At 39.9% G+C, this 141,000-nt stretch overlaps 3 protein-coding genes across 4 annotated transcripts; 2 read left to right on the top strand and 1 right to left on the bottom strand.

The window, feature by feature from the left end:
• Positions 1 to 789: 789 nt before the first annotated feature.
• Positions 790 to 13,060, bottom strand: RBM45 (RNA binding motif protein 45). 2 transcript variants are annotated; one of them, XM_008505081.2, is made up of 10 exons: positions 12,681 to 13,060; positions 10,989 to 11,111; positions 10,736 to 10,862; positions 9,370 to 9,480; positions 8,812 to 8,991; positions 7,746 to 7,875; positions 6,478 to 6,574; positions 5,960 to 6,126; positions 4,377 to 4,573; positions 790 to 1,743 (listed from the first exon to the last, which is right to left on the bottom strand). In XM_008505081.2, exons 1-9 carry the CDS (start codon positions 12,957 to 12,959, stop codon positions 4,381 to 4,383), a joined length of 1,407 nt encoding a protein of 468 aa, XP_008503303.2. In that variant the 5' UTR covers positions 12,960 to 13,060; the 3' UTR covers positions 790 to 1,743; positions 4,377 to 4,380. The 2 variants fall into 2 exon arrangements, with proteins under 2 accessions (XP_008503303.2, XP_030310560.1); XM_030454700.1 differs by having other exon boundaries at positions 803 to 1,743; positions 5,960 to 6,123.
• Positions 13,061 to 22,238: 9,178 nt separating this feature from the next.
• On the top strand, positions 22,239 to 99,562 carry PDE11A (phosphodiesterase 11A). The gene is given in 19 exon segments (XM_030454663.1): positions 22,239 to 22,356; positions 22,359 to 22,445; positions 22,448 to 22,590; positions 22,592 to 22,654; positions 22,656 to 23,246; positions 32,156 to 32,245; positions 34,169 to 34,313; positions 63,277 to 63,389; positions 65,007 to 65,153; positions 65,257 to 65,364; positions 70,331 to 70,440; positions 73,317 to 73,407; positions 75,560 to 75,660; positions 79,942 to 79,991; positions 79,994 to 80,018; positions 81,380 to 81,447; positions 84,415 to 84,485; positions 87,264 to 87,347; positions 99,401 to 99,562. Coding segments are annotated over 19 exon segments (2,367 nt in total).
• Positions 99,563 to 105,635: 6,073 nt separating this feature from the next.
• Positions 105,636 to 108,341, top strand: LOC103538714 (tetratricopeptide repeat protein 30B). The gene has a single exon (XM_030454737.1). The coding sequence runs from the start codon at positions 105,819 to 105,821 to the stop codon at positions 107,814 to 107,816; it is 1,998 nt and encodes a 665-aa protein (XP_030310597.1). The 5' UTR covers positions 105,636 to 105,818; the 3' UTR covers positions 107,817 to 108,341.
• The last annotated feature ends 32,659 nt before the right edge of the window (positions 108,342 to 141,000 follow it).

The raw sequence follows: 141,000 nt of genomic DNA, 5'->3' as shown, positions 1-141,000 counted from the left end.
AAGACAAAGCCACCAATTAGAAGATGCTGTGCTTCTGCACATTGCCTATTGAGACTGGAAGACAGAGGCTTGGAGCACCAGAAGGAAGCCTGTAAAGAATGTTTCCAGTAGTGTTCTTGGAAAGAGCAAGTGGCTGGTGAAGAAGGTAAAGACTGTGGAAGCTGGGGATGATCCTGGAGCTCCCTGAGCTGCAGAAAACAAATACCAAAGGCTGCCCAGGGACACTGGTCAGTGGAATCCAAGAGTGGTGACTGTGACCAGCTGTACAGCACAAATACAACTTTCTGCCCAACCCTCCTGACAGCAGTGATCTCCTTCTATGTGAACATGCCTCATTTTCTCTCCTCTCCACCAGCAGCGTTATGTGCATGAAATTATAAGGTAGGTCAAAAGCTCAAATCTTGTTGGTTCTTAGATAAACCCCACTACCCAGATCCACTATGGACTGCTATTCATTCTCTCCTCTGTAAGCCAATCCATCTTATCAACTCTCCCATCACATTAAAATCGTGGACACTGGCTGCATCTCCTCTGAAGCCCTGGTCACTAACCCATGCCAGGTAAATAAGAGATTCTCACCTTTCCACCTGCATTCTCAACCTTATTTTCCCATGGGCTAGGGACATCTTCCTGAAGGTGCTAAGTGACATAGGAAGTTACAGGGTGCTCCACCATTTCCCCATATCAATGATGAAAGGACCAGGACTGGAGATGCTGGGAGGGCAGGATGTGCCCAAGAGCATGCTTGTCCTCCAGTGTGCATACAACTAGAATTGATCAAATTTATCTGTATAAATTATTTTAATAACCACAGTATTTTCAATTCAACAAGCAGTATCCAGGAATACATGGAAGAGTACTTGGCATTTAAAGATTATCTGTACAACTTATTCAAACTATCTTCATTTACTCTTCATCAAAACCGAAATCCTCTTCATCCTGCCAAGTTGCTGAATTGTCCAATTTTTATTTAAACATGCACTGAAAGCTTCTTAAAAAACAATAACAACAACAAAACAACAACAAAAAAAAACACAAACCAAAAAACAAAAAAACCCTCCCACACTCAAATGCCATACTTCTCCCACAGTTACAACCAAAAGACCTCAGGATAAGAAAGGATAAATACAAGGAGTTCTGGTAGTCTGACCCACAGTCAAATGTCCTTTGCGTTAAACAGCATTAAAGCGTAATTAATACTTTTTGGCCCAAATCAACAAATATCTAAGAAAGTACTTGAATCCTTTTCTTGATTACAGCTGTTTCTTGAATCTAGCTTAACAGTGTCGGGTTTGTCAGCAGTTTTTGAACCAGTTATTTAATTTGCTTTAGATTTACTATTGTACTTAATGCAGTTTGGACCACATGAAATGTCTTTTATATTAACAGTTATAATCTGAATCATTATCAATTATCAATTAACTAGTCAAGTCACAAAATGCTGACTACTTTATTTCCCCCATCATTCTAATTTCCATTTTTAGAGAACAAATTTAAACATGAGAGAGATTTCTGTAATACAAGATTATAGTCTACAACAAGAACAACCATCATTTTACAATTTTTAAGGCCTAGATAATTTTCAGAACTGTATGTCTGCATTTTCAAAATTGGAAATTACTAGATATATAAAGAGATTATCAACTAAGTAAAAATTTAAAAAGGAGTCACTGTCCACAGGAACCATGTCTAGTCACGTTTTCAGTCAGTCAGCTAGCTGAGGGTCATGTCATTATCTAGTTTCTGTAGAAAAAACACAAGTACAAAAACAGTATCAAAAAGCAATGTACCCATTTTTATTTAAAATTTATATATTACAAAGCATAACTGTTACACCATATAAATAAGGCTTTAAACATATTGAGAATAATGATATTAATTTTTTTATATCCATCTCTAGCTTTTAAAGAAAAACTTTTATGAGTGCTTGACAGCAGGCAATTTTTATGCAGTATACTGTTGATACAAAATAGTTATTTTTTTAATTCTGCAGTGTATTTTAACTAAGATACAATTACTTTTCAAAAAGAAATTAACTGTTACAAATACACATTAAATTTATTTTAACGAAGTTTTAACTGAAAAAAAGCAATGCTAACTAAATCAGTGATGCAGGATTGTTTCAGGAAATAAATCATAAGAAGCAATGACAGTCAAGTATTTAAGGGCAGAATAGTTTTTTTTTCAACTTGGTAGTGAAATAATTATTTAAAAAACCCCACAAACCTACCAAACATTTTTGGAGGCGGGGGAACTTGGAATGAATCCTTTTTTATTGTGGGTTATGGCCAATCAGCAATGATTTCTAATGCTCTGCATTTCTAATAGAGTGCTAGTTAGAAGCTCAGTTTTCTAAGGACTTGAAAGCCTCATGAAGAGCACAGCAGAGGGAAGGAATGTGCTTGGCAGGTTTTTTCTCATTGGGGGTGTTTTTTTGGGGAGGGATGGTGTTTAAATAGAATAGTACGATACAAGGAAGAGATTACTTGGATTTCCGCAGTAAATTCTTCTGAAAGTTAACAAATTCTTTCCCTTCTCTTTTATTTCTGTGTGATGTAATTGACACACCAGGCATCAGACAATTGCAGTGAGGTTCTCATGAAAATGTGTGGAGAGAACTGGTCAACATTAAGGGAGCTCCTGCTCCTGGCAGCAGCCTCCAACTGGACCCTTACTTGTCTTCTCAAGCCTACAGCTTAATAAGATAATTCAGCATTCTCAAATTAAAACACAGAGGCAGAGAGAATAATTCCATTCCCTTACACACTTAATTGTGCTTATGTTATGTATGAAAAAAAAGAATGAGCTAGTTTTAGCTTGATGTTTGAAAGAGAACCTCCCAGTCTTTTCAGTCTTATCTCTGTTAAAACCAAAGAAACAAGTACGGATGAATCATCTTTCTAATTTAGGATGCATGTTGTATCTACGCTTTTCTAGTAAGAAGTAGTCAAGGCAGACCTGGTATAAGATAATACTTTGTATCAGTTTTTCCTGTAGTGACCAAGACATTGGATTTTTGTAATCAAAAGTAAAAGTTACTGTAAAAACAAACAAAACCTTTGTACAAAGGTAAGAGCCTGGGTACAAGTTACTTAAAAGTGCATTCACCAGAGCTGCCGATGAAAAGAAGTTACACATGAGTTTTAACAACAATTCAGTGCAGAATATCAGAAACCCATCTTTTCAAAAAATCAAGTTGTATGTAAACAAAGGCCACCTTTAGTAACTGCTGCTTATCAGAAGAACATTAAAGTTCTTAGGAAAAAAGGATGAAAAGAATATTATGGGCAAAATCTTTCTTGGCCTTTGTAACTCCTGGGCCACAAGGAGATCTACACAAAGAAAGGTACAAGGAGCAAAACTCAGATGTAAAATGTTTATGTAAAGAGTTAGGATTTTTATGTGGTGGTGTTTCTGAATAAGTTAAAGCAGAACTGAACTGCATGTCCCCCAGTAGAGATAATATGGCTACTGTAATTATTTTATAGCTACAATAGTATTTGGATGTTATTTGTAGAAAACAGGACTTGCCTTTCCTCTCCTAACAGTATTTCCCTTCTGGTGATAGTCCTAATGTTAAAATAAACCAAACCAAAACAAACCCAAAACAACATTCAAATCAAAACAATGTTTTTAACGAAAAAGTGAATTTTGGTCCCTGAACTCTGTAAAACTCTAGGAGCATAACCATCTTTCTTAGGCCACAAGACTCATCTAATTAACTCTCAAACTAATTATCTAAAATACACACCTTATTCCCTCCACAACAGGCTTTACAAATATTTTCTTCACTGTATTCCACCTATATCTGCTGTCTAAGAATAGAGATGACCCAAATATCCCAAACATTCCATTTCACCTGACAACCTTCCCTGTCCTCCACAGGTTCTTTTTTATTTAATCCTTTCCCTTCTCTGCCCTTCAAGGATTGAGCTCTGCATCTTTACCCAGTGCTACTGCAAGGGCATGTGCTTTTAATGAAATAAAGACACGCACAAGCTGATCTCAGTTCCAGTGTTTATTTTTGCATTCTCTTTTTCATCATTAACCAATATTTTTTGTACATAGTGAATACTTCTGTCAGTGTCTAGATCGATATTAATCAAGCGGTTCACTTTTGTTAAAAAAATTTTAAAAATAGATTTTTACTAAAACAAAGTGTATGTGTGCATATATAAGCATACACACACCCATATGTATGTATACAGACATATATATAAAAAATGAAATTTTATTTGTTGTTTATTTGTTGTTGGCCAAAAATAGATTTCAAGTTTATTGTTACGTGTTCATATCTAACTTGAAATAGTAATAAGTAAAACATTTTTAAGTAGTTGAAACTTCAATTCAAGTAATAGCTCAGACTGGGTACTCACCTGCTCAGTAAGTTCTCTGACGTTTGTTAGATTCTTCTGTAGGGGAGTCTGCCAATCTTACTTTGAGCCTGACACCATTCACAATCTTGCCATGTAATGCAGTTATGGCATCACTGGCGCTTGCTCTGTCTGCAAATTTTGCATAGCCCACATTTTTCCCAGCCACAAGGTAAACTTTTATCAAGTGTCCAAAACGACTAGGAAAAAAAAAATTATAGGTTTTGTTGCAACACTGATACCTACTATGCAATCTGAAGAATATATGATTTGAAGTATGCATGATTTGGTAGCTGCAAAAGCTTTATTCTCATAGATATGCCATATTTTCTTATGCTGCCCTCCTACAAAACTCCTAGTTATCAAAGCACCCTTACCTAGAACTACAGATAGAATAGAAATAAAACCAAAAGCTCACAGGCTATGTTTTCTATGAAGCATTACAACAGAATCACAAGCACCAGTGGACTATCTCTTACTTACAACAATATGTAATCAATACTATAGTCCCCAAACAGTAAGTGGCATTCAAAAAATCCCACAAAAGCAAAACAACAAAAAATTGTTCAAAACCAACACAACACAAAAACAGAATTTTAGAGGATAAACTTGCATCTCACTTAAATGACCTTGTGCAGTTGTGATTCATCTTTGAAAAGGTCTCAATGAAATGACTCAGAAAGCAAGCACTAAAGCCTTAGAGGAAACCCCAGATTTCCAAGTCCCCAGATCTCCAGATTCCTGGAGAGTTCCTCAAAAACATTTTCAAAAAATAAGGTCTGTTTGCTTCAATTTATACAAGTGTCATGATTACTGTGCTTAGCCTTTTTCTTCTCCAGCATCTGGTTAAGAAAATCCACTATATCAAATAGGTACAATTTTAAATTCCACACAATGCATAGGTTTTTTTCCTCTCGTATTTTGGAAAGTCTTTGGCTCTCCAAAGATTAACTGCACATGCTAGCTATTAGAAGAGGGAAGTGTTGCCTTTTCTTCAAGAGTATACCAAAAAGAAATAATACACAATAGAGAACAGAGGAACTACAGATTTGTTTTAAAGATGTCAAAAATTGTGTCTCAGCTGCCTCTTAAGGAAGCTAGCTGCATGCAAGAACAGAGGAAAAAGTATCAGTGAGATTCAAACCATCAAAATACCTCAGGATACCTCAGGAAAAAAAACCCCACACACTTTCCTATACTTACTTCCCTAAGCTACTGTGGAAATTTATCAAAATACTTAAATTCCTGATAAAAATATATGCAAAAAAAAATTCCAGACAGGCAAGGCTATAGGAACAGGAAGCATTTTTTGGTTAAAGAGAGACTGGGCATTTTACTTCAGATTACGTTTACCAATAATAAAGCTGCTATACCAAAGCCACCACATCTTTGTTTCAATATGCATTGCTATACATTTATTTCAAAAAATAACTTATCTGCTGATCACAGTACCTATTGATCTCTCTACATTGCCTTTTCTAGAAAGAGTTTTCATTATGTCAATCTGTATTTTCAACATTTGATTTAAATATTTCACTTTTTTTTTTTTTAAGTTCAAGAAAACTTGTTTGCAAATGGAGTCTTACCAGAACACATCCTCCAATACATTTACAGGTAAAGGATGAGGATGAAAAAGTATGAAAAGCCTTTCCTTCACACAAGTATCAGGTGGAACTTTTTTTTTGTGTGGTGGGAGTACAGCATCTGTTTGGGGCTGAAGTAACGGTGAACCAGAAGTTCCTCCAAAGGCCTGCTAAAACAGGAAAAAAAAATGCAGCTATAAATAAACCAATGAGGGGAAAAAAGATATTTTCACACATTTAAAGTTTTTGTTTCTATCACAGGACATACCCAGGTTTCACTAGTTTTCATCTTAATTAATTTGTTTACCCTGGTTATTTCACTAAATTGGACAAAAAATCTAAGCAAGGGACTTATTCCCTTCACAGGGAATAAAAATGTACAAACAAAGCAGAGGTCCATCTTAAACATATAGCATCTAAAACAGTTACAGGGAAAAGAGAGTAGTGTTCCTTATTGACCCATCTAAAGTTTATTACAACAATTCAGAAGAATATTAACAGTATCTATTATATTAACTTACAGGAGGTGTCCTATACTGCTGAACAATTGCATTGTTATTCCGCAACACTGATGACACATGTGCTGTTACCAGCTGTGTTGCCATTTTTCTGATGAGACTGCAAGCAGAAGTGATAATTAACTATTTTAGAGAAAGAGCTAAATTACAAAAATCTTAAATTCCACAAGAGAAAACAAGTTTTAAGGCACACCCCTAACATCTGGAAATTTGTAAACTCATGTAGATAACAAAAATCAAGTCAGGCTTTCATGATACTAGAAATGGTCTGAACGTATGCATGCTAGCTGCAACTCACTGACAACACATATTTCTACATACAGAGTTACAAAACTCTTACTTGCTTTTTTTTAATACTCTAGGGGGAAAAAAAAAGATTAAAAAGCTAACTCTACAAAGCCCACTACATTTTGTGAAAGATGCCTGAAAGGCAGAAGGGATAGAAAAACATCACCTATTTCAATAAAGATCACACAGATTCAATTCAGAAGTCAGAATATTATTACAGAAATCTTACTTCCATATTTCATTTTCCAGTAAGTTTTCCTTATTCTGTTGGAGAGTAAAAAAGAGCAATTGCACTTTTTGCATAGATTCACAGTCTGTGTTGTAGGACCATGAAACAGCATGAATTATTAAAGAATTAAGGACATTGTTTGCAAGAAGTATAGCTTCAATTATTTATTTTTTAGTCTAGATTAGGCATTCAACTCTGAAGTTAATCTCCCCATTTCCCCTCTTTACTGTCCTTATTCATATCCCAGGATAAGTTTGACATGACCTAGAATCCTTTAGGATGAAACTAATACAAAATATGTACTGCAGGAACATAAACTGCTCCATCTTGTAATGAACATTCAAACTACAGGACACATGAGAGATGATCAAAGCAAAACCTGACGTTCTTCATGCAGTGGGGATATCAGATCATCAGCATCCAACAGTTCTCACTACGTAAGTACTGCATAAAGGTGACACTGGCAGTACTGCAAAGTCAACCAACAGATCAAGTAGATAAATCCATTTCTAACACAAAAACCTCTAATTCAGCCTTGCTACATATTACAGAGACATTCACAAAGATTCTTTCCAAATCAAACATTTTCTAATATATCTGAAGAACATATATATAAATCTTTTCTTTATTACATTTTTATTACAGGCTACTAAGTTTCAAAAGGCTTATTCTAAATTATTTCATCATATGCCACAGCAACACTGCTGTTAGTTCTTCTCTTAAAAACTTTCTATCCCAGTGTAGTGGTACTTACTCTGAGCTATCACTCCCATCTTCTAGAAAAATGACAGTTAATCGATTTCCAGGAGGATACTCAAACCCGTGTAATTTATACTTGGCGTATATAGCTGATGCAGCAGTACTGTACTGAATCACAGCATATCCTACAAATACAGCACACAGTTTCAGAATGATAGGGGTAAGTCATAAGATCAGACTACACTCACATCACGTGAAGATTAAACTGTGCATTAGTCATGCATGATACGAAGTTCTGAAGTCTTTTTACCACAATGTCAGTGAAGACAAAAAAAAGCAGTATTTGTGAAGAAAACTTCAGTGGAACTAACTAGTGACAAGTCAGCTATATTTATGATGACTTGAAAAGCCGGAAATAAAGACAAACACAAGTAAAAACACATCTTGAGATGTGTGGAGATGTAATTCTTCCCTGATCCTGAATTAAAACCAAAACCATACACAGTTACACTTTACACTGCAATTTTCCCATCAACATTGATTAAAAATACTGTAAAGTTACTCTGTAACTCTCAAAATCATTTCCATTTCAAGTTCCTCCAGGAACTTCCAGCTCTTCCACATTTTCCTAACAATAGCAAAATTACAAGAAGACTAAACAAAAACAATCCTTTCTATACAAAGCATTATCTGGTTTGGAATCATTTAATTCCCTTTACTCAGCTTCTAGAACAGACATACACATACCTCTTTTTCAAGGTGAAATCTCAGAAGATCTGTTTAGAGAATATTAAAACTAGATACCTAATAGTTTTAAAAGACTTCCTTCTTATTCTGCCCAAAACTATTAACTTAACTTGCTCAAAAAATTCACCTAGCATGGTTTTGATTCAGTCCTTCTTGGGGTTCTATTATCTGAAAATAAAACATATTGAAGGCTACCTGTAAATACAGGATAAAAAAAAAAAAAATTGGGTTTATGCATCAGTAATTGCAGCAGACACCGATATACCTAGGACACTAATTCTTTCCTGCAAGTTTACTGTATTTGGCACTACAAACTAAATCAAGTACAATTAAGATGCACTTCCTGAATTTGAAAAATTTGTACATTTACTTACCACTATTGGTATGAGGATCTCGCTGAACATCACAGTATTCCAGTCCTGGGACTAGATCAAAAAGGGCAAACAGCTGCTCTTGGATCAAGGGAAGCCGTGATACCACTGACAGACGTTTGGAGACCGACTCTTGAATTCTGCTTTCATTTTTTTCAAAGCTACAAAACTCTGGCTGCCCGCCTCAATGATAAACATAAAAATAAATAATTCAGGTCATCACACTAGCATGCCTTAATTTCATACATATTTTTCATTCAACTTCTAAAAGTAACCGAAGTCTATACTAAAATATACTAAAAGTAACGTGTCTATACATATACTAAAAGTAACGTCTATTTCACCAGTGTAGGTCAGGTAATAATTGGCCAACTACAACAAATTGAGTCATAAAAACACAGAAATTAAATGCCTGTCTCATTCCTGACTCCAACACTCAATCTACTCAATTTAAGTGTTGGCCTAAGCCTCCATTATCTTCCCTTCTTCCAAACGGCATTCTTACTTTCTGATCATACTCAACACTACAAATTTATTTTAGTATGAAAAGCTGTTACTTACAAAATGGAAGCATATTTCCTCTTGGTTCTTGCCTCGTGTTACTGTTATAATACTCATGTTCAAAGGACTCGGATGACTTATTTTTAGGTTCAGCCAAAATGGCCCTGTAGCCTGAAAGAAATGACCACGCATATAGAAACACATCAGCACACTGGAATTACCTGACCAGTTCTGCATTCTGTAAGTACTGTATTTAAAACATATTATTCATAAATCCAGTAAGGGCTGGCTGTAGGAAAGTAATTAATCTATAGCTATTGAAGTCTTCCATAATAATTGCGTGAAAGTTAACAACCTACATGTAAAACTACTCCTACTCACAAATTAAGTCAATTTCTGGGAAAGTTACTGAGTACTGGAACAGATTGTCCAGGGAGCGTGTGGAGTCTCCATCCTTAGAGATATTCAAAAGTTGTCTGGACATGGTTCTGGGCAACAATGGTGCCCAGGTAATCCTGCCTGAGCAGGGGCATTGGGCCAGAGGACTTCCAGAGATGACCTTCCAACCTCGACAATGCCGTGATACTTGGCATGATTCAGAGGTGCTGCAGAGGCTTCACAGCACCTTATGTACATTTTGCATTGATCTAGGTTTTACTTTCATTCAAGTACTATGTATTACTCTCAGGCTACCCAACTAATTTCATTTTAACAGAGCAAAACATAAATAACATTTTACTGCTAAATAATCTCGAACACATATTCCTATGTATTTATCACAAATACAATTTCAGTAGAATCACTTATGATAGATACAGCATAGAACTACTATGTACATTAATAGAAGAAAAGAAGCACACAATAACAACAAAAACCAACTACATCTATGTACCAAATTGTTTTGCATTTGTGATTAAGTGAATCATAAATGAGCAGGAGGCCACACTGGAAGGCCACTGTCAGGTTTTCCCAAACACCTTTCTTCTCCTGGATGACCAATACACCATGCACTTCAGTCCCTAATCACCTTGGTGGCCTTCTACCAGACTCACTAAAATTCATTAACACTGGTACTGGAGCATAAATGGCAGATGGTAAGGTCATAAAACAGGCTTTCCTTGATGATGTACATTGAAAACAAACTTCAATTGGAATGAATTTGTTCTGAAATAAATTCATGTAATGCATGAAACTCTGTATCCATTTCCAAACTCTTCACCGATTTTAATCATACTTTGCAAGTATGCTATAATGTGACCACTCTCAGTAATGTTAATAATACTGGGATTTTAATTGCAATAGAACTTTGCCTCAAGATGTGTTTAAAGCATAAATAATTTACCTTAAAATAAAACCAAAAATTAAAATGTACACTAGTGATACATTTATTGTAAAAAAATTTTAAAGAATCAAAACAAATTCTTACTTCGATCACATTCTTCAATTGCTTGAGCAGCTTGTGATGGTTTTAAATATCTCACATAGCCCAAACCTTTACTTTCTCCAGTAGTCTTGTTTTTGATAATGCTGCAATATTCAATGTCTCCATACATCTAAAAAAGTTTAAATTGTATTAATTCACAATATTTAAATGATTGAAATATCTATGTGTTAAGCCCCTCTGATAAATTAAGAACATGACAACTTTTAATAACATTTAACAAACAGTGAATCAACACCTTAAACTTTTCCCGCAGATCTTCTTCCGTGTAGGTTTTTGGTATCATAACAAAGATTCGTGTAAGCTCCTCATCTTCAACATCTCGGTGGCTTCCAGAAGCTCTTGACTGTGCAATGAACACCTACCAAAACAATTAGACAGGCATTAATTATTAGAGAAAGGGTCTTAACTATACATAAATAAGCGAGAAATATAGTTTAACAACTCTATTTTTCACATAAAATAGCTATGGGGGGAAAGCCCACAACAAAACAGATCTCTGGCAAGAGACACATCTGTGACAAGAGGCCTACAAATACACTTAAACCTCAAACGGCTTCTCAGACAGGGCAGGGGTAACCAGAAGTCTTCACCGAGATAATAAGGAATGGTCAGAAATATCAATGCCTGATTCCACAGCTCTGTCAATGCCACAGGCAGCAACCAGTGCAGCGGGCTTGGTAAAAGAGCAGTAACAAGAGAGCCTAGAAGCTTAAGAAAGTTTTGCTATTGCTGCTCTCTACTCAGCTGGGGCAAAGACTGCACACGTAGTGCTCTGTGTGGATCATAACTTGACACATGTAACTGTTCAAATCTTGTTTAATTACTGAAATTGATTGTATCTCAAAAGTGCACCCCAGAAGACAACCAGGTAAAAAACCCTAAAAAAATAAACCAAAAACCAAACAAATAAAAAATCCCCAACTAATTAAGAAAAAAAACAACCTTCAAAGTAAGCCTCATACAAAAGCAGCAGCTGATTTCACAGAGCTATGATATTAATTTTCTGATGGTCATGCAGGAGAATAAATAATACAATTCTGATCTTTTGGCTTCTAGTAACAAGTTTTTCAGAAAAGATTTTACTGACTCAATTGCTTTTTCAAATGAGACACATGGAATCTTCCTTCTCTGTTCAAAAGCACTCATATCTTCTCAGTACTTGGGGAATAGGAAAACAATTCAAGATACTGGAAGCTTCCAGTGAGTTCTATAGATTAAGAAAAACAAAACAAAACGAAACAAAACCAAACATAAATGGTCCTGAAAAAAATTGCATAAGATACAAAAATCAACATGAAATTCCTGTTAAGACAGCTCTCTTTATCCACCTCAATCTTGCTTACAACGCTTAAAACATATTGTCTAAGAACACTTCAGAGATTTACCCAACATTAAAAAAAAATAAAATAAAATAAAAAAAGGGCTAGTTTCCAGTTTCCATGTTCTGCATTTTCCCCAGGCCTGTTGCATCTTATGTGTCGCGTGGGAGCCCCAGACCAGGGCGGAACCCAATGCAGCCCCTGCCGAAGAGAACTGCCAAGACTGTATCCCTCGTAGATGAAGCCGCCCCGGGTTTGACCCAAAAGGGTGACAGCATCAACACCACCAGAAGGCAGGTGGGGAGAAAAGGCCACCAGCAGCCGGCCGGCCGCTCTCCGCCTGCCGCCAAGCCGGGTGGGCACCTCGCCGCGGGCTCCCCGGGCTTGCTCCGGGCCGAGCTCCGCCACCGGCCATCCCCGCAGCCAGCCCCCGCGGAGGGGCTTCCCGTTGCGCCCGCGTAGATAGGCAACCGGCAAGCTCGGGGCAGCGGCCGAGGCCTACGCGGTCGCCATGCTGGGAAAGGAGCGAAGGACACCCCGTCAGGACCCGCTCGCTCGTCCCCGGCTCCGCTCCCCGGCAGAAGTGGGGGCGCGGCCAGCAGCGGTACCTTAATGGGTTTGGTGTCTGGGACCAGGCTGCGGCCGTGCATCTCCTCCATAGCCCGGCAGGCCTGCGAGCTGCGGGCAAACTTGATGAAGGCGATGCCGCGGGACTCGTTGGTGCGCTTGTCCCGCAGCAGCCAGATGTTCTGGATATCCCCGAAGGGGGAGAAGCGTTCCCGAATCAGCGCCTCGCTGGTGTCCTTGCCCAGCACCACGAACACGCGGCTGTTGGGCGGCTCGTCCAGGCACTCGGCCGAAAGGCGGAAACCGCTGGTCTCCTCCATAGCGGGGCCGCCGGGGACAGCTGCCTTACCTCCGCTGCCGGCGAGGAGCAACCACGGCTCCCTCTCCGGCGGGGAGACAACATGACATCCGCCTCTCCCGCGCCGGCCCTGCCCCTTCCTCTTCCCTGCTTCCAGTCAGGGCCGTGGTCTTGCCTGTAGGGGCAGGACCTTTAGGCGGGCTGTGCGGCGTGCCCTGCTGCCCGGGAGAAGGGTTGTACGGAAGGAAAGCGTCCGGGACTGCGCAGGGCATCGGCGTGCATACCCTGCAGGAAACTGCCCGGGAGCGAGTGACTGAAGAGAGATGAATCGAGGGTGGGTGCCGAGGAGAGGCGCTCCCGGGCTCCCCTTTGTCCTGGCAGTGCACGGCCATGGGCGATGTCAGAGCCACCGAACGGAATCGGTCTCCGGAGGCCCCGGGGCCACCCCCTGCGCAGGCACGGCCACCCAAAGCCGTTCTCCCCAGGCTGCTTTTAAGTATCTCCAAGGAAGGAGGGAGGTTCCATAACATCTCTGAGCAACTTGTTTCAGTGTTCAGTCACTTTCACTAAAAAAGCATTTCCTGAGGTTCAGATGGAACCTCCTGTGTTTCAGTTTGTGTCCGTTGCCCCAGGTCATGTCACTGAGCACCGCTTGGAAGTGCAGATGTGTTTTCCTCATGGCATCCCTTTTGCTGTGCACGCACACTGATGAGATCTGCCTCCTTTCTCTTTTCTTGGCTTGAGCAGTGTCAGCTGTTCACAGGAGAGATGCCTAGGTCCCTTAGTCATCTTTGTGGCCCTTTACTGGACTTCCTCAAGCATGTCCATAAAATTTCTTATACTGGAGAGCTCAGAGGTGAATGTGGTTATCTTAGGTGTGGCCTCACCAGTCCTGAGTAGAGGATAAGGGTCATCTCCCTTGTCCTGCTGGGGACACTCCTCCTGAGGTAGCTAGGCTTCCCTGTCACAAGGGCACATTGCTGGCTTATGATCACCTTGGCATTGTGATATATGATGTTAATGAATTTGTACTCTTAACCAGTAAATTCAGAATTAAACTAAGAAGTTAATATGGGGCTAGACAAAGCAATTGAGACCTATAATTTTCCATAAAAACAGTGTAAGCAACACAAGGCCTTAACGAGACTTCTGTCTTGGTGATAATTGAAGCGTGGGCCTTGTTCTTAAAACAAGGAACTGCCAAGGCTAACCAGGCACCAAAAGAGTGCAAACATCTGCAGAGACAACATAAAAATGCTACAACCAGCAGATAAGGGAAAAAATTATGGCTAGGGTCTACTTTTGCTCTGTAACAAGATAGAATTTTGAAATTGAAATCAGTTCTGTGTGGGTTTCATTTGGTTTATTTATATTATTTGAATATAAATAATATTATTTATCAAGCTATTCATTACAAATATAGTCCTCAGTTTTTCTTTTTCTGATTAGAATTGTCTGACTTTTATTGGTCTGTGATTTCTAGGAAGCATTTTGTGACATTCACTTTATACTAGGACTTCCTTCATGCAAAGCATCATCAGCATATATTAACCACTTTTTCTCATTGCAAATTTGATGAACAAATCATACAGATGTTTGTAAAAGAAAGCAAAAAAAAGGGTATTGAAACCCTCTTTACACAATGGGAAGAATAAGCTCTGGAGGACACGAGAAATTTGAACATGTCATTTCAGTAATCTTAAGTACAGAAGTAGGCTTCTGTTGACAGAGACAGGTTTTAGCAGGGTTAAAGGACAAGTTATATAGAGGCAATCCAACTCTGTAAGCTAGGAGACAGGGGTCAGGAGCAGTATCACCCTGCCACAGTCCAGGAGGAGATGGTCATTGACCTGCTGCACCATGTAGATGTGCACAAATCTATGGGGCAGATGAGATGCACCCAAGAGTGCTGAAAGAGCTGGTGGGGATGCTTACCAAGCCACTTCCTTTCATTTATCAGCAGTCCTGGCTGACTGGAGAGGCACCAGCAGATTGGAAATAAGTCAATGTAACCCCCATATATAAGAAGGGATGGGAGGATGATCTAGGAAATTAAAGGATGATTAGTTTGAGACAGGTACTGGGGAAGCTGATGGAACAGCCCATCCTTGAGTACATGGTGCATGCTGGTGCATATGGTATGTGGTGCATGCAGGACAACTGTTGGGGAAACAGTTCAGAAATATACAGGTTGTGAGCAATCCTGACTTACTTCAATTTAGGCCACATTGGGTTAATGGCTATTGAGGCCTAGTTAGAGGCTTTCTGAGAATGAGCTACTTACTGGGAAAGAGATAACTTAATTGGCAACAGAAGAAGAAAATAATTATGTGAGAAGAAGGTTCCATGAGAATGGTATGTGTAATTGTAATACAAAGCCACCTGCTTGATAAGATGGTGTAAACAAGGCTTCTCTATATAAAGTGAGAGCAAGTTGTTAATAAACGATTTCATACAATCATATTGATGTGCACATGGAATCCTTAAGCCTCCGCAGACTGTTTTCCCACAGACAAATAGGTGATCAGGCCCAGTCAGCATGGGTTAATGAAGGGCAGGTCCTGTTTGACTAAAAGGACCTTCTGTGTTTGATCTCCTTCAATGACAGGGTGACCCATTTATTTGACAAGGGAAAGACCTCACTGATTTGCAACTGTCTCAAAGGAGCAATTTTAAAATGAATAGCCCTGGCTTTCATGGAGGACCTGGCTGGCCAGAGCTGAGCAAAGGATGACACCTCGGGATGTGGTAAGACCTACGGGGTGGAGACTACTCTTCTTCTCTGAGCGCCAGCCTTCAATGCTGGGACATCCCTCCAGGCACGACTGAGCCACCTTGATTGTACTTGCGAAGTACCTGGATAAGGGGGCTAGTGCAAAGCAAGGATGGCACCAGGAAGATAAGAACTGATGACTGGGTGGAGACTACTCCCCTTTCCTGAAGGCCAACCTTCAATGCTGGGATGCCCCTGGAGGCACGATTATGTACCTGGCTAAAGTGGCTGGAAGAGAGGAAGAATGGCATCTGGAAGAAGATAAGAATTGATGAGCGGGTGGAGGACTACACCCTTCTGCTCCCTCCAGGCAGCCTGTCTTCTAACGAACCTGGCTGACTGACAGCTGCTCCTTCGGAACAAAAGGCACTCAGGGGTATATATATTGCTGTCCGTGCTCTGACTGGCGTTGTCTCTTGACCCACCGCTATTTCTGCACCGGACCCTGTCCAGAATCAGCGCCATCCTGAAGAACCTCGCTGGACAGCTGGACCCCTGGTGGTGACTCTCTCTCATTCTTCCCATTTTCTTACCCTTTATTTCTCCTCTCTTCTCTCTCATTCTTTCTTAGCACCTTTTTTTACCATTTTTTCTCTCTCTCTTTCTTATAGCTTCTTTTCCTCTCTCCCTCTTTTGCCTCACTCTATATTTTTGCCAGTGTCAATTGTCAAGTAAAATGTGCTTGCACCCGACCTTTTCTACAGTTTGACTTTGTTTTACGTATCAAAAACAAAAATTAATTTTAATGTTACCTCAGACCGTAACACCTGGTCTCTTCACCAGCCTCATTGCTCTCCTCTGGACCCACTCTAGCACTTTAAGTGAGGGGCCCAAAACTGTACACAGAACCTGAGCTGAGGCCTCACCAGTGCTGAGTACAAAGGGATAATTGTATCCCTAGTCCTGCTGACCACACTATTCGTGATAAAAGCCAGGATGCCATTGGCCTTCCAGGCCACCTGGGCACACTGCTGGCTCACGTTCAACTGGTTGTCAACCAGTACTCCCTGGTCCTGTCTCCCAGGCCATTCTCCAGCCACTCTTTCCCCTGTCTGTAGCACTGCATGGGGTTGTTGTGGCCAAAATGTAGGACCCTTCACTTGGTCTTGTTGATCTTCATATGGTTGGCCTTGGCACATCAACCCAGCCTTTCCCAGTCCCTCTGCAGCATCTTCCTACCCTCTGGCAGACTGACACTCCCCTGCAGTTTGGTGTCACCTGTGAGCTTACTAAAGATAGACTCATCATCACCTGTAACATCATCACTGTAACATCAGTATTGTAAATTATTCATTAGGAACTGGCCTCACCAAAACCAATAAGGATATATTTTAAGAGACTATGTCCTAATGAACAACATTGAGACATAAGTATTATTTCATTGACCTTCGTGGAGAGCACTACAGAAATACTGTTCATTTCTATAAGGAGACCTGAAAGCCCACTTCTACAACTAGTTAATCAAACACCTACTGAAACTAATATTCAAATGTGGCTATGTAAATAAAACCAGTGCCTGTGAGTATTGGAACTGATGACTAAATGAAGATTTTCTTTTAGAAAAAAAAATTCCTCAGCATTATCATCTGTGAAGGAAATTACCCTCAGTGGTAGATAAGAAAACACAACCTTATATTAAAAGAACAGTAAATAAGAATGATGGAGGTGTGTAGCAAGACAAACCTCTCTTAGAGAACGGTGCTTCAAAGTCCAACCAGGTGTTCCAGCAGAGACTCACAAGCAATGCTCTAAGCCTATGGCTCTCAGAGTTGACTAGCCCAGATCAGTGCTGTTGCTCCAAGAGCAACTGGCCTCTCTGCTGGCTTGCTCAGGACTGAGCCCCACCTGTGAGTTAGGCCTCACCTTTTATTGGCCCCCTGGTCCTGCTCATGCGCAGTGAGGGCCCACCCTAATTAGGCACAGGTGGGCTTGACACAAGCTCATGCCCACTGCCTGGTAATTAGTGGCACCTGGTTGCCTCATTTCACTACAGAGGTGGAATACCAAGAATATCAGATATTTTCAGAGCACAAATAATCTTTCAATAGTGAACTCAACTTGAAAAAAAAGTCTTGAGGAGGTACCTGAATATCTATGACCTTTTTAATTTAAAAATATAACCCCACTCATTCTATTGTTAGTGTTCCTTTGTTTAAAAACCCACCGTCATCTACTAGTCACTTTACAGAGTTGTGGATTTTTTTTTCTCCATTTGAGGCTAATGTATTAAGGTATCCTTATCCTCTAACATTCATTCTAGAATGAATAAGGGCTAACTAGATCAAGCAAATGATAGTAGGTATTTTCACAAACAGTAGGTAGAGGGTGACTGAAGTCCTTCTAAAACCTCCTCATGAATCCCTACCACTTGAATTGTGATTTATAATTTCATTTTCTGTTTACAAAAATGCAATAGATTAAAACAGGCTTCACTCAAGCAAGATTTCCGTATATCATTGCAGAAGGGAACATTAGAACAAAACTATTTAGCTATAGTGTCTGTTCCCAAGTACTCATCATTATTGTTCCACTGCTTACACACCAGGGGCTTTAACTGGTTGCCTTAAAGTGCACCATAGAGCTGAACCACTGTTTAAAAGTAAGCGAATAAGCAAGAGTCAGATAAAATATTCTGTGACACAACTGGATGAGTACCTGTTGGTTTTTTTCTTTTGTGCTGTAGCTATAAGATACTTCCCCCTTTCTTATTAATAATTGGGACCAGCTCTGTTGAATGTTCAGACAATTGAAGCATCTGCCTGAATGACAAAAATTTTCTTGAGTGCTTTTCTTGACAACATTTTGAAGAGTACTATGCCACTGCCTTTCTGAACAGGGAAACTGAAGCGAGAAACTCTGCCTGAGAAATGCACTGACATTTCTCCTAGTGATTCTTTTAGGGAATCTCTGTGCTAGTTCTGAGGAGGCCAGGTGACACTGGCTAAAAGCCTGCCTCACTATCTGAGTAGGCACTGTGCATTCACACTGATAAAAGGTGCATCATACTTAAAATAAATCAGATATAAGCTGCCTGCACCCCACTGCACTATACCTGTAGAATTATGAAGGCAACACCATCCTGTGGAGCTGACAAAATCAATTTGCCCTTTTGGCCTGCCCACAAAAGGCTGCAACAAAACAATCTCAGGCCCACACATGAAGATGCAACCTGGTGCATGGTGCTCTTGGTTTCCTCCCCTCACAAGAGGTATCAGCTGATGCATGTCAGAACACAGGCAGACCCGAGTTTTTTCATAACACTCTCCCCTGCACACTAAACCAGGTTTCTGAGGCAGGTTTTACTATGACAAGTCAAAAGACTGCTCAAGTTACAGAACAGATAAACCACTGTGATCATCTTTATCAAATTTTACCATTTAAAAAGAGAACTATAGTTTATATTATATAGCTTATATTATATAGTTTATATTATATAGTTTATATTTATAGTTTATATTCAGACTTGGGGATGCAAAGTTCTTTATAATTAAGGTGTTACAATAATTATTCACTATGGATTTAATGTAATGAAGACAAGTGTGGTTTTACTTCCTTGAGTCTTGACTATTTGTTACTGCTATTTGAGATACTGTCAATATGCAACTTTTTGCTATAATCAAAGGTCATGCATAAAATCCCCAGCAAATAAACAAAAGATGCCACATGATTAAAGAAATGGTAAGGGACAACCTCACTTACACATGTTCTGAGGAAACACTAAATTGCTTTAAGTGTTTATATATAGAAGCATTCGTTCTACAGTAGCCATTTTGCTGTAAACGTTACCATGAGTGCTCAGCCAAAACCCTACTATGAGCTGGTAAAAATTATGTACATACAATTAATTCACTCATATGCAGATGCCAAAAGTCTTTGCTTGAGAACTCATGCCACGCCTTCAGCAGCTTCGGAGGTTTCTTTGTGTAAGGGGAGTGTGTGTACCAGTGTTGAGAAAACGCATATGCCACGGTAAAGGCCAACCAGCGATTAGTGGGCACCCTTCGAGGGCGATGGTGACGCTAGTGCCAGCAGCTGAGGCCGGTCCAGTGGCATCACAGGCAGCGGTGAACAGATGTGAAGAGACAGTAGGGATACTAAGAGAAGCAAGAGTGGCATCTCGGCAGTATCCTCCCAAAAGCAGGGTCTCCACTTACGATGTGACTGTCCCTGGCGTAGGCTGAGGGGCTGTGCCTGCTGCTGTGCGTAAAATCCCTTTACTTCACAGCCCCGGCAGAGTGTCAGCAGCGCACTGAAGGAAACGCCTAAAAGATTAGTATTTGAGTCGCCCTTACCGACATACGATTGTAGGTGCCTGCAATTTCATCTCGAAGTTACCTGTGCGGAAAGAGCTCAGCTTCTTCAGCAGCGCGGGGACCACCCCCTATAGTGTGCCCTCCGATGTCCCCGCTCGCCATCCCTCCCCTCGCCCAGCGCTCGCTTCTCCGCAACCCTACGCCGCGGAAGCTGCGGCGGGCGCTTCCGGACCATCAGCTGCAGCAGTGCACGGTGTGGGTGCCGGGAAGACCACCTTCCCCGCCTCGGCCACGATCCAGAACCAGGTCAGATCCCTCCCTGCCCCACACGGGCAGGTGCCTCACACTCCACACTCCACATCTCACGACCCTACCCCCACCCTACCCCCCCACCCCCGTACTCTGTCCCCCCACCCTCCTACCGTAGTCCCCCATACCTCAAACCCCCAAACCCCAACCCTACTCTCTACCTTCCCCCTAATCCCCCTCCGCTCCCTGGCGCTGGCGCGGTTCTCAGTGAAGAACTGTCCTGCGGCAGCCGCCCTGCGGGGCGGGGGGAAGCGAGAAAGCAGGATGGAGCCGCACCGCAGGGCGGGGGCAGGTGCGGAGCTCTGCAGTCACGGCGGCAGTGAGGCGTCTGCTGCCTAGCTTGCAACAACGCAGGCACTGGGTGGTGACATCCTTTGTCTGTGCCTTCCTTAGCAGTCTTTGGGCTGCTGGAGCCACAGCACCTGCACGGAGCCCCTCGTTACCCTGGACTGGTGCGGGAGACGCGTCAGTCCCTCGGGTATACATATGTAGCCCACTCTTCTCGCCTGGCACCACCCGGCAGTATCGACACGCGTCCCGAAATCGGTCCCTCTCCCTACAGGCTCTGTCTGGAGGGGCTGTTGCAGGGACAGGGTCCTTGAGAGGTCGGAATCTCGTTTGGTTGAAAATTAGCCCGTATGTTTTCCCAGCCACCCGAACTCCCATTCACGAATTCCTGAAGCCGCCTTCATTCAGTCTTTGGTAGGCACATGAAAGACAATTTTCACATGTTAAGACCTATGACTCCGGATTTTTTCAATCGCTTATGCGTAGGCATCGATTTTGCAATGAAACATGTTCCACGTGCGCATAAAAATAACCCTGGTCCGTCTGCCAGCCGCTGCTGCAGGAGCTGGCACCCGGGCGGGCGCCCAGCCCCGAGGGAAAGCGATGATCGTGCGGAAAACCTTGCGCGGCTTTGCGGGAGGGGGACAAGAGCCCTTTCTTTGCCCCACTTACACAGCCCCGGGGGTGAAACACCACACACATGATGAGCGCCTGCAGAGACTTCGCAGCAGAGGCTGCAGGTGTCTGAGCTCGGGTATTCAAGAAACAGAATACACTTGGTCTTTCGGAATGGGAATTATTTTTACACCTGTCTTCTGAAGTAGGGCAAATAATAGTGTAAACTAAACATCTTAATCGGGTGTGCTTGTGTTACCTGCCCCCTCCTCTCCTGCAGACGAAGGACGGGAGCCTCGGCCGCCCTTACCCCTTCCCTGCACACGCACCGCAGACAAAAGGACCCTCCTTCTCCCCACCCCTCACCGCCCTGGTGTTCTCCAGTGAAGCGCCCGCCAGTGCGAAGCCCCCCCGGCTCTGGTCCCCGCGGCGCGGGGCCCTCCCGCTGGGAGACGCTGCGAGCCCGGCCCCTCACTCCCGCTTCGCCCCTGCAGAGGCTGCTGAGGCGACTGTCGGCGGTACCCCCACCTGCAGCAGCGGGGCCTGGCAGCCCTCCCTCCTCCCGTCTGCCCCCCCGCTCGGCTCAGGCGTCCTCCCCCCCCGCCCTCCTCTCCGTCCTCAGTGGTCCGCCGGCTGGGTTATGCAGCAGCAGCAACAGCCGCAGCAGCAGCCGCAGCCGCCAGCGCTGACAGCATTTGGCAGGAGGGGTTTGCCCGACCGCTCCCGGAGCATCCCCAAAGGCTTTGAGGCAGCGCCCGCCCGGCTCACCGGGGGAGTTGGTTCAGGGCTGGAGCCAGAACCAGAGAAGGTCTAAGAGCCGGGGAGCAGAAAAACACCTAGAATAATAGCAATAATAAGAGTAATAAAGAGTGGTAGGCAGGAAAAGGAGGTGGCGGGGGGAAGAAGGGTGTGAGGAGAAGGCGCATCCCTCAGGAGGGGCAGGGGGCAGGAACGGCCCCCCGCACCCTCGGGCGGCCGTCAGAGCAGTCGCAGCTGGTGGCGACGGGGGGGCATGGTTGCCGTCGGGACTTCTGCAGCTTGTGCCGCCCCCTCCGCCGGGACCATGGGGGACGCCGCCGACTCCGGCCTCGACGTGGCGGCGGTGGAAAGTTTCCTCGAGAGGCAACCGGAGCTGGCGGAGAAGTGGCTGAAGAGGAAGAACTCGGTCCCTAAAGCGCCTGCCCCCCGCTGCCGGCCCGTCGGAGGAGCGACGGCCCCGGCGGAGGCTGAGGCAGCGCGAGCGGTCCTGGCAGGGGTCTGCAGCGGCGAGCCCCCAGAGGGAGCTGCGGAAAAGCTTCGCCCGCTCCAAGGCCATGCACGTCAATCTCACCTACGACGAGCATGTGCACGTCCGGGAGCAGGAGCCGCTGAGTAGCGTGAGGCGGCGAGCGCTGCTGCGGCAGGCCAGCTCCTTGCCCCGCCACCACCGTCCACACCCTCAGCACTCTGCCGGAGTCCCGGGTCAGCCTGCCCCAGTACCCCCCCCACCGGCCTGGACTACAAGCGCTCCCTCAAGGAGCACCACGAGCGCCAATTCTTCCTGGAGCTAGTCAAGGACATCTTCAAAAACCTCGACCTCACCAGTCTTAGCTACAAGATCCGTATCTTTGTCTGACTCATGGTGGACGCCGACCGGGGCTTCCTCTTCCTCGTGGAGGGGGCCACTGCCGGCAAGAAGAGCCCGGTCTCCAAGTTTCTCGACGTGCATGCCGGCACTCCGCTGCTGCCCTGCGGATCCACGGAGAACAGTAACGAAGTGCAGGTGCCCTGGGGTAAGGGCATCATCGGCTATGTGGCGGACCACGGAGACACCGTCCACATCCCCGACGCCTACCAGGTAGGAGGCGGACAGGCTCCCGGCAATCCTCTGACCCCGGCTCTCCCCCCGCACTGCGGCGAGAGAGAAGCCTCGCTGCCGCCCGGACCCCCTGCCCCCGGGGCGTCCCTCCTCGCCGCCTTTCCTTTTCCCAGGTTGTCCCCTACTGCCTCCGTCGTGGTGTCGGGGGTTGCGCGCAGCGGCCGCAGTGAGCTCGAAGCAGCTGTTGACGGTGCGGGAGGGGACTCTGGTGAGGTGAAAGGGAAAGCCTCTCTTGGGTGGCCGACGGGGCTAAAGTGGGCATAAAATCGATTAGGCAGTGCAGGTGGATTTAGCAGGAGCAGGAGACGGCTTGTTGCGTTTTCAAAACGTATTTTGGAACTGGATGAAGAAAAATTTTTTTTTTAAATGTTCATTGTATTCCCAGTGATAGTATTCTTAAATCTCACCTAATATTCCCTGTCTGCCTGCTGATGAAATACCTCATTACTTTAAAAAGAGCATATTTTTACCTTCGCATATGCCCACTCAGCCCACATGGCATGTGTGTCACTAAAAGGAGATCTTTCCAATTTAATAGCATAAAGAGCCCTATGGAAGCCTGGGTACATGTGCAGAAAGACATGACAGCTGTTGTACTTCAGATCATTGTAGTGTTTACAATACAACACTTTAAAAATTAATACATATGATGATATGCTTTTTGTCTGCATTGCCACTGTTGATGGAAGTGTTTAATCAACCATCAGGTTAAAGAAAAGCAACACCAGGAAACTTTGTCAGGCTGGTAGATGGAGTTGGAGAACAAGGGGTGACAGCACAGCACCAATTTGTCTTTTGAAAAGAGTGTTAATGCTGTCCATTTGGTAAGAGAAGGCCTCGGGTCAGAAGAACACCTCTAGATTAATTTAAAGTTTTTTTGCTTGTTTTTTAACTTTACAAACTTGTTTAAAATGATGTAAAGATACTTCCCTATAATGTTACCTAGTTTTTGTTTTATTATCATCCAACTGTCTCTATTTTCTGAAAGCTGTGTCAAAGTACCAGTTGGAGTTCTTCCACCAAGTACAAATTGGGTTGGCTGCGTGTATTCTCGCATTAATCGAACCTCAGTGAGATCAACTCTAGATATAAGTCCTGTAATTTCCTATAAGGTGCTTTATTTACACAGACTCCAGTGCTCTTACACAGACTGATTTGTCTAGAAAATAATTATAAATTATTTGCAGTGTCATTTTCAGATATAGTCTAAGATGTCAATTACACGTTTATTTTTCTAAAGAGAAAAAAATACTAAAAAATAAGTAATAGGCTATGGCTTTTCTGTTACTGTTGCAGAGTCTGACTTTCAAAGCCTGCTCATGTAAACAGTCTCTTGACATTAAATAAGCATACTTTGATACAAGGTTTGGAGTTAACATTATATATGAGGACTGTATAATAATCCCTTCTTTTAATACTAAACAATAACTGTATAATATGGTAATTTGATTCATGAAATTTAGCAGTGACTGAAAAAATTTTGGGGGTTCACAGCATCAGAGAATTGGACAAATAGTTTATGGAAAGGTTTAGGTGAAGATTATATGACTGACTCAAAAGTTACACAATGTCATTCAAGATATTAAAAGTTGTGCCTTACTATGTTGCCAAGTTACATGATGGAAGTGAGTTTACAATTGAAACAATTTGGAAAATATCTGGTCTCTAAGGTTAGCACTACACAGGATTTGGAAACAGGAAAGGAGATGGAGACTTTCTTTGTCTTTTGAAGCCAGTTTAAAAGTCTTTCTCCTGGAAGCAATCCAGTTGACTTGCAAATGGTGCTTGTAGTCAGTTTAGGTTTCAAAATAAGGCCTAGCGTGTTCCCCTATGTCAATTATGGGAAGCATTTCTGAGTAATTTTTGTGTGCATAATGCACTGTGCCTTGAGCACAGGCTGTAAGAATCCAGTCATTCTGGCAAGGAAGTTGGGGACTTAAATGTCCATTGAAGCTCTTTTTAACAGAGCATAGATGTAGCTTTCACAGTCATACATGAAGACTGATGCATATTTTAAGTACACAGCAGAGAAGCCATTAAGCCTTTATCTGCAGTTCTCATGAGTCACTTAAGTTTTTAAGGTTTTTTTCTTATATAAAGCTATGAATTTTTACGTGTCATCCCTTCTTCTGACAGGTCTTCTATGATGTTTAGCTGAAATTACTGATAATTTTAATTTTTTTCCAACTTTTAGAGCAGTATTTAAATATTAAATTTTTTGAATCACAAGTAGTGTTTGGTTATTGTTATACCTTTAACAGTGCAGAAGTTGGGAGATATTTTAATAACATCCCAAGTCCTTCTTGATCTTATTCATCGGAACAGTCAGCATACATCAGAAAGTGGTGAAAAATATGTTCACCAGTGTCAGCTGAATAAAGTCTCTGTGTATTTTATGTTTAAGTCTGAATTTCCTGCTCTAGCAGGGGGGGTTGGACTAGATGATCTTTCGAGGTCCCTTCCAACCCCTATGATTCTATGATTCTATGATTCTATGATTTAAAATGTAGGTTTGAAAGACAGAAATTAAAAATGGCATTCCAAATGGATGCTTTAATGAAGTGGGGAGCAAAGAGAGGAGAAATATTAAATGGAATCTGGTTAATAGATGAGGTTATAAGTTGGATAAAGTACTGTAAAAGATGATCAGAAATTAATTTTCAATACCGCTCAAGTCTTTAAAAAGAAAATTTAACCACATTACTGGAACTGAAATCAAGGAAGAGACAAATCGAGCTCACTTTTTTCTCGACTCCTGTTACCTCTTTGAAATGTAGGCCCAGCACAATGCAGCTAACACACACAACTCTTCACAGTAAATTTTAAACATCCTTGAACCTGAGGTACAGGTCCAGACTCCCAGGTCCCTTTCTGCCTGGCTGCTTTCCAGCCACTCTGTCCCCAGCCTGTAGTACTGCATGGGGTTGTTGTGGCCAAAGTGCAGGACCCGGCACTTGGCTGTGTTGAACCTCATCCCGTTGGAATCAGCCCAACTCTCCAGTCTGTCCAGGTCCCTCTACAGATCCCTCCTGCCTTCCAGCTGATCCACACTCCCCCCCAGCTTAGTGTCATCTGCAAATTTGCTGATGATGGACTCAATCCCCTCATCTAGATCATCAATGAAGATATTGAACAGAACTGGGCCCAACACTGATCCCTGGGGGACACCACTGGTGACCGGCCGCCAACTGGATGCAGCCCCGTTCAGCACCACTTTCTGGGCCCGGCCCTCCAGCCAGTTCCTAACCCAGCACAGAGTGCCCCTGTCCAAGCTGTGGGCTGACAGCTTTTTCAGGAGGATGCTGTGGGAGATGGTGTCAAAGGCTTTGCTGAAGTCCAGGTAGACCACATCCACAGCCTTCCCCTCATCCACCAGACGGGTCACCTGATCATAAAAGGAGATCAGGTTGGTCAGACAGGACCTGCCCTTCCTAAACCTGTGCTGGCTGGGTCTAATCCCTTGCCCATCCTGCAGGTGCTGTGTGATTGCACTGAGGATGAGCTGCTCCATAACCCTGCCAGGCACTGAGGTCAGGCTGATGGGCCTGTAGTTTCCCGAGTTCTCCTTCACACAGTGGAAACCCTGTGGTTAGTGTGGGATGCACACTCACTTTTGTGCTTGAATCACAAAAGTTTGTAATCTAGTCTGTTCCAGGGTTTCATGGCTTTCTTCTTCAACTCAAGGTGTAAAGTCATGAACTTTTAATCCTCTCTGTGCAAAAGTTTGAGTTCTCTGAGATGGCAAAGAGTGTGCACTACTAGATAGGCACAGCAGCTGAAATGTGGCCTCAGTAATGCTGCTGTTGCAAGGGCAAACTTCGATCTCTAGTCTATTAAAGAATTTAGAAAAAACCCCAACAACAAAAAAAGCCCCCAAGAAACCTCCAAGAAATTAGCAAAAGTTGCTAGAGCAGTAGGGATATGGATGATTTAGACAAGCTGAAGTATTAAAACAGCAGATTGGCAAGAAGCTTTTCACTGATGAATTGGAGCAGAAAAATACTACCCCTCATTGGAGGTTTTAAAAACCTGGAATGTAGAGACTGATTGTTCTTGTAAATGGAGTGTTGATCTCTGTTTTGGTGTGATCTCATGATCTAACCACAGATCATCTGACCACAGACTGGTAAACTCAATAGCTGCTACCAGTACAATCAGTTAATATACAAATGAAATCACTTTGTGAAGTGGGAAACCACTGTACACCAGAAGCAGAGACCATTCCAATGAGATGTGTAAAGGTGTAAGCCACCAGAAGAGCCTTGACTATTCCATATACTTAGGAATCAGTTTTAGGAGATTAGAAGTTGCTGCATTCATGTTCACATTTGGAAGAATAAAGACAGGTGGTTTTTTGGTATCTTTTTCCCCTCAAACTGTATTACAGCTTTTCATGTATTATCTAAAAATTAGGTTCCATTTTCAGAGTAGAAATAGAGGAAAAGAATGGTAAGAATCTTATTTTATAAGCATGTGTGTTGTATTTATAAAGAGGATTTAATGTATCATAATAAAATGGATTCTTCCACTAACTACTAAGTGATCATCCTCCTCACTGATGTAATTCTAAAGTAGTATGTTCTGAACATTAAAACAAAATACTTCAATTAGTGTTTCATCAGGCACTTAGATTTTCTTTTAATGAAATATGAACCAAAGATGAATAATTTGGATTGATTCTAATTTAATTTATTATCATTTGCATGCCCTTCTGTTTTGCTCCTGATGTCAGTTTTGTGGATTTTATAAGAATAGATATGTCAAGTCAGATACTAAGATTTTTTTGGCTATATGGAAAGATTAATTTAGATGTTAGATGTTTGTAGTAGAATGTGATGTTGAAGCTGGAAATATCTGTTTAAAACAACCACAATATAGTTTTAAACAAATTATTTTTTCTGGGATATTGCTGTAATTCTTTAGTGCAGTTAATCAAGCAGCAGATTTTATGCAAATATGATTATGAAAGTGAATGTCGGGAACAATAAGCAGAACATTGTGTATCTACATGCATGTTCTACAGAGGCAGATTTATAGCAGCAGACTTGGTTTTTTTTTGTTGTTTTCAATGGAATCCTTTTGCATTTATTTTTCTCTCAATATTTTAATTTTCTGAGTCAATCATGTGTCCTGCTTTTCCTGGAGGACAGAGATTTCTGCCTGACTGGCAGCAGTTGCTGCTGTTGGGACTATCTGATGCCATGCCTAATAGCACAGTGATTATCCCCGTGAGTCTGTCACTAGGGCTACTGAAGCAATACTCAAATTTGTGGTCTTGTGATCGGGACTGTTGGGTTAACCAGAGCTGCATGCCGGTATCTTATCACTGGTTACTGTCACACACCCATGGAAAAGCCACCTTGAGAATGGGCTGATTGTATAGTAACATTCAAACTTTCCTCACAGTAACATGTGGAAATGCAAGAAATATTATCTCTTTAGACAGGGGGAAGTGGAGGCAGGAAAGAGCAGGACTCGGGGAGTGAAAAGCTGGGGCTGACCCAGGCCGCGGGCACAGCAACAAGTGATGGAGAAAGCATCTCCCACGTTGTGTGCGACTCATGTGACACAGCAAAGGGTCTAACCCCCTCTAGTGGCTTAAGTTCCTGCTTGGTTGTTATCATAATATAAAATTAAATGAGCACATAGAACTAGAGTAGAGCCTCTCAGTGACACTTTGTGGCCCTTTTAGCTTAGTATTTCATTGTTTATTTGTACTATTATAGCACTGTAGGATGGCAGTGTATTTTTAAGTGTCAGATTTAACTCTAACCATATTCATGCTTCTTCCACGTTTTCTGGTGGACATTTTACTCCGTATCGATGCAGCCCAGCTTTTAGCCTAAGAATGCTCCAAGGGTTTGCCGCTGTCCCTGTCAAACCAGCGCTTTAAGTTTCCATGCGAGGAAGGGCAGGGTTGAGGGCTCCCAGTCGGCGGTGTGAGCAGCAGCCGCCTGAGAGCACTGCCATCGAGTGGATGCGAGGCAGTACGACACCCGTCTCCTCTGGGAAGCTGCTTGCCGTCTTTGTATTATTACATCAAAATCTTAATTAAACCTAACTCCACTTACTTGCACGTCTGATTCTGACAACACCTGCAGAGGCTTCTCCTTTCTACCTGCATTACTGAAGAAGCAGAGTTAGTTCTCTAAAACCATGTGCTTACCTGCAAAGATAAAAAACTTTCACTCCATAGTTTGTCTGCAACCTACTTAACATACAAGATTGATTTTTCTATCAATGTCCCTATCTTGTGTGAATAACTGAGTCTCCACTTAATGTAAACTGAAGTACTCAAACATTAGTAGCTGCCAGAATTGAAGTCATGTTCACAGCTGCGGTCTGAGCTTTCCATGGGTCATGTTTGCTTTATGAGCAATAGTTTGCCATTCCTTCTTCTGTGGCTTTTGTGGTGCCTCAGACCTTGCCTTCTGTTATTCAGTGTTTTTCTGTTTAATTTTCACTACTTTTTTTTTTTCAGAGATGAACAACTAGGTTTACTTGGCCTACATTATGTACAACATATTAGGGTCTTTCTTTTTGAGCCTCTTATTTATTAAGCCATTTTACCATTTTATTTTAATGTTGATTATATTTTTCTCTGTTTTGCTATCCTATCTCTGTTTGAATTTGATTTTTATTCATTCTAGTAGTATTCAACCTTGCAGCTGGGCTGTCTCTAATCAGTCTTTTAATTCACATGGAACACATTACTCTGTGAGAAATGCATTTAGTCTTTCACATGAGGTTTTAGTTCTCTGTGTATCTTTTAATGCTATTGAACTAGGACCCCAACTGTACTTTGTATGACAACGCAGGATAACACAAAGGGATTCGAGTAGTTTAACTTAATGGTTAAACTGTGTCATGTATGAGTAAGTCTGGCTCCCTCAGGTTGTGAAGTAGTTTACTTACAGGAACTAGAGAACCAAGCTAAGGCTGAATGAGCTACTTAAAGGCTGCAAATGGAAATGAAGTCTTGTTTTGCCGGCTGCTCTGTAAACGTTAAAAATAATTTCACCCTAGATTGAACTGTAAATAACGTAGACAGAAATAAATCCTTAACATCAGCAAGCTTGTACTGAAGAAGACAGCAGCATATTGATTTTGGAACTCAACACAGCTACCTATCAACTGCTCTCTAGGATGCAGTTCAATATTATTAATATTCTACTTTTTTTCTTCTGAGGCACACAATGAAGTTTATGTGTGGAAGAACTTTGTTTTGCTGGAAGCAAAACGCATATCTGTATAAATAATTTTTACAGGCTTACTTATACACCTGATCCACTATGTGAAGGCTTGAGTTTTTTCTGTTTAAACAGAACTTTGTTTAGACACAAAATTGCTTTAATCCAAGGTTTAGAACACTGTTTTTCAATATTAAGGGGCAGGATACTGTGTGCTTACTAGGTGTAAGATTAACATCTTTGAAAATTTGCACTAGAGAGATTTCTGTTTTATATCTCCGAGGATGTAACAGAAACTGTGGTTTGTAGTGCTGTTCTCACAGAGGTCAGTTATGAGCCATTTTTTCTGTGCTCTTCACCAGATTACCCCAAATAAAGGAAGATAAATGGCCTGAACTGTCTGTAACTGTACTAAAGTTACTTCATGGCCAGTTTAAGAAGGAGAAAAAAATAGTTAATTGCTATTAAAAGATGTTGCAATTTTAACTAGCAAAAGACTCAGAGGACTGGGGAAGAATGTCTGTCTGCTAGATAAAATTGCAATATGAATTTTATCGGGGGGGGGAGATGCATCTGTTTTTCATTGTACCTGAAAGAAAAGTGAATTCAGTGTCCTCAAATAGTCTGTGCTTCACAGACAAGTGCTTTAGGTAAAACATGACCTGTGTAGTTAAATCACCAGGATTTGGCCCCACAGTTCCAATTTATAAATACTCTTAGAAATTAGATAGTATATGCAGGTGTGAGTCATCAGTGCAGGAGACACAATGATGTGTAGAAAAAGCATGGCTCACATCCAAATCCACCCACACTTTCCTCAAGTCCTTGAAATCTGCAGCACAGAAAAAAAAAGAACCAAAATTTACAAGTCAGGCTGCTGTAGCGCACCCAGTCTTAAAACTCAAAGGTGCAGTAGTATGGAACACAGTGCTGCTTTTGGTGCTTGTCGATCAGTTGTACTCAAAAGGCAATTTTGGAAGACACTAATTTACTAAGTTAATTGCCCCTATTTCAACTGAATAGATCAACATCCCCTACATCCCCCATGCATGTACAAAAACTGCATGTCAAAGTTTCATTCTCTAAATCACCAGTTTAGAACATATATGTAGCAAGACAAACCTCTCTTAGGGAACGGCGCTTCAAGGTCCAGCCAGGTGTTCCAGCAGAGACTCAAGAGCAATGCTCTAAGCCTATGGCTCTCAGAGTCGACTAGCCCGGATCGGTGCTGTTGCTCCAAGAGCAACTGACCTCTCTGCTGGCTTGCTCAGGACTGAGCTCTGCCTGTGCTTCAGGACTCACCTTTTATTGGCCCCCTGGTCCTGCTCATGCACAGTGGGGGCTCACCCTAATTAGGCACAGGTGGGCTTGACACAAGCTCATGCTCACTCCCTGGCAATTAGTGGCACCTGGTTGCCTCATTTCACTACACATATACTTGTAAATTGTAAAGACCTGGGGAAATATCCAGATTATTACTAGTTGTTTATTTGAGAAGACAGCTTTCTGATTAAGTTTTGGATCAATGTGCTGTGTTCCACTGTGCATGTGTTAAAAAACTGTATCTTCTAGAAATCATCAGGAAACTTACTCCAGAAGTCCCCAAAAAGAAAAAATAACACTTCTTCTCAGGAAGCAGTAGTTTAATGTAATCTTCAGCAGACTTTCTCTAGACTTGAGAATCTGCACTTTTACAGTAAACTTGTAGAGGGAACCCTTGCTGCTGAGACCTGTGAACTCAAATGCCTTTGTTATTTCCTACCAGTCTGATCCCCCTTCTACCTATTTTATGTGCCTTGCCCATAATGATTTTGTTTAGTGTTCTGCTGAGGAGTGAGTGGTCCCTTCCTGGGACCTTAAAGTCTCTTCGATAGTAACATTAGTGTCTAGTTGCAATTATTTTCAATGACTGGCAATTTCTTTTGGTACTAGGTGATGCAGATGTATCTCCCATTCTGTGGGATTGCAGTGTCCAATGCCCAGCTATTTGCAGCTTCAAGGAAGGAATATGACAGAAGCAGGGTGAGTAAAAAATGTATATTGGACTAATATCAAACCTTCATCTTTTGTTCCTTCAGATTCCAGCTGTGCATACATGTATGCTAAGCAGAGAGATTTAACAATATTTTATTTAGAAAAATGCTTTTTCAACAGATCATTATCTTGGCTGAGGCAGCAAGCAGAGTGAGTGGAAGGAAAAGGCTCATGATAGTGGATGATATCACTTCTATGTTTTGTAGTGCTGAAACAATTGCATTTGTGACACGGATGGTGCAGGAGAAGAAATACTTTGGCTGAGATTCAAACTCCCATAAAATTCCAGTAATTTCACACCTTTGCCATCCTGAATTTTTAATATTAATGTGTGAATAATATGAATATATCTTTATAACAGTAATTAAGGAAAAAATTTATATGTAAAGGGTTTTGACAGCATGTGTCTACATCTATACATGACACTTTTGAGGAGGCTTTATAATTGTCTTTTTTTTTTTTTTTTTTTTTTTATAATATCACCATTCCTGCAATGGTGGGAAGTGACACATCTGTTATCATGGATCACAGAAACCTATTCTTGCTTCACAAAACAAGGGAAACTACCTACTGTTTTGGGTGAGTGGGTCTGTGTATTGAGCACTGACATTTGTATAATTGGATTTTTTTGTGCTTTCCATGGATGGAAACTAGTGCTTTCCACTGCTTTGAAAACTGCCAATTGCCCTTTTCTCATGCTCATAAAGCATCTGAGCTTGTCTTCTGTCCAGGTCTTACTACAGACCACTATGTTTTGGGGTGGAGATGTAGAGGAGACTTGGGAGGGGAAACTTTTTTGTGCCAAATATTTCTCTTTGTTTAAAGAAAATAATTGTTTGACTAATTAGAGACTTAACATTTGCTGCAGATTCTTGGCCTGCAGGGAGCAATGACAGACTTTTGAGGAGTGATGGTTTAATCTTTTGAGGGAGGCATTCAGCAGAAAAGTATTAGGGACATTCTTACTCTTCATTAGAAAGTGATAAATTCTGGTGGTTGGACATACCAGGCAATTGGGTTGGAGATACAGATTGTTTGTTTCTTGTTGCTGCTTCAGCCATGTGAGGCATAAAAAATATCATTGCCATCAACTGCTGTTGCCACAACAGTGGCCTGTACTTGACCGCATTTTTCACCTGTTGTTGTTAGGTTTTTTTTACCTGTTGAAGTTAGTTTGGCAAGTAACACAGGATGGACAAGCCCATCACTTCCCCATCAAACCAGACACCAATGCTGTCAAGTTTCAGTGACTGTGACCAATATTTTGCATTAACATTTTTGTGCTTAACTATATGGATGTTCTTAAATGTCTGTGCCCTAAAGTAGAATAAAGGCACAGTTCTTTGGACCCATGGTAAGAAATAATATGGCCTGTTATTTTTATCATTGATAAAATAAGAAGGAAGCCCTTTATTTTAAAGCACTGTATTTTGTAGACATGCTGTTGAGATTAAAGATTGAATCGAGTGCTATTACGATATGGAAGTATTGATGTATTGTTTTCTTCCCAGCTTTGAACATGCAAAATGGATAGTAAATTAATAAAATGGAGTTTAAGTGCACAAAAAAATTCAATATAGCAAATCAAGTAACTCAATCCATACTGCATACTTGAAGAGTTGCATTACAGCCATTGTTTCATTTTTGGCCAAGAGTGCAATAGTTGAAAGGTCCTCATTGTTTACTAGGAATTGGATTGTGCCCAGTTGTAAGCTAAGAAATATTTAACTTCTTTCTTTCTTCTGATACCTCCACTCCAATTCTGTTGCCATAATAATTAAGAACTGTATTTGAATGAAGATTTCAAAGGATCATTTATATTACAATCAGTCCCAGAGTTTACGCCTCCCCTGCAGTGCATCCTGTATTTATTTTACAACCAATACTAGAATTTTCTGTCCTTTTATGCAGGCTCTACTGGAAGTAGTGAATGACCTCTTTGAGGAGCAGACTGACCTAGAGAAAATTGTCAAAAAAATTATGCATCGGGCCCAGACTCTGCTGAAGTGTGAATGGTGCTCAGTGTTACTTCTGGAAGATATCAAATCACCAATAAGTATGTCTGAACATTCTGTAGAAAGGCTTATATTTGAATGGTGGAAATAGCTGCCTTCATTGAAATGAAGCTGTTCCATATCATAGGCAAGTACCGGATAGCAAGTATTCTTCCAACACGTAGTTCTTAAATGTAAGTGAAGTACAGATTGTGTTTAACTTCAGTTGGCAGCTAAGCCCCACATAGCTGCTCACTTATATCTACACTCCCAGCCCCCCTAGTGGGATTGGGAAGGGAATGGGAAGGGTAGAAGTGTGAACACTCCTGGGTTGAGAGAAAGACAGTTTAGTAGGTAAAGAAAAAGCTGTGTGCACAAGCAATGCAAAGTAAGGAATTCACATGATACTTCCAATCAGCAGGCAACTTATTTCCAGAACACATGGTAGTTACTTGGAAAGACAAATGCATTAAGTGTCCCCCTGCTTCTTCCTTCCCACAGCTTTTATTGCTGAGCACCACAGCACACAGTGCAGGATTTCCCTTTGGTCATTTGGGGTCAGCTGTCCCAGCTCTGTCCCCTCCAAATCTACTGTAGCTCCCAACCTATTCACTGGAGAGGTCAGAGTGAAAAACAGAGAAGGCTTTGATACTGTTTAAATACTAGTCAGCAATAATGAAAACATCCCTGTGCTATCATCACTGTTTTAATCACAAATCTGAAACATGTCACTGTGCATGCTACTGTGAAGAAAATTATTTCTACCCCAGCCAGAACCATTATATCCACTTTTGTTTTCAAATGGAAACCAAAATATATTTTTATGATCCCTTTGGGTATTTAGAGGCATTTAATGAGATGTCTCTAAGTTGCTGGTGTATCAGTGGTGTCATGCAGCAGATATGCTGGGTCTGTGTGATGGAATTAATGCTTACTACAGAGCAGCTTAACTGGGAAACAAGCTGCTCCTCTAGTCTGCTTAAAAGCAGACTAAGGGTGGAAAGAGTTGAAGCAAAAAAAGAAACATGTTTTAGGGCTACTACAGTGTATGTTAACATAAACACTGAATCCATGAAAGACAATGGATATAAGTGAATTTTGTGCTTAGAGTGCATTACATGTATGATATAAAATGAATTTTTTACTCATGTCTTATGCTGTTATAACTTTATATCCATTTGTAAATGCAGAACAGTAGGCAGCACAATGAAAAATTGAATTCTGTGTATTGATTTTTTTTCTGATCACTGTAAGGACTGGGAAAGCATTCCTAGGCTGTGCTAGTCTCTGCTACGATACCACCGTTCAATTTAGTGACTTTGATGTTCTGGTAATGAAATAACTTGTAGTGGTTTACAGTACCATTGACACCATAGTCTTCCTCATTAATTACATTTCAGAAAGGCAAACTGGCCTTCTTGTTTTGGACCGTTTACAAAATATTGCCATTTCAATTTGCATTGCTAGAAGATATGGGTTTTCTGCATTGATGACACTACTGTTTCAATCTGTTTGGTGATACAGGCTGATGAAGGACTGAAGTGTATGACCACTGAGGCAGTGCTGCAGGCCTTGGCCTCTGACGTGCAGATGGTGAAGTACATACAGTTCTTTAGAGACCTACAGTTCTGTGTAAGTGCATGATGAAATTGATATGCTTAAGTATTTTTCAGATTGTCCCTCACGACTAGCTGCACAGACTTTTGGGCTCCTTTTTGGCTGTCCCAGGCAGGTCTGTGCTTGGCTTTTCTCTAATGCTATTCCAGCTGCTCGAGTTCCACTGTGACAATTGGGAAAAAAATTAAGAAAAAACCCTGAGGGTAAAAAGAGCTTAAATGTTCATATGGAGCTGTGTTCTCTTTTTCCCTTTGGAGTAATGTACATATTCACAAGATGTAAACCACACAGTTTATTTTCTCTGCTTTTCTATGTGCACTGCCCACATAAGACCTAAAGCACAGTGCTGAGTTTCATAATTCATGAAATGGAGGTCTTTATTGTATTACATTATTTCATACTCTTACATGTGCTTACCTTCAGTTGCCATGGAAACAAGAAGTCAAAACCACATTGCATATGCTGAAAATTATTAAAAATAATGATTACAAATAAAGTACTGGGGCTTTGTACTAGTTTCTGAAAGGTGAGGCTGTCATCTGCTGACATCAAACTAGAGCTCTGTATTTCAAACATACATAGAACAATTCTTTAAATTTCAATGAAAAGATGGAAGCACATGGAGGAGTAGGGTAAGATCGCTCATACAAGGAACAGATTTCTTATACAGTATTCAGGTTTATGGGGTATTAAATGAAATTCTAAAGGTGCAGATTTTAATCTGAATAATGATCTCTATTCAGTAAACAATGACACTGTATGAGCCATCACTGTAGATATTAATGAGTTTTAAATGATGAATTAACAGAAGGAAAAAACAAACTTTTGTAAAAAGATGGTTGTCCCTGGCTCAGAAAATCAGCATTTCTATATTCTCCTGCTAAACTATTTTTCAACTTCTTGTTTCAGTGCTGGGACCTGTGATTCTAAGATGCGCCTCTCCTAATACAACAGCCCTTCTCATACAGATATTTCGGCCATCATAAAACTTGTGCCAGTGTGATAGGTCTTATTGAGAATAAGGCATATAAAAGAGCAATATGACAGTTTGTGGACAAAAATAGAGAGTTTTTTTGCTTTACTTTCTTCCATGAGACATTTCATCAGACATGACTTCAGTGTGTCATTTTGTTTCATTGCCTCATTCTATTCTTTCATTGTGTTTTTTCTTTTGTTCCCTTGCTCCATTCTATGCTTCATTGCTTTTCTTGTTTTTTTTTTCTCTCATTCTGTTGTATTATTTCATTGGTTTTTTTTCGTTCCTTCATTCCATTCTATTGTTTTCTTGGTTTCTTTGTTTTGCTCCCTCATTCTGTTCTATTCTTTTGTTGATTTTTCTCTTTGTTCCCTTGTTCGTTCTGTTCTTTCATTTTTTTTTTGTTCAAATCCTTCATTCTGTTCTATTCTTTCGTTGGTTTTTGTTCGTCTTTTCGTTCTGTTCTTTTCTCTCTTTTTTTTTGTTTGTTTTGTTCTTTCATTCCATTCTACTCCTCCATTTTTTTTTGTTTCATTCCCTCATTCCATAGTATTCTTTTGGTTTTTTTGTTTCATTCCCTTGTTCCATTCTATTCTTTTGTTGTTTCTTTTCTTTCGTTCCCTTGTTCTGTTCTATTCTTTCATTGTTTTGGTAGTTTTTTCAAATTCCCATTTTTCTCTTCTATGTTTGTGTTGACTTTTTTTTCTCATTCTATCTTTCCCTTCTATTCTTTCATTGGTATCTTCTTCTGTTCTCTCATTCCCTTCTATTATTTTCTTGGTTATTTTTTCTTGTTCTCTATTTTCCTTCTAGTCTGTTTTTTTTTTCTCTCATCCCCTCTTTCCCTTCCAGTCTTTCTTTTTTTTTTTTTCGCAATCCACTGTTCCCTACTATTTTTTTGTTGAGTATTTTTTCTCATTCCCTCTTTACGTTCTCTTCTTTTGTTCTGTTTTTTTGTTTTGTTTTGTTTTGTTTTTCTCATTTAATTTCTATTCTTTCATTGGTACTTTTTTCTCGTTCCCTCATTCCATTCTTTGGTTTTCTTTTTCCTTTTTCTTGTGCCCTCTTTCCCCTCTTCTTCCCTTTTCTTTTTTTACTGTTTCCCTTGTTCTCTTCTATTTTTTTACTGGTTTTTTTTTCTCCTTATTCCCTTGTTTGCTTCTATTCTTTACCTGGTATTTTTCTCATTCCCTTCTTTTCATTGTTAACATTTTCTTAATTCCTCTTTTTTTCTTTTAGTAATTTCTTTTTCACATTCCCTTGGTTTTTTCTCTTCCTACAACTCTTTTTTTCCCAATTCCCTCTTTCCCTTCTATTCTTTTGTTGGTATTTTTTTCTCATTCTTTTGTTCCCTTCTCTTTTCTATTTTTTCTCGTTCCCTCTCCTCTTTCTATTCTTTCATTGTATTTTTTTCTCATTCTCTCGTTCCCTTTCTTTTTCATTGTATTTTTTCTCATTCCCTCGTCCCCTTCTATTCTTTGTTTTTTCTTTCTCATTCCCTTATTCCCTTTCTATTCTTTATTTTTCTCGTTCCTTTTATATACTTCTGGTTTTTTTTTCATTCCTTCATTCCCTTTCTATTCTTTCAAAGTTCTTTTTCTCTCACTCTCTCTTTCCCTCTGTATTCTTTCGTTGGTTTTCTTTTCTCGATCTCTCTTTCCCTTTGCATTCTTTCACTGTTTTTTTTTTTCTCGTTCCCGCCTTTATTCTATTTTTTTGTTGGTTTTTTGTTTCATTCCCTCTTTCCCTTTCTATTATTTTGGTTTTTTTCTTCCCTCTGTATTCTTTTTTTGGTTTTCTTTTCTTATTCCCTCTTTCCCTATGTATTCTTTTGTTGTTTTTCTTTTCTTGCTCCCTTGTTCCCTTTCTGTTCATTCATTGTTTTTCTTTTCTCATTCCCTCTTTCCCTCTGTATTCTTTTGTAGTTTTTTTTTCTCGTTCCCTTGTTCCCCTTCTGTTCTTAGAATCATAGAATTGGTTGGGTTGGAAGGGACCTCAGAGATCATTGAGTCTAACCCTCTTCCATTGTTTTTTCTTTTCTCATTCCCTCATTTATTCTATTCTTTGTGTTTTGTTTTTCATTCCCTCTTTCCCTCTCTATTTTTTTCTTTTGGTTTTTTTTCTCGTTCCCTCGTTCATTCTATTTTTTTTTGTTTTTTTTTTTCTCGTTCTCTTGTTTCCTTTCTATTCTTTCGTTATTTTTTTTTCTTGTTCCCTTGTTTATTGTTTTTTCATCATTTTTTTTATAGTTCCTTCTTTCCCTCTGTATTCTTTCATTGTTTTTTTTTCTCATTCTCTCATTTCCTTTCTCTTTTTCTGTTTCTGTTAGTTTTTTTTTTTCTCATTCCCTCATTCCCTCTGTATTCTTTTGGGTTTTTTTCTCATTCCCTCGGTCGTTCTATTCTTTGGTTTTTCTTTGCGTTCCCTCTCTCCCTCTGTATTCTTTTTTTTTCCTTGTTCTCTCCTTCCCTTTATATTCTTTTGGTTTTTTTTTTCATTCCCTCTTTCCTTCTCTTCTTTCATTGTTTCTTTTCCTTGTTCCCTCTTTCCCTCCATATTCTTTCATTCATTGTTTTATTTTTCTCATTCCTTCGTTTCTTTTCTCTTCTTCTGTTATTTTTTCTCATTCCATTGTTCCTTTTCTACTCTTTGTTTTTTTTTTTCTAGTTTACTCATTCCCTTTCTATTCCTTTGTTGCTTTTATTTTCTCATTCCCTTGTTAGTTGTATTCTTTAGTTGTTTTTTTTCGTTCCCTCTCTCCCTTTCTATTCTTTCGTTTTTTTCTCGTTCCCTTGTTCATTGTATTCTTTTGGTTTTTTTCTCGTTTTCTTGTTCATTCAATTCTTTGTGTTTTTTTGTTCTTTTCCTCTGTATTTTTGGGTTTTTTTCCTCATTCCCTCTTTTCCTTTGTATTCTTTCGTTGGATTTTTTTCCCTCATTCCCTCTTTCCCTCTGTTTTCTTTCATTGTTTTGTTTTCGTGTTCCCTTGTTCGTTCTATTGTTTTCGTTTTTTTTTCTCGTTCCCTTTCTATTCTTTCATTTTTTTTTTCTTATTCCCTCTTTCCCTCTGTATTGTTTCATTGGTTTTCTTTCTTGTTCCCTCTTTCATTCTATTCTTTTTTTTTTCCCTCTTTTTTACTCTGTATCCTTTAGTTTGCTTTTTTTCTTGTTCCCTCTTTCCCTCTGTATTCCTTCGTTGGGTTTTCTTCTCATTCCCTTATTCCCTTTGAATTCTTTCACTGTTTTTTTTTTCTCGTTCCCTCATTCATTCTATTTTTTTGGGGTTTTTTTGTTCCCTCTTCCCCTTCCTGTTCTTTTGTTGTTCTTTTTTTCTGTTTCCCACGTTCATTCTATTCTTTCATTGGATTTTTATTCTAGTTCCCTCTTTCCCTCTGTATTTTTTCTTTGGTTTTTTTTTGTTTTCCCTCTTTCCATCTGTATTCTTTCGTTGTTTGGTTTTCTTTTTCTCTTTCCCTTTCTATTAATTTGTTATTTTTTTTCTTGTTCCCTCTTTCCCTCTATTTTTTTTTCTTTTCCTCTGTATTCTTTCATTGTTTTTTTTTATCTCGTTCACTCTTTCCCTCTGTATTCTTTTGTTGGTTTTTCTATCCTTACGTTGTTTTTTCTTCTTGTTCCCTCGTTCATTCTATTCTTTTGTTGGGTTTTTTTGCGTTCCCTCTTTCCCTCTGTAACCTTTCATTTATTTATTTTTTCTCGTTCCCTTTCTATTTGTCCATTGTTTTTCCTTTTTTCGTTCCCTCATTTATTCTATTATTCTATTCTTTGTTTTGTTTTTCATTCCCTCTTTCCCTATTTTTTCTTTTTTTTTTTTTTTTTTTCTTCGTTCATTCTATTCTTACTTTTTTTTTTTTTTCCCCTCCCACTTTCCCTGGGTTTTTTCTTTGTTTTTTTTTCTCTCATTCCCTCATTCCTTTTACATTAATCTGTTGGTTTCTTTTTCTTCGTTCCCTCATTCCCTTTGTGTTCTTTCACTGTTTTTTTTCCTCGTACCCTTTCCCTCTATTCTTTCGTTGTTTTTTCTTTCTTGTTCCCTAGTTCTTTTTCTATTCTTCCATTGTTTTTTAATTCTTGTTCCGTCGTTCATTCTACTCTTTCACTGGATTTTTGTTCTCGTTCTGTACTCTTTCCCTCTGTGTTTTTTATTTGTTTTGGTTTTTTTTTTTTTGCATTCCCATCTTTCTGTATGTATTCTTTGGTTGTTTTTTTTCTCGTTCCCTTTCTATTCTTTCATTGTTTTTTTTCTTTTTTCCTCTTTTTTCTATTGTTTTGTTGTTTTTTTTCTCTAGTTCACTTGTTCGCTCTGTATTCTCTTTTTTTTTCTTGTTCCCTCTTTTCCTCTGTATTTGTTTTTTGTTTTTTTCTCTCGCTCTCTCTTTTCTCTGTATTCTTCTGTTTGTTTTCTTTTCTCATTTCATCTTTTTCTCTGTATACTTTCATTGTTTTTTAATCTCGTTTCCTCTTTCCATCTGTATTATTTTGTTGGTTTTTTTCGTTCCCTCCTTCCCTTTCTATTCTTTCATTGTTTTTTTTCTCATTCCCTCATTCTTTTTATATTCTTACATTGTTTTTGTTCTCGTTCCCTCGTTCCCTTTCTAGTCTTTTGGGTTTTTTTCTCCTCCCTCTCTCCCTCTCTATTTGTTTTTGTTTCTCATTCCCTCTTTCATTCTATTCTTTCACTAGTTCTTTTTCATTCCCTGTTTCCCTCTGTATTTTTTCTTTGTTTTTTTTTATCCTGTTCCCTTTTTCCCTCTGTATTGTTTCGGTGGTTTTTTTCCTTGTTCCCTTGTTCTTTTTCTATTCTTTGTTTTTTTCTGCTTGTTCCCTTGTTCATTCTATCCTTTTGTTGTTTCGTTGTCCATTCCCTCTAATTTTTCTTTGCTTTTTTTTTGTGTTCCCTTTTTCCTTCTGTATACTGTTGTTGATTTTTTTTTTCTGGTTCCCTTTCTATTCTTCCATTTTTTTTTTCCTCGTTCCCCCTTTCCCTCTCTATTCTTTCGTTGTTTTTTTTTTTCTTGTTTCCTCATTCATTCTATTTGTTGTTGTCTTTTTTTCTTGTTCCCTCTTTCTCTCCATATTCTTTTGTTGCTTTTTTTCTCATTCCCTCCATAGTCTTTCATTGGTTTTTTTTGCGTTCCCTCTTTCCCTCTGTATCCTTTCATTGATTTTTTTTCTTGTTCCCTGATTCCCTTTCTATTCTTTCGTTGTTTTTTTCATATTCCCTCGTTACTTCTATTCTTTCATTAGTTTTTTTCGTTCCTTCTTTCCCTCTGTATTTTTTTATTTTTTTTTATTCTCTCTTTGTATTTTTTCTTTCTTTTTTTTTTTTTTTTTTTTTTGCATTCCCTCTTTCTGTATGTATCCTTTTGTTGATTTTTTTTCTCGTTCCCTGTTCTTCTCGTTTTTTTTTCTCATTCTCTCTCTCTTTCCCTCTGTATTCTTTCATTGCTTTTTTTTATCTCATTCCCTTTCTATTCTTTAGTTGTTTTTCTTTTCTTGCTCCCTTTTTCCCTCTTTATTCCTTCTTTGGTTTTTTTTCTCGTTCCCTCGTTCCCTTTCTATTCTTCCATTGTAATTTTTTTCTTGTTCTGTCATTCATTCTATTCATTGAGGTTTATTTTTCATTCCCTCTTTCCATCTCTATTTTTTCTTTGGTTTTTTTCCTTTGGTTTTTTATTTCTTGTTGCCTCATTCCCTTTTTATTCTTTTTTATTTTTTTTTCTCGTTCCCTCTTTCTCTCTGTATTCTCTCATTGTTTTTTTTTTCTCATTGCCTTGTTCAGTCTACTCTTTCGTTCGTTTTCTTTTTTCACTCCCTCTTTGTATTCTTTTGTTGTTTGGTTTTTTTTTTCTGTTTCACTCGTTCATTCTGTTCCTTTGCTGGTTTTTTTTGTCTTGTTCCCTCTTTCCCTCTGTATTCTTTTGTTGAATTTTTTTTCTCGTTCCCTGGGTCCCTACCTCTATTCTTTCGTTGTTTTTTTTTTTTTCACATTCTCTCGTTCGTTCTATTCCTTCATTGGTTTTTTTTTTAATTCCCTCTTTCCCTCTGTATCCTTTCGTTGATTTTTTTTTCTCGTTCTCCTGATCACTTTCTCTTCTTCCGTTTTCTTTTCTCCTTCCCTCTTTCCCTGTGTATTCTTTCGTTGTTTTTTTTTCTCATTACATCATTCCCTTTCTGTTCTTTCCTTTTTTTTTCTCGTTCCCTATTTTCCTCTGTATTCTTTCATTGTTTTATTTTCCTTGTTTCCTCTTTCCTTCTTTCTCTTTTTTTTTTCTTGTTCTCTCGTTCATTCTATTTTTGTGTGGATTTTTCATTTCGATCCCTCATTCCCTTTCTATTCTTTCATTGGTAATTTTTTCCTCGTTCCCTCTTTCCCTCTATTCTTTCTCTCTTTTTTTTTTTTTTCGTTCTCTCACTCATTTTTTGGGGTTTTTTTCTTGTTTTGTCCCCTCGTTCCCTTTCTGTCCTTTTGTTTGTTTTTTTTCTTGTTCCCTTCTAACCTTCTGTATTGTTTCAATGGTTTCTTTTTGTCGTTCCGTTGTTCCCATTCTATTCTTTAGTTGTTTTTTTCTTTCCTTCGCTTCATTTCTATCCTTTCGGGTTTTTTCTCGTTACCTCTTTCTCTTTCTATTGTTTTGTTTTTTCCTCGTTTCTTCATTCCCTTTCTATTCTTCCGCTTTTTTTTTTTTCTCATTCCCTCTTTCCCTCTGTATTTTTTATTTGTTTTTTTTTCTCGTTCACTCTTTTCCTCTGTATTTTTCTTTGGTATTTTTTTTTTTTTTTTGCGTTCCCTCTTTCCATCTGTATCCTTTCATTGATTTTTTATCTTGTTCCCTTTCTAGTCTTCTGGGGTTTTTTTATGTTCTGTCATTCCTTTTCTATTCCTTCGTTGTTTTTTTTTCTCGTTCCCCTGTTCCCTTTCTATTTTTTCGTTGTTCTTTTTCTCGTTCCCTCTTTGTATTCTTTCATTGGTTTTTTTTTCTCCTTCCCTCGTCCATCCTATTCTTCCGTTGGTTTATTTTTTCATTCCCTCTTTTTCTGTTTTTTTTTCATTGCTTTTTTTAACTCATTCCCTCTGTTTTCTTTTGTTGTTTTGTTTTTCTCATTCCCTCATTCATTCCATTTTTTCATTTTTTTTTTCTGGTTCCCTTGTTCCCTTTCTATTCTTCTGTAGCTTTTTTTTCTCGTTCCCACCTTCACTCTGTATTCTTTCGTTGATTCTTTGTTTCATTCCCTCTTTCCCTTTCTATACTTTTTTTTCTGTTTCCTCGTTCATTCTACTCTTTTGCTGGTTTTTTTTTCATTCCTTCTTTCCCTCTGTATTCTTTTGTTGGTTTTTTTCCTCATTCCCTCGTTCCCTTTCTATTCTTTGTTTTTTTTTATTTGTTCCCTCGTTCATTCTATTCTTTCGTTGTTTTTTTTTTCGTTCTCTCTTTCCCTCTCTATCCTTTAGTTATTTTTTTCTCGTTCTCTCGTTCCCTTTCTCTTCTTCTGTTGTTTTTTTTCTTGTTCCTTCTTTCCCTTTGTATTCTTTTGTTATTTTTTTTCTCTCATTCCCTATTTCCCTCTGTATTCTTTCATTGGTTTTTTTCTCATTCCCTCGTTCATTCTATTTTTTCGCTGTTTTATTTTTCTCATTCCCTCATTCTCTTTCTCTTCTCTTGTTTTTTCTCGTTTCCTAGTTCCCTTTCGATTCTTTCCTTGTTTTGTTTTCTTGTTCCCTCTTTCCCTCTGTATTTATTCATTGGGTTTTTTCTCATTCCCTCTTTCACTCTGTGTTCTTTCATTGGTTTTTTTTTGTTGTTGTTCCTTTGTTCTGTTTCTATTCTTTCATTGTTTCTTTTTTCTCTTTCCCTCATTCTTTCTATTGTTTCAGGTTTTTTCTCCATCCCTCTTTCTCTCCATATTCTTTTGTTGATTTTTTTTTCTTGTTCCCTCGATCCCTTCTTATTCCATTGGTTTTTTTCTCGTTGCCTCGTTCCCTTTCTATTTTTTGTTGTGTTTTTCTCATTCTCTCATTCTCTTCATTTTCTTTTGTTGGTTTTTTGTTCTTGTTCTCCCTTCCCCTCTGTATTCTTTTGTTGTTTTTTTATCTCACTCCCTTGATCCCTTTCTATTCTTTTGCTGTTTTTTTCTTGTTCCCTCGTTCCCTTTCTATTCTTCAGAAATTTTTTTTCTTGTTCCCTTTTTCCCTCTGTATTCTTTTGTTGGGTTTTTTTTCTTGTTCCCTCATTCCCATTATATTCTTCCCTTGTTTTTTTTTCTCATTCCCTTTCTATTCTTTCATTGTTTATTTTTTCATTCCCTCATTCATTCTATTCTTTGGTTGGCTGTTTTTTTTTTGTTCCCTCTTTCCCTCTCTATTTTTAATTTGGTTTTATTTTGCATTCCCTCTTTCCCTCTGTATCCTTTCGTTGATTTTTTTTTCTCATTCTGTCGTTCTGTTTGTCTTTGGGTTATTTTTTTCTCGTTCCCTCTTTCCCTCTCTATTCTTTTGTTGATTTTTATTCTTGTTCCCTTGTTCATTCTACTTTTTCATTGCTTTTTTTCTCATTCCCTTCTTCCCATTCTATTTTTCATTATTTTTTTTCTCATTCTCTCGTTCCCTTTCTATTCTTTCGTTGTTTTTTTTTTCTCGTTCCCTCTTTCTCTCTGTATTTTCTCTTTCGTGTTTTTTTTCCTCGTTCCATTTTTTCCTCTGTAGTCTTTCATTGTTTTCTTTTCTTGTTCTTTCTTTTCTTCTGTATTCTTTTGGGTTTTTTTTTCCCGTTCTCTCCTTCCCTTTCTATCCTTTCGTTGTTTTTTTTTCCTCATTCCCTCGTTGTTTTCTATTCTTCCATTTTTTTTTCTTGTTCCCTCCTTCCCTTTCTATTCTTCCATTTTTTTTCTTGTTCCTTATTTATTCTTTCCTTTTTTTTGTTTCTCATTCCCTCTTTCCCTCTCTATTTTTATTTTGGTTTTTATTTCATTCCTTTTTTCCCTCTGTGTTCTTTTGTTTTGTTTTTTTCTTGTTCCCTCATTCCCTTTCTATTATTTCATTTGGTTTTTTTCGTTCCCTCTTTCCCTCTCTATTTTTTTGGTTTTTTTCTCGTTCCCTCGTTCATTCTATTTTCTGTTGTGTTTTTTTTTTTTCATTCCATCTTTACCTTTTTTTCTCTTTCCATTTTTTCATCTGTGTTCTTCTGTTTATTTTGTTTTCTCGGTCCCTCTTTCCTTTTGTATTTTTTTTGTTGTTTTTTTTTTCTCTCGTTCCCTCATTGCCTTTCTATTCTTTTGTTGTTTTTTTCTTCTTGTTCTCTCTTTCCCTTTGTATTCTTTCATTGTTTTATTTTTTTCTCGTTCCCTCTTTCCCTCTGTATTCTGTCGTTGGTTTTTTTTCTCATTCCCTCGTTCATTCTATTCTTTGGGGTTTTTTTTTCTTTCCCTCTTTTGTACTGTATTCTTTTGTTTGTTTTTTTTCCTCATTCCCTCTTTCCCTCTGTGTTCTTTTGATGTTTTTTTTTCTCATTCCCTCGTTCCCTTTGTATTCTTCTGCTGTTTTTTTTTCTCATTCCCTTGTTCATTCTTTTGTTGTTGTTGTTTTTTTCTCATTCCCTCTTTCTTTCTGTATTCTTTCATTGGTTTTTTCTCGTTCCCTCGTTCATTCTATTTTTTCATTGTTTTTTTTTTTCATTCCCTCTTTCCCTCTGTATTTTTTCTTTCATTTTCTTTCCTTGTTCCCTCTTTTCTTCTGTATTCTTTAATTGGTTCTTTTATCTCGTTCCCTCTTTCCCTCTATTCTTTCGTTTTTCTTTCTTGTTCCCTCTTTTTCTATTCTTCCATTGTTATTTTTTGTTTGTTTATTTCTTGTTCACTCGTTCTCTTTCTATTCTTTCGCTCTTTCCTTTCCTTTTCCTCTTTCCTTTTCTATTTTTCCATTGCTTTTTTTTTTCTCGTTCCCTTGTTCACATTCAATTCTTTCATTGTTGGGTTTTTTTCGTTCTCTCTTTCTCTTTGTATTTTTTCTTTGGTTGTTTTCTTTCTCTCATTTATTCTGGTCTGTTGGGTTTTTTTTTGTTCCCTCTTTCCTTCTTTATCATTTCTTTGATTTTTTTTTTTTGTTCCCTTTCTCTTCTTTCTTTTTTTTTTCTTGTTCCTTCATTCCCTTTGTATTGTTGTTGGTTTTATTTTTCTCGTTCCCTCCTTCCCATTTCTGGTTTTTGTTTTTTTTTCTCATTCCCTCGTTTGCTCTATTCTGTCGCTGGTTTTTTTTTTTCCCGTTCTGTCTTTTCCTCTGTATTTTTTTCTTTGGTTTTTTTTGCGTTCCCTCTTTCCTTCTATATCCTTTCATTGATTTTTTTTTTCCTTCTCATTCCGTCGTTCTCTTTTTATTCTTCCGTTGGTTTTCTTTTATCATTCCATTGTTCCCTTTCTATTCTTTCATTGTTTTTTTTTCCTGTTCCCTCAGTCCCTTTGTATTCTTTCCTTGTTTTTTTCTTTGTTCCCTCTTTCCCTCTGTATTCTTTCGTTGGCTTTTTTTTCTCATTCCCTTTTTTCTTTCCATTCTTTCATTGTTTTTTTTTTTTTTTTTCCCTCTTTTCCTCTGTATTTTCTTTTTTTTTTCTTGTTCCCTCTTGGCCTCCATATTCTTCTGTTGTTTTTTTTTTTCTCGTTGCCTCACTCCCCTTCTATTCTTTTGTTGGTTTTTCTTTCTTGTTCTCTCATTCCCTCCATATTCTTTCATTGTTTTTTTTTTCTTGTTCCCTCTTTCCCTCTGTATTCTTTCATTGTTTTTTTTCTCTCGTTCCCTCATTCCCTTACTATTCTTTTGTTGGATTTTTTTTTCATTCCCTCTTTCCCTCCATATTCTTTTGGTTTTGTTTTTTCTTGTTCCCTTGTTCATTCTATTCTTCTGTTGTTTTTTTTTCTTGTTCCTTCTTTCCCTCTGTATTCTTTTGGTTTTTTTCCTTCTCGTCCCCTTGTTCATTCTGTTCTTTGGTTTTTTTTTTTTTGTTCCCTCTTTTCCTTTGCATTCTTTCGTTGTTTTTCTTTCTCGTTTGCTCATTCCCTTTCTATTCTTTCATTGTTTTTTTTTCTCGTTCCCTTGTTCATTCTATTCTTTCGCTGGTTTGGTTTTTTTTTTGTTTCCTCTTTCCCTGTGTATTCTTTGGTTTTTTTTTCTTGTTCTCTTTTTTCCTCTGTATTCTTTCTTTTTTTTTTTTTTCCCTCTTTCCCTCTGTATTCTTTCATTTTTTTTCTCATTCCCTCGATCTCTTTTTTTCATTGTTTTTTTGTTTCCTTCTCTCTTTTTCTCCATATTTTGTCTTCGGTTTTTTTCTCATTCAGTCTTTCCATCTGTATACTTTTGTTGGTTTTTTTCCTCATTCCCTTGTTCCTTTTCATTGTGGTTTTTTTTTCCCTCCCTCTTTCCCTCTGTATTCCTTCGTTGGTTTTTTTTTCTCGTTCCCTCTTTCCCTCTGTGTTCTTTTTTTTTCCTCATTCCCTCGTTCATTCTATTTCTTTGTGATTTTTTTTCCTTCCCTCTTTCCCTCCGTATTTTGTCTTTTTTTTCTCGTTCCCTCATTCCCTTTCTATTCTTCCATTGTTTTTATTCTTGTTCCGTCGTTCATTCTTTTTTCATTGTTTTTTTTCTCGTTCCCTCTTTCCCTTCCTATTTCTTTGTTTTATTTCTTTGCTCTTTCCCTTTGTATACTTCCGTTGTTTTTTTTCTCATTCCCTTTCTATTCTTTTGTTGATTTTTTCTTGTTCCCTCGTTCATTCTATTCTTTTTTTTCTCATTCCCCCTATCCCTCCTTATTTTTCTTTTTTTTCTCCTTGTTCCCTCTAGCCATTTGTATTCTTTTGTTGCTTTTTGTTCTCATTCCCTCGTTCCCTTTCTATTCTTCCATTGTTTTTTTTTTCTCGTTCCCTCTTTTCCTCTGTATTTTTTCTTTGTTTTTTTTTTTTTTTCTGTTCCCTCTTTCACTCTAATCTTTTGGTGTTTTTTTTTTCCTTTCCTCTTTTCCTCAGAGTTTTTTCTTTGCTTTTTTTTTCTTGTTCCCTTTTTTCATTTGGTATTCTTTCATTGATTTTTTTTTCTTTCTAGTTCCCTCTTTCCCTCTGTATTTATTCATTGGGTTTTTTTCCTCGTTCCCTTTCTATTTCATTGGTTTTTCTTCTCGTTCCCCTGTTCCCTTTCTATTCTTTCATTGTTTTCCTTTCTCATTCCCTTGTTCATTTTATTCTTTTGTTTTTATTCTTATTTTCCCTTTCTCTTCTCCCGTTGTTTTTTTTTCTTGTTCCCTCTTTCCCTCTGTGTTCTTTCGTTGGTTTTTTTTCTCATTCACTTTCTATTGTTCCGTTGTTTTTATTTCTTATTCCCTCATTCCTTTTCTATTAATTAGTTTTTTTTTCATTCTCTCTTTCCTGCTTTATTTTTTCTTTGTTTTTTTTCTCTTTCCCTCAATCCCTTTCTATTCTTTCGTTGTTTTCTTCTCGTTCCCTCGTTCATTCTTTTCCTTTTTTTTAGTTCCCTCTTTCCCTCTGCATTTTTTCTTCATGTTTTTCTCATTCCCTCTTTTCCTCTGTATTCTTTCATTTGTTTTCTCTTTCCCTCTTTTTCCTCTACATTCTTTCATTGTTTTTTTTTCTCGTTCCCTCTTTCCCTCTATTTTTTCGCGGTTTTTTCTTCCCTATTTCCCTCTTTGTTTTTCTTTGTTTTTTTTTCCTGTTCCCTCATTCCCTTTCTATTCTTCCATTATTTTTTTTCTCGTTCCCTAGTTCCCTCTCTATTCTTTTGGTTTTTTTCTCGTTCCTTCGTTCATTCTAATTTTTTGTTGTTTCTTACTTTCATTCCCTCTTTCCCTTTTTTTTCTTCCTTTTTTTTTTCTCTTTCCATCTTTTCCTCTGTGTTCTTTTGTTTGTTTTCTTTCTTGTTCATTCTTTCCCTCTCTATTTTTTCTTTGGTTTTTTTTATCTTGTTCCTCTTTCCCTCTGGATTCTTTCCTTTTTTTTTTTCTCCCGTTCCCTCGTTCATTCTTTTATTTCCTTGTGGTTTTTTTTCGTTCCCACTTTCCCTCTTTATTTTTCTTTTATTTTTTCTCATTCCCTCTATCCCTCTGTGTTCTTTTGTTGCTTTTTTTTCTTATGCCCTCATTCCCTTTCTATTCTTCCATTGTTTTTCTTACCTTTTCCCTGTTTTCCTCTGTATTATTTTGTTGTTTTTTTTTTTTTTTTTTCTTTCCCTGATTCCCTTTCTATTGTTTTAGGGTTTTTTGTTCTTGTTCCTTTGGTCCCTTTCTCTTCTTCCATTGTTTTTTTTTTTCTCGTTCCCTCTCTCTCTCTGTTTTTTTTTCTTTGGGTTTTTTTTGCGTGGACTCTTTCATTCTAAATTTTGGTGATTTTTTTTTTTTTATTCCCTCTTTATCTTTTTTTTTTCTTAGGTTTTTTTTTTCCTCGGTCCCTTTTCTTCTTTGGTATTCTTTCATTGATTTTTTTTTTCTTGTTTCCTCTTTCACTCTGTATTCTGTCGTTGTTTTTTTTTCTCATTCCCTTTCTATTCTTTTGGTTTGTTTTTTTATTCTCATTCCCTTATTCCTTTTCTATTATTTCATTTGTTTTTTTTTTCATTCTCTTTCCCTCTTTATTTTTTCTTTGTTTATTTTTTCTCATTCCCTCGGTCCCTTTCTATTCCTTTATTGTTTTTTTTTCTTGTTTCCTTGTTCCCTCTGTATTCTTTCATTGATTTTTTTCTTCTCATTCCCTTGATCCCTTTTTATTCTTTTGTTGTTTTTTTTTCTCTTTTCCTTGTTCATTCTATTCTTTTATTGTTGGTTTTTTTTTCATTCCCTCTTCCCTCTGTATTTTTTCTTTAGTTTTTTACTCTTTCCCTTGTTCCCTGTCTGTTCTTTTGTTGTTTTTTTTTCTTGTTCCCTTGTTCATTCTATTCTTCCATTTTTTTTCTTGTTCCCTCATTCCCATTCTATCATTTTTTTCTCATTCCCTCTTTTCCTCTGTATTCTTTCATTGTTTTTTTTTCTCGTTCCCTTGTTCCCTTCCTATTTTTCTTTGTTTTTTTTAATTTCTCCTCTCTATACCTTCGTTGGTTTTTTTCCTCGTTCCCTTTCTATTCTTTCATTGATTTTTTTTCTTGTTCCCTCGTTCATTCTATTCTTTCGCTGTTTTTTTTTGTTCCTGCTTTCCCCTCTTTATTTTTCCTTTGTTGTTTTTTTTTCCTTGTTCCCTCTAGCCCTCTGTATTCTTTTGTTACTTTTTTTTTCTCATTCCCTCATTCCCTTTCTATTCTTCCATTGTTTTTCTTTCCTTTTCCCTGTTTTCCTCTATTATTTTATTGTGTTTTTTTCTCGTTCCCTCTTTCCCTCTGTATTTTTTCTTTGGGTTTTTTTTTCTCATTCCCTCATTGTTTTCTATTCTTCCTTTTTTTTGGTGCTTTTTTTTTCCTGCCCTCTTTCCCTCTCTATACTTTCCTTGTTTTTTTTTTTCTTGTTCCCACATTGTTTTCTATTCTTCCTTTTTTTTTCTTGTTCTCTCGTTCCCTTTCTATTCTTTCGGTTTTTTTTTCCTTTTCCCTGTTTTCCTCTCTATTATTTCATTGTTTCTTTTCTCTCATTCCCGTGATCCCTTTCTATTCTTTCATTGTTTTTTTTTCTCGTTCCCTCGTTCCCTTTCTATTCTTTTGGGGTTTTTTTCTTGTTCCCTCAGTCCTTTTCTCTTCTTCCATTGCTTATTTTTTCTCATTTCCTCTTCCCCTCTGTATTTTTTCTTTGGTTGTTTTTTTGGCGTGTTCCGTCTTTCATTCTAATCTTTTGGTGTTTTTTTTTTTCGTTTCCTCTTTTTTTTGTACACTTTCGTTTGTTTTCTCTTTTCCTTTTTTTTCTTCGGTATTCTTTCTTTTTTTTTTTTCTTGTTCCCTCTCTGCCTCTGTATTCATTTATTTGTTTTCTCATTCCCTCATTCCATTTCTATTCTTTCATTGTTTTTTTTCTCATTTCCTCATTCATTCTATTCTTTTGTCGGGTTTTTTTTTGTTCCCTCTTTATTTTTTCTTTATTTTTTTTACTCGTTCCCTGTCTATTCTGTTGGTTTTTTTCTCGTTCTCTTGTTCATTCTATTCTTCCATTTTTTTCTCATTCCCTCGTTCCCATTTAATTCTTTCTTTTGTTTTTTTTTCTCGTTCCCTCTTTCCCTTTCTATTCTTTTGTTTTCTCATTCCCTTTTTCCATTTCTCTTCTTTGAGGTTTTTTTTTTCGTTCCCCTTCCCTATGTATTTTTTCATTGCTTTTTTCTCATTCCCTCTTTCTCTCTGTATTCTTTCATTTTTTTTCCTCATTCCCTCTTTCATTCTAATCTTTTGGTGCTTTTTTTTTTCGTTCTCTCTTTCCCAGCAAAAAATGTTTTTTTTCCATAGCATGTACCCTACAAAAGGGAAATATTTTTTTCCTTGCTTATTTCTGCCTGTATACAGTGTTCTGGCTGCAAACAGATGTCATTGACTTTAAATTATTAATGGCAATATTTCTATAGGCACTTTTTTTACAAAACATTTTACAATTTTACATAAATATCCCCCAGAGGGAGAAGGGGGTTTCTTTTAAAGGCTTTTGACACTGTCAGCAATCTCATACTAGTGCTAGAACCTTTTTATAATTAAAACTCCAGAAAGTGAAGAACGGAAAATAGAAGAGAAACGTTTTTCTGAGATGAATCTGTTTGGCCACTGGGTGCCATCCTTGCACCACTTTAAGGCTGCTCACCTAGCAGCAGTTCTGTTAGGTAATACCAGTGCAATTTCCTATCATCATAATGTTTGGGTGTGTGCACATAATAAAACGTGTTAGCAGCACAGGCAGTGTGTCCTTACTGCTTGAATCACTGAGAGAACTGAGAGAAATACCCTGGTATCCTCAGCCATGTTACACCCATGGCCTCACACCCACAGTGTTCCTCTACACACCCATTCCCACACACCTGTGTGTGAGTGGTTGTGCTCCTCTGCTGTATTGAATTAAACTCTGGGATTATTCAAAGGAAAAAAATTACAAGGATGCACACTTGTTTTCTAGATCAATTTATATTTGGGGTATATGGGCCTGTGTCATCCAAGCAAAGTTATATCTAGCTTATATTACATAAAAAAATATTTGCAATTACAGCCTTCTATGGATTATTTATTACATGGCTATTATCTTCTGGTGGGGATTTCTCTATTGTTTTAGCCTCAAAAGTCTCTTGTTTGAGCCAGACAGGGTAGATGCACTTTCTAATAGAGAAATTATGGCAGTAGTTCAGTTTTTAGTCTTTGTGTGACCACTTAAAATGTATGAGAAATAGGTTCTAGCACTTCTCTTTCTTACTGCAAGTGTGTGGGAAACGTGCATATTGTACCCCAGGCAAAACCAGGAAACTGCATATTTTATGAGGCCATTTCTGTGAAAGGCTGTGTCATCTTATGCTTTGCAACAAGCTACACGCAGTGCAGAACCCACAGAAAAAGCTGGGAATACCAGATAGCAGTGTTTCCTGGTGCCTGCAGCATCCTGTCAGCTGTACTTCCAGGTCCTTCCTGTGCTGCCCTGCAGAAGTGCACATTTGGTCCCAGTCATGCAACAAGCTTATGGGCACACATATTAAAACCCCACACCAAGACAGCAACAAAAGATTTATATTTATGGTGCTCATAAACTGTACTAATACCAGGTATCCACATGTCTTACCTGTCTTCCCCTGAAGGGGGCTTGTTGCTGTGGGAGGTGGTAAGGAAAGATTTCAAGTGGCATAATTGCAGCACCACCAGAGCACTGCTGTGGCAGGAGCTGCTCTGTGCATTGTGCCTGCCCCACGGCTGTGACCTGGGAAAGACCACGGTGAGCTGGGCACTATGTGGCACAGCACTGAAGCCCCATCAGGGTCCCATATCCAACTTCTTGCCTGAATCATCTCACTTGTCTGCACGTTATCAGCATCTCTATTTGAGTTAGTGGTATCTGTGGTATCCATGCAACACACAGCTCTGTGCCAGGTACAGACCATCTTCACTGTCCCTAAAGTGGAGTCACACATACAGACCTCACTGAGATTCATACCTCCTCAGCTGATGCAGTACCATCTTAGCTTAGAACAAGACATTACATCCAAACATTAATTTGGCAGATGCAAGGTGTTCAGGAGAAAAGCAAGAGTTGTATCAGTCAAATATCAGAAGAGTATTTTCATAGGGCCAACGTAGATGAACCGTAAGACATTTATTACAAGCCTCATGAATGACAAGAAGCAAGTGTTTACTAGCTGTGTTGCAGCCAAAGTAGTGATAGATGAAAGCACCATTTGTTTAAAGAACATTTATAAAGCTGGTAAGATATAGGTAGTTAAGTAAAGAGCTAAATGAATACACGATATAAGTGCCTTCTGTTGTTGTTGTTGAAAGAGTAAGATAAGTACATTTTTTTTTTTTTTTCAGAAAACATGATTAGGCTGTGAGCTAGAGCTCTGTGCTGCTGTGCAGGCTGGATGCTTAGACTTTCTGTCCTGGTGTGTTTTGTGGGATGCAGGGGGCTGTGGAGGACAGACATTGTGTCACTGGAGAGCAGTTGGGCTTAGTGTTCACAGGCTGCCCTGCATAAGCCTGGCACAGAATAGCCCCCTTGGGTTGTTAAACTGTACCTAAAAGAAGCTCTGGGTTTTTTGAGGGTGCTATTTTCAGCAGTCCTGAGTGCTCCTAGGAGGTAATTTATAGATTGAGAATAGGATGGGTGGATTTCTTTTAAACCTACAGTCAGAACTTGATGAAAACTAAGAAGAAAAAGACAAAGAGAAAACATTTTTAGGCTGAGAACTGCAAGGTTCTCTGTTGCTCTTCTGTAAAGGTATGTTGTAAGCTTGAAGGTGTTTTCGATATTATTTATTGTCTACCTGTTGATATTCTGCTATAGCTGTCACTGTGGCAGATTTGAAATAGGATTTGCTCCCCAGTAGAGCAGTAGCCCACTCCTGTTTGCATAGCTTTTACCACCAGTCACTGCAGAGGTGGATTTGTCACAGATAATTTCAGGTGCTCAGAAAGAAAATGTCAGGTGCCAGCAGGAACACTATCCAGTGGGGTTTTTGAAGTTTTATTGTTTCTTTTTTCCTTTCTTTTTTTTTTTTTTTTTTTGTGTGTGTGTGTGCCTGTTCTTGGCAACCCCTTCACTTCTTTCTTTCTCATGCATTCTGTCGCACCATGTGTCCAACTAAGAATTGCAGGAGGCAGTTTGGGCTTTTGCCACTAGGAGAGCCAATTCCTCCCTGTGCCTTTGCATCATGTCCTCTGGGAGAAGAACCCTGACCCTTTTCCTTCCATGCTTAATCAGGTTTTTCCTCTTTGAGTCTTCAAGGAAGCAGCTAGAACCTTCCCTCCCCTTTCTAGACAGTCTTGTATCCCTCTCCCCTCATCCCTCCAAATCTATAGGCATGAGGGGTCAAGTCCACATTGCCCATTCTGCTCTTCATGGGAGCAACAAAGCTTACTGTCTGCCTACCAAAACCAAGCAGGGCTGGTGTGGGAAATGGCAGCCTGCATGCCTGACACCTTTGTGTTACACAGAAATGCTTGCCCTAGGTTTGCTGCTTGTGTTTGTTTAAAATTCTGGGACGGAGACTGAATAGACCCTTTTGTATGAGCTTCTCATCTGCACCAGTGGTCATAAAAAGTCGACAGTTGCTAGCCTGCAGTATGTGACACTCTGGTTATTTCCTAATCACCATAAGCCAAAAGGACATGAACACTCCCCTGCGCTCCTCGGGAGATCATTGTGTCGAATGTGCATGCCCTGTAAAACTCCAGTCCTAGGCTGCTGTGCTTATGGACTTTGGCCTTAAGAATAAAAGATGTTCACACCATTAATTGCTTTTACTTTATGTCTCTGTTCTTTTAAAATAGAAATTTCTTGTTCCCTTTATAGGCTGCCATATATTTTGCTTCTGTGTACTAGGAAACAACTTTAACATCAAGGACTGATTTTTAGCAACATAAATATTTTGTGTCTCTTCTAGTTTGTAAAAAAAAACCTGACATGTAGTATTTTTATTTCTGAAATATATTATTCCTTGACAGGTCCCAATTTCAGAACAGACAGGACTGATTGATCAGAAATATTCAAAATACTTTCAGCTTTTTATCTATAGTGTTGGGCTTGTCTCTGGAAGTAGCATGTATAATGCTCTAATGACAAATCTTCCCTTTGCCCCTTAAAAAATAAATTGTAAGAGGACAAATTCTTTTCTCTAGCATTTTATACAGAGAAATAAAAGTGAAAAGCAGAAAGTAAAATACCATATTTTTGTCCAAAAACCACAGTGAAAAAAATTCCTAAATGCTATATTTGATAATGATATATTGCTTAATGGCTACTTTTTATGTTCTAAAAGGGGCAGAATAAATAGTTTTCTAATATTATTGTTTATATGAGATGTCTCAGCACCTCATCCAGCTGAGACCTATAACTTTCCAAAGTGGGGGAAGCCACCACTTCTCCTGAGAGACCATTCCAGTATCTGACTGTCCTCATAGTGAAAAATTTTCCTCTTGTGTTTGATCAGAATCTCCCCAGGAGCAACTCGTGCCCACTGCCCCTCGTCCATGTGACTCTTTGTAAACAGGGAGTCTTCATCTTCTTGGGAGCCCCCCTCTAAGTACTGAAACATCATAATAAGGTCTTCCCTAAACCTTCTCAAGGCTGAACAAATTCAGTTTTTTCATCCTCAACTTTTTAAAAAGAGCCTTTAAATATAAGTTTTTAAAACAAGACTAAATGTGAACTTCTTTGTGTCACATTTCACGTCTAAATTACATGTCAGGCTGTTATTTGGCAGTTTAGGATGAAGAAGTATGCACTACATACGTGTGCTTCAGCTGCAGATTTTGAAGCTGGATGCAAGAGCAGCATTATTTTCTGTTTATAGATGTGAATCTTAGACTAAAGCAATTAAATTACCTTTCCCAGCAGAGGGCTCAGACAGCTACTGTATGACTTTGGGCAGAGCTTGGCCTTCAGTTTCACAATTGCAACCTCTGTTTATCTACTGGATTATTACTATGAAGAGATTCAAAATACCTAAATCCTGTTTCAGGGACTGTTGATGCCTTTTGCATCTGAACAGTTCTATAAAGCACCCACAGAGTCTGGCACTTGGAAACAGGAACTCTGGTAGATCTGACAGTGGCAAAATATGTTTATATGGCAGCCTGAGTTCTACTTATCTCATGTTTTTGTCCAGCTGCCTTCAGAGGAGTCAAAATCCCCACTCCCATCTCATTGCAGTCTCCAGTTGTGGTTATCTGAGTATCCCTTTATACAGTGACCTCATTCAGAGAACTGGAATTTGGTGACAGTTGTTAAAGGGCAAATAAATATGGGGGGTTTTGACCCTGTTTGAGCAGTGGTGTTTGAATGGCTGGTCTCAAGAGCTTCTTCCCAACCTAAATGATTCTGGGCAATTTTACTGCCAAAGGCAGCAGCAATGCTGCTGTGATAATCACATAAAAAATCATTAGAATCAAAATCCAGAGGATAACATACATGCACAGGTCAAGTCTCTTCCCTTTTACTGTAAATATTATAAAATTCCCTTTAAATGCTACTGGCCTGCTTCTGCAGCAGTTGGTCATTGGAAAAGAGGTGCTAACTCAGCATTGTGAAGGGCAGAGAGATACCATCTGCAGTCTGCAGTAACAGATGGAGGCCTTTAAAAGCCAGGTTGCTCTGGGCATTAAAACATCCCTGTGCTGAAACGTTTGATTCTTTCCCCTTTGGAGGGAGAAAATGTGTGAGACTGGAACATACAAGGCTTTGGTCTTCCATGCCTGTGAAGAACTGCAAAATTTGTGCAGTGCTGCTAATAACTTACTATGAAGATGTGTTTTAAAAGATGCCTGCAGCTATAACTATAAGCAAGCATTTTAGAGGCCTTTGTACATGAAAAGAACCCTTTACAAATAAAAATCTTTGCCATCAGATAATTCTGTCCCCAGTAGGGCTTGCTAGAAGATTGAGAGATAATGACAACATTTAAATATTCTTCATTATTAAATATTCTTTGATGCTTTCTGTGCAGGTTTTGAAGATCGACCTTTCAGTTCCTAATCTTCTGAGAGAGAGTCTAAGTGAAGTGGTACTTGAAAGGGCAGTCTTATTTTTTTGTGTATGTCATGTTGTCTGAAGGTCCAGTTTCACTTTGGAGTATAATAGCAGCCAGATCCCAGCCTGATACAGAAATGACTGTACATAGACTCCAGACTCAAGCATGCCCCTGTGATTTATGAGGCATACCATATTGTTTTGCCATTCTTTTGCCACTTTGGGACATATATTTCATGGGATAGCTTTATATATGTTACACACATTCAAATTTCTTGTTACTTTTTTCCATCAGTCTGGCAGTATTTTCTGATTAGGAAACCTTGCTAACCATTCCACATATCATTGTCCATAGGGCTTATAAAAAGCAGACTATAGTCAGTAGTGGAAGTTACAGAACAGTTCTGATATCTTGTGGGAAAGAAGCCAAGCATCAAATGGCAGAATGTGATGATTTTTATAACAAAGCCATACTAATATACTTATCACTAGGTTTTGAAATACTTTCCTCGCAAAACAAGCGCTGCTGTCTTATCCACACAGGGAGTAAAACTGAACCACAGAGAGGTTAAACTGACCCAAACAAGAAGGATCTCAGTCCAGTGTTTTCTGTGTTTAGCTGGACTGTTTCCAGGGCAGTAAACATTTTACAAGGAGAACAAAAGCTTTCTGAAGAACTTGCCAGCTTCTTTACATCTGATTTTATCACCTTATCAAATATGGCTATAGAAAATCACAGAGAATGTGCCATTAGAAGAGTTAGTGCAAAAGCTTCCCCAGTCAATCTGTGGAATGATATTTTTGTGCTGCTTTCTTAGTATCATGTAGGATCAAAACCTGTGTTTCCATACCATGTGAAATGCTGACTGAAGTTATTACAATCAGACTCTTGAGCTGTAGGTCTCTTCTGTTTAAGAAACTCCTTAAGCTGCCTATTAGTATGTGCCAACTTATAGGAAATAAGGATGAATAAAATGACTATGGGAAGATGAAACAAAATGAAATCACTTTTAAACTGCCCTCTCTCCACCACTGGCCCAGACTGTCTCATAACTAAGTTCTGCTATTTGAGATTATTAAGCATCAAAATCGCTATTTCATATTTCTTCCAGACATTATATGATTTTTTCCCTACATAAGGAGTTACCTCCTTCTGGCCATTTTTTATGTATACGGCCTGCCTGCTGGTCTTCACTGGCAGTACATCTGATTAGCTGGAAGTAGTATGTTTTAGCTTAGTATAGCTTTCACATATTGAAAATTAAACATTACTCACATAGGAAGTTTGTTTTGTAAAACCTTGTGGATTGTTAAGGAAACCCATCAGGTTCATTCCCTGTGTGGAAGGAGTGGTAATGTGTTTCCATATCCTAGCAAGACACCTATCATGAGCTTATAGCAGCTGTCACACTCATTTTTCAGGACAGGAAGTTTCTGGAAGAATCTTCTAGAAGATCCATATAGATGGTTTATATATGATAAACCATATAAATGGTTTATTTATACTATCCATAAATAAAACCTGATTTAAAGTTAATTTTAAGAGGGCATTTAATAGTATGTTTTGCATGCATTTCCTCAATAGCAATACTGGCTATAATGAAAATTCTAGTGTGGTATCTGACAGAAACTGAGAGTAGGATTAAAAGGAAAGCAATTTGCAGTGACATTAACCTAGCTGAATGTAAAACCTAACTCTCATTCAGGAAAAACATTCAGTAAGAGCAGCAGAGATTTCCCATCCCGCTTGTGCTGATTGATTATGATTGCTTTGTTCTTTGTTCAGCCCTTACAGTGAGAATGTTGTAAAATGTTCTCTGTATATGCGTGCACAGATTATACTGCATTTTCCTGACAAGCATTTACACATGAATGCATACTGCCTAGAAGAAAAAACAAGTATGAATGCTTAGCTGTATTGTTGTCTTGTTACATTTTATGCAGCAAATATTTTGTACATACTTCTAAAACTATGAAATAGTTGACTTTAGGAGCACTACAGTGTAAGCATCAACTAGTACTTTCTATTTCAGGTGTTTAGCCTTTCAAAGTTTCCCTAAAACTTAGACTCTTTAGAAAATTAATTTTGCCTTCTTAGATTTTGTTAATTCACAGCAACCCAAAGGCTTATTAATAATGAACCAGAAACATTTTCCTATTTACATGGGCTGTCTTGTATAGTGGCTAAAATTAGGACTTCAGTGTTGGTACAAGCCACTTTGGTGTTCCAAGTATTTGGAAGTTCAATGATCATTGATGACATACAGCCCGTTAGCAAGGGCTGATAGAGGGTAAGGCTAAACCAGTCACTCATCTCCCAGCTGTTCATCTATACCAGGCAGACTGTGAAGTAATTTAAATGACAGCAAAGAGCAATGAGGAAAAGAGAATCTGTCTCCAATCCAGAATTAAGTACAAAGGCACTTTCCATTCTTCCTCTATGGATCCCACTCCATCCTGTACACAGCTGAGTATGGGGTGCCCCCTGACTTTTTCTTGATGCTGTCATCTGGGGGCATGAGATTCTCTTTTTCAAGCTGCCTCCAAGTGATGATAGTTTCCAAGTTTGATGACTGATGATTTTGTCCTTTATAGGTAAGACCATTTGCCTTTCATGTTTTAAGTCCAACTTGTGTTCATGGTTCCTTTCAAGACAATTTTTTTGTGTTAGTACCAGGGGCTATGGAGAAGAGACCAATGGGGAGGCATGTCCAGCTTTAATTTACTGTAAGCACACAGAGAAGTTGTGTGAATTTTTCTCAAGGATGAAGACTACTGAAATTGTTTGGTGTGCAGGGTAGAAGACTTCAGAGTGCAATGTTCTTAATTGTTTTTAGAAAGGGGAAATTGAACTTCAAAACATTCAAAAGGAAGCAAGCCTTTTAAGTGTATCTAAATCACTGGGGTGCTTTAAAAAATAATTTCACTGTAGCTTGAATTTTAATCACCTGCCCCTTCCTCTTATTGTCATGGTACTTTCATCGCCTCTTTTTTCCTGGAAGAGAATGTTGTTATTGCTGTTTACTTTAAGAAATCCACTGAAATTTTTGTCCTGCAGTGCAGCAAATTCTCAGGGATGGGTATGTTTTAATATTCTGTATTATGAATATTTTTTATCTCTTTGTAATTAAAAAAATGAAGTTTTAATGACTGCTCTCCTATAAACGCTGGACTGCTGCATTTCCAGCATAAGAAGCCGAGGGCAGACAATGCCAGGTGCAGCCAGAATATTGCTGCAGCCCCACAACATATCATTTTTTTAACATTATTCAAATTAGTCTCAACACTCATAATTCTGTTGTTTCCTTTATTGCTGTTGTAAAGCAAATAGCTCTTTATACAAATGTTATATCCTGGCTATTAATTCAGCAGTTATTTTGGATTATGGCACTCCTGTTAAATTTAGGAATGCAAAAACTCATAAATGTTTGAAAGTTTCAGACTGACATGGGAAGAAATTGGTTTTGACTTGCTTTGTTATTATCTTGTTCAGTTTGTAATAGATTTGGAATATATTGTTGTCTCTCCACTGTTTGACTGAGGGAGAACAGTTCCAGTTGAGCAACTGATGCAAGTGTTCCCCCTTGAATTTTAACAGGCTGGTAAGAGTGTGCTTCCAGTTAAAAATAGCAGGAAAAATATCTCTTTTCCTGTTAGACGACAAAACCCATGAAAATCTTAACCAGGGCCCACTTCGAAATTAATCAAAATGTAGCAGAATGTTTGTAAAGACAGTTTTGATGAAACTGTTTCAAGTAGGTCTATTTACAATCAAGTGCTTCTGTTTATACATCTGCTATTTAAACTTCTCTCCAAAGAAACAGTGAGGAAGATGGACAAATTCATTTCTTCTCTGAGAGACATTTTACAGTGTATTTACTATGCAATTAGAGTATGCATAGACAAAATATTACTGTGTGCATTTAGCCCCAAAGCTCTGAAAGAACAACTGAATTATTAAAAAATTACAATTTTTGTAAGGCTGCTGGATGTCTGGACAGCACAGTCTCTAGTCCAGCATCCCTGTTTCACACTAAACTGTATTTCTTTTTTTCTTTACCTCAGATGTAAATACGTACCTTTTCAGCCGAATCTGAAACAGTGCTAAGGTGCAACTCTGTTGGGATCATGTAGAACTATTCCAAATGCTTCATAGAATATTATGTTTCAATAACGTTTTAATTTAAATGTTTCAATAAGTATTAAAACAAACAACGATTTTCCTTACTGAACAGGAAGCTGGAGGTTTTTGTGGACCTGGTGTCTTTCTAAACACGGGAGATAAGCATGCTGCTTGGTCCTTGACTCAGAGGGTTGCCTATTGGGCCGATGGGCTCAGCCCATTAGAGCGGGGAGGCCCGTTGGCCATTAAAGGGGGAATGGATCAGTTGGTAGAAAGTGTGCAAAAGCAGCCTACAAATGAGGAATGACCGTAAGCTGGATATGGGATTCTCATCCGCCATGTTGCTGACAGTGGATTCAGAATGGATGACCCCTTTGATATGGGGTCTGCCGGAGTCACTAAAACCTATGGGGATCCAACTGCAGGGCCAAATCAGAGCTACCGCCCTGCAAGACCATTTGCTAGTTGCATTGGACTATGTAGCTAAAATTATGGGAATCTGGAAAGGGAGAATGTGTTGTTTGCCCCCACAATTTCTAAATTCTCTAATCCAGATCAAAAGGCCTGTGGATAAAGTGCTTTGCCAAGTTATGTGCCTGTTGCTGTTCTGGCAAAAGCACACCCAAAAAGAAAAAGAAAAAAAAAGGGGTGGGGATGACAGTGGGGGAGAAACTGGCCAGCTGGGCACTAAACCATGTTTTGATAACAGGATGGTGCAAATGCTACCAGCAGGGAGTCTTCTCACCCCACCTTATTGTTTTATTCTACCCCTCATTTTACATTATGTCATTGTCCTGACCCTAACCCTCATTGGGAGAGGTACCCCCTTAAATATTTACTCCTGGAACCTGGAAGGCCTTAGATGCCCAGGGGTGAGAACACAAGATTAATTCTAGGTGGATCATTCCATCCTTCTAACCTATCTATGCTGTTTCACAGGGTGAAACAGACAATATGCTTCTTTGTGTTTTCTTCCAGATCCCTGACTAGAGAAGATGCACCAAGTAGCAAGAGTCGCACACATGAAATCTGAGAATCAATGAATGGTAACTCGCTTTCTAGAATATTTGGATGGTTTGGACTTGGTGTGACTGGTTTGACCTAGAGCTTGTTACAATCTGGGCTGATGTTTATTGCAATGTTAATCATGATGGGTATAGCAATATCTTGTATCAAATCAGCCATAATGAGAATCATCAACCTGCACATGGTTCGACTGACTGGTTATACTCCCTTATGCAATAAAGAGAAACCTATTGATGTCCTTAATACCGATGAAGCCATGGCCCCCATAGTATTAGGATAATGCAAAAGCAACAGGTGCTAGCTGTGTGCAAATACACACACAAACCTGCACAATATTGATAATTCCCAAGATTTCAGCCCTGTGTGCTTGGTTGATTGTATGCACGTGGGATGACCAAAAAAAAAAAAAAAAAAAAAAAAGGGATTTACTATAGTGAAGTTTTAAGGGGTGGCCATAGCTTTACCTGTATCCAAGTGATTCCTCAATTCAGTATTGAGTATCATTACCCTGTAAAAAAAAAAACAAAAAAATTTAATGTAGCCTCGGACTGTAACAGTGCTGAACTGAAAAAACTTTTCTTCTAGCAAGCAAATAAGTTAACAATGCAATGTTAGTACTATTTTATGGAAGGTTTACACAATCTTTTTTTCTTTTGTATAGCTAATCCCATGTAATCTCTGCATAAAGTAATTATCAAGGTGACACTTTCCCTAGAAAAAAGCTTTTTACATGTCAGTAACTTGTAGTTAGGGTGCAATATATCAAAACACAAGTTTTCTAAAAGGAAACCATAAGGTGCTCACACAGAAGCTGTAACTGTGAAGGTAAACTTATAGTTGCATGAACAAATCACTGTTTATGCAGGTGAGTAGTTGGATGTGCCACACCAGCTGAGTCCATGCAATTTTAACTAATTCAGTGTGGTACAGCTAATGACTAGTGGGCTGGATCCAGCCCCTTTCTGAGGTTTTTACCTGACCCATCACCTTCTCACTGTGGGGGATAGGGAACAGATGCTCCTTCAGCAAATGCAGCCTCCTCCAGCTGCCCTCTCTAGGGAGATGAGTGGCAAGTCCAAAGGGGTGTCCAGAAGGGCAAACAAGCCCATGAGGGTTGTTAGCACCTCTGCCTGGCTCCCGCAGGTGCTGCCACTGAGCCATCCAGAACACATTTGTAAGCACAACTGTACACATTACCGGGTGCTACACACCTGTTTGTATGTTTTTGTGAGTGTGAAAAGCTCATTCTTGTCTTCCAGACAAAACAAAAGCCTGCTCTTACATGGACAAAGTAAAATGTGAGGCTTTTGTTGTTTATTGGCTAGCTATGTAATCAGCATGTTGAAGATTATTTTTATTTTACTTCGGAAAGTATTTCTGTTGGACATTTCTTGTATTTGTTCCTTTTTGGCTTCTATGAATGAGAACAGCATAAAGCAAAGGGCAGTTGTACGCTTATGAATGTAAAGATATTTTGTTGAAGAAATTCTGCAGAGCAGTATATTTACTTTGCATTCCTGAATGGTAGCAATTAAACTTCCCAGCTGCTCTCTGTCCAGATGTTTCTTGCATTAGAACATTGTAATTTGCTTCGGAATATATTGTTACTGCAGTAGCTGTAAAGTGGTCAGCTCTCACATTCGAAATGCTATATATGGGCTCCAGTTGGGATGAGAAGCGTATTTCCTTCTTGTACCAGGTTCTTCTCCTTCCCACTGTTTCCCAGCTCTGTTAGCTTGCCATGTTTGTATTTCTCAGATGAAGCCTTTTATTGCTTAGCATTCAAATCAAGCAGGGGATCCATTAGCAGGTCAGGCCTGATGTACGGATGGTTTGTTGTAAGAGTGACACAGAAAAAAAAGAAGCTTCCCTTTGGCATTTTCAGGCAGCAAACATCCCTCTGGTGTCAGAGCTTGGCATTGATGATATCCATTTTGATGACTTCTCACTTGATGCGGATGCCATGATTACTGCAGCCCTGCGGATGTTCATGGAACTTGGAATGGTTCAGAAATTTAAAATTGACTATGAGGTAACCATCTGCACTGCAGAGACATGCTGCTTTTGCTTTGGCACTGCTCTGTCCATTTGTACACATTTAGTAGCCCTGATACAATTTGTACTTTTCATTTCAGATGCTGTGTAGGTGGCTTTTGACAGTTAGCAAGAACTATCGAATGGTTTTTTATCACAACTGGAGGCAAGGGTTCAACATCTGCCAGCTAATGTCTGCCATATTAACTGTAAGTATCCAGCTACAGGCTAAATACCATAAAAGCTTTTACAGCCACATGGCCTTACCTGTCTAAACACTTTCCAACATGTAATGTCTTTTCTAGTTATTATGATACCCATCCATTTCCAACAGAAACACACACTGAATTAGGTTATCCAACTTAAGACCACGTATTTGGCAGAGCCTTCTAGTATGCTAGTACAGTGATATCATGGGCACATTAAAGTGACTGAAAACAGATGGCAGTCTTCAAGTGAGTTTGTTATTACAGATTTTGATCTTACAAAAATGTTATTCTTTTAGAACTCTTTGATTTGACATTTAATTCAGACTCTTAATTTGGGAAGTACAAAATTAAGGAAGATTATAATCCCAGACATATTCATTATGTTGATATTTATTACCTTCTTATCCATCTTCATTTAATAGTTGTAGAAGGCATTGCCTTAAAAAATTTTAGGATTATCTTCCAGCATGGTGATCTAAGTGTATCTCATGTCTCCATTAGACACTGTAGCACTTTTGGCTTTTATTGTCTTGTATCTCCATCAGTAGCAGTATATATACACAAATAGTATACTTCTAAGCATACAAGTGAATTCCATTGAAAGTACAACTGCTTTTACTCACTCGCTTTCCCTACCCCACAGCAACTTTACTGCATCAAATGATCTGTGTTTAGTTAGTTAGTTCCTGTAAAACTATCAATAAAAACCTAGGTGTTTAATACTCTGGTTAGTATGGCAAAAGAGAAGCAACATGTCTGTGTGCACACACCACTTTCCACTGTACTTTACGTTTTGTGTTTGCCTTATCTCCAGATAAAATAAGAATTTCCATTTTTAATTAATGTTCAGTTTTAATGGGCAGTCATTTGAACCTTAAAGTGGTCATATCAACAGCATTTGTGCAAGTATTCATTCATCTGGTGCAATATGGGCTTGTTCCCTAGTTTTTAATCACTGAATGTTTATGTTCTAATTGCTGGCCAGACTCTGTGGTGTGGTGACCAGTTGGACCCCATTTGCAGAGACTCCACAGCCTGCGCCAATCACAGCATAGATCAGAGCCATGTTACATGGACTTGAGATGGTCTGTAACCTCTTGCTCCCAGTGTGGGCTCCCAGCTGTGCTGTCCTCCTCCGTTTAGCATTGCCTTTGTGTCAGAATTTTATGTACAGGGCAAGAAAAAAGAGCATGGCTTTGTCCAGCAGGTAGATGTTAGTCTAGTGCTACGTTCACCCCTGCAAGTATTTGGGTTTATTTCTGTGAGCATCTGTGGAGGTGAAGCAAAGTTGTGCTGTGCTCCTTGAGACAAAGGGAAATGGAGGTATTCAACAAGAGAAAGGTCACCTCGTCTGGGTGTGAGGCTGTTCAGATCAGAGTTATCAGTCATTTCTAGAGTTTTGAAACCGTGATGTGCGTTTTCTTTCATCTGTAGAACAATGAAGAGGTTTTTTATTCTGAAGAGTAGCAGCAAAGACGGGCAGTGCAATTCAGCTAGGAATTCCATTAATTTCTGCCAAACGCTGCGGGGGATGAGGAGCCGCCAAACCTTACCTTTGAGGACCTCTAGGTGGAGCTCTGAGGCCAAGTTTTCGTCAGGGTGATCTTGCGGTGGGTAAGGCGCTCTCCCACCAAGCGATCTCCACTTGACATAGCGGTGACTACACTGGCAGCCATCAGGGAGAAAGCAGGTCCAGGCTGTTTCAGCAGCCACGGGCAGCAAGCTCCACCATAAGCTGATACGCCTGTGGTTCTCAAAACAGAATTTCAGGATTGTTTTAACAGCCAGCACCGGGGGCCAACTGTCTGTGGGAGATGAGCCGGGATTTCCAAGCCAAGCTCATTTCATTACCACACTCTTGGTAATTAACTGAATGTCCAGTTCCACATGCAGGGCTGGGTGCATGTGCCCATTGCCCATTGGACTCGTCACGCATCCCACCTGCCTCTGGCTGAGGGCAGAGTAAGTTCAAGTGCAGGATCTGCTTGAGCTGCTCTCCCTTCCAGAGCTAGGAAGACTTGATATTGTGAAAAAAGACACAAAAGAGAGAGCCAAAGAGCAGTAATAGCACAAGAATTGCTCTTACTGTGTTTGTCTTGGGGTAGTCATCTGAGTTAGTAGGTGCCTTTACTTGTAAGCTGTTTCTTACTTGTAAGAAGGGGAACATTGTTTGACTGTCAGAGAGGGGCTCTGATTGTCAAGAAGGCACTGCCTTGTGCAGCTCTTCCACCCTATACCTATTCCAGACATTTGGCACCACAAATATAAACCAGTAAGTGTGTTTAGGGCATTTTCAAGGTAGGATTTAATGTAGTATAGTACTGACTAATCTGTCTTGCCTTCCCATGCTACCACTGAAGTAGTAGGAAGCCAAGAATAAAAATTCAGCAAAGCTTAAACCAGTTTCACTTCTGGATGAGCCATCTGAATAGCTAAGGCATGTTCCTGTAAATACAAAAAATCCTATTATCAGAAATCTAAGTACATATTTGCTCTCTCTGGTTAGACACTGAACAATTATAATTCCAGTCCTGTGAGCCATAATTATGTATTTCAGACTCACTCAAATATTCTGCAGACAATCACTGAAGCAGGACTGCTCCTGCAAATTAAGGACCTCACAGGAGAGTAAACCACAGAATCAAGACTAGGCTTCAATATCAGTGCCTTTCCCTAATACAGTTCACATTGACACTTATTTCAAAAAGTTAAAATGAACAAGTAAGCAATACAAAATTAAAATCCCATCTGGTGTGCTAATAACAAAACATATAAATGTGGGGAAACATATAATGAATGTAATTCATTTTCTCACATGAAAGAATGACCTCCATAACTCACTGGAGACTCTGCCACTCATGAGTTATGGGTCATTCTGTTTCTGGTGAAAATAAATTTTACTGCAGCACCGTCTATAGCCATGTATTTTTTCTCTCTGTGTAAATTCAAAGTACAGGGAAATGTAATCCTCTATTTTCCTGCATTGTGTTCAAAGCTGATATACCCTTATAGTAACATTTTTATAAATTTAAGGCGTTTATAGAGTGAAATATTATTTTGATTTTTAAAAATATTGCATTTACTTTTCAGATATTGCTACTGTTAATAAATTCCTTAATCAGTTTCCTGCATTTGCAATACCAGTGGAATCCTTAAGTTCACTCAAAGCTTGTGTTATGCTGAAGTATATTTATTACAGTGTCAATTTTATGCTACGAAACTTCTATTCTAAGATGTTTTAACTTAGCCATGAATGTTTTCTCTCAACTGAAACTGCATGATGTCAGTTACAAACCGTTCTTTTAATCCCTATTTCAGAAATGGAACTATTTGTTATATAAGAAAAATATTTTAAAAAATTTTAAAGATGTTATTTTTCAGAGAATTTTCTTTGCCTGAGTAGCTGCTATGGAAACACCACTAGAAATCAGGAGAATCTCTTCAATAATATTCAAGTTATTCTACACACCAGTGGATTCTATGCAGAAGGAATATTTTTTTCCTCATATTTGATCATCTTTTATGATATGTAAACTTTAGGAACAGTTATAAAGCTTTTGTAGCAAGTCCTGGATTTCCTCCCTTCCCACTGAAATGCATTCCTGAGCACCTGGGGGACCTTGGCTCCCTGTGCTACCAAAATATTAAGTGCAGCCACATTTCAGACTAGGAAAACAGAGGCTATTTGGATTTGAATGTGCATTTTTCACACAGATTTGCAGCAAGTGACTAGCATTTCTGAGTGAGCTCTAAGCTCCTACCAGGAAAGGACATCAAGTACCACTGATATTCACTGTCTTTCTATCATTTAGCCCTCTTGTTGCCAATTGGAAAATTATTATGCATTGAAAATCAGTGGAATTCAGGATTTCTTACACACTGTTAGTGTTCAGCCTTGGCTTGATCCTCTAACATAAATGCATTTTATAATCTTTTTTTATAGTTTTCTTTCATAGTAATTAGACCATGTGGTTAACTGCGGAGTGTTGCTAGAGACTGGCACAGTGGAAAGACAAGTATCAGGATTTTCCCACTCATCCACTCATATTGCAGGCAATATTGCATTTATGCTTCTGAAGAGTTAAAGAACCAGGTTGTTTCTTCCATGGGTAAGATGCACAGCACTAGGCAGGTGGCTCAAGCACCTCTTCCAGACAGGATCTTTTCAGGTTGCTTGAGGTTAGCAATAACAGTAGTTTTTCTTTTCTGACATGAGGCAGTTCAGACAGGAAAACTGCTATGGCAACTATCCACAAGGAGAAGTCTAGTGGCAAAAAATATTTCTAGGATCAGTTCCGCTGTTCACACAGACATATCTGGGCTGAGCTGCTAATGGGAAATGTCAAGACATCAGTTTTCAAAACTGTCTTCCAAATTCTAGTAAGTATCTGCAGCAGAAATATGCCATTTGAGCCATTTCATTTTTAAATCATGCTCCTTCATTTCATGTGTCCTTCATAACATATTTAATAGTTTGTAACAGTTCCATAAGGGTATATTTTAGCTGGATTCTTTTACAGCTCATCTGTTTTAACATTTTGGCAATCTCTGACAGTAGGGACTGACTAAGGTAACTTTAGTATTCAAGAAATCTGCCTAAATGCTTCTCTAATCAATAATTTCAAAATAGAATAAATTTTGTTTTGTATTTCTCTGATATGAAATTCTAGTTCCTGTCTTAATGGTGTTTGTTTTCAGCTTTTGTCTTTAGCACTCTCTGGGTAGTGGAGACATGGCATGCTAGAAATGCAACAGAGGGATAGTAACAGATCACTCCAAGGATGTTATCTATTCTGCTAACCATCTAACATGGAGCAGGGAATATAGCATGACAACAAAGCATTTATCTTCTCCTTACTGAAACATTTGTGGTATCAAAACATAGCTGACTGTTACTCAATTGACCAACATTACTTATTCTCTTTGCTACTGATAGTTACAGCTGCTATTTTTTTTCTGCTCTCAGACTGCAGGATTTCAGGAGATTCTGACTGAAATTGAAATTTTAGCTTTGATTGTGGGATGCTTATGTCATGACCTTGACCACAGGGCAACCAACAATGCCTTCCAAGCCAAGTAAGTTTTCTTGTTCTTATTACTTTAATTTGCTTTTCTTCCACAGAAGAGCAAAGGGTGACCAGGATAAAGAATGGAGCATTAATTTCAGACCTCCCAGGCCAAGGCCAAGTATTCTTATTCTCTTACGTAGTAAGGGACTATCTATCTTTATCATTCTCTCTTATTTGGGGTAACTGATGGCTTGTACTTTGTATCAGGCTGTTGAACTGACACTGCATATCAAAACATGGTGCAAAAACTTGATGTTCTTTTTAGGCTCGGGTATTATTGACTCTGTTATTCAACCCAGGAAACACTGAAACTGTCTATCTGGGTTGTTCTTGTTGGCTGGAATGCATGATGTTAAGCAAAACCTTGTTCAGCTATTAAGAAGAGAACACGTAAAAGTAAAATAGCATTTTCAAAGAAAATTCACACAGGTGTAGGTGAGCATACATAAACTAATTCCTAGTTTATGCAGTACGAAATTGTTGCCATCGTGCTGGAGCTCCAATTCATATTGTCTACTGGAGTCGTGGCTTTACTACATCCCCATCAGTAGTGGAAAACACAGGGTCTCCAGTCTGTATAAATGCCTGCTTCCTGACCTGCCCCACATGCCACAGCACACAGAACTTGTCTGGGGACAGGCTGAAGTGGGCAGGGATGGGCTATGTGAAATCTTGCTCTCCAGACCATTTTCAGTTTTAAAAAAATGAATTCTATTATATTCAAAGTGTATAGGAGCTATTTTGGTCCCCTGACTTACGGACCTGGCTTCTGCCTTCAGACACAGTGAAGCAGAAGCAGATTCATGGAAGATTTGAGGGTACTTCTCACTGTGATCCTTGACAAAGATCAAATTTGAGAAAGAAAAAAATTATTTACAAAATCTGTGTTCCCTGAGAAATGGGCCCTGAGAACACCCGGGCCAAGGTGTGAAGTAAAGCTGCAAGAAACACTCCTCCAAATTCCATGTTGCTTTCTTAATTCCCCATGGCCTCTACTGTCAGAATTTGAGACCTGGAGCTTCTCTCATTCTTCAGACTCCAGCATGTATTTGCTGTTTTGTCTATTCTGCGTCACTGTTACCCCTCCGGTGTGACAGGAATTGGTCAAAAGGTTGTTTAAATATTTGAAAGACAGGGTAGTGTCATATTAGCCTATTTTGTCATACCCTTTGCAGAAATACTCTGCTGCAATGAGTGCATGCATGGGCTGCAACCTTTCTGGGAGTGAGCTGCCTCAATGAACATCAGTTAAATTGATGTTTCTGATATTCACTAAGCTGCCATTTCCTGAGCTATTGGTGTTGCTGTAGAGTCCCAATGAAGCAATGACACTGTCTGGATCTTCAATCACCATAGCAAGGAAAATCAATTACGGTGCTCAAAAGACAGAGCTCGTGGTGCAAAGGTTACCAAGCACTACTAGATGCCTTTTTGCAGCTGAGTCTTGAAGAGAGTCAAAAAAGACAAGACAAATGGGAAAGAAGCTCATCTGATTAATGTTTATGTTCCTAATTTACAAAAATGAGACCTAAGATTTACCTCCTGACTGTTCTAGGCTCTGGTTAAGTTAAGCATTTCTGCACTGTAACATTACACAACAGTATCTCTTGTGCAGAGGTATGGCTGAGTTTAAGGTAGATGTTTCAGCATTAAACTGCTATCACTTATACTTGTTGTTTGACAACAGAATAAGAAGAGGAGGCTACCATTTTATGACTCCATAAAGAAATTCCCGAAGGCATTCAAAAAAAGACAAACATTAGCATACATGTATAAAACATCTCTGAAAACAGAAGCTGAATTTCATAACAGCAGCTATGATTTATTCCTCTAATATGACTTAAATTTAAGAATCACATTTTCCTATTTTATCTTCAGTGTTCAATTCTGCTGTTTTGTATGATGAAAGTTGAAGAGGTATATGATGGAGGTAATACCACAGTTGTCTGAAATGTCTCTGTTAAGTAGCTCAAGACCATATTCTCTAGGGATGATGTTTCTTGGACATCCTTCTCTCTAATATAGATGCTTCTGACAATTAAACATCAGTATGGTGCAGTTTTATAATATAGGCTCCTAGGAGACTCCTTCTATTTGTCTCTAGCATAGTCTCTTGTTCTCATTTCTGTGGAAAGAAACCCATCTTGTAATTTTAGGCTGGATCCCAGAAGTGAAGTAATGGTAAACAGTAACTATTCTGACAATCCAGTCTCGTTCTCTGCACCTCCAGATAATTCACAATTTTATAATTGTATTCCATAGACTTCTGTTCTTCAAACTCAGAAAACCCACCTGCTCCATGCATTTTAAATTTAATTTTTTTTTTTACATAGACATTATGAGAAATACATTCTAACAAAATGCTAAACTTTACTTTTATATGCACTGCTCTCACTTGTGTCTTTTGTTTATTTTTTAAGTGTGTGGTTTTATATACAGACAGAAGCTCACTGCATTTGCAGTTGGTTTTTTTGCTGTTGTGTTTTGGGGTGTTTTTTTAAGTATTTGTAATCACCCAATGTAAGCTATTGTGTTTATTAAGAATTAAAAATAAAAAACTAGAAGCAGAACAGCTGAAGAACATTACTGTTTGTTTTAATGGCGTAGTGGTACACCTGTTCTCTTGCACTGCTGAGGCACTTTGAAAATTGCTTTCCAAAATTTCCCATAGTTGCAGGAAAATCTTTAGTCAGCTGATGATATTTACCAAGGTCTGGAACATAGGTGTCTTGGGTCTGGCTTTAAATTAGTATTTTGTTCTTGTCAGCTGTCTTAAATGTGGTTGCTGAAATGGAGCAGGAGAGTGTGACTACCTGCTTTTGTTACTGTATTGTCTCTGCAACCTACTTAGTAAGTGGATGAGCCATATTTGTTCTGTTTCAGGAGTGGATCAGCCTTAGCTCAGCTCTACGGCACCTCTGCTACCTTGGAGCACCAGCATTTCAATCATGCTGTCATGATTCTCCAAAGTGAGGTACAAAAGCTTTACTATTAATCTCACTGGGCAGTTTCAGCCAGAGAAAGAAATACCACTCCTTGAGAGGAGTGCACTCTCCTTGAGAAATTATTTATTGGTTGACACAAAGGTCACAACTAGCACAAAATTAAACAACTATAAATGCTGATCACAGAGCCCAGAGATTATATTTGTCTTAATCAGCTAAGAGCAAGGCAAACATATCCTAATCAGATTGTCAGCTTTTCTCATCCTTCCTTCTTACTGCTCAGTGGTTTATAGGGAAGTGAAATGAATTCTTACCTTCCCCAGAGGTGGTGTATTCAGAATATCACAGTCAGCTTTTACTAGACCAATTTAAATTCTTTGACAGGTTTTCTGTAATCATTATTTTTGTGATGGTTTTGTATGATTTTACAAAATTATATTTTTAAAAAATTAATAACAGAAATGTCATGCTGCCCAAAGTGCACTAGTTGCTTTGCAGATACCTATAAAGACATAGTTCTTGAAAGAAGTATCTTAGATATCTTGGATTTTTATCTTTGGGTATCTTATCTTTTGGGTGTCTAGATTTTTATCCAAAACACAATATCCCAGTAACACAATATCCCAGTTTGGAACAGACTTGGATTCTCCAATCTGCTTTAAAATACACCAACTTCCATCAGCTGAGCAGTTGGTCTCTCTCAAATATGCTGAAATTAGATTCTATCCTATCTACTAGTGTCATTATTCTAGTCTGGTTTTGTTATTTGGAAGGAAACATAGTATATTGTATTATTTCTTTAGATTTTTATCAGGTTGAACAAAGGAGCTATTTATCCTTTATTATTGACATGCTAACCTCAATAAAAGTAACCTTGAGCTTTGTAGCAACATGGTTTTATACACCCTGAAGGAGGTCAGAAAGGTAACAAATACAGAATAACAGAAAACTTGGTAAATTACCCCTGTTATGAGAGCTGCACTTTTCCTGATAAATAATAAGCTTTAGACCTTTTTCAATATTGAGCCTAAAAGAAATAATTATTTTATATTCACAGAAAATACCATCTTTTATGTATGGCAAATTATGTTTTGTGACCAACAATTAGCTGATTATTAAAAAATACACTCTCTACCTACCCAGTCTCTACCTACAGTCCTTATTTCATCTATGTCCTCAGACAATCATGGTTACAGCAATGCTGTAAAGGGCATTTTAATCTTCCTGAGCAGCAGGTGGCAGTGCATACTGAATGTGTGTATTACAGTGCTAAGTATCACCAAAATAAGGCTCTGTGTAGCGAGAATCTCATTATTTTTGTAAGTCATTAGAAAAAAAAAAAAAAACAAAACCAAAAACTGGGGTACTTTCATTTATGTGGCTAATGTGATCAAGATCACTTCTTAAACTTACAGTTAGAATTTTCCATTAACTTTCTTTCTTTCAGTTTATTTCCTCTAGGATTTCATAAAGAAATTATAGGATCTCTGTCCGCCTTAGTTTTCAGGAATTTGGTTGCAAAAGGATTAGAAATATCTCTCAAATAAATATTAAATAATTTGTTTCCTTTCCTTCTGGCCATAGAGCACCTTTCAAATTCTTAATTCATCATCCCCTAAAAATTAGCCTCTTGGGCATTTAAACTGCATAAAGTTGCAATTCTTTAGCCTGCATAAGGAGTGCTTGTATACACTGTAAGGCAACAGTAATAGGGGCACAGTGAGAAAATTATGTTTTGAATGGAACACTGATTTAGAATCTTTGATCTAACAGCAGTTTGTGTGCCTGTAAGCAGCAGCACAGATAAATCTATTGGGAGCACAACTCAAAAGCTGCAATGCACAGCTCCCCAAAACATTTAATAAGAGGAAAGATGGAGACGTATCCATAGTTTTTGACCATAAACTGAGTCTGTGCAGAGTTGGAGAAAAAACCAAATCTTTACTCAAGTGGATAGAATTTCAGCAGCATTAAGAAAAATATCTTAGGCACTTGATTGCAATCATCAACTCATCCCCCCATGTAATCTCAGCAATATTAACATCATGATTTTGTCGTAGTTTTGACATGAATCAAAAAAGGCCTTTGCTAAAGGGAAACAGTGAACTAAAGAGTTAGAAAAGCTTTTAAAAACCTATATTGATTGCCAGCCCTTTACCTCTTTTATCTTTTTCATTATAGGGTCACAACATCTTTGCTAACTTGTCCTCTAAGGACTACAGTGACCTTATGCAGCTTCTAAAGCAATCGATATTGGCAACAGACCTCACTCTGTATTTTGAGTAAGTATTGGCATTTCTTGTATTTGACAAATGAAAATTCGAAGAACTTACTCTAATGACCTATTAAATACCAATAAGGATATATAATGTGTGAAATTAGTGGTTAGCTGTGGTTGAAGAGATTTAGTCTAATACTTAGTATATCTTAGACTAAGAAATAATCTTAAGTGTCCAAGTAAGTTTTGCTTTAATGTATAACATGTCTGTATCAACAAAAAGCAAGTGAAATCCTAGGCTTATACTTCAGAGCTATCCCACGAATCAGTTACAGCTCAGTCCTGTAATTCTTCTGTTCTTTCTGTGATAATTTCTTAAGCATGTAGAAAATCAACAACATTTTAGAATTCTTTTCCACCATTTCAGTTTCTAAGCATGTATGCTAAGGAATATTATATTTAGTTACAGACCCAGTTGCAGAGGTGATGAAAGCATACACATTGCTTCTTTGAAGACAAATCATGCCAGTTTGTATCATATGAGCATAGGTCTTAAAAAGCTTAACTTGAGAGAAATATAGTATGATCACCCTCATATGTTTTCTTCCTTTTTCTTCTTTACAAATCACATTTCTAAGTAGACTTCAAGTTGGTGCTATTTTGTATTTTCATACACCTTTAATTATTACCAAGCTCTCCTCAGTGGGAATGTGTGGGAACACACATGTAGTTGGAGGGGTTGTGGTGTCACTGTCACATTGCACTTTTGACATCCCTCTCTCTAGCACATGCCTGGGGCTGACTTGCAGCGAGAAGTGCTGTCAGATATGCAGTTTCAGCATGCTGCCTTCCCTGCTTTGAAAATATTTTATCCTTAGGAATTTTTGGTTTATGTCCATTATCATCCTATCCTGTACAGTGCTGAATAGCATTTAGTTTTTCTTATGGTAGTACACCTGGATCCTGCCCCTGCTTTGTGCTGATAGTTGATACCAAACCAAGTTTCCAGAAAAATTTAGGCAAAGTTATTACCCTGGAATTGTTAAACCATCTATATTGGTAATGTATATTTAACTGTTGATTGTCAAAATACTAGCTGAGGTGCTGCAATGATTGCTTTGTAGTATTTGTAGTATTTTTCTCAGTATTTGTGCCAAGGGCTGCTTCTAAATAGTACTGGCAGTAGACAGGTTAATTGCCTTTGTTTCCTGCAAGTTTATTCTCAGATAAGTTGTATCAAGTAACAGTTTTAATTAACATATAATTTCTAAGCATTAGTCCATGAAAAAGATTTCTGCTTGCTGGCATGAAAATCCTGAACAGGACAAACAAAACCCTTTTAAGCATACTCATTTGAAGCTGCCTGTTAGGATCACTAACAGATCTGGGGGCCTGGAATGACAGTGGAATTTGCTGACAGCTTTAAGTGAGATAGATGTAAGGACCACAGGGATGTGTCAGGATGTGTTCTCCTGTCTCACCCCAAGTAAAGACTGCTGAGGAAATGTTTTGTGCTTTTAAGGAAGAGGTGAGTGGCAGGGGCTCCCCCTGGCCAGAATCCTGCAGTCCCTGGAGGAGCCAGAGAGGACCCATTGCAGTGCCTTGCAAGGGAACCCAGTCCAGACTCAGATGTGCTAGAGCTCTCTTCCCTGCTTACCTTAGCCTGAAAACCTACATGGTCTATATTGCCTCCATTAGGTTGTCTTTCAGTTTTAATAGAAGTAATGCCCAAAAAGGGACATCACCTCAATTTCAATATTATTCTTCCCTCCTTGCATGATTGATTGTTATGTGCTACATGAATAAAAAAAACTTGTAACAAATGAGGCCTCTTTACTCAGAAGTCTACAAAAAAGTTATCTTTTCCTCTTGTGTTATTGTAATGCATTAATCAGGTGGCTGGTATGCTGCTTTGCTTTCAAAAGCGTCTGAAAATCACTTCCTGAATATCTTGATGATTTACACTTCTAAAACCACCCTATGTGACCAGATGTTTTCACACAAGTACCTACTTTGTTTTTTTTTCAGTTGGCTACATTTTAAATATTTTTGTGGAGAAAGGAATTCTCATATCAGTATACTTAGAATGCCTAGATCTAATGATCACAAAGTCTGTAGCAAAACAGAAAAAAAACTCCAGGCAGAGCAAGGTTTTATGACCTTCTCAAGGCCGTACTGTTCTACAGACAAAAACATGTCTTTCAGTGAAAGATCAGATGGAAAGTATACTTGATTTTAGTAGAGAATTCTAGATAACAATGCTTGTAAATAATACAACAAGCAAAAGCATGGAACCAAAATGAGTTTATGGAAGTGCACTCAAATGATGTCTTAAGCTACTGGGCTGTAGAGCAACCGGGTTTTCTATATATATTTCTATATATATTTCTATATATAACAAAAAGAACATTCCCTTCCAGGCAAAATACAACTCATGTTACTCAAAGACATGAGTAAATTGTTATCAATCTGTTTATTTCTTAAATCCTGGCATATTATGTTTGCTTAATAATAGCAAAGCTCCTCGTTTTGGATACCATTCATAAGCAACCAGTATGAAACACTAAGTTGTTTCCTTATTCATGGCTACTTTCCTCAGGTTGACTCCTTCCTACACTAGAACTTTTCTGTGGAGTTGGACTACTATTTCTCCATCCTTTTAAATGGATTTGAAAGACAATTTTCGTTCTAAAGTTTTCACCAAAACACAAGACCTTGAGACTGACTTTTTCAATTGTTGTTTATGGATCTTTTAAATTTGAATGTCTGAGGATTCTGTGATGTCATCTTCCTGAGCTTTCAGCTTTAAACAATCTTGTCTGGTTTTGGCCACTAACAGATGAATTGCCTAGAATACCCAATAATTCCAAATTAAATCATTAACAAATTTTACACTGTTAGACTGAGCACTGAAATACAGGATGCAAAAATCTGCTGCTTGTGCAGTGAATATAGAGTACATAGTTGCGATGATCTAGCCACAATTAGGCTGGTGTAAGGTTTATGTGTCAACTACTCTTGGACATTAAAATTTTCATTTTTGCAATATTTATTTCCACTGGGGCTATGACATGAGAGAATTTTGTTTTCTGCATGTGTGACTTTGCATTGTCATGGCAAATATTGTAACATGAAACTCTTTTATATCTCATTTCACGAAACGTAAGGGATTAGATATCATTACACAGTCCTTCTATCTCTCTATTCTAGTTGCTGTCATGTAACTCATTATAGAAAGGCCCTACAGTAGGAGTGACTGTCATATGACAGTCAGCAATCAGAATAATACAACATGCCTCACATAAAATTCTGCCCACTGATCAAGGACAACGCTCCTGTGTAAAACCTGCACTGGCTGCCATCAGATTGTGTTTTTAATAATCACTGTTCAAAATTTCAGTCTAGCTGAAGTAAATATAGAAAATACAAGACTTTGCAAACTCACTCCTGTTGAGGAATCTAACTACACTCCCATTTGACAAAGCAACAGCATGGTCTCCTATGAGATGGGGCACTGGACTGTCACTCAGAACACAGATGTTTGCTTTTTAGTTTTGATGCTAATGCATTGTGTTACTTTGGGCAAGTTGCTCCACATTCTTATACCTCAACTTGCACTATACCTGCAGCAGGATCTGTTTCATATTGTAGTCACACTGCATGCAACAAGAGCTTCTTGGAGTCTCAGTACCATAAAAAATTACAGACTATAAGTCATAATTTTGGTATTAAAAAAAAAACAAACCAAAACGTTAAAGCATTAACATGTTTTGGCTCATGTTTTCTCCATCTTTGAGGACATAAGCAAAATATTCCAGAAGACAGCACAGGAACCAAGCAGGAAGACCTAGTTTCTAGTTAGAAAGAACTTGGGACATCTGCATCTCTGTATCTCTTTGTTCTGTTCTGTGTGCTGGAAACAACAGGAATTGTACATCACTGAAAACACCCTCAGGATCCAGAAAAAAAAATCATTTTACAAGGACAAATAAAGAGATATGTGTATATATTTCAGGAGTGTTTCTATTGTCTATCTGCCCACTGCTAAAGCTGAATATTTCATGCTTCCATGGAAGACTGAACATTTTGGTACCATTTATTTCCTTATCTGTGGAGACCATAAATACAATATTGCTTTTACTAGGCAACTTTGACATTGATAACAGACATTTATAGAACATGTTCAGAAATTAGTATGTTTCGCTTAAATGAACTGTCAGTGTAACAACTTTAACAATAATACATGAGGTGCAATGACTTTGTATCATCCAGAGAACTGTGTTTCTGCTGCGCTGCTGCCCTAGAAGTGTCTTGTTTCCTTCTCTGATAATCTGTTTTGTTGCAGGAGAAGGACGGAGTTTTTTGAACTTGTCAGTAAAGGTGGCTGTGACTGGAATTCAAAAAACACCAAGAAATATTTCGGTGAGCACTGCTATTTCTTGCCCTCTGTTTATTTCAAACTATAGCTGTATTTGCCCAAGGAGTTCCATATGTCATGGAGTGAAGACTTGGAGTAAAAAGAGAAGGTATCTTGTTTTAAAAATATGACACATGATATGAAACATTACCAAACAGCAAGGATGTAATCAGTGTGATCTCACCTCTGTTCCTATTTCTGCCTTCACAGTCTATTATGTTTTCTTCCCTTTCTCCCAGCCTCACCAGTTACCACTCAGTACTTTTCCTCTTTCTCCAGAAAGCATCAGTATTGTCCCTCAGGATACAAAGGTCTTTCTTCCGTTTCCCCATTCCCTCCTTTCTCTCAACTGTTTTCTTTCAATGACCATTCTCCTCTATGCTCTTCTAATCTGTACCTGAGAATTTGCAGATACACAGTACTCTTCTATCCTTCAAAAATTATCTGAGCTTTCCTCCCTCCTATTGATAGCCTCAGACATTGTGGTTGGTTTGAGTACGCCATGCTTTTGAGACAATAAAGAGTGTGCATTTGCATATGCATGCCTGATTATGTCTCGTTTTATCTGAAATTTCATTAAAATTCTGTTTCCCTTTGACCTTTTGACCAAAATATTGGCCATTTTCTATTTTCCATATCATTTCACCCGTTTCTAATTTTAGATTCAGGCAATATATTTGATGCTTCATTTTATGTGCCCTTGTTCTTCATTTAAACTTTCTTAGACTTTTATCTGCATCATGTACTGTACATAAACGCTTTCTACAGCTGAATGGTTTCTTTCTCCTAATGCATATAAAACATGGTTGTAGCTAGATATTAAACTACAGTGGAACAGTATGGCTCATAGTAAATCTTAAATTTTTATTGTAGATGAGCAATAGAAACTGCTTAAACAGTGTCTGGGATGCCTTCTGTGATTATAGGTTTGCTTGCTACAGCAGTCACTTACAAATAGGCATATAAATTAATGCAGTTTGCACGTTATGATATAATAATACCCTTACTTGTATCACGTGAAGCACATGCTTTCTATTATATTAGAGGTGTTAATGTAAGTGGTGTTAGAAGCATAGCAAAATTAGCAGTTACTCCCTTGCAATATCACTTCTTTTCTACTGTAGCATGCACAATACCTAAACTCATTGTCCAGTGACCTGCAACACACTAGGCTTCCTAGGCATAATGGTGATGGAAAAGCCATGCTGATGGCTGAGATTTCAAACATGCCATTCTTTTCTTAAGAAAAGAGGGTGCCAGGACCAACATTTTATATATGTATTATTTATTTATGCATCCAGAGCAGTGTTGTTTAGAAATCCAACAAAGGTTGATTCAGCTTGTATTGTTCATTTCTGTTTTTCAGATCAATGCTAATGACAGCCTGTGACCTTGGAGCTGCGACCAAACCGTGGGAGATTTCAAGACAGGCATGTCATGATTAATAGCAGGGCTGGGAGGAGGCGGGACTGGTGGGACAATATTCCCAGGGCCCTGACTTACAAGGGACCAAAACTGGAATCAATTTACAGTGGTATTAATGCTATAAAAAAATAGCAGGGGGTTTCTGCAAGAACTGGTTTATTGCATAACCTTTCCATGTACACATGCTGGTGAGCAGCATGTGGGTACCTGAAGAGATTTGGCTTTACAGCCTTTCTTCTTATTAACCTTTTAAATCCATATTAAAAGAAAAAAGATGAATTAAACAAAAAAAGCATTAGCTTCACGTAGATGCACTTACTTGGTTTGTCTCAAGGTTTTCCTTGGAAGTGACAGACTCTCCTCTAAATCAATAATATCAGCAGATGATTTGTAAACATAGAATCTTTGTATACATAAAATCTTTGGTATATAAGAGAAATGTGTTCATTTTTTTGACACTGACAAAAAAACTACAAGTGGCCAGCTCAGCCTTACACTATGACAATAGTATAGGGCCTCTTCTGATGTCCTTTACTTAGAAGCAAACAAAAAAATCAAGCTTCTGCTGCTGAGTAGGCAGAGACACATAAAACTTGGTCCAGCATTGGCAAAAAATTACATTGTGAGAAAGCAACCTATCTCAAGTCTTACCCAGGACCACATGATTTACCCTCTTCTAGGCATCTTTCCTTACTCAGCATTGATCCTTAATATTTCCTATATCCATGCTAATAATTCTGTGTCTTTTACTGAGATCCAGAACAAGCCAGTATAAGGCAGGCTGTGTAGGGTTTTGGAGGAATATAAATCAAGAAATGAGTAGGCAATACACCAGTGCAGCTAAGTGTGGCTAAGCACCTGGAGGGAGTCTGACTGACAGCAAAGTGATACTTAAAATGATGGTGTGAAAGAGAAGCTAGACCAGAGAACTAGAGAGGCAGGAGCAGACAGATTTCTTGGAGGGCAAGAAAGTAACAGAAGCTGGAAGGGAACTACAAAAACTGCATGCACATTAACTCAGTAAAAAAAACTTCTATGTGGTGAGGGCTTCAGCTCAGCTTGAAGTTTTGTCATTGGGTCTTTTTTGCTTTTATAAGCACACTATGACAGTAGTCCTTCTAAGGACGGAATATGGGTACCTCACATGGAAATCAGGGAAGTTGCTCATACCCTGTAGTGGGAAAATCAGTCATAAGATATTTCAGTGCCACCTAGCCACAGATGCAGTGTGCAGTGCCTCTTAAAATTTCCTTTTTAAGTCAGTTAGAGTCTCCATTTTCTTTGACAACCGAAATATCAGGTCGGGTCTGTTTTCCATGTTGTCAATGTTTGTGCTATAATGCTGATTTAGTGCTGAAGTCTCTGGGAAATTGGGGTTTTTTCCTTATCATTTTTGAGGCCTGTGGGTGAAAATTCCCCTGCAGCTTAGTGTACAAGTTTATTTTATACTGAAAAACACAGTCTGGGATTGATTGGAACATTACTTGGTTGAGCAGAGAGGCCAATAAGTCCACAGGGGAGTAACAGGAAATAGTTGTATTTTAATTGTGACAAAAGGAAAAGACCACGACAAGTGAGGGAGAAGGAGATTAAAATATATGAATCACAGGTGTTAAAGGCCATATGAAAAAAGGCAAAATTCAGGAAGAGACTATAGAAACAGAATAGAAGGAAACAGGACACAAGGCAAACAGAGCCAGAATAGCAGTGAGAGATGGGTGAAACTATGTCTTGATTATTTTCATACAATACACTTGGCAAACGCTTAATTGCTGATAAGTTGTTAAATTATTCCTCTATCTGGAGTATTGATCCAGAATTTTATTAGTGCACTGAGATTACATATATTATAAAGTTCGAAGCTGTGTTATAGCCTGGTTTAAGATTTAAGAGTACTTTGTAACATCACCTACTTCCAATTTATTTTGGTACTCCTTATTTCAGCTGTAACAAGCTTAAGATTTGTGGATATTAGCTACCTATAGTTGCTAGAGCAAGAAATTTTGAGATTTTGATGAAGTGCTGTTCTCTTCTTACTTTGCACTTTTGTGCCTTGGCATTACAAAATATTTTCCTAGCTTGAAAAGAGGCATGACAGGGGCCTTAGGAACTGAACACCATCCTTTGTAGATTAGCTTTCTTTTTTTGCACGTCCAATGTCACAGATGCCTTACCTTTAAAGCCCCACACATGAGAAGAGTACAGTGCATAAAGGCTACTATATCAGGATTGCTCAGAGTTTGACTTACTAAAGTTGCCATTTGTTCCCATAACTAACCTTGTTTTTAACTCTTGTGTTCTGAGAAGCACAAAATTCTGCTGTCAATAGAACATTTTCGTTCACAAAGTCAGAAAGACAAATTCCACCTCCTAACCCACCAGTTCTTGATTTCGATTCAGTATGATAATCACAATCTGAGTTTGCATTTAGATATTCAGACCCTGTAGTGATGAAAGTCATGGGAAAAAAAGAAAAGCCTAGTGGGGAGAAACCTTTATGATTTCACATGAAATTAATTGAACAGAGGTTACTAGCTAATTAAGTTTCTTTGAAACTGAAGTTATTTATAAAGGACAATAGCCTGTAAATACCCAGAGAGCTCCCACATGTTTTAGAAAGCATTTTTACAAACATAATTGTGGATGCCAACAAGAATCTAGAATTTTCTGTTCTGTTCTTAATACTTGAGTGAGTTGCTTGTGACTGCGTTGAGTGCTACCTGAACATTGCAATGTAATTCCCCATCAAAAAGGGCTAAGTGTGCCTATCAGTGCTTATAACCCCTCTATGCCCAGTTCTGAAAACTATACAAACATGTACCTGACATCAGTACCTGACAGCTCCATCACGTAAATGGAGCTATTCACTTCTTTACAGTTAAGCATAAGATGAAGTCATGCTCTGAGCAAGAACTCATTACCTTAAAAATTGTGTACCAAGAACTCTAATCTTTATCATGTTTTACTTTTAGGCAGCTGAGCTGGTGACCAGTGAGTTCTTTGAACATGGAGACAGAGAAAGATCCAAACTCAAACTCATCCCTTCTGTAAGTTTTTTATCACTTTCCAAAATAGTTATTAACTTGAATAGGGTAAGAAAAAGTCATTGCATTCATTTAGAAAAACTGACTGTATTCTGTCTGTAAAGAAAAATCTTGGAATAAATTTAATCTCTGCTCAATGAGGACATGTATTTAAAGCCATGTATCAAAGCTCTCCCATCAACTCAGTCACTTTTGAGCCTTTTTCCCCATTTTCTGTGACGGTTCCCTTGGTTATTCTGTCATTTAATTTTATAAGCAACAGGTGTTACATAGTATTCAAATTTAAAATCACCAGCTACTTAAAGAAATCAAAATTGTTGGATTTACTTTATCCTACAGCTGTCTCTGTGTTATTTGATGCTGAAAAGCATCTCTATGGGTATGCAAACATACATAACACTGTGCTTAAAAGGGTACATTGGTATTGAGTGAAATATAGGCAGATGGGTATAAAGCATCAAACAACAACTAAGAAAAAATGCAGCCTTATCCAGGTTAAACACTTTCAAATGTTGACAAGCCATAATCTGGAGCCAACAGGAGAAGAGTGAGAAAAAAACATTCAAAAGAATTTAACTTACAAGCCATTCACAAATATATTTATGCTTCCAAAAATAAAAGGAACATTTCAGTAGCTCAGACTTGTTCTCACTTTGATAATATTTCACATGAACTGGTGGTGGGCTAATGAAGTCAATAAAGGTAAAAAGCTCATAGTAAATAATGCTCAGATATAATAAATGGCTTTTCACCTTATATACTGTCAGATGTTAGGACATTAATGGATTTGTTCCACATAGTAGCTTTGTGTACATCTTCTCAGAAAAAAAATGGTAGCTGTAGTCTGGCAGAAGACTCATGGTATTCACAATTCTGAGATCAAATGTAGGTCTGAATAAACTGCAAGTAGCATGGATATCAGTGCCTCTCCTACCTTGTATGTATATTAAAAATATATATTAAAAAGTGTTTCTCATGATAATGAAGCATATTTTTATTTTGATACATATATTAACATTACTGTCTTCAAGTAGCAATGAATTCCAGTGCAAATGTTCCAGTAACCTTAAGAATTATTTCAAGATGTATAATTACATCTACATTTTGGATATACTGTAGATTCAGAAGTATAGAGAAAGACAAAAGCCAGAGCTTTCCTCTGGACTCTCTATCTTCTGAAAACCTGCATCCAAAAGCCTTGACAGGAGGTAAACTAGAGTTTGCTGCTATAAATGTCTTCAGCATTTCCTCCGTCATAGAAGCCCTCTTATTCTTCCTTTGGGCTCTGCAGTCTGTGCCAAGGAATACATGTGGTCCACATGTAGGGATGCTTTGAAGCTGTACAGTTTGAAGGAAGATTTTTCCTCTGTTTGGCCCTGCACAGTTCCAAAAAATCTAGTGAACTGATGCATTAAGTGATTATGTTGTGAGATAAGGCCAGTAAATAATCACAAAGTTTATCAGTTCTAACAGTTGATAGCTAAGGGTAAAAATCATGGAGAGTTTACCATAATAAAGTGGAATTTCTAAACAAGATCAAATGGTAATGTAATTGATAACATATTGCTATGACAAGCCACCTAAACAGATATTACTGCTAGTTAGATAAATGAATTGTTAGTGAGCAAGAGACTTATTCTCTCATTTCCTAACTCAAGGATTACTTCCTTGGATTGTGCTCATAACAATTTGATATTGAAAGGATTTTTCAGAATTATTTGAGAAGGAAATACAGAATTTTCTGAATTTAAATGCAAGAATCTCATTTAAGTTCACCAAGTCCTTGAATCTTACCTCCTGGCCTTATTTAGATCACTGTGTGATAACTGCATACATCAGAAAGAGCAGGCTTTAACTAGAAGAATGCAACCAGACATTTGATATAATGTTTGTAGAAGTTTCTAGAGTTTCTGGAAGACTAAGAAGGAAAATAATTTTCTCAGGCGGTATCAATTTTGAGGAGATGGGCTCAGAGTAAGACCAGACTTTCTACAGAAAAGTCAGAAAGATTTAAAACTTGGTATAAAAAAAGGCATTTGGTAACTTGTGTTAGTGGGCCACTAGAAAGAGGATTAAAATCTGATGGATCCAAGTAATCTCAGGGAAGGTGTGGAGGAAATTTAACTAACATTCAAACTCTGCAGAACTCAATTTCTTTAATCTCCTTTCATCCAGTAACTGATCCTCTTCTTAACCATCAGCTTCAGCCTCTCTAATTTCTTCTGGGGGGGAGTGCAATGAGCAGTGAATTACACTTTTTTGAGTAACCAAATTAATTGTTAACTGCTCCAAAAATAGATCTGTTGATTCCCACCCATTGAATTTGCAGGCATGGCTGGTTCTGGAGAAAGGGTCTGTAATGGGGAGGGAGGGAGCCAGCTCAGATCCTTTACTGTTCATTTTGCTGAGCTGGAAAACCCTAAGAAAGGGAAATTTCTACTCAAAGGTACTTTACATTCTATAGGAGGTTTCTTATCAACTGGACGTAGATACAGGAGTTTTCTACAGGAGGTTTCAAATCAACTGTGGAGCATTTCTTTTACATCACAAAATTATGAAATTCAAATACATTCAGCCTTCAAATTTCAAAACAGAATTGCAAATAAACACTTTATTTTTCATGCCAGACAAAGCAGCAGGAAGAGTGCTGCAAAGATTGATTATGGTTTACAAAGTGTTCAGGTGTGAAAATTTGATCATAGTTCCAAAATACTGGATGATATGTCTGTAAAATAATTCAGTGTAATAAAGCATCACAGTTTTGTTCCTGTCTCCATTCAGGCCATTTTTGATCTGAACAGGAAAGATGAACTACCCAGGTTGCAGCTCGAGTGGATTGATAGCATCTGCATGCCATTGTGTGAGGTAATTTTACTTACTGCTCCTGCAGAGTACAGAGAAGATTGTTCTTGCCTCTCTAGGGGAAAAGAGTTAGCTTACAGTGCAGCCTTGAAGGCTATTTGAACTGTTATCTTTCCTCAACATTACCAAAAGCCTGAATTCTATGTAGAAATCTTTGGATTCCCTGAAGGTGGTAATAGCTGTAAATATGATTCCTAAGTTATAAAAGCTGATAGGGCAGCTGTTTATTTTATTATATTTGAGACAAACTGATTCTCATCAAGGCAAGGTGTGGAGTGCTCTGCAGAGAGCTGCCAAAGGGACAACTTCATTAGGTGCTGCTGTCAAACCTGTCCAGATATGTGTGACCCAAGGGGAAGCTCAAGGCTGAGCCTTTGCACTCCCTTCTGGCTCCCTTCCAAAATGTTAAGGGGCACTTTGTGCCAAGCCTTTGAGGTCACTGACAAATGATTGGTGGTGTAACCTATATGCTGTTTAACTTGTTTAACTTACTCTTTTAATCATGCTTCTACACAGACTGCTCAGGTGCTTGGTGTAAGGTGTATAAGCTTTCAAGTACTGCTTTATTATGATGACCATAATGCTTCTCTCTTTCTGGATTAAACCAAAGCTTCATAATTTGACTTGTGTTATATAATCTTCACCATCCAACTTTTTCTCTCTTACCTCTATAGAAAACAGAGTTACATGGGCAGGATGGTAAATGGAAAATACCACTATAGAAACTTAGCAATCAATAACTGTGTCAGCCAGTCTTCCTACTACTCACTGAAACCACACAGACCACCTTATGCCACTGCAAACAGCCAGTTTGCCCACTGATATCTGAGAAAACACGGTGATGTTCTCAATAGGTGTTTTTGGAGAACTGCAACAAGTTCCCCCTGTTACCAATGCAACCTAAACTGTCTCACATTTTGAAGAAATTAATGTGTCAGTGATGATACCAAGCCAAGAGCTGGGAAGCAGGTACCAGCTCCCAGGTTAACAGTAAATTGATGAACTTGTGCCTGAATGAATCTCCCGTACACACAAACAAGAACAGATTTGCAGTGCCTTTACTTTTCATAGACTAGATATGTCACCAATAGCATAAAAGATAAGAAGGATGAAGTGTGTCTTCTCCTGCCCTCTGTACCTTGTGGCATCTGAGGCTGCCACTATGGCATTAACAAATTGACTGCCCAGCAGCAAAGGCTGCTCCTTTTCTGTGACAGGACATGTCTATGGACAACATGTGCTTGTGTAAACACCAAGTAGAGCACATGTTCCCTTCTTAGGTCAGTCCTTGTCACGATGAAATAAACTAAAGCTACAGCTTTCAAATAATTAAGACAAAGCAAGCACAGAAGAACATAAACTTCTATTTTTTAAAATACCAAGATCATTTTGGACAACAGGAAGGGGAGGGACTGACCTTGGATGAAAACTCTTTAAAATTAATTTTTTTCAATATAGTAGTTCATATTACACTAGAACACATATTATACCGGAATTCATTATTTGTAATGGCATCTGTAATGCAAAAACCTACAAGAAGGGAGAACTGATAATCAGCCCATCCTCTGCATGAGAACACTACATCTGAACACTAGAGCTCCATCTTAGCAGGAGATCTCTGGGGAATATATTCACATCTGATTTCCCTGCTTTCTGCTGACTTTGCATCATGCTGTGCAGCTATTAGCCTGCTGCTCAACAACTTTAAAAAGAGACACCATCAAACCTGGATGTCAGTGCAGCACCAGCCTTAGGCATAAACAGAAAACTTGATGTCACAGTATTACACTGCGGGAGATTCTCTCTTCAGTGTGAAGCCAAGTTTTAATTTTCATATCCAGCTTAATCAAACCTCAATACACATATCTCATCAGCAGTGTCTTCAGGCATTGTAAATCCTCTGTTTAGGGCTGGCTGAGCACTATAACTTTGGCCAAGTCTTAGATTTTTTTTTCTTTTCAAATACTTTCTTTAATATTCTGGCTGTTGCAATACATTGTTGGGACTGCGTGTGGGGATAGAGTGGGTTGCATCATTAAAAAGACAACATAAAGAGGCAGAGTGACAGCTTACAAATTAGTGAAATCTTTGTGGTACCTATACATCTCACTAGCACAGTCCTTATAAAACCCTGTGTTGGAAGTAAGCATTTGACACTTATTTTGATTCCAAAATCACAACAGTAAACCATAGAGAACAGATCAAGGCTTTTGAATGTAGTTTTTTCTATGCTAGTGATCAGAATTCCTGAGTCCATGTGGGCAGACCCTAGTACCCAGAGCCCTGAAGGGAACTCTGTGGGGAATGCGTGCATCCAACCCAGTTGCTCCAGCAGGCCCTAATGCTGTGCTGTTTTATTTGACACCACTCAGCAGAGATGGTTCCAGCAACCACTGAATACTATGACTCCCATTAAAGTCAGACAGGAGGTCAGCACAGCCCCTTGACATTTTCTTTGCTCATTCTTAAGGGTAAGGCTATCCTTGGCAGCTGGATATCTCAAGTATGCAGTACAAAAGGAACTTCAAAGCCCAAACTTCCAGGAATGACCTGGCACCACTCCAGTGCCACTGATAGAAACAAATCATATCTTCTCCACAGTCAAAGCTTCTGAGCAAGGTACATATCAGAATGTCTTCAAGGAATGGTTCAGACTTAAAACCCTGTATAAACTTTGTAGAGCATTTTAGAGATAGGGCCTTCTAAGCCTTTTGGGTTTTTTCTCTTTTCTCCAACATTTCTTAGGACTGGCTCACTTTTCTGAGATTTGGTTCTGCCTCCTCCTTATGCATCAGCTTTGCTCTTGCATTTCCTTAAGGTAGCTCAAGACAGCCCATTTTAAAGTGCAGTTCCTCTCCCATGTACAGGATGTTGAAGTCTCCTTTATCAGGGGATGTGTATCATATTCCTCTGCTTACCTAGCTAGAAGTGTTTTCTGAGCTTGTCCCCTTATTGTGAGAAGGATTACAAACAACTAGCAAATCCTCAAGATCTGTGCACCTTCTGTTAATGATCCCATTTTACTACCCTTTGGTATGCTTGTCCAACCCATAAGAAAGACGGTCAAAGATACACAAAACAGGCTACATCATAAGCTAATGAAGAGCTTGAAGCTAAATATAGATACATAATTATAGCTGGGGATATAAAAAATAAATAAATCAGGAATTGTACAAGGCTAGATTTCCCATATCCAAGTGTTTACATTCAAAACCTTTTTGTGTTTACTCTGTAAACCTGACTCTGCTCTTGGCACAAGTCAAGCCATAGCTCTACTCCCTTGTTCTCTCATATCTGATGCTCTCTATGTGAGACTCATGCCACCTTGATTTTCAAAATACCTTAATAATCAAATCTGTTTCCTTCACACTGAGGATCAAAGGTTTGTGAAAATAAAAGCTTCCCAATTTTTTGTTCATTGCTTTTTATTACACTTGGGACACTATAATTTTATTGAATTTACTTTTTTGCTACTTTAGTGATCACTGATTATTTTTATGTGACAATGAAGTTTTTGCCTTCAGTAGCAGAACAGCCATCCATTTAGTCTGAAGCTCAGATTTTAAGGACTTTAGTTACGCTTTACTGCATCACATTTGCTCTTTATTCAAAAATGCCAGCAATAAAAAAGAGTTCAACGGTAGAGATGAGAAACAAGCTTATTAGAATAATAATTTATAAGAAAAAATGCATTTACTGGAACTGTAGCACTCTTCAAATCTACTAGTGTAGCTTCAGTATGAAGTAATCATCCTCTTTTCTGTTAGAATATTCTATAGAGGGGAAGCACATGCAACTTAGGCAGAAAATCTAAGACATCCCACTGAAAATAAAGCACTATGGCTACACTGACAGCTGGGTTCACCACACAAAGTATTCTGTATTTATTTGGACATACTTGTTCATGTAACAGGAAATGGAATTTTGATCATTAACACGAATTACCTTTCTGACCCTCCAGCAAAGAAATGCTGAGAGTATAAACAGTAGCAGATTTCTTCCCTGGACTCTGTGGGTTTTGTGTACCTAACACAGGATCAGTCACAGATTTTTCCCAACTCAGATTAGATTTCTCAGTGGGGAGCAGAGTTGGGAGTGTAAAGATCTTATTCTTTTAATAATTATTTTTCTCACAAACAACATCAAAGAATCAGCAATTCACATCAAACAAAAGATGCTAACAGAAGCTCAGCTCTGTTCACAGCATTGTTAGGCACAGACAGCAACACTATGAATAGCAGGGCCAAAGGCCATGCACTCTGCTTCTGGGCAGATAAATGCATAGTCAGGTAGTCAGTGACAATGACAGCAGCTATTTAAATTTAAGGGAGATGTCTTTGTGGAAGATAAAGAAGCTCGCATCTTTACAACTTATGTGTGCCCGAAATTGCCCTGCTCACCTCTACCTTGGTGCTCCATTGAACTGCTCCATTTTAGTGCTGGTTTTAACGCTATTCAAGATTTTCTTGGGTATTGAGAGCTTTAAACATATAATAGTATCTACAGAAATTAATTTGCATTACTCTATCTGGGATTCTAGGGGGAATCTGGAATGAGTAAAAACATTTACATTTAGCCTAGCAAGTACCTTAAATGTGTTGAATGTATTGTGGAGGGGCAGAGATCCAGAAGAATACCATAAAGATACACTTTTGGCAGGGCTTAATCCTGACATTTGATTTGGACACAGAGAATGAGAGATAGCACATCTCTGTCTCTTGAGACTGCCTGGCTGATAAGGATTAGTAGGGCCGATAGGTTCAGTATGCAGCATGTGATACACCATTGAGGCTGAACAGACTTTGGCAGATCAAATTAGTCTCACTCTGTGTTGAAATCCAGGGGGTAATATTATCCAAGAAAGAGCAGGTGCAACATATTTTGCTGTGTTCATAAGAAATTTGCTTCAGAGGAAACTTAATCAGGCCAAATGCCAGTGTTGGGGGGAGTTGGTAGCTAAAGAGTAAACAAAGAATGAAGGGCTTGTCAAAGAGAGGGGAGCTTCTGGGTACTGCAGAATGATCCTCAAGCCTTGAAATAGGAACTCAGATAGGTGGAGAAGAGCTATACAATAAAGAAAAAACAGGAAAAAAAGAAAGAATGTTTTTATTTGCAATACCTTTCTCAGTCAGTGACTATTTCAGTGTAATATGGAAACACAGTTTTGGTGGTTTCAGAAGAAAGGATTTTAGTGTTTATGAGTGTCATGAACAATTGGCACAAAAATCTGATCCCCTTTTTTGTTTCCTGAGGGCAGAGAGGGATTCATTTTGGAAATTAACAGAATGTTAGTTTACCTAGGATTTTTGCCATATGGTGAGATTTTTGATGAAACATTTTATTGCTATCAACAATTGTACTATAACAAATGTATTGCTACCAACAATCTTAGGAATTTACAATGCTTCTGAAATTGCTTAGGGAAAAAAAAAGAAAAAATGAGTGTTTTTTCCCTTCAAACAAGAGTACTTCAACTTACTTCGCATACAGCCACACCAAAAAGGTCTCAACTGAAAGGGCAGGTCATTAACAAAGATACTTGTGAGAATACCGAAAACCCAACATTTGCCACTGATGTTAGTAAAGCTAAGCTTCACTAAAAGGCCATCATCCTGATCTCTGAGGAAAAAATTAATAATTCACAACAGTAAGATTCTTGTTACTGTTTAATTTAAAATTATCTGCCCAGTGTGTCGCAAAGGACATGCAGTCCTGTATGGAAATGTATATAAAGATCTGAGGAAGTAAATTGAAAAGTTGGCAGATAAGGTAGAAGAGACAGCCAATAGAGGGAACTCAGATTGTACAGCAAATCTGAAAGAAGATAAATGGATAATTTAACAGCCATTCAGTTTTCGAGAAAGACAAAGCACAAACTACATTGCATCAGAAAAGGACTAGAAATGATGATGGATGAAACACTTCAAGTAAGTGTTTAACACAACAGAATCATGGTTGCCTGCAGAATTCCCAGCTGAGGGCAAATTCAAAGAACTAAATAAGGACAAGAGACTGATACGGTTTGAAGAGTTTTTCAGAATCCATTTAATAGCAAGGCAGAAGACATTGATCAGCTGCTTGGTTAAAATGTTGAAAGGAAAAGAGTTAGAAAGATTTTGTTTCTTGCGTGCTTCATAGAATCAAACACATAAACAGCAGAGCCAAATAAGTTTTTTATGAAACAGTATCTCTTCTTCTGAGCAAACCTTTCATTTCATGAAATTATTATGAACAGATGAATCCTTTGCAACTATGGCAACACATCAATTGAGCTACTCTGGTAGGTACCCTGCTCTTTAGTATTACTCTTTCCCTCTGACAGCACAGCATGCTTCATAGCAGTAAGAATACATTTGGCTACCAGGAGCCCTATAGACATTTTCCTCCCCAAAGTACCTGGCATATTTTACCAGTGGAGAATCTAACTTGATCATCCCTCCATAGTATGCATGTGTGCTAACAAAGGAGTGCAGCATTAGCCTTGTAAGTGTGCCATCACCAGAAAGAAGCATAACACTAACCCATAGTGGAAAAGCTGAGCACTTCTACATATATTTGATCCCTTTCCAGTCACAGCTGGCTTCCTTCTGCACTGCAGACCATTTATACAAATAAAGTAAAAAAAAAATATTCTGTTTTCTATCAGGAAAATTAGTAATATATTCATTTCATCTAACTACATTTTTAAGCATCAGAAAAAAATGCCCTGGCAGAAACACAAAAGTAATGCACTGATACATTATGTACTTGACAACCTGGACCTCTCCTCAGTAACACTTAGAAGGAAACTGTTAACAAATTCTAATTCAGCTGTGAGGAGATTGCAGTAATTGTTTTTTTCATGAACTCAGCTTCCACACAAATACAGTATTTTTTCATCAACAATGATTGAAAATGGCCCTGAATCAGTAGGGCAAATAATTAATTCATATATGCATACAGTCAAAAGTTCATAGAAGTTAAGTCCTAGATATCTGTATCATTTTATCTGCTATACTCTACCCATAGAAATCAGAATTTTAGCAGTTCTTTTATTTTTAGTACACAGTGATATATACAGAAATACTTTTGGATTTCCAATTGAACTTCCATCAAGTATTTGCATTAGGAAGATCAAATCTGTGGATGACTGCAGTACAGGTTTCCTTTTATCTGAAGTAATCTGAAGGTCAAGGACTTTCAGATAGATGGCTTACCTTTGGCCTATGTATTCTCATGTGAAAGCCACTTCAGCAAAACTCGGGAGTCCAATTCAGCCTTGCTGTAACTAGTCATGACTCTCTTGACTTTAGCAATGCATCATATGCTTATACCAGGTCTGAATTTATCCCTATGGCTTCTCGGTCACTAGTTCTCCCTTCCAACTCAGAAACTGCCTACACAATAAAAGTGATTCATTACAAACCACTGCATTCCAAAGTATAGTGAACACTGAGACCTATAACTTTTTGATATGTGCTCAGTCATAAAAACAAATTTATATGGTCTTATTCCATAAACTCACTTTACAAATATTAGACCATACTTCCATGAGCTATAATTTTGTCAGAGCTCATAAGTTAAGCAAGGTCAGAATTGGTCAATATTTGCATAAGAATCTCCAGGGAAGAAAAAAAAATACTAAAAAAATCCAAATTTTATACTCTGGAGGCCCTGAAGTGTTTGTAAGCTAGGACTTACCATGCTTCTCTTCAAAAGGATTTGGTATTAGTCTTAGAATACAACCAAATGCTCTGTTTGTTTTAGTGATTAAAGTTTAGACTCTGGCCACATCTGTGCTGCATCTTGGCCTTTTCAGATACTGTCCTTTCCCTGAGATGAAGGTCATGTAGCAGGTGAAGTCCTCTCCCTCACCACCATCTAGGTGGCAGATCTGCCAACATATGCCTTTACTGATCCTCATCACATTCTCCCAGAAGGCATTTGTTGCTACTTCCAATATTTCTCCATTCTCTGTGAACTGGCAAGCAAACTATACATCAGAATAACACCTCTATGTCCAATTTAAAAAAAAACATTCTTCCCTCCTTACCTTCTCCCATAAATAGCTTCCTCTGAGTATCTCATGGTCTCCCTTTTTGAGTCTTTCCTTCAGGCAGCCCTGTCCCTCTCCCAAGCGTGCGCAATGCAGTGCTGAAATGTCTTTAATGTTTTCTTCTACTGGAAAGGCTTATACATAAGAGGAGCTATACCCTGAGAAAGTATGCTGTGGGCAGAGCAGTACACAGTCACAAAAGACACCTAAGTTATTGAAAGTGGTGAGATGAAGTCAGTGCCATGCAGCAACTTTCCGAAACAGAAACAGCTTAGTTGCACATCTTGGCAGTAGATGGATGCAGAAGGGAACTGCAAACCCATCTGGCTTTTCCTAATGCCAAAATACAGCAGCCAGTGTGATTGCTCTCCAGCACCCACTATCACTCTGCAATCATGGACAGCTTGTCCTGCAAAGAGGATAAAACAGGCCAGGTCCTGTATCTATTGCTGTGTAGCAAGGCAGTTTGCATTGCAGTGCAAGTGGGCATCATGATCCCACGTCCCAGGAGGAGAGATCGGAATTCCCTCAGAATGGGGCTCCCTCGCCCCATTGCTGCCCACAGTTTCCAGCCTGCCTGCTGCACCAAGAAGGAAGAAGAAAAATGGGATTTTGGGGCTGTGAGAAAAATGGGGCTGTGAGTTCATGTCTAAGACCAAGCCTCTTCCTACTAAAGCAAATAATAAATTGGAGGTTAAGATGCCGGATACCAAATTAGACAGATCACTAGCAAAGCTGTTTATAAGAGGCAAGCAGCATAAAGAGCAGCATGGAGGAGCAGTACATCAAGGGGTTTTCATGCAATAAAACGGAAAGTAAAAAGTGCAGCCAAGAGGTAGAAAACCCTTCCTAGGCTACAGCCAAATAATCTTAACTAGCTTTGAGAATCAATTGGTGGTTTAATCCGGATCACGAACAGGTGCTATGAATGTAACTCAGTAAATGGTCGAGAGCCTGCCAGAAGGGAGAGAAATGTGTTGCTTTTGAGATAATTTCCCAGAAGCTTCATAAAAGAAAATTGATTACTGGAGTTTAATAATTAAAACAGAGGCAGAGATATAGTAATCAAATGACTTTTTAATTACATCTCAAGCCAAAATAAAATTCAATTTGTGTACTTTGTATCAGAAACTCCAACTGAAATGCTTTGGTAGGTGGAAAAAGTAAAATAAAGGCTCATTTCCATAGGAATTATAGGAGTTGGTTTAATTAAAAGACCAGATCAGAATGAAAGAGCCCCAGAGTGAGAGGATACTAAATACAGAAGCAGTGGTTTCACCATCAAATCAATGTCTGAATAAGGACATTTTATAGACCAAGTGCAAAATCTACACTGTCAAGTATCCCTAACCTAAATAACTGTACAACAAAATAAAGTTTCTAAAAATTACGCTATATATTAAGTATTACATAGAATTCATTGCTTGTGCTATGGTAAAATGGAATATTAAGGACATGTTTTATTCTTTCCTTGATGTTAATTTTAATTTATTTAATAAAGTTAACATTATTAGTTAACAATTCTTGTTATTTACCTGGTAACATATGTTGCTCCTAGGTTATTATCTCTGTAATATACACTTGGGTATATATTTCTAAGAAAAACATGTAATTACTTTAAGATTTAAAAAGCATTTACAGCTCATGAGATGCAATGATTATAGCAGAACTGTGTCGATGCTTCTTGAACCCATTCCCAGCCTACTCAGGCTTTTGGTCTCTGCTGCAGTCAATACAAAGCTAATTGATCTAAGGAGCTCACTCACAATCCTGCTGGCACTGCGTGTGAGAAGGCCATCTCCTGTCATTAAAATGTGGCACCTGCCTAGGCCTGGAGGGTCAGCACAGCAGTAGGTCATGCCCAGACCACTGCATGTGTTCCCTGGCACTGGGATGGAACATATCATAGCCCTGTGATCAGTCTTGTCAACAGAGCAGTTTAGAAAGGAAACAGATACACCCTTGAGCTGTTGACCCATACTGACACAGAATCCACTGTCCCAGTGAGCCCCTTCTCCTCTATATTGTATATAGCAGGTACAGATTGCTGATACAGTGTTTAAGAGAGGGACAGCCTGTACTGCATTTTGGCATTTTGTGCTTACAGATCCTGGCACTGATGGGGTGCAAATGCAGAATTCTGTCTTTATGCTTAGAACTCTTGGAAATACACTTTTTTTTTTTTTTTTAAACACTAATTTTATTTTTTTACCCTAAAGTGTATTTAAAAAGAAAAAAAAAACAAAAAATCACCTGCCAGCGGATGGATACTGGCTTTGCACAGAACAGATTTGATAAATTGCTGTCAAGAGCTGAATGTCTAATGTGCTACCTCTAGACACTGAGTTGGCAGTGGTAAAGCAGATGCTAATGACAGCAGCAGTGAGCCTTTGAGGTGTTTTCAGGTGTTTTTTGTTTTTCAGATTTATCATTGCCCCTCTGTTTCGGACTCCACCAAATCAGCAGGTTCAATGAATACACAGTGGTCTGAAATAGCTTAAAATGGGAAACTCTGAGGCACAGCAATGGAGATGTTATAAAGCCATGTCTGTTCTGTCGAATTATGGTCACCAGCAAGCAATACTGTATGTGGCAGAGACTGCAGGAAACTCTGCCTCTTACCCCAGGATGCAAGGATGCAAAATTATCTAAGGAAATAATTTCAAGTGGATTTGCTTCAAGTTCCACACAAATTAGCTACTTACTCATGGTGTGTTTTTTCAGAGGTGCTGAGCATTCATATTTCCTACTGGAGTCAACTAAATTTGCAGGTTTTCAGCACATCTTAAAATCAGGCCATTAACCCTTAACTATCATATAATAGCTCAATTAAAAATCTACCAAGACTTACTCCAGTAACTAACCAAGCTCCCATGGCTTGCAGACCAGCTATAAAAAAAATCCAGTTCTTTAGTGGTGTCTGTTATCTGTGGACCATTTGAAGTGATTGCTGTTAACCCTGCTATTTAAAGCAAATAATAAAAATTATCATCTGCAAAGGTACCTGCTTCCCCCTTATGTTCATCATAATTGTCTGCACTTCTAGAAGAAAAGCTTTTTGTCTTCTCTGTCATTTTTTTAATTTTGAAAAAATCCATAATTTCAAATGAAAAATTAGTAGTTTCCATGTGATCAGAGAAAGTGTCATACCCAACTCTCATTATAACCCACTTCTTGCTAATCAAAAAAGCTGCAAAATCAAGGACACAGTACGTAACTGCTTAGGAGGTCACTGCTAAATCCTTTCTTCTCATCTGGGTGCTGCTGTTTGGAGTTTCTGCCTCTATAATGCAGGGACAAAACCAAGGGAGGCAATTGCTGTCTTTCTGCCTGAACAGTTGATACTCAAGGGAAAGGCAAACTAAACTTTGAGCAAAGGTGTGCAGGGATTATGTAACTTCATGGTTGGTTCAAAGCCAGCTGAAACCAGATAAAAGATTTTTACTGGCTTGTTGGCTTTGGATTAGGTATGTAGAAAAGAGGTGACTTCAGTGTAATCTAAAAAGAAAATTTTTTTCCTTTATTTTGAGCACACAGGAATGGATTTTTGCCAGCTGTGGGAAGCACAGTGCTGCTGTGGTTTACTTATCTATTGGAAAAAACAATCTAGCAGTAGGGAGAATTTGAAGGTTGTTTCAGCTTTGTCCAACTTGTCATCCAACTAGAGGACCTCCAGCCAGCAACCAGGCTGCCTCCAACACCTGGGGAATGCCTCAAAAGTACTATCTTTAAAGCTTATAAAATAGCTAATGTAGCTGAGACAACTTATGTGGTTTTTTCGACATAGTTGTTGGCTCACTTAATGCCTCAGGTAAAACTAGTAGAATAAGTGAGAACAATAATCTTTAACTACATAGGATACATAGGAATTTAGAGATGGGGGTGAGAAGGGTGGATATGGTGCAGATTAAACTCTTTTTTACCCTGTTACTCCCTGGACTGTCCATCAAAGGAGTGGAAATATTGTCGGTACGGTATTTTTCCTCTCATCCTTTTTTTTTTTTTTTTTTTGATCTTGTAGTGTCTAGTGAAGCTGAATGCGAAACTGAAGCCTATGCTGGACTCTGTGGTAGTAAGTAGAGGTAAATGGGAGGAGCTGCGTCAAAAAAGACTTCGTTCTCAGACAGCATCCTCAGTCTCCTTTTCCTCTAGCTTTACCGTGTCTCTCAAACACATAAATTAAGCCTGCAAATGTCAGTGTTGCTTTACAATAAGAGCTGTCTGAAAGGCTGCTGTAAGCTTAGGCCCACCATTTTTTTAAGAAAAGCTTTCACAGACATGCTTAATTGATTGGATACCATCGTGATGGCAGCTTAGTTTGCCTTTACTGGAAGGCTTGGTGGGACTGAAAGGAAGACCTGCTGTGAGATCGCACTGGTATCTGGAGCAACATGGAAGACTTAGCACAAGAAGCATTCATTCAGCTCCACTACATTTCAACAGCAGCTGTAAAAATCTGTAAAGCTGACAACAGACTGAAATATAAGAACTTACAGCTTAATAAAATTAATAATACAGAGCAGACCCGGGATGCAAGCTGGTCAATTCATATGCAAGGAGCTGCAGGAAAACAGAATAGTATGTAATTACATTGTTGTTTTGCATCTCTTCAGTGCATGTTATGAATCAATTATGCTGGCTTTTGCGATGTTCCTCTCACATGCTTCCCTCCTCTTTTATGCCTCAATGTTCTGAAAAGCCTGCTTTGTATTCTGAAGAAGTATTTTTTTTACAACAAAGCTTCTTAGTGATTGATCAGGGCCTTTAGAATTGCCTACCTTTGCTACATTTAAAAACAAACTTTATTATCTTTAAAGATAATAACACCAAGCTGTCCCTGCTTTCCTAAGAAATTCATATTAACAATGCAGTAAATTTCTCAACAAGGGGAAGTTTGCATAAAAGCAAAATATTGCATGGTAATTTTAGAGTTCGGGGCTTTTTTTCTTTTGAAAAAATGCTCCGTTAGCACTTTCTTTTTTTTTTTTTAATTACAGTGTCTCCTAAGGAAAAGATTAATGAACTTTAATTAAAACTGATTACAAAAAAGGAAATCTGTTGCCTTGTGCTTCAGGTTTATATTACATTGAAAAGTGGACCAGCGTTTCTGAAAAAATGGAAAAGCATTTCTAATAGAATTCCCGGTTGAAATTAATATTTTGGAATGGTGGAGAGGAAGAATATAATCATACTGGACTGACTAGCTCTTACTTCTCTTGCTGTTCTTTCAGTACAATTTGAGATGCTATTGTTACAGCACTAGCAAAGGCTCACACGTCGACATATGTGGTAGAGGTGTTCATAAAAATCTAATCAAATGTGATAGGTCAGAAAACTAAAAATGTCTAGTTCTGTGTGATGACACTTGTACTACCTGAAAGTTGATCTCTTTCCATCAGTGCAATGATCACTAGTGTAGCAAAATTGTGATCTATGATTTGAGGGTGCTTTCTCTGTTGCCTGACCAGGCACAAGAGGAGTCATGTTGCAGTGCTTACAAATTCCCATTCATAGGGGAAAAAAGCCCTTGCATTCCATGAAAAATGACTTACTAAACATAGTGCTGTCTGACAGCAGAAATTAAAGCTGAATTCAGCTTAGTGCTACACCTGTGCCAAACTCAGTGGAATTGCCTTGAATTGCCACCAGCTTAATGGAAATCGGGACCTCACCCAGCTGATGAGATACTAAAAAGTTTTTCTTCTTTCTAAGGAAATGGAATCATTAGCACCTTTAACAGATGACTACATCTGTCTGACAGTCAAATAGAAACAAAAATCTGCTGGTCACTTCTTAAACAAAACAAATAACAAAATAAAATGCCTCTGTGCTACTAATAATCATGGGTATAGGAGAATAGCAGAAAATTTGAGTCCCATTGCAAGCCAGTCTGTTAATATGCTACTGAACTATATCGCTTTCTCTAGCAGAAAGAAGGGGTGGAGCAGAAATGCAGACTGCACAGCAGTGAACACATGCTCCAGTAGAAATAGTTCTGCTATTACTGTACCACTTCTTTCTTCCCTGAATAAAGACAGACGTAGGATAACAATCAGCAAGCCAGACAAAACTTACAATACACTCTTTATGGGAGAAACAGATACTAGGAACTGCCATGGTACTGCTGGCAAGTACACACAGCTTTCCTAAATTTTTATATTACATATTGCTAAGTATAACATAATTTACAGTGCATACCCTACAGCATCCTCCAAGGTTGAGTCTTCCCTCATTTCCTCTCCTTTTTATTGGCTCCAGTGAGCTGTTGCCCTTGGCAACACCCACCGGCAACGATGGGGATTCAGCACCACTGCAACCTGACATACAGCTGAAGCCCTAACAATGTCAACCATCAATCAAGTGACTGTTTGTAATTGCCTCCATCTATTTCTCCTGTCTTTCTGTATCTTTGCTATTGTGGGTCAAAATTCAGAAACTGCTGACTAATGTTATGGTTCTGTTCCTCCATCACAAGGAAGAAAATGAGAGAGCACAGCAAGATCTTTATCAAATTGTTCTCAGGCAAAACAAAGTAACCCTGCTGAAATGAGGGGGGCACAGTAATGCATCTCAGAAGAGCATCAGATCTCTCAAAGTGCTTTAGCTCAATCTAATTTTTTTTTCTTTTAGCATGCAGTTTAAGAACCTGCAAAAAATGTGCATTACTGGGGGGAAAAAAAGAAAAAGAAAAGAAAGAAAAAGAAAAATATTCTTTGTGGAAGCAGGCAGTACAGCAGGCAGTACATTAAGGAAACATATTCCAAATTTCTCATATTTTCAGATGGTGAAAAAACCTTTGAAACTACTGTTTGCAAGCTTGATAACAGAAATTGTATCTGCTTTTCATTATTTCTGATATGGAACTATTTCCACTGTCCTCCAGTCAGTTTTGTCTGATACTTTAAAGATGTGAGCAGGAGAGATGACTGTGTAGGTTATTATATCAGAATTGTCAGTCCTTTACTTGTTTCCCTGTCTTCTGTACATGGTGGGATCAAAACCATTGAAATAAATTTTGTTATGTGACTGCCTATTAAAAAAAAAAGTCCATAAGAGGTGAGGACAAATTAGAGGACACATGGAGAAGAGGACAGAGAACCCACCATTACCCAGGATAGTGCTAGTGAAGTGCTGCTTGGCTTTTGCACGGAGATGCCCCACAGATCTGCTTTGCCTCAACAAGAGACAAATACTCATATGCCCCAAATGTTAGTGGAAATTTGGCCTTGAATAAGCCAAATTGCTCTAGCATTTGCAATTCCAATGGTTAAACATGGTGAGCTTATGGACCACCTGCAGGATCACAGGGGCTTCATTCTCCTCCAAAGCTGAATCAAACTGGTTTAACTGCCACTAATCACGTTTATGGTCTCGTGAATTACAGGCCATGAGGCCTCACAGGGTCCTGTCAGTGACCCTTATTTTATCAGCAGAATATGCTCAGGAGAAGACTTTTGTCTTCATCCCCATCCTCAAAGACATTTCAGGTGATGCAGTGATTCCCACCTGTGAGGCTGCTTACCAAAATCAATCTTCCTCACCAAAAAACCCCAAAACCTATAAATGCCCTAGCAACGTAGAGGGTAATCAGGAGGGAGCCTGGCATTGAAAGCCTACTTGATGTCTTTCAGACTGTGGGTGCACCTCTCCAACCAGCCTCTGGGGGCTCACAAGAGAGAACTTGTCTCCTGCCCTCCTGCTGAAGCCTTTCACATGTTCTCATCAAGACATGATACCCACTGGGTACAGACCCAGTTTCTGCTGCACTCCTGGGAGAGAGCACAGAGCACTCAGGCTTTGGTGGAAGAGCTCAAGAGAGGCTCCTGTGCACATCCTCCTGGATCTAAGTCCTCCCCTGCAACATGACACTGCTACACCAGAAAACCAAACACTGTTCAAGACAAGGAGTACCTGGGATAGAGGCTCTCCTTGGCTCAGACAGAAGAAGAGTTTCCTATCTCCCAAGAACAAGTCAGCCAACAGGTGTCTTTGGCCATAGTTCAAAAATAGTCAAATTGGACAGTTTCCTCTAAAAGTGCCTTATGTTTTTGCCTTTCTAGCAGCCAGGGACCCAGAGGCAAAACAGAACAACATCATAACATGACCAAAATGTAGACTGCTTCTGTCTGCAGATGTGGTTTTGATCCTGCTCCAAAGCAGAATCACATTTACAAGGTTAGGTGGCAGCAGCAGCTCACACCAGTCTAAATTGGATGCTTCATTAGGCAATGAGACACTGAACTCTCTATAAGGCTCTGTCACAGCCAGCCCCAGCTATCTACAGGGCCATAGATCTTGCTGAGAAGGTCATGAATATGTTGTGTAACCTGCAGAAAATAGCCAAGGAGTAGGTGAGTACATTTCATTTTAGCTCAGGTACTCCTTCAGATGGTCCTCGGTACAGCAGCTGCATTTATCCGGACTGGTGACCTTGCTAATTGCTCCTCCTTAGAGTGCACTGCAATCTCATAATGCACCTGTAGTTATCAACAAAGCCAATGCCAGTAGTCACAAACTACTTTTGAAAACTGCAACCAGCAGTGCCTAATACAATGTGTAGTATTTAGACAAATTAATTCTAATGGGACACTAGGTATGTTTCACTCTACAGGCCAAATACTTATTTCCCTTCAATAAATTAAAACAATTTTAGTTAACTGATAGATTTTTTATGCATAGAAATTTTACAGCATGTTTATTTCAAGGTTATGTAAAACATATTGAGACTTCCAATGCCTAGAGTGTTCTGAGCAAGACAGTGTAAAGCAAGAAGGGTTTTTATTTTCTTTGTCAAAGAAACAAAGGTTTTTAAGAGTAAAACCACATGAATGGTTTCTAACACAACAGTGAAGCGGGAGGTATAAATCAGTTGAGAGACTCAAGAGATTTCCATCACTTGAATGTGTCACTATTGGAATACATACTGTATTTTGCTTGTTACCTTTTCTTTTTTGGATTGCTTTGTATTTAATTACCAATTTACCAGTATGTTGGGCACTGCATTTTACAGTTGTGTGGGGAATACCATTATAAGCTCTGCTGCGAATAAAATGACACATGCACAGAAATACTTTGTGTATGTTCTAACACAAGCGATTCCTACATACTTTCCAAATGTGTAACTTAACACTTCTGCATTCGTTTCCTTTTTGCATTTTAAGGTCTTGCTGTTTTGCTGATTCATCTTTTTAAAGCATGTTTTTGAAATTATAAATTTGGTTTTATTGGTCTGTAAAAAAAAAATATAATAAATCATTTTAATGGTTTGCTGTAGTTTTTGTTTTTTTTTTTTAATTATTACTTAGAAAATACCTTGTCAGGAGGAATCACAACATTATCTATTGATTACTGAATCACACAAATAGAAGGGCATGAACACACGTGCAACTGAGTGGTCTACACATGATTTCTGGAACATGACCTTGCAGCACTCATTCCTGAGAGTGGCATCCTAACTTCAGTGGAAACACGTGGCATTAGTCTGGAATGGACACACCAGATCTGCTGGCAGCTCTCACAGAGATACATGTGCAGAAATTACTGATTATACAGTGTGTGATACCGCATGCGTCATTGATAAGTAGACGCACCACAGGAAGGAAAAATATGCCTCCAATAAATAATTACGTTGTCAGAATAGTTACAGAACAGTGAGGTATCATTTCTTGTTTTTAAAGGTGCAGGGAAGTGGGCAGAGGGTGCTAAGGTACAAACATCCTTCCTTCCTTAAGTCCTGACCAACTCTGGATCTTGGCAGTCTGTAAAGGGATGGTTCTTCAAAAAGCCCATGGCACCAATAGAACACATAGGGCCTGCTTTCACCATTTACTGCGTAAGAGAACCATTACTCAAAATTTAGAAATAATCTGAAAAATGCGACGAACTCGGGTTTTATTTCACTTTTAGCCTTTCCAGAAGCTGCATGAACAGCCAGAAATTCAGCAGACATCCACATGCAGGCCCTGCCTGAGCCTATTTGAAGCTGTCCCTGAGCAGCCCACTCCTGACTCCGAAGAAACAAGCACCAGTGGGAAGGGAAAACGCCAGGCAAACACTAGCGATGCCATTCCCCTCCCGGGTACCAGCTCCCATTTGCTCCACGGCAGTTGGAGAAACGAGGGCACGCCAGCCACCCCTGTGCCCTCCCTCCCTCACTTCAGGCCGTGAGGCCACATCAAGGCTCCGGAGAAGCGGAAGGCGAAGGCGCTGCAGTTGGGCCGGTGCCCCCGCGCAAGCCCGCTCCCTCCCTTCCGGGGAGGCGGCGGGGCCCCTCTCAAAACCCGCGCTCTGGCCCCCGGCACCACAGCTCCCACCGTGACCCGGGGCCGCCCGGCTGCCCCGCTGCGTGTTTCGCGCACCAGACACTTCCGTGTTGCCATGGCAACGAGGCGCCCAGCTTCCGCTTCCCCTCCGGCGGCGCCGTTGCCGTTGCAGCGGCGATGGAGGCCGCGCCGGTGCCCGACGGCCAATACACGGCAGTGGTGTACGGGCTGATCGGCGGCGGGCGGTATGGGGAGGCAGTGTCGCTGCTGAGCCGCGGGCTGCAGAAGAGCTGCCGCTCCCGGGCTGGCCTCTCCCTGCTGGGCTACTGCCACTACCATCTGCAGGACTTCGCGGCTGCGGCCGAGTGCTACGAGCAGCTGTCGGCGCTGCACCCCGAACTGCCCGCGTACCGGCTCTGCCAGGCTCAGGCCCTCTACAAGGCCGGACTCTACGCCGAGGCCCTGCGGGCCGCCAGCCCGCTGCTGGACCTCCCTGCCTACCAGGGCCGAGCCCTGCGTCTCCAGGCGGCCATCCACTATGCCCAGGGTGACTTCCCGGCGGCCAAGAGCCTGGTGGAGGAGGCGCTCGCCGCCGCTGTGGAGGGCGGTCCCGGAACAGCCGAGGACCCCTCGGAGAGGGCTGACGCCGAGATCAACCTGGGCTGCGTGCTGTATCAGCAGGGGCGGCACGAAGAGGCCAGCGGCAAGTTTGGCAGCGCCATACAAGTGCTGGGGTACAGCCCTGAGCTGTGCTACAACATGGCGCTGTGCTGCTACTCTGCCAAGCAGTACGTCCCTGCCCTTAAGCATATTTCTGATATCATAGAGCGCGGCATCCACCAGCACCCAGAGCTCAGCGTGGGCATGACCACCGAGGGCATTGATGTCCGCAGTGTTGGCAACACTCTGCTCCTGCACCGCACGGCTCTGGTGGAGGCCTTCAACCTGAAGGCGGCCATTGAGTACCAACTGCGCAACCTGAAAGCGGCCCAGGAGGCACTCACAGATATGCCTCCGAGGGCTGAAGAGGAGCTGGATCCAGTCACGCTGCACAACCAAGCACTAATGAATATGGACAGCCAGCCCACTGAAGGGTTTGAGAAACTGCAGTTTCTTCTGATGCAGAACCCCTGTCCGCCAGAAACTTTTGGAAATTTGTTACTCCTCTATTGCAAACATCAGTACTACGACCTGGCAGCTGATGTGCTAGCAGAGAATGCCCACCTGACCTACAAACTTCTCACACCTTACTTGTACAACTTCTTGGATGCCATTATTACTTGTCAAACTGCCCCTGAGGAGGCTTTCCACAAGCTAGATGATTCAGCAGGGACACTGATTGAGCAGATGAGAAAACTTGCAAAGCAGTCACAGGAAGCTAGGCAAAATTGGGATGAAGAAGCTGTGAAAAAGACAGTCAGTGAGTATGATGAAACTCTCGATAAATATGTACCTGTCTTGATGGCCCAGGCAAAGATCTACTGGGACATGAAGAACTACACAATGGTAGAAAAGATTTTCCGCAAATCAGTGGAGTTCTGTAACGAAAACGAGGTGTGGAAGCTCAATGTGGCTCACGTTCTCTTCATGCAGAACAAGTATAAAGAAGCTATCAGTTTTTACGAGCCAATTGTTAAAAAGCACTATGACAACATTCTCCATGTCAGTGCCATTGTGTTAGCTAACCTCTGCGTTTCCTACATTCTGACAAGCCAGAATGAAGATGCAGAGGAACTGATGAGGAAGATTGAGAAGGCAGAAGAGCAGCTGTCCTATGATAATCCAGAGAAAAATATATACCATCTTTGCATCGTCAATCTGGTCATCGGTACCCTCTACTGTGTGAAGGGAAACTATGAGTTTGGTATTTCAAGGGTCATTAAAAGCCTGGAGCCATATAACAAAAAACTGAGCACAGATACATGGTATTATGCCAAACGGTGTTTCCTCTCCTTGCTGGAGAACATGTCTAAGCACATGATCATGCTTCGTGACAGTGTTACTCAAGAGTGTGTTCAGTTTCTGAAGCAGTGTGAGCAATATGGAAGAAACATTCCAGCTGTCATTGAGCAACCCCTTGAAGAGAAGAGGATGCAGAATGGGAAAAATACTGTCACCTATGAAGCCAGGCTTTTGAGGGCACTGATGTATAAGATCACTGGGTGGACTGCATAAGTGGGGCTCCTGTACAGTAGAAACTTGAACTTGTATCTGTTTTCTTTTGCTTGTGAAGTAATGCTCACCCTGGTAGTCCACAGTGATACGGGGTTTTCTTGATTGCTTATCTATAAAGATTTTTTCTTGTATTTTAGCAACATGCAGTGGAAAACAATATTCACATTAAATTAACATGCGCCAAATAACTAGCATGCTTAGTAATCTGTCATGCTAAATATGCCGCAAGAGATGCTGACCAAGATCTTTATTACAGGAATATCATTGACTTTTCACCTATAAAATATTTTATATTTGGAAAATATTTTAGCCTGCTAAGTTTCTTTTCATTGGTTGACAGGTGAGGAGAATTTGTTACCCATCTCCTAGCACAGAAATTGAAGAAATAATTGTTTTAACTTTCCTGTTTATGTCTGTGTGCAAAATGTTTGTTTCTTCTGCTTTATCCAATGTATTTTTAATACATTACAGACCATGGTTATAGTATATTTTTTAAAGAATGGCTTTATAATAAAAAATGGATCCTACAAGCATTAACATTGCCTTTTGCTAACTCAATAATAATACATGTGTATTCTGGTAAATTGTGACCAATAATATATTCCAAGAAGAATGTATTAGGATGGCACCTCAGTTTAGATTTACCCTTGCAGTGAAGTTTGTTAGGGATGGATGTAATGGGCTACAAAGACAGCCCAGTGTGGCCCCTCAGCTTCTGCAACACCCAGAGTCCTGTGTGTGTACCACGTGAGCAGCAGCTGCTGCCCTGCAGACCTGTTTGGTAGCAAGTACTCACTTGATATTGCAGTCCTTCATTTGCAGCTTGGCCTGCCCCTTTCATCCAAATACCAGGATTCTTAAAATATACCAGTCTCTAGTAAGAGACTTCATGAATGGGAAATTATTTCTCAGATTTCTCAAACAAGCACATCATTTCCACATTATGTGAGGCTTAAAACTTTTATCCTTACATTGAAGAAATCTGCTTAGTTTCTTCCCTGTGTTATTTTTAATGCATCTCTTAACAGTTCTTTGAAACTCTATTTCCTTAATTACTTGATATCTCACTTCATAACAGTGTGTTTTCTCCAGTCTTCCCATACCTTTTCAACCATGTTACATGTTCCACAGCAAAGTAAGACCTTTCAGTGTTTTTATGCCATCTGGTTCTGTGTCCCATGGCTGCTCTCATTTTTGTGTGTTCTGCCTTCTGAAGCAATGCATGAAAGTCTTTCAAGTAAGGACCAAAGATCTTTTAACTTACCTGCTAACCTTTGATACTGGCTCCCTGCAGAGATGCCACTGGGAATGTTGGAATCAGGCTGTTTGTCCCTCAAAATCTAGTTTTCATGCTGTGGTTGACCTGAAAAGAAAGAGGACAGGATTTTTGAGAGTTGCTCTCTTACAAAGCAGTAGAAGACCTAATAACTCTCTGAGTGGATTAAGCAGTGTATATAGGGACCAAATATGCCTGCAACCATTTCAACACACAGAAAGTCCACTCGAGTGCTCATCTGCTGGAAGAGAAACCAGTCAGGGCTGAGCATATATTCTGTAGCTGAAGGAAACAGCTGTGGGTTAGGTAATGTTACAGTTTACCCAAAACTTCCTAAAATATTAAAATCAAATTTAGCACAGTTGTGTCAAGTGTTAAACATGTTCTAGAGAGGCTATACAGCAGACCGGAGGTGCAGCAAGGTGTCCTGGAGAGGCTTCCATAGCTCATTACTAGTCTAGTAATTAGAAGCCCCTGCTTATGGTCATATGAAATATTTCCCACAAGAGCTTCTCCATGAGGAGAAGACAAGATTTCAAATAAATCTTGTTCACCTCTATGAAGCACAGCAGCAGGCCGTAAAGTATGTTTCTAATTTACAGTGGAATTGTATTATATATTATGCAGCATAAACAGCATGACCTTTAAAAAAAGTTTTTAAAAGTCATGTCACATAACTGCATCTGAAGTGCAGTAATGGGCAATGACTTAGGGAATATCAGCACTTTATTTGATATTCATTGTGCATATTCTGTAAAAGTCAGTGGACATTTTAAAAAAAATTCACTTTGCAGATTTGTGTATCTGAAAATGTTGAGTGCCTTCCAATGGAGAGCCATTTAGAGACCTTTCTATGGCTTTTTGGTGATGTTCACACTCTAGAGGTTTCGCTACAATTGAGGTGTCACTTTCACTAAAATGCTGCAGCCAGGATTAGCTGCACTGAGTCCTTCATCTCTTTCTTGCCTTCCATGGCCACACATGGTTAAGTGGAGGTGACAGAGGCAGATGGTTCTGGCACACTCCCTTGATCCTATCAGACTCCAGGAAAGGCACAAGGCTTTTAGCTGTAGGGTGGAAAAGGAGAACAGCCATGCTCCTTATGGAAGTAAAATCCCTGTAAAAGGACATGGAGTTGTGGAAGATGTGGCTCTTTTAGAAAACATGGCTAGGTGGCAGTCAGCATGTCTGGAATTTGCTTCATCCTGCTGCATCCGCTGATCAGATATTCAAAAAAACCCAAAACACACCAACACTGGGAAACCCCAGGGCAGCAGCATTTTCCACATTCTTCCCTCCCTCTATTTTTACCTGCTTTGCCTCCCAGAGTACAATGCACACCCACACAACTCAAGTTTTTCCGTGGCCATGACATGTCAGGGCAGATGCTACGGCCCCCATTTTGTCCTAGAGAGCTTCCTGTCCCTCCTGTGTCTGGAGGGATAAGGTCCTGGAATCATCCAGGTTTTGTCTTTTGCAATGTAAGTGTGTCACTTTCTCCAGTGGCAGCATGCTTTTATAGCATCTCCCAACTGCAGAGCACTTTGGTAATGAAAAATATATAAATGTTACAACCAGTTTTATTACTATCTTTATGCCACATTTAATGTTACCAGTATGTGACTTACACACAAAATACATTTTTTAAGGAAAGCATAGAGATTTTTATTTGAAGAAAAGGGAAGACACCAAACAATGGTTTACGGTCCTTAGAAATATAGTAAAATCCACCTAAATTAACACCCTAAGCCAACACTGTTCTTTTGTCCACAACCACGTATCACTGTTTTCATTTCAAAGAATGTAAGAAGAAAACAATACTTACAAACAGTAAACCGTATTCCTGGAGAGCTGCAGATAACCACAGGCTCCTTAGCAAAAGTCTCTGCTTCTTTTGGTGGGAGCAAGAAGAAAGAAGCTCTAAGCCCTCTGTACTGCACCAATACCCAAAAGACAAACAACACAAGATGCCTCCTATACATGCCACCACTATACTGAGGCCAGTCTCCGGGATTTTATGTGCTTCTGTTGCACCTTGTTCTTACAGTGCATCTTGTGAGATGTTCTGGTCCTCAAACCTTACAAGGGCTTGCCACCCATCTTGCAGGTGACAAGGTGTGCAGTGCACAGATCTTCTTTTTTCCCAATTACCATTGCAGTAATTACAGCGCATGTTGCAGGAGTAAAGGCCTCAAACTGCGATTCTGCCCGCAGCTTGTCTGCACCGGCAGCTGGAGCAGGGGAGGTATGAAGGGCCTGAGATGATTTACATCATTCCCCACCTTGAATCCACCTGGTGCTCAAATTTCTGTAGTTAATCAAATGCCTTCTGACACCATCAGCAGAGCAGAGATAGTGGATACTGAAGCTACCAGGGACACTTGTGATTAGCTCTGCAGTCAGAGCTGATAAAAAATTTCCAGTAATCAAGATGCGGTTGACTTTACAGTAAGACAGATTTATAAGATGAGACAAGAGTCTTCTTGTCATACCATTCTGGAAGAGCATTATTAAGAGCCTTCCTTGGAGAAATCAGGGGTGTTCCTCTTGGGTAAGCAGTACCGTTAGAAGATGGACAAGGAGAGGAATGCTATTTCTCTAAAAATGGTGAAGTTACATACAAGAATAAAAGCTGATTTGAAAACACCATTTTGCAATATCTTACAACATCCTGGTTTAGATGCCTGAGTTGACAACTTCCATATACCCACACTGGCTTTAGCCTCCAGCAAAGGCAGTAGAGTCTGCCCTGACTAATGGTTTTCAGATTCTGGCCACCAATGTGATAACGTGGCAGTGTGGGCTGAAAGATAAGCACAAAAAGATCCATCTTCTCCCCCCTGCCAGGCTTCTCTTTCTTTATCTCCCTTTGACCTTCCAGCAAATAAAAAAATTCTCTAAATTTTGGGCCTCTGCTAAACCCTGCTGTTGTCTTAAGGAACGAGCATGTCCAGGACAACACGTATCTTCACATCATATAGTTCATACAGAAAAATTGATAAATGTGAATACCATCTGGTTTGGCAAGAACTAGTCCACAAAACAAATTTCCTGTAAAAACATCGAAGTGCAAAGAGCTGAGAGAGGATGGTAAAAACACCCCCTTCTTTCATAAGCACACCAAAGGGGCATCTCTAGGATTTGCTTGCACATTGAAATAGCAGTGTCCAAGAGAGGAGGCTTCAGTGAGGTGCAGCCTGTGCCTGCTGAAGCTCTTGATGCACTGAGCAAGGAGACATGGCACTGATGCTCACATGGTGTGCACCTTTTTCAGTGCTTGCACAAGGTGCTGCCTCAGCTTTCACTATCTGTAGGCTGGCATTTCTGAGGAGGCACAGGTGGCTTTGTCACTCTGTGTGGGGACATCGACAATGAAAGTAGCAACAGAAATGAACTTGCTGGTGTCCTAGGGGGTGGTGGGGAGTATTTACACAAGTGTGGAAAAGGTGAAAAGTGAGTTAGTGTTAAAATCCTCCCAGCTTCAATCAGTTTGCTGCTAATCAGTAATACAAGAACATCCAAGTGTCCGTACAGTCTGTGAGAGACTGCAAAGAAATATTGAGACAATAAAAGCTATTTTGCAGTACTCTGCAACTCATTTGGACAGTGCGACCTACCTATGAATCTCGAAGAAACTTTTTCTAAATGGAGTGGCTTTCAGTCCTGACAGACTGTTAAGGCTCTACTTTTATTGAAACTTTTTTTTTTTTTTTGGTTGACACTTTTCCATTCCATGGAAAAAATGAGACATTTGGACTAATTTTCTGAAGATACTCTTGATTAGCATAATTTTCCTAGACCTTGCCTGAATTTAAATTAATCAAGCCTGCTCACGCAACAGACCTTGCCAAATCACACAGCTTAAGTTCAGAATGTTTCTAATTTTGGGATTCTTCCCTTAAATTCAGTATAGTTTCTACACCAAACTGAAGCCCAGGGTAGGCAATTAAAAGTTCCCATCAAGTGCAATGAGCTTTAAACTGGCACCTGAGAAAAAATCCATTTTCACAGACTGCTAATTTAAGTCATCTAAGAGCAGCATCTTGAAAATACTGAAGTGCTATAACCCCAGTCAAATTCTGTGACAAAAAAACCTTGTTGCCACCCACTTTAAACACTGCTTAGAAAACAGCTAACCTCCTGCTTCCCATGGTGCAACCACTGCACATTAAGAAGACACTGGTGTTGCACAAGATATAAAAGTCTGCAGGGCATCCTCATCCTCCACCTGGACCCAGCTGGACACAGCCTGCCTGGTTTCCCCCTGCTGCAGCTTCCCATCCATGTGGCATGGGATTACCCCAACAGGGCAGGCTTAGACCTGGGAGACACCTGCATCCTGACAGCTCAATACTGCATGAAATTTTCTCCTGGAACATGGGAATCATCACTCAGCACTACAAACTTACAAATTTCCCAGAGTGAATTTACACACTAGCTCTGAACACTCTGAGCTTCTCAGTGATGTTTTTGTCTTCTGCTGCACCCAGTCATCTGCTTGTCTGAATTTCAGCCTTTCTTGCTGCTTACCTCCTCCTCCCTTCTGACTTTGCTCGTAGGACCCTTGCCATCCTGTGTCACAAGCAGGGAACAGGTTGACTAACAGCTTTTTATGAGTCAGTTTTATTTTATAACCCTCTTTCCCGTGGGAGAGGGCAGAAGGAGTTGGCTTACACTCAGATCCTGTGGGGCTGAACTGTTTTCTAACAGCCGTCTTCCAAATTAAAATTAACAGAGCTCGGAGTTTTCTTAACTGCATTTCTCTGGTGCCTCACAGAGCTCTTTGTGTCCTCCTCCACTGATTCACGGCCACTCAAACAGAAATGCAAGAGCTCTGACATGGCGTATCTGATTTTCCTGCTCTGCCAATCGTATTTATCACTGCGGCTCCCATGCGGAGCAGGAGGGTCTGAGTCTCCATCAGAGCTAGGGGACGGGGGCTTCAGAGAGGACATAAATCCTTCACTTTTCCCCTGAAGAGCCGGTCAATGCATTTTATTTTTAAAATAAAAAAAAGCTACATCTTCCCATGGCTGTCTCCCAACCGCTACTACAGCCACCTCGGTAGCTCAAAGACAGCCATCGCGCTAATGTAATCCACGCAACTGTCCGTAGGTGCGAGGCAGGTGTGGAGACAGCTCCATTAGGAAATACTGCCTGATTTATCCGAGCGTCATCATTCTTACTCTGGCAGCACATGCCTTTGCGTTCACCTTCAGGGAGAGGGCCGGGCGGCTGCTGCCATGCTCCGGCCGTGCTACAGAGGGTGCTGCTACGCCAGGTTTGGACAGCCAGGGCGGCGGCTGAGGGCGGCCATCCCCGGAACCGGCACAGCCGGGACCGACGTCCGCCCTCTGAGGTGGCCGCCACGGGCCACTGACAGCCCGGTTGCTGGGAGTGAGACCGAACGAATTCCGGCAGCTAATATACTCTCTAGACACACAGAGGGTAACTCCTCCTGGTTGGACAGAAGGAGCGGGAAAAGGAAAACAAAAAAACGAATGGCGAAAGGCAGTAGTTAGTAGTCGAGGGCAGTCTCTGCCCTGAAGTGCGCACTGTTGTTTCCTCGGGTCCAGCGTTGGCCCGCCCTTGACCCTCCAGGAGCTCTCTGCTGCTGATGCTCTAGCCCGTGTTTACGGGGGGGGGTGGGGGTGGGGGAAAGCCATGCATGGGCAGGCAGCGAGGTCTTCACACTGCCTCTCAGCATCACCACCAGCCATAAGGAGAGGGGGAAGGGAGGGAGCAGTTTTCAGTACCAATGCCTTCACCCTGGAGATGGAGGCAATGCTGTGCACCCCCTCAGCCTCTTGCATCCCTTGCGTGCCTCTATAGCACCCTTACACTGATTACACCTTGGAGGAGAACCTGCCCGTAAATAGCCAGAAATCTGACCTGTATGTATTTGTGCAGTCCAGGGCAGGACTGACTTCACCAGAGCTGCAGTACCTCTTGTGCTGGTTTTACTCTAGGGAGCGGCTGTTTATATGCATGAGGACACCTCCCCACAGTCTCTACTGAACCCTGACAATCATAGGCAAGATAAGAACCTCGTTTCCCATAGCGATAGGGAGCAGTCACAGCTTTTCCCAGTGTAATGAGTGGCACCTTCTTCTCTGCCACATTTATGTGCCTTTTGACCCATTTCTGCTCAAGAATCAAATCAGGACTTTGGAAGACATGAAATGCAGGTAACAAAGAGCTAATAGCAATGAAACAGTCAACAAAATACAAAGAGATTAGAGCTGGATGGAGTCTCTGGGAAGGGCAACGTGGGAGCCCTGCCTGCTCTGTCTTTGCCCTCAGTCCAGGACAGAAAATGCAGAGATGCCTCCCTGATCTTGTGAAATGCCTGCAAGTGAGCAGATGTAATGTGAAATTTTTGTGACTTGCTAGGTTATAAAGCTGGGTTATAGGAAAACTTAATAAAAAAGGAAACCAGTTTATCACTCTCTGATAATTTCTCTGTGGCTTTAGGGTCTCATTCTGGCTTCCTCTTCATGCCTGGGGAGGTGATCCTAATATTCAGTGTAAAATGTACAGATTCCATAAAGGGAACTTGAAGGAAAATCTCTGCTTCAAATTCAAACCTGACAGTACATATCACATCAGGGGATCCCTTTTATCAGCAGGATATTCAGAAGGGATGAATGATTTACTCACATAATCTCTGAAACCTTTCAGTTGCAAAGTCTTAGATAGAATTTACAGCATTTTTATCATTTAGACCTTAAAAAAAAGCAGTAAAATTCCTGTATGAAACCCAAAACCCTACTCATTGGTGCCCTAGATGATGAAATTTCAAAGGAACATGTGCTTTCATGATGGACTAACAGCAGGCCTCTGCCTTGGCTTTGGTATTTTCTCATGAAATCAGAAAATCAGATAATTCCTTCCTAGGGAGACATAGTAAATAGATACCTCCTATATTTTGCATTTGAAAACACTGAGGATGTGTATTAACCTCCCATAATGTAAGATTGTATCAAGTTCTGTGGATTTCTCTAAATTCCATTTGCCAGATAAATGTGTATTTACACAAGAGACATATATAACTAATGCTTTCAGTCTAAGCTTTAACCTAAGTAATCTGCTTTGTCTTTAGGATGCCGAGGGAGGCAACCTGTGACAATACTTGCATAGTATTTCTGCCATGTTACTCCTACAGAAAAGTAAACCAAAAGTGGGCTGTGACATTTTATTTCCCTTCCTAAAATATTTTTCCCTGTATGACATGTTTTTCATTTATTTGATGAAAATATAAGCTGGCCTGAGTCCAGGTTTTGCTTACCCTGTTGTACCAATAGAGTGGTATGATTTTTTTTGTTCTTCTAAAGTTACTGGAATTAAGATGAGGGAAATGAACTCAGAATGACAATGCAAAACAGATTCTCATCTTGTTTTCTGGCACTGTCATTTTATTTGTTGTTTGAACCTAGAAGCATTGGGTGTTAATCTGGGGTGAGAAGTCATATAAAGAAGTATGCAATAATGCTAATAACTGTTTCTTCATTTGAACTTACAGAGGTGCCAGAGGCAGGAGGAAAACAAGCATGACTAGAGTAGTAATAAACTCATTTGTAGCATCCAGAAGTACAAATCAGATGTATGAAAACTGAGACTTAATTTTAGCTGTTGGTGGATGTGTGTTCAGCCCTTCAGAAAGGCCTGTGTGAATTAATTTCCACTAGCTTGTCCACAAACAGTGATGCAGCTCCAGTTAGGACTCTGTTGTGCCCAGTGGTCACCTCAGACACCATCTTAATCAAACCCCATTCAGTGTTCCCTGGGGGATAACTTTATGCCTCACCACTACTTTCCTGTTCTACAGTTCTCCTGTGAGAGCTTCACACAAGCTATTGATTTGCTCAGCTGGGATACCACTGACCTCCACAAGGCATCAGTCCTCACCAAGTGCTACTTTATGCTTGGACTTACCCAGTGCAAGCCCCAGTACTTCCATCCAATTCAACAAAATACAGTCTAATTTACACCGGTGTAAGAGACAGATGGCTTTGGCCCCATTGAACAACCTCTGTAAGGCCAGATCCTCCCTAGGTGTAAGTTACCATGGCTCAGTTCACATTTGTAGTGCCAAATTTACTTCTTTCCATTTAGCATATGGCCCAAGGGCAAGTTAAGAAAATATTTCACTGTCATAACTGTTCCCATGAAATCTAGAACACTGGCAGCCAACGTCATTTCCTGTGCCTTAAGAAGCTGGCATTAATTTCCTGGCACTGAACAAAGAAAAATACACATTTTCCTGATGGCCATTTTCTTCACCTCTCGCATTTGAATCCCTGAAATCTGATGCAGTCCTGGAGGAGCCTTCCTGGGTACTACTGTAGCACTAATAACCACATCTCCATTTAATGAGGATTTGTGTCACATTTCATTCAGCAAGAGTCTTACCTTCAGCCTGGGGAGTAAGCCTAGCAACACTGCCTCCTGAGAGCAATTTGCTCCTGCATTTTCACCCTAAGAGCCTGTCCATCCTCATTAGAGTGCTTGCCCATCCTCATTAGAGAGCAGAGGCAGGGATCTCACTGGTGGGTCATTGCACGCCTGTCACCATGCATCAGTAGCCCTGCAGCTGGATAATGCTGTATGGTTGTGCAGCCCTCAGGACCATCTTAGTGCTTCTGATACAGAGCCTCCAGCACCTTCCCTCTCTGCTTCTGCAACAGAGCCCAGTGCAGAGCTCCCCAGATAGAAACACTGCGTTGTTTCTTGCATCTGGAATGAAACACAGGCTGGGAGCAGCCAAGTGTGAGTGCTGACAGCAGCAAGAGCATTGCCATGGGATAAAGGCCTTCAGTGGGCAAAGTGGCACAGTTCAGGACACCCACAGGAGGCACTGGAGGCAGACTGCACCTCCCCAGGCAAGTGCCACAGGGGGCTGCAGTGAAGCCAGGGCACACCTCCATGCTTCTGAGGGACTTGGCCTCAGCTCTGCCCACAAGTTTTGCTAACAGCCACCCTTCGTCTTGAGATGAACAGAAATAACTTCAGTCCATGGCATTGTTGGCTTGCCTGACTCCCTTGAAGCAATGAATATTTGTTCGACCTAAAAGCCAGCATGCATTTCATATCATCCTGATTATTTCTCACAGCTATTTCTGTTTGTTTGCTCATATCATGAAGCAGGCTGAGTGCCCTTTCCATGCAATACAGTCAGTTTTCACCATAATTTTTTCCCCTATGGGTTTGTTCATGTTTCTACATACTGAACTACCATCATAACTTCACACTATTTTAAATTGGGCAGTGACAAAATTACCTAGAGTGCATTTGCTCCACCCTGATAAAAAAACCTAAAACAATTTGCCACAACTGTGGCAACAACACAGGCGTGTCAACAGCAGCACAGACCCTCCCACACCCTGGCCAGCACTGCAGGATTTCAGTAAATTTTCCTATTTCTCAGAATATTAAGTTTGACTGGAAGGAAATCCAGACATCGTGTAATCTCACTGCAGCACTGAGGCAGAGCTAATAAAGATGTATAAAACACGCCACAGCCTGGAAGCTTGCACAGAGGCCTGCATCTGTGTTTTGAAATGAGAAGTACAGCGTGGGTGTGGCAGGGACAGAAAGATCAAGGGAGGAAAATTAAACTATAGCGTAAAGAGACACTTCCTGTTGGAAAAATACAAACTTTCATGAGCAGGAAAGGCCAAATGCAATGCTTGCTGTACTGATGCTTATTCACTGCTGCACACCATGGTCTCCTCCACTGCTTCAGGGTTTGTCCACAGCTGGGAATGCCCTGAGAGGAGGGGACAGCCCCCAGCACAGTGGGCAGCAGCTCTCCTCCCACCCGTGAGAAGTGGGACCTGAATCATGGCATTAAGGCCTGGCTCTGAGTGCAGAAGTGGTGTTCAGTATGCCCCCTCTGCCACTTTGCTCTCTGGTCCAAGGACAGGATGAGGCAACTGTGGATGAAGCAACAAAGCCCTTGAGCTGAAACTTGTGTGGCACCTAAGCCTTGTCATTTCAGCAAGAGGTTCCCAAATATCTTTGGAAATCCATGCCTTAGGAAACTGCATGCTGAGACACCACCTGAAAGTGCACATCTGTGCCAGGGGTACATCACTGCTATTGCATGGTTGCTCACTTATGTGGAAGCTGATGAACTGGCCAGGCTATGGCTTCTGGGGCCAGGGAGCAGCATCCCAGCCCCCACCAAGCAGGGACACCTTCACCTCCTGCTTTGGGCCTTGGAAATGGGGTGCTGAACTCAGTTGGCAACACTTGTTGGCTTAGTTTATTGTCCATCTCAAGACCTCTCTTCCACCATTGGTCTGCAGTATGAAAACAGATGCTGTTGTGAAACACAAACTAGGGCTTGCTTATTCCTACATGAGTTCTGCTCTTATACACAATGCCAGGGTCAGTCTCACCAAATCCACAACCATCATTTGTGGCAGCAAAGCACAGAGGCAAAACACATGGGGATGAGGGAAGACTTGGTTTCCATTACACACCCTAAGCTTACGTCACAGAACAAGAGCATTTATGTGCTCCGGAAGCATGGGAAGGTCTCATCCCACAGCTTCAGTGGACATCTGGATCTGAGATGGGACTCTACACGATAGCCAACACCCCTGGATGCAAGCCAACAGGACAGCCAGAGGGATGAGGCAAGAGCAAGTCAATGAGACAAAATCCAGAACACGGTGCAGATGATCTTGGTGGACACCAGAGTGCTGTGATTTCCCCCTGACTTTGGCAATGCTTGTACAACTTGCCATGTCAGGAAAGCCTCTCATTAAGTATTTCGTGTCAGGGCTTATCTCTTTAATTGGGATAGATTTCATCATGCAGCAATGACACCTGCCTCAGTTTATAGAGTATTACAGCAGAAATTGACAGAGGTGCTGGGAAAGCTGATGATTTTAACAGTTTTGCGAGCTTTTTACCCCAGGATAGGTTTTACATATTCTGTGATCATTTGCAATAAATAAATTTGTTCACCCTTGCCTGTTCCTTTCCTGTGCCATTCCCTTTGAATGCCATCCTGTATTTGGAGACTGATAGGAGTGGCTTGCATCTCACCTCTCCAGGAGGAAATTCCCAGCTGACTGTGGTCATGATTTGCTGGTTTGGATGAGAAAAATGGGTGAAGAGTCTATATTTCTGCTCCGAATCATGATTTTAATATATTATATACTGGCATGTGAGCATTCAGGGGTTAAAACCATGTTGTGGGGGCTGTCTGGTGATTTTGCAGAGCTGCTGGCAGGAGCCAGGGGGGGTGAGGGGAATCCCCTTGGTGATTTGTAGTTTTGAAGGAGGAAGACTGGAGCTGCTGACTTGCCAGGAATTTGATTTCTGGCCACAGCTGTTTATTCCATTTCATAATGTTCCCCTTTGCAAGGCAAACCTGTGCCTCCTGAAGAGGATACAACACACACTGCTTATTTTAACCCTATCACAGAAACATATGACTTGGCCCCCTGACTGTATTTTTAATCCTTGCCAATTCTAACACCTCAGATATAAAACTTTCAGACCATCCTCTGCCTGGCTTTTGCTTTTCAGTTTGAATTTTCCCTAGCAACAAGACATGCCTAAAAGTAATTCTGATGTGAGCAGCCCTCATCTTAACAAACAAGAAGACCTTGCCTCTGTATGATATATGCCCTAGTTACAGTAAACAATAACATTCATATTTTCCTGTAGGCTGCACCAGAGCACTGGTCAACCATTCAGTAAGTAGCCCATATTTCTTACTGCAATTTATGGCCTTGAGATGGACAGGAGCTAATGTAAATGTCCTGAGCTTTCGTGAGGGATGGTGCCCAGCACATAATGGCTTTGTAGTTACCTATGCTGAGCAGATACACAGTTCACTGATCTGTCAAGCACTTTCGAGATCATACAGTGTGTGAAAAAAATACTATGTACTTGTAAATGTCAAGAGGAGTTACTGGTATTTATAGAAAAGAAACTGTTTTAGTATTTCCAGTTCTGTGGAGCAAATACGCCATATACTTTAGGGTTCAGCTCCAGCAGCTCAGTAGTTTCTGTGTGGATCAGATTTTTAAGGTCATAAATTGATTGAGATGACCCTGGCAATTCAGCATGGTGCCTGGGTCTTTCAGAGCCCAAGGAAAGGCAGGTGACATTTAATGGTGGGAAAGCAAACAAAGCAAAGGGAACGAGGGGGGTTGTAATATGATAATAAAAATAAGGCATGTGTGTTTCATCAGTTGGATTTCATAAAGAGCTTGATCTTGCAAGGTCTCTTTTGCAAAATATGCTTGGGCGTATGAATTTGTATGTTAATGGTGGATGGCAAACAACAGGACTTACCAAACACAGAGTCAAGCAAAAAAAGGAAGAATCAAGTCTGACAGTAAACACGCAATCTGGAAATTGTGACCCCCTAATTTAATGCACCACATGAAAGGCTTTGCATTTTAATATAGCTGTTTCTTTTTAACTGACCAGATTAATTATTTCCATCTTGCCATTTGGCAGCTAGGTCACTGTTCCTTTTCATAGCATTAATGAACTAATATAGTTTTTCCCCTTGTAATTAAAAGCATGAGTTACAGAGATCATATTTATAAGTCGGCTTGGTGCACAGTAAAATTTACTCTTTATTAAATACTGTATAACATTTCCTGTGCCAAAAGGGATTTCTTTTATTTGCATTTCTCCGCAAGCAGAAACATAACTCAGCACTACATTTTCAATCAGCAATAAATGTGGATAAAATAAGATTACCACCTAACTCCTGAGCAAGTCTCCTGAAGACACATGAAGATCAACTACAATTGTGAAAGTTATTGAAAATTCCACATTATCAATCCTTTATGTTCTGATCTAGGTCTCCTGTGATCAGATCAAAAGGCAAGACTTGGAAGTATTATGCTGGGTTAGCTAAGGAGGATGCACTGCAGCTGGCCCATTAGCTTTAGCTGCCTGCTTTAAGAGAGACCGGAGAAACATCAAGATCTGCTCTCTGCAACCAGCACAAGTCAGACTCACCGGGGTGGGCTGATATGCAGTCTGCTGTGCTTTCAAAAGCTAACCTTAATTCTTAACTTGCCCTCTCTGTGCTTAAAAGCAAGTTTTTCCCGCCTTTAAATGCCATTATTGAGTAAATGGCACTTGATTCAGGTAGAGGATAGATCTCACTGGTTGTACCAGTGAGATGCATGCAGAGTAAGGTGTAGAAACTGGAGCTGTAACAACAAGAAGAAGCAGCAGCTGGGGGCTTTCTATACAAACAGTGATGGAAAGATACTACAAATTACTATCTGAAAGCATTACTATATTTCTAATGAATTTGCATCAGTCATGCTGAAGGCCCTTTTTAAGTTTTGAGAACATAAATCAGAAGATGATGTTATGAATTCTGAATTTAGTGTTCTAAAAGACACCTAGAAATTGCATTTCAGAGTCAAGTCCACAGATGTTCATTAAATCAACAACCCCTCTAGCAATTTAAAATCCCCTCATACATCTGCTGGCACTGAACATACCTGTATTTGTTCAGTCAGACTGGACAAAAAACAACTGTTTTTCACCATTCACAAGTAAGCAGTGGATCTGATTTTTTTTTAAGATCTACCTTGTACATGACCAAGCTGCAAGGCAAAAAATATATCTTTTTTGAATATGTTCATAAGTTTCATGAATGAGCAATAACATTATGTCTATCTGTGCATTCTTATGCATGTGAGAAAAAAGCAGTGTCTTTCAAAGATGTTTTCTTACCAAATCTCTTGCCTTTCTCTAGTGGTCAGGAGAGCTATCATGGTGCTTGGACAGGGAGTGAATGAGAATCATAAGGACAGCAGAGGAAAAAGGAGGGAAACCAAAGGGATAGGAGAAGGATAGGGGATTCTGGGGAGAGTTAGAAAATACCGTTCTAGTTCTGACCTGGGAAAATAAGTATCCCAACCACCAGAATTACAGCTGCCTGATTACAAGTGTGGCTGAGAGCCCTTGTCCCTTTCTGGTTTGCCATGTGCATTTGAAGCCCAGCTGTTATAAATTGGTTTTGTCCCTGCAGATTGCATTTCTTTCCCCCACAAAGAAATAGGCAAATAGTTAAACATATAAAACAGCCTTAGGACTTATTCTCTGTGCATCTGTGAGACTGAGATGAATTCAACAGGATTTGTGAATAAAATACAGCAACTGGTATTTCTAATTCCATTTCTCAGTGGAAAGCTTCTAGTAACAGCTAATAACTAAGTCATACTAATCAACTCGGTGACAAAACCTCTAAAGTATGTAATGTAACATAGATTCTGATTTTCTTAATGGAACCTACATGTTGCAATCTCCTACTCCATAGGCATAAAACTTTATAGTCTTCTCTTTTGTCTACTGAGATTTCAGGTGTTTAACCACTAACTTCCACCCAAAAAAGTCTGAAGCAACAATAATGCTATCCATGTGCTGCAGTAAATGAGCATTTCAGCTTGGCTGGCAGTGACAGGTTTTACATATGCAGGCAGGCATAGCAGTCCAACTTCTGCCTTCAGCTGGTGTAAACTCACTGTGATATTCACAGCTGTCGGTAGAATTATTTCTGATTTGCCTCAGCGTGCCTGAGAAAGGAGTTTGACCTGGTTTGTATACATCTATGGAGAGAAACCTACAGGACAGTGTCTGTTCTTGTTTAAAGTACAGGACGAATTACTGTGTTGACGAAGAAAAGCATGCAAGCTGTGATTGCAGCTAGCAGCAACAGTTGCTATGGCATGTTATCCTCAAGCTTTTCTTAAAATGCCTGGAAGTTTGGTACTTTGCCCACTGCCTGTGGGACCGAGACATATTAAAATATTTACATTGAATGATTTTTCAATTTTCTTTCAACCTGGATGCACTTCTGGAGGGACAGCAGACAGAGAGAAGGGACAGCATTATAGAAATCCAAGACCATTAAAGCTGTTTCATGCTCTCCTGTCACACCTCTGCCCGTGCACTGCTTTGTGATGCACTGAAACCTGGGCAGTTTGGTAATAAAAGATGCAACAGTTCAATCAAATAAGCTGTCCACGAATAGGGTTGTAACAAAACTAGGGAGTCACCTAAACTCATTACCAGTCCTGGCTGGCTCTATCTTTGTTCCAATGATAAAGAAGCATAAAGTTACAAATAACAATAACTTATTTTCCGTGAATGATCTTTTAAGAACGGTCAAGGGACCCTTCGAGCAAGCACAGTCCCATTGGCTGTGGGGAAATCTTTGCTTGCTCAAGTTCTCTTCTGCAGTCTGGATTTCCTTTGGATAGCAGTAGGCAGCAGCTGCAGCACCAATAGTGTTACTATGCATTCTTGCAGTCCCTGCTAGCACAGTCCCTTCTAGCACAGCCCCCGTCAAAGGCCTAACAGTACTTTCAATTAAATAACTTGTTTAAGGAGGTTGGAACATGATGGTAAAAATTAGTTTGAGGCTGAAACTTTGCGCTCAGGCAGTTAAGAATGGCAAAGAAATAAATTAATAACTAAAAATAGAGCTTGATAGTTTCAAGGTAACAATGCAGAGAGCAATAAAACAGCACTAAAGTATAACTGCATCATTTGAATTCAGTTCTGCAAAGCTCAGATCTCTCTTCTTTTCATTCAGTCCTTGATAGGAAAGACTCAAGAAAAAAGCTGCTTTAAGTCCAAGGAATTTGTAACTTGAAATATTTGTTTATATTTTACTGCCACCCTCACAAATTTCAAAAATTTTCTGGATTTATGGAACAAAAAATAGCTTGTCCTTTTCCACTGCAAGTCTCTAGGTGCTTTGGGTGAGAGAAGCTGGTGTTCTTTTTCCACCACATTACATTCACATGCTCTACCTCCAAGTATCAGTTCTTACTATTCACTAAACATCAGCAACATGTAAAATGAAGACATCCAAGCTTAAAAGGAACAGCTTATAAGTCTTCCATATGGACACACACACTCCAGAGTGGCTTTTTGTCATCTTTAGTCTCTGTTGACTTCTCTGACACCAGTGAAAATCAGCCAAAGCCAGCACCACTCTCATTTCATTCCTGGTTGGGCCCAGGTGGCAAAGTACCTGGTGACAAAGCAGAAATGCCTTCTCCCAAGCAATAAGACAGGTTTCCCTGTTTGACCCAAACATAAGTGAATCTTTGTGCTGCTGTGATTAGAAAGAGTCTCTGCTGAGCTGACTTGAGCTCATTTGAGAGGTGCACATGAAGGGAGAAGGGACAATGCCTGAGGCACCTGATGAGAAAATTGTATTTCTTGCTACCAGCAGCCTATGTCCCGTGAGCAGTCTGGAGCCGGACCAGGGGAGCTCCCTTGTGGGTGTATGGGGTCAGTACAGGCTGAGTGTAGTACTTGTGAATGAGAGAAACTAAGAGCAGGTTTTAGAGGGTTACTGATGCAAACTACCAGGTATACATGTGTTTTGATTTACAGTTAGTTTATTTCAACCTAACAGGAGCATAAGCCTAATCCAGAGAAAAAAACAAGTTGAGGAAAGAGTAGTACAAGAGAAGATTTGAAACGTGCACTTGGCTTTTCACTGGGAGGTAAGCAAAGTTGAGTAGTACGAAAAATTAGAAAACACTAGTGGAAAAGGAAAATATAACAGAAAAGCCAGTGCACATTGCTGATTTCTGCAGTTTCCAGATATTCAGAGCCTAATTAATCTGCCTGCAAATCTACAGAGAGCTCTTATGATTTTATTAGCTGGAGCCATCCTCACAACTGGCTCTCTGTGCCCTATGCAAGTGCATTATGGTCTGGACGTGGCACAAGTAATTAGCAGCAGGATCCCTACAGACAGGCTTGAAGTCACTCCTGCCAGCTCAGAGTTTCTCACAGGATTTCCTGTCCTGAGGCCTTCCAGTTCTCAAAGCAACAGTCAGAGACTGTAACTTTTACAGAGGAATAAAGATTTTGGCTAAATAGGTTTCATTTTGCTCCCAAGTACATCAGATGATCCCACACCTTTTAATCCACTTTCTAGTACCTTGCAGGCACAGGCAGGACCTGCAAGCAAGCCCAGACCTGTCCAAAGATTCAGGCAAGGAACATTGACCTACTTCAAGTCCCACACCAAGTGCTGGAGCTGAATGTGCCTTACCCTAAGACCAGCAGAATAATCCCTTTTGTTTTCTTCCTAGGGCAGTTGTCCACCAGATTCATTAATCCAAGGACTGGGCCAGGCTGGGGCAGAGGGGAGAGGTAACAGAGGTGACTTCAAGCTGGTCAGGGAGGACCTGACCCTTGTGGCTGCAGCCAGGCTGTACCTTGGCATCCCAGGGAGAAGCTCATTGCCTCAACAGTCACCATGGAAGTGAAACTTTAAGTGTGGTAGATATTAAAAAGACTTTAAATTCAAAACTGAGGAAATTAAAATCTTTCAACTCAGCATGGAAGCTATTTAAGAAACTTGAATTCAATCATGGAGAACACACAAAAGAGGTGTGCATGGGGGAAAGGATACAGGAAAGTACGGAGGAAAGCTATAAAACAGCTAAATGGCAAGATATTGTTCAAGCCAAACAGGTGCCTCTCAAAAAATTAAAACCCTGCCCAACTGAAGCCAATAGAAAGGGAATATGAACTAGAACAAATAAAATGTCAGAACATGAAAGTTAGGAAGGCTGAGAGTGATTATGAACAGCCAATAATGAAAGATGTAAAAATAAATAACTAGAAATTCTTTCAGCAAGTCAAGTGGTTTACCAGGGATTACCAGCAGCATTTCATAGTAAGGAAACAGCAGAGGAGCTGCATGATTTCTTCACATCAGGGAGAATTTAAGAGACACCTACTGCAGCCTTACTCATTGTTAAGCTGAGAAGCTGTCAAAAGAACAGTTAATGAAACAGTCTGAAACACTAAATCACACGGGTGCAGACAGAGAGGCATGTTGGTTATAAAACTGTGCTCCAGCACAAGAGGCAAGGTTTTTCCCCTGTGGTTGTTAGTGTTGCCATAGTAAGTATGAGCATGTTTATAGGCGTGAGCTGGAAAGGTCTGAGTGGTAACAAAGGGCAAGATGATTCTTATTGGTGCTCCCTAAATGGCACTTCTATCCAGGAGACAGTAATTGTCATCCAATATTGCTTTGGTGGTCCAGAAGCACACAAGTCTCCTTTCAAGAGTACAGCACAGGGTCCTTCGCTGGGCAAGCCACTGCCCACTAAAAATCCACTAAAAAAGTGTCCAGAATGGCAATTGTCAGTAGTGTGCCTTAACACCACTCCTCCTGCTTCTCATCTACCTTAAAAAGCAAATAATTACTTGATCTCAACATCCAGTCTGGAAGAGAAACTTGGTTACTAGACATCTTAAATTTTGGCTTTTCCTAATTCTCTACAACATTAGTGTATTGGTAAATTCATGTGAATTAGCCACTGCGTTGATTATACTGTGCAGGGTTAAGGCATCTCCTGTATCCCTTAGATGGTCTAGAAATAGTCATCACTTATTAACAATATTAAAAAAGCAGTATGAATTAATAGATGAATGAGATCCTGCCAGATGTAGGTTGGCAGGCATGCTATATATCCATTGCCACTCTAATTCTAAGAAAAGTGGAACAAAGAAAAGGTGAAACAGACACAGAACATTTGGTCTGCATATTTGACGAAAATGAGGTTTCTGTGTAATAACTTAGTGTCCTTATACTTTCAGCATTTGGACTGAGTTGTGGTGACCATGAGGTGTTATTCAATTTGTTTTTAAATTCTGTTTTGCCACACTGTAAATGCAGTTACTGCTACAGATCTCTATAAAAAAATCAAAAGGTGGGGTGGGTAGGCAGACTAGTGGGTAAAATACTCCCTGGGGATCTATAAATGGAGGGACTTGATCCAAAAAGCACTAAACAAGAAAGCCATCAAAAAAGAAGGGGAGGCAGGGGGAGGAAAGGTGGGGATATGGTAGCGAACAGAGAGAAAATACTGTTCATTAAAACTACATAAATATTTAAAAGTAGGCAGTTCATTACTTGTATTTAGTTTTACTGAAAGTGAAGGTCCAAAAATCTCTGTTGGGGGAGTGCACACTCACACATACTCAGAGCTGAAAAGCTAAAGAGGGTTCAGCCATGGACCAAAAGCTTCCTTCCTTGCTATGTGGCCAGTGATAAGAACAAACAAGCCCAAGTAAAAAGTGAAGGGTTTTTTTTATTTTTATTTTTTCTTAAAATAACTTTGTCTGTTCAGGTATTTCAAACGTTTGAAGAAAGGCCAGGAAGAAGAGGAGGCATGAGAAAGGTGCTGTGAACCTCAGTAGTTTTGACCAGCTTTAAGTTTGTGGCTGAAATCAGAGTGGATAGGAGATGACTATGTAGGATTTTTCCCATTTGGATAATTTGTCTGAGAAGAAGAGCTGAAATACCAAGTTCTCTGGGCTTGGAACTAACCCAAACACTAAAGGATTTTACCTTATGTTGAAGACTGATGAGAACATTATGTGTAGCAGGACATTTTTGGGTTTCTTTAGTGGTCAAAGTCTCCTCATATTTTTTGGACTTGTCTGTTACCTTTGAAGAGTCACTTAGAAACTCATAAGCTCATTTTAAACAAAAAACATTGCCAGGAAATAGCCTGCACAATTTTTGGAACATCAGTGTTAAAGAGAACTTAGTTTCTCTGTTTTCTGTCTGTGATATGCATTCATCATCTTAAACAGAGTAAGTCAGATGTTTGGCATCACTTAAAATTTGTTTTTATCTTGCAATAAGTGTCAAAGCATAGTCCTATATAGAGCCTGTATATCCTACATTTATATATACACACTTTATAGCCCTATACCAAGTTTTCAGTGTTGCTACCATGGAAAAGTAAAAAGTATCCATCCAGTAACAGGAACAGATGCTTCAGAGAAACAATCCACTGTGACAATACAGTCTAATCAGAAAAGCAGGTTCTGATGCAAGGCACACCAGACAGGGTGTAAATCCAGCACTCAGGCTGTAAATAGCCTCAAATTTCTTGCTCTGGGGAGTCAAATTACGAAACCAGGTGTGCGACTAAAGGTGACAAAAGTTCTCACCTTTACTGTCATCCTCTGTAGCGATTACAGCTCAGCAGCAAATCCCACACAGTCTGTACTTTGAAATAATTCATGAACAATACAAGAAAGAGGTTTAGTTTGAGCTAATAGCCCATTCTGAAGTCATTTAAGCTCTTTTAACTCATATGAGACTCCAGAATCAAAGGAAAAACAACAGGAGGAAGGTTGATTGTTGTACAGCCTTTGAGCTCAGAATAAATCTGGTTGTCTAATCTGAGACAGAGCAGTTGTACAATACATGACTGCAAACTAGAAAATTTCCAAGGCAGTGTGTGAGATTTTAGCATGTTGCTACTTCTGAAACACCTTTGCATCAAACACTGAAGTCAGCTCATATTTGCTTTGGAAGAAGTGAGTTATAAATAGCATGAGAAGACGTTCATATAAAACCAGTCCTCCTGATTTCCAAGTAGTTGGCTAAAATTACCACAATGGAAGAGAATGCCAAAAGAATGGTGGAGAATTCAATACTTATTGATGGGTCACTCCAAGTCATAGGGCTCTGTCATTGCGATTCTCACCTCAAGACATACAAAACTGACAGCTCTGGTACATTCAACTCCACGCTGCTGTTCCCAAGCTTGGCATTCTCAGCAGAAATTGTAGACATATTACAAGGGGAAACATAACTGCCTTACACAGAGACTTGATGAAAAGTGTTAACTGTGAATCCTACTGATTTGTTGAGCAATGCTGTGTTTTCATCAGCTAATCTAATTGTGCAAAGCCTTCTGTATTAGAATCATCCAAATCACAACAGTTGCATTTCAAATGTACATGATGTGTTTATAGCTCTCATGAGGCACACTGTCCACTCCATTAAAAATAACAACCTTTGTAGTTATGCATGCTAAAGTATCGGTAATGAAATCTCATGCTTCATGGTGTAAGATGATCACTAGAAGTGTCAGGAAGAAATTATTCCCCTAAGAGATGGCACAGCAAGATACGTTTGTTGCCTCTGAATCATCACAGGTTGTCAGTAACTGCATACTTGTGTGTTAGATCATTGATTCAACAATTTGTAATAGCAAATTCTATCATCTAATGCTCAGCAAATCAGTCACTTTAAGACCAGCAAAATATAAATCTGCTTTTACCACAAAGTAACCAGCACTAAATCTTGAGATGGTGGGGAGTGCAAGCCTGACTCCACCCAGGTTTTGAGGAGAGGTATTTACTTTTAGAACTGGCTAAATCAAAACTCCAGATCTAAAAATCTCCTCAAGTTTTTAGGCATCAAGATTTGGCTCTGAAATTTGATACCTAGGGCTGATTGCTCTCAGTATACTTTAAGACTTCTGTAACTCTTTAAAGCTGCCCAAATGAAGCAGAAAACATGCCAGGGCAACTGTGTTGGAGCAATTTGCACAGCTGAATTAATTTCCCTTTGACCCCTGCTTTATGATGATTTCTATGAAAATTAAGTGTATCAAAATCAGCACTCCCAAAGCAGACTAACACCATATAACAGCTGCAATTGGGCAGGGGGAGGATTGCTGACCCAGTGGCATATTTCACACCCTGTGTTAGCCCCATTTGCTACTGATGGGCTTCTGGTAATTACAGGAGTCTAGAGAATCCATAGTTGATAGGAGTCTTCCCGATAGATGAAGACAGCAATAACAAAGATGCATGATTTTTGTAGCTGTAATATGGATGTTGGTTTCTGGTACCATCTGTGCATTAATCCTACTGTAAGTCTGGTGTTTTAAATTCCTCCAAGAATATTTCTAGGAGAAGAGAATTAGAGCATTTTCTCCTTGACAGGTCTCTCCCAGTGCTCTAGAAATTACCTTTACAAAGCTGTCAAATTTCTTAAAGTTAAAACAGATTGCTAATTCCTGGAAGTGCCTTCAGAAGTAGCACTTTATTATCACCCTGGCACATCTTGCTCATTCTGGCTGCTATTCAAAATCACCTTGGCACCAGAGTCTTGGCCTGGCTGCAGCTTCACATCACCTGGCATCAGTAGCCTGGAAACGGTCCTTTGAGATAAATGACCATCATGCCAAATAGCAGCATAAAACTGGACAATAAAATGTTTTCCTTTCAAGTAATAACTCCAATGCTGTTAAGCTTTGCTGTCCTCTTCTGCCAGGTCCCCAGAAGCTGTCTGAGCAGTGTCTGTTCACAGTAGACACACTTGCAGAGCCTAAAAGCCCCCTGCCCTCCAGAGAAAGGTGCTCGAGCACCTGTGCAGTGGCACAGCCCTGTGTGGCCATCCCCCTCCCACAGGCCCATGAAGTGAAAAGCACCTGTGGCTTGGTTTTCAGAAGACCCATGAAAAGTCTTCCAGCTCAGTACTTCCCTCCCTGCTCACTGCCTACAGGCACCCCACTGCCCAAACATGCCATCCCACCTCCACATGCAGAGCCTGGCTTCCATCACTCCCCAGCCTCCTGCACAAGCAGAAACTCCTCTCATAATTTCCAGTTCCCAGCTGTATTTGGGAGTGTGGGCAAGAAGTCACCTGCTGATGTGCACTAAGCTATCTTCTTTGCAGTTTTACATCCTTCGGTGCAACAAAGAAAAAATACAGGTTTAGTATCAACAAAATGAGCAGACGTAGCCCAGGCTATAACCCATGAAGACAGAAAGTCCAGACAGGTGAGAGAGGGTTTGTCTCTGCTAAAACACTAATATTCTCAGTCCTAGCAGGCTTGTGCTGGTCCAGGTGAAAATGCAGCTTTGCCCACCCCTGACAACACACAGCAGCCCCACACAGCCACCCTACAGTGTCCTTACTGCTGCTGCCGACTACAAGGGCTACTGTCTGGCAAAGCTTATCTGTGCTGTAGGGAACTGCAAAGCCTGTCAGCCCACCCATGCTGGTCAGAGTTGGCAATTATGTTGTTTATACAAAATACCTTTTGATTAATGGTTAGAGAAATAAAACTGAAACATATGTTGCCCTCCATATAAAATCATAAGTCTGTCAGGCTTACAGTGCATCTGGTCAGGAAGGGGGAGACAAAGATTTATTCCTTCTATTATCCCTTGTACCCCCTGCCTTTAAGTCTGAGCTTCCTCCAACATTTCACCTATTACAGTCTTAGCCAATTTGGAGAAGACATCTAAGTGTGAGCTCCACAGCAAACCCTGCCTGGGTCAGAAAGCATGAAGAAAAGTGGGATGTGTTGATGCTGATCTTCAGCAGAGCCAGTCCTGAGTCCAGACTGCTGGCCAATGAGGATCCCAGACAAGGCATTATTTTCTCCTGCTCTTAGGGGAATTGAGCAAATGGTTTCTTACTCAAGGAGGTTTATGAAAGTCCTTTATACACAGGACTCTGAGCACCCGATGCACACAAGCATTGCGAGATGGTGTTGCCATCTCTGCATTGTGGTGTTCTATCACACTGGCTGTACCTGCAGACAAAAAGTCACACATCTACACCAGGTGTTCACAGGGGCTGACCTGGCAGTTCTGTCTGCTTGGAGAAAATGAGTGGCAGGCCTCACTCTACCAGGCTCTCAAGGAAAGCCTTCTGTGGTGCCACAAACACTGAACACAGAGAGGGATCTGGCCCCCTCACTCAAGCAGCCTTGGTCATCCTCTCAGGTCCCATTGGAAGAGGTCATGATTTAATAATTCTGAGAGCAAATCCAAATTCACAGTTTCTAATGGCATCCCGTTACTTGTGAGGTGTGAACAGCAGTGCTGGACTTGGGACAGCACAACGAACAAAGACTCATCCTAAGACCTGAAGGAGAGGGTGAAGTCTTAGGTTCCAGCTCCTTTATGTAAACCTAATAAGATGGTTTGGTGTGTTCTCTTCTCTTTGTGCAAGGGAGGAGAGAAGTAGCACTCCTGGGGAGGCACAGCCAGGTCCCACACCAACCCTAACAAACAGATCAGCTCTAGGAAGAAATAGGGCCAGCTGCACAGGAGGCATTCAGATCTGGGAAGAGATCACTGCAAGTCTTTTCCCAGGTAAGACTGCTAAGAGAAGAGGAAGGGCTCCGTCAGGGGAAGACTGCAGGACTCAGGAGAGAAAGCTCAGTGCATCATCATAATTCACACTTTTTTCCATGCACAACTGTTCTGGAAGTCTTTTTGCTGCAGATAGATTTGCAATAACAATTTTAGTGGCATCCTCTCAAAGATACTTCTCTCTAAAAACTTGCACGGCCCAAAACTTCATCTTTTTTTCCCCCTTTAAATAAATCAAGGGGATCTAATAAAAGATATTACCTCTCTCTGCAAATTTCATCTAGGTTATAAATAAGATAGTGGGCCAGGTTTTCAGCAGGCATAAATTTTGGGTCACTGAATCAAAACTTGGTGGAATTGTTCCAATCTGGCCTATTACCTGTAATGCAGATTAATAGAGAGACAGGACTCTTAACCAGGTATCTGCAGCCAAACCAGAATTTCAAGCACTTGCAAGTTACATGTGCCTGGGGCCACAGATCACAGAATGCTACAATACAGATCAGAACAAAGCGTGACTGTGTGGGCAATCCAAGCGTGTTAATTTTTGAGCTAATCCTTTAATGAACAGAAACAGAAGCAGCCTGAGCAGCACCAAAAATCCAGCAAAATCTATTAGAGATAACAAATTCAAACACACAACAAAGATAGGACCAGAGCAATTCTGCTCAACAAACTACCAAAAGGTGAATCAGAGTAGCCAATACAAATGAGGCTCAAATATATAAAAAAGGAAAAAAAAAAAACCAAAGATGTAACATAGAACAAGAAAGGGTCACTTTGCAAATACTGATGGATAGTCCTTGCTTCAATTATTAGCACAGCCACTCAACGTGAACCTGTGCTTTTGATTGGAAAGGGCACTTTCCCATGAGGGGCCATCTCTTCCTGAGGGCTGCGTGTTTTGTTGACAGTGGGACAGCAGGATGGGGAGACTGGGAGAACAACCCTAGAAGCAACCAGGGTGAAACTGCAGGAGTCATCAAGAGAGGTGACATCCTCTGTCAGGCTGGGACAGCCTAGTGGGAATATTATTCTTTTCAACTGAAGTTTCTTCCCAGGTGTTTTCTTGGATAACAATCTTTTTTTGATGTTGCAGCCTAGGCTGGCCATGATTAAGAGATGCCTCTGGACTGCAGTGTTTGTACAGAGACACTGAATGTCTTAGAGTTTGGCATCTTTGGACCAGATCCTTTGGCTTTATCCATAAGAGAGATAGAGATGCTTCTGAAAGCAGCTCAAGAAGGAAACACACCAAACTGTATATTCACATAACACAGTAATGGCCATGCCTGGAAAAGGGGCCAGAAACATCCACTTTAGTCTGTGGTGGCCAATTAGAAAATAATGATACATACACACGAAGGAGGGAACGAGGAGGCTCCTATGTCACCCTGAACACCGACTGCATTGATTTATAGGATTGAGCTAGAGCCCACCAGAGCTCAGAGCCCACTAGAAAGCAGAGTCACTGCTTACTGCATTGATTTGGCATATGCCAAGGTGTCTTGTTGGATTCCTGTCTTACATCTGCTTTCATTTGGGTTTTTTTGTTTGTTTGTTTGCTTATTTCTGAGATTTTTGGGGTTGAGTTTGTTTTGGGGCTGGGTTTGTTTGTTTTGGTTTTTGGGGTTTTTTGTCTTTTTTTGTTGGTGATTTGTTATGGGGATTTTTAGGTTTGTTTAAGGAAAAAAGGTTAAAATAAAATTTTTAAAAGTCAGAGGTAAGATCATAAACACTGGCAGTTTTTTTTCCACTATGGATTTGTCTCACCTAACAGAGCTGACAGATTTTATTCTTGCTGAGCTTTGGTCAGCAGTCTCCCCTGTAAGCATTTTGCACAGCAGTTGATCTCACTCACACTTATGGCTGCTCAGATATTTTCAAATTCAGTTTTTAAAAATAAAAGCCAAATATGGATCTCCCATGAGCAGCAATATATTAGGAAATTTTTGCACTGTGTTTTATAGGCTAGTCTACCAATGTGAATTAAAATAAACAAGGTTGGGAAAAAAAAATTAACCTTCTCAAAAGTGTGTCGACTTGTGAAAAACTCATCCAAAATAAAAATCATATATAGGGGTCTTCTCCATCCAGAACTAAGATCCATAGAAAATCTGGACAGCTGAGACATGCTTGCTCCTGAGTACACTGCTAAGAGAAGCTTATTTCATGTAAAGCTCCAGGTCAGAATGTCACACATTTCTCACTGGTGTTAAGATCATCTCTGTCATGCCATGAATCCCATCCCTTCCTAAGGCAGCAGTCCAGGCTCGTTCATGAGGACCAGAGCACACTCTCTCCCACATATGATTTGTACATTGTTGATAGTTGCACATCATATATTCACTTCTGTGAAAGACCAAGTTCAAGAAACATTCTGATCCAAAATCTTACCCAATATAGATTTTTGCAGTGTTTTTTTTAAAGTATCTCAAGACACTTGTCAAATCCATACCAAAACTTGCTTGGTCTTGGAAAAGAAAAAAGTACATTTTGCAGGAGACATTAATGCATTTGAATTGGATTTGGGCAGCTTAAATTTGGGGCGATTGTGTTTCCTTTTTTTTTTTAATGCAAAGTGATTGGTATGAACATTGGCATCTGTCTTCACTTTTAATCTGTTTAAAACTCTATTGACACAGCCACATGAGGTAAGTAAATATTTTTTTCATGAGCCTATAGAACATCGTTAGTTTATTTTTCAATTGTGTCAGGTTAGGAAAGTATCTCACAGTGACTGTACATCTTCATGAGGACTTTATTTTTTTTTATTTAGTCTAAACTGAAATAAAGCCGTCCCAAAGCCCTGAGCTTCTCTAACACACCTTAAAATTACAGTAATAAAACTGAATTTACAGGCTCCCTCAGCAATTCCCAGATGGCAATAGGCTGGTAACAGTGGAGAAACCACAAGAGCTTTAGCCCTCCCTCTTGGTCCCTGGAATTTCAGCAGACATATCCCTTGGATTTCTCCCATCCCAAAGCAGAAAGGCAGGGGATCCCACTGTCAAAATTATAACCTTGCCCATTCCCAAATGCCAGAGGAAAACATAAGTTTTTCAGACTAGTGCTCAACCATGTAATTTTTAAGAAACAATGGCTCCAGGATATCGTTTAGCATTTTTTCTACACAGAGACCTTAAGTATGCACAGTAATTAGCAACAAGACGTTTGCATTACTGTAACTATGTATTACTGCATTCCCATGTAAACTACCTTGATGTGAGTTAAGAACACCACTAAGCTGATCTGCACAGACCTGCTGCAGCTTTGTTTTCCAGCTGCTGAATCATGGGTGCTCCAGAGCGAAGCAAGACCCAGGGCACTTGTACATAAATCTCATCTTTTGTCCAGCTGAAATTACCTAAACCATTTCCCTCCAACTTTATAAACAAGGCAAAAGAGAAACTGTTCTCATTAAATTTATCAAATACCAGAAAAACTAGAGATAGAAGGAAATGCATGAAAACATCTGGGCAATTTTGCCCGTTTTCACCAAATTAATGCCTTTTTCATAGAATCATAGAATTGGCTGGGTTGGAAGGGACCTCAGAGATCATCGAGTCCAACCCTTTTGAACTTTTATTCAAAAGTAAAGACACCCACAGAAGTAAAGAAGTTGTTTCTTCTTGTGTAACTTTCACAAGAAAGTCAGAATAATGCAGAATTTAATTCACATCAGGCAAACCTGTCCCAATGCCTTAAAATGTATTCCCTTTGCAGTCTTTGAAAGCCAACACAAATAGGGCAATTTTCAGTTGCAAACAGGTGAAAACTTGATTTTTGTGCTTGAAAGCAACTGAATTGTCTACAACAGAAGTGACAAACCCTGCAGATGCAGGGCACTAAAACGCAAAATAGGATTTCAGATTGGTGGTGAGATGGGGGTTTGATCCATTACAGTTGCCTCATCTTTAGACAACAATAATTCATGGGGTTTGGTAGCTGCAGGACTGAGACTGCAGTTCTGCAAATGAGCAGGATGGAGCAAGAGAGCAACCAAACTACACAAGCAGAGTTAAATACTATTTCTAGAGTCAGTTTTCTGTTCCACTCACTTGATTCTTTTACATCTATGGCAAATATCCCTTTTGGGTACAAGATGCACTTTGTCCATTTACATACCTGCTTTTCCGGGTATAGCAAGACGAACCTCTTCTAGGGAATGGCACTTCAAGGTCCAACCAGGTGTTCCAGCAAAGACTCACGAGTAGTGCTCTAAGCCTATGGCCCTCAAAGTTGACTGGCCTGGATCAGTGCTGTTGCTCCAAGAGCGACTGACCTCTCTGCTGGCTTGCTCAGGACTGAGCTGAGCCTGTGAGTTTGAGCCTCACCTTTTATTGGCCCCCTAATCCTGCTCATGCACAGTGGGGGCCCGCCCTAATCAGGCACAGGTGGGCTTAACACAAGCTCATGCCCACTACTTGGCAATTAGTGGCACCTGGTTGCCTCATTTCACTACATCCGGGTCCTCTTCCAGTCTTTGATTCAGAAAAACACAGGAAGGAAACAAGACTTCTCCCTCCTTAGCTCAGCAGGCCCTGAAGCAAAAAAGAAAACCCTCTATTTTACCTTCAGTGCAATCAAGCAAAGCATATTGGTGATATCAACAAGTAATGCAATTCAATATAATCCAAGTGTTTCATTCCTGATGCCACTGCTGTTGAAGTACAGAGAAATGATGCTCCAGGCCCCGAACCTCACTTGCTAAGTAGTAACAGGTAATTAATAGTTAAACAGCCTGTTCTCCTGATGCCTGCAGACAGTATTCTTTCCCATATGAACATTCTTTACCCCTTTTGTACCCACACCATGTGCAAAGCACCCAGAGAAGGCCCAGGTGTCCAGGTGCCCATCACTGTGCTTGACAGCGGTGGGGGCTCCGCAGCACAGCAGCTGCCTGCCCTGGGAACTGCAGGAAGCTTTGCAGGTGGCAGAAGCCTGAGGCTTCCTCCCCTGTGGTGAAATAAGACCTCTGGGCAGCCCTACTTTGTGCTGGTACCAGATGGAGTCAAACTGGGCAGCTGTTAACCAGGTCTCTGTGGTTCCCTTTTTCTACAACATTGCCCCTGGTTTCTTCATGGCATCCCAAAAGAGAAGGGCATCAAACACACAAGCCAGCATCACAGTTGGAAAAACACAGGTATGCAGCTCAAGTAAATATAACTCGCTTGTACCCATAAAATTGAAAACAGAGAAATTACATTAAAAGAACATACATTATTTTAAATTGCATTTTTTAATATGTTCACTTTTATTGCCTCACTCTTTAAAATAAATCCAGAACCTGATTTACTTTAATAAAACTTTAATTTCACATATTGGGTCCAGTCCTTTACTCCATATTTATTCTATAGCCAGCTTTCCTACAGGAAAAGAGCTAGAGCAGCTGGTGAGTTTTATGGGCAGGTTATACCCAAGTCACTGTAGTACAGTGGTTAAAAGCAAATTCAATTGTAGCTTCCACGGTATAAGAATGTGGTATGGTTTTATTGTTTGGTTTGTGGAGGTTTTTTATATGTATTGTTTTGAAAAAGCAACAAAGATTGAAGTGGAGCCATTTTCCACATCCAAAATTGTAAGCATGTGCATCGACATTTCACAGTCACGTGTTTCAAAGCCAACAGAAATGTCATACAAAAGAGGGAGGGGTGTTTTTATAGCCAGACCCCAAGTCTGCAGTACACAAGTGTCCCACAGAGGTGCCATAAAAGCCTTCCGCTTTCAGAAGCCTCAGCATACCAAGCAAAATTCAGATTTCAGGGTGTAAAGGCAAATAATAATTACTGTCCTTGCTCCGCAGCCAAATGGCTGCTAATCTGTTTATTCAACATACAAAAAATGAGCGCATTAGGAAAGTCAGGTTGGATACATGAAGTTGGCTGCTTATAAGCAAGGGCAGAACATCAGTTACATAGTTACCACAAGCAGTTAAAATAACTGCACAGAAACAAAACAATATCCGAGTCTTCAGAACTCGGAGGTCTTACTATTTTTTGAGAACCACTTGAACCCCACCTCAGAGCACATGAAACATGAGCAAAAGCCAAGAGGCACCCACGGAAGCACAGCTACAGTGCAAGACCATCTCCTGTGGACTCCACAGAGCTATCCTCTTTTTTTCCTGAGCTTCCCATTTCTGGTGGGCAGACCTGGCTCTCACATCCCTTTCCACAGATCTGTCTTTGGAGGGGCCACTCGTGTGGCTTCATTTTGGCCCAGGGAAGGAACCTTTGCTGTTCTGCAGCCACCTCCAGCCCCATTTTCCGAGGCCCCCTCAGGCCACTCTGTTCAGCCAGGCCTGGCCCCACGGCAGATTTCTCCCTCCCTGCTGCCCATCCGCTCCAGTCCCTCACGTTACCATCACCAAGTAGCCATGGAGGCTGTAAAATCACCAGAATCCTCACAAGCATACCTTCTTACCTCAACAAGGAGGATCCTGCTGGCCCCTGTGGAGAGTCCCTGCTCCCGAGGCTGCAGCCCCTGCCAGCCCAGGCCAGATGTAGAGCTGAGGAGTGACCCCCACAAGCAGCCTAAAGCTGTGTCTGGGAGAGAGGGGAGCCTGCCTCCCTGCAAGTGCACTAATTTGAGCCTCACCTGGCCCAAAAACACAGCTGAGATCCATTACTATCATGGGGGAGCAGGGAGAAACATGTTGAGTTATTTGAAGGGGGGAGTTATTTGAAGGGGGGAAAGGGCCAACCATTCATTGTCTTTCAGACGGGGAGCCCTCAGAGACTGGTTTCTGATTTCTTTCTACTTAAATATTCCCTCTTCAGAGGCAAGAGCTTTACCTCTGTGACTGCTAGGGGCTAAGCATGACATGGTGAAGCCCCAGGTAAGGTTTGCTCAGACAGGACTGGAAACCGTGTGAAGGATAAAGCTGCCTCTTAGGACCAGAAGATACACAGCCAGAGCGAGAAAAGTCTATCTGGAATAAAATGGCAGGTGTCTGCAAATGCAGAGAATGAACACAGCCCTTGTGAGGTGGCAAAGGCCTCTGTGTGCCAGCAAACCTCTGCTGTCTCAGTGTGTGACTCCCCAGCCAGCTTCCCAGGAAGGCAGTGCACACAACCATTTTGTTTCTGAGCTTATTCACAAGCAATAAACAAATTCTGTAATTCAGGCTCGCGCTACAAGTATAATGTCAAAGTTAACAATGCAAGATGCTAAGTGTCAGCACCAAACACAAGGCTCTACATGCAGAGGCTTATGGATGCAAGCACAGTAACTCTTAGATCCTCTCTGTTTATGCAACCTGCTCAGCTTGCTGCTAAAGGAATTGGCATTTAAATTTAGTGGTAAGGACTTGTGCTTTGTCTGCTGCTGAAGGTCTTGTTGATTCCTATAATGTCTCTGTAATTGTGCAGCTCATTATAAATACATCATTCATCACAGGTTCCCTACCCTACCACTCACAGCTGTTTCAACTTTGCTGTGTGCTAACTGGTCTGCAGCTGTAACACATCAGCATGTCATTTTAAAACAAACAAAAGACAAGAAAACTAAAGAAACTCTTTTGCTCTTCTATAATTTGTTTTCAAAGGAGCAGCTAATAATAGGCTTATACTTTCTGCAAGTGACAAGAATAATTTTGGTTTTAGTAATATAAATTATGCTGTGATAGAGGTCAGGTGGAAGGACCCAAAGTCTTATGGCATGGCTGAGCAGGGCAGGCCACAAATGCTCAACTGCAAACACCTGGACACTGACTACTCAAGCCCAGATATGTAGAGGAGGCTTAACATGAGTTACTGAAAAGAACAGGAAATAATGTCATGTTTTATTCACATCTGCAGAGCAACACGCAGCTCTACAAATGAAGAGATAGTGATTTCTTCTCATCAGCCTTGAAAAGGTACTAAATTGTAATTAATACATCAGATTTTTTTACCTTCCCCAATTTATCATTTTTCTACAGCAAGCAGGTCCATTCTGCCTGGCTGC

This window comes from Calypte anna, chromosome 7, assembly GCF_003957555.1.
Source record: "Calypte anna isolate BGI_N300 chromosome 7, bCalAnn1_v1.p, whole genome shotgun sequence".
Classification (NCBI taxonomy): domain Eukaryota; kingdom Metazoa; phylum Chordata; class Aves; order Apodiformes; family Trochilidae; genus Calypte; species Calypte anna.
Note: the sequence above shows the minus strand (reverse complement) of the source record. Positions and strands in the feature narration are given on the sequence as shown.

Bases quoted from the DNA above. Each gene is read 5' to 3' on its own strand.
- LOC103538714 (XM_030454737.1), top strand. From the start codon at position 105,819: ATGGAGGCCGCGCCGGTGCCCGACGGCCAATACACGGCAGTGGTGTAC.
- RBM45 (XM_008505081.2), bottom strand. From the start codon at position 12,959: ATGGAGGAGACCAGCGGTTTCCGCCTTTCGGCCGAGTGCCTGGACGAG. The intron at 9,481-10,735 runs GTAAGAATTTGT...CATTTCTTTCAG, and splicing joins AATTGAAGAATGTGATCGAA to GCTACAGGGCCATTTTGGCT. The intron at 7,876-8,811 runs GTAAGTAAATGT...CTGTATTTGTAG, and splicing joins AGATCCTCATACCAATAGTG to GATATGCTGTGATTCAGTAC.